The sequence below is a fragment of the Grampus griseus genome (assembly GCF_964374135.1).
Source record: "Grampus griseus genome assembly, chromosome: 3".
NCBI lineage: Eukaryota > Metazoa > Chordata > Mammalia > Artiodactyla > Delphinidae > Grampus > Grampus griseus.
Genome location: NC_139019.1, coordinates 158390520 through 158518019, shown reverse-complemented (window position 1 = coordinate 158518019; position 127500 = coordinate 158390520). Strand labels below are relative to the sequence as shown.

General features: G+C 48.0%; 5 protein-coding genes, 1 long non-coding RNA gene and 1 pseudogene across 9 annotated transcripts; 3 read left to right on the top strand and 4 right to left on the bottom strand.

Moving 5' to 3' along the window:
* Positions 1–2943: 2943 nt before the first annotated feature.
* Positions 2944–14494, bottom strand: TRIM7 (tripartite motif containing 7). Its single transcript, XM_082650777.1, has 7 exons — positions 13910–14494; positions 12926–13021; positions 8205–8435; positions 7368–7390; positions 6966–7081; positions 6415–6450; positions 2944–4539 (listed from the first exon to the last, which is right to left on the bottom strand). The coding sequence occupies exons 1-7, from the start codon at positions 14414–14416 to the stop codon at positions 4028–4030; spliced, it is 1521 nt and encodes a 506-aa protein (XP_082506903.1). The 5' UTR covers positions 14417–14494; the 3' UTR covers positions 2944–4027.
* Positions 14495–29114: 14620 nt separating this feature from the next.
* TRIM41 (tripartite motif containing 41) lies at positions 29115–39582 on the top strand. 3 transcript variants are annotated; one of them, XM_082650773.1, is made up of 7 exons: positions 29116–30836; positions 34584–34679; positions 36405–36635; positions 37192–37214; positions 37310–37539; positions 37967–38148; positions 38788–39582. In XM_082650773.1, the coding sequence occupies exons 1-7, from the start codon at positions 30027–30029 to the stop codon at positions 38803–38805; spliced, it is 1590 nt and encodes a 529-aa protein (XP_082506899.1). In that variant the 5' UTR covers positions 29116–30026; the 3' UTR covers positions 38806–39582. The 3 variants fall into 3 exon arrangements, with proteins under 3 accessions (XP_082506897.1, XP_082506899.1, XP_082506898.1); XM_082650771.1 differs by having other exon boundaries at positions 29115–30836; positions 37967–39582; XM_082650772.1 differs by having other exon boundaries at positions 29117–30836; positions 37412–37539; positions 37967–39582.
* An 846-nt stretch (positions 39583–40428) lies between these two features.
* Positions 40429–45044, bottom strand: RACK1 (receptor for activated C kinase 1). The gene is made up of 8 exons (XM_082650780.1): positions 44814–45044; positions 43635–43806; positions 42959–43106; positions 42617–42712; positions 42088–42198; positions 41511–41651; positions 40897–41007; positions 40429–40535 (listed from the first exon to the last, which is right to left on the bottom strand). The coding sequence occupies exons 1-8, from the start codon at positions 44920–44922 to the stop codon at positions 40470–40472; spliced, it is 954 nt and encodes a 317-aa protein (XP_082506906.1). The 5' UTR covers positions 44923–45044; the 3' UTR covers positions 40429–40469.
* Positions 45045–45091: 47 nt separating this feature from the next.
* Positions 45092–61834, top strand: LOC309820189. Its single transcript, XR_014296492.1, has 3 exons — positions 45092–45418; positions 58796–59301; positions 60281–61834. It is a non-coding gene; the product is annotated as an uncharacterized lncRNA (long non-coding RNA).
* TRIM52 (tripartite motif containing 52) lies at positions 54960–58954 on the bottom strand (the record flags this gene model as incomplete). The annotated part of the gene is made up of 2 exons (XM_082650784.1): positions 54960–55010; positions 58133–58954. 2 exons carry the CDS (start codon positions 58952–58954, stop codon positions 54960–54962), a joined length of 873 nt encoding a protein of 290 aa, XP_082506910.1.
* A 3470-nt stretch (positions 61835–65304) lies between the features above and the next one.
* LOC309820182 (H-2 class I histocompatibility antigen, Q10 alpha chain-like) lies at positions 65305–78308 on the bottom strand (the record flags this gene model as incomplete). The annotated part of the gene is made up of 7 exons (XM_082650779.1): positions 65305–67754; positions 67933–67965; positions 68291–68386; positions 68505–68774; positions 71160–71435; positions 72866–73126; positions 78260–78308. 7 exons carry the CDS (start codon positions 78306–78308, stop codon positions 67690–67692), a joined length of 1050 nt encoding a protein of 349 aa, XP_082506905.1. The 3' UTR covers positions 65305–67689.
* An 8665-nt stretch (positions 78309–86973) lies between these two features.
* Positions 86974–103904, top strand: LOC309819943 (interferon-gamma-inducible GTPase 10-like; annotated as a pseudogene). The gene is made up of 3 exons: positions 86974–87035; positions 87459–87510; positions 103087–103904. The product of its transcript is annotated as an interferon-gamma-inducible GTPase 10-like (transcript).
* The last annotated feature ends 23596 nt before the right edge of the window (positions 103905–127500 follow it).

Here is a 127500-nt window from a genome sequence, read left to right as displayed (position 1 = left end):
AGACGCCCAGGAGGGGTGAATGAGGTGGGTCGGGGGGGTGGCAGAGGAGGCACACACTTCCCTCCCTCACACAAACCAGCTCCCATCCAACAAGGCAGGCTTTCCATCAAGACCCGAAGGGACTCGCCCCACACGGGCACGCTGAGGCACTTGCGCGTCCCGGACTCCCGGGATTCTTCAACCCCTATGTGACTGCCCTACCGGAAGGCCACCTCATTAAAGAAGCCCCTGCGGGGACCAATGGCAAGCTACGCGGGGTCTTAAACATCGCTCCACTCTCGACTAAAATAGTAGATTCCCAGGGGGCAGGGGCGGGAGGGCTTTCACAGGTGATCCCCCAAGCAACGCAGAAAGCATTAGAGACCAGGGCAAGCCCCTGGCCGAGTGGAGCGACAGGAGGGGAACGGAAAGACCCGCCGTGAACTCGCGGAGAGGGCGCGCATAAGGAAGCGAGAGAGGGGTCGCGGGGGAGAAGGCGCGCGGGGCCAGCAGAACCTGTGATCTCAAAGCCAGGGACGCAGTGAGTCTGGATCTTCGCGAGAGTCGACGGGAGGGAGGGACCGAAGGGTGGCAAGCATTTAAGGGGCACTTGAGAGGCAAAAACACATAATGGCGGAAATTCGTGTTGGGGTGTGCATTTTCAGGTCCTCAGAAGAGAGGGATGGAAAAATATCGAAGTAGGCCCCAGCGAGATTTGAACTCGCGACCCCTGGTTTACAAGACCAGTGCTCTAACCCCTGAGCTATGGAGCCAACTGCGAGTCGCTTTTCTGCGCACGAGTACTTGACACCGCTTTGGTCACCGCGCAGCCGCAGACACTGGTCACCGCGCAGCCGCAGACACCAACATGCAGGCGGGGCCCACGTCCCTCGGCCAGTGAGCGCCCCGTCCGGCTGCCGCCCCCTCAGCTGCGGCGTCAGTGTCAGTGTCGCGGGTCGAGCTGCAAATCCTGGGAGAGAGCCCAGAGGACAGAGGAAGAGAGTTGCGCCCGCTGGGGAGCGGAAGCTGTGAGAGATCTGGTGAGGGCGGGGCCACCAATGGGCTGAATACGAGGAGGGCCTGGGGTCTTCCGCCCGGCTTTGGGGTCTGGGGCGAAAACTTGTTGAGGATAGAGGTCCTATGACAGTAGGGGTCCGAGGTCGGGGCTCTGAGAGGAGGGCTAGAGAAAGGGTGTCAGTATGCCTGTCCTGAGAGGAATCCAGGTCTGGTCTGGGTGGGTGATCAGGAGGGAAAGATTGGTAGAGAAAGGTGGGAAAATCAAAAGGTCGATGTGTGAAGGACTAGAACGGGACAGGAGGTCCCTAGCCCCTACCGCAACTTAAGGCAAATTAGGAAAAGGAAATCCTTAGGGGCCCGTCTTGAATTTTGGGGGAGCTGGTTCCATCGGGGCCCCCCAAAGCGCCCACGGGACAAAGGGAAGTGATTGAGAGCCCAGGTGAGGGACAAGAGCCCTAGCCCAGAAATGGTCAGAAACTGTGGCTGTAGTTGGTGGAACTTGGTCTGATGGCCCAGCCCACCCTTTGGTCCCTGCAAGGCCAGATGACTTAGGTCACTGGGTGGCCAGGCCAGAGGAAGGCCCCTAGGTGCCCTCTTGTCTGGATGCTGAGGAGTGGTGTGAGGGTCTGGTTTCAAGGATGTGGGTTTTCACGTCTCAGCAGCTCACAAGGATCTAGGACCAATGAATGGATGGAGTCAGAAGGAACCCAAGTTAGGCCAGTCATTGCTCTCAGAGGCCCAGACATCTCAGAGATCTTATGATGGTCAAAGGATGGGAGAGGAAAATGCACACACACAGGCATACTCTCAAACCAGCCTTGTGACATCCTAAGTCACTGCACCACCCTAGTGACCAAGAGAGAACATCTGTCGTACTGTCCACGTGTAATTGTTATGTAACTGTTGTTACATCTCTTCGAATATGTATATATCTACATTGTTATTCTGCAAACTCTGATACACACAATCACATTCATAAACACAAAAGCTGAAAATATAAACACAGCCACCTCTGCAGTGCCCAGACCTGAACCTAGTCACCCTACCTTCCGTGACCTGTAATGTGTTGCAATACTTCAGCACAGTTGTTAGATGATATAAAGGGTAATTGTGCTACTCAATCCAAAAGCCATACAAGCCTGGATAACATTAAGGCTTGATGATAGCATTAGGCAATTTAATTAATAAGTGAATGTTAGAAATGGATTTTCCTTGTGGAAATCAGTGGTATTCAAATACACTGATTGGCTACAGTGTTCTCGAGCCACTCTCCATGTATGAACACCACACAGGGTTCACCCTCTGGGATGCTGCTATAGGCTGGACTCTTCAATGGTCCTGTCCCCAGCCCACAGGACACTGGATTCTGACTGCCTAGTGCTATATCTCTAGATTGCCTCTAGAAAAGTGTCATGCCTGCCCCGACAAGAACATCTCTCTTACCGTCCCTTGTATGCAAAGTGTGCTTGAAGTATCTCAGGGACAGAGAGCATGGAAACTCCAAGATGCTTGCAGATCAGACTGTTTGATGGTCACTGCCCCTGCATGCCAACACGTCTATCTATAAACAATGTGTGCGGGACAGAATTAGGTCTGAGACTGGATTTCATCTAGCTGGGTAGCTAGGTAGTGGGGGAAGGAAACCTTTGGCTTTCACCTAAATATGGGGTGGCTAATATTTTACAACTACAAATCAAAAATAGGGTGTGACCATACTGACCTATGTCTGTTTGCACCTAAACCCTATACGCATGCTCACAAACGCCCTCTCCAAAATCCACGTGGCCCCGCCCCCCGCTCCTGAGATCTGAGATCTAAACACACATGCAAACGTTCCTCACACAGATGAACACACATGCTCACCTAGTCTGGCAGAAACCTTTGCTCGTAACTGTGATCTTGCATTCAGACTGGGGGAGTTAAGAATGAGCCAAGACACCCTAGAAATGAGCTCACAGTCTGTATTTCCATCTCCCCATGCCCCTTTCCTGGAGCACACTAAGCAGGGAACAGCCTACCTCCACTCTCCCAGAAGCCCAGCCATGCAGAAGCTGGGGAACCATTAGGCAAGGGAATAACACCCTCCAGGGTACGGGCTGAGCAGGCCGTGGCACCAGGGTCTTCTGCTGCTGGCATACATTTGGGAAGCTCCAGGAAGTGTCTGTCAGGGGCATGCCTGTGCTCTGTGCATTTCCATGCTGGTGTTAGTTGCTTCTGTAAAATTATACGTGCCGCCTTGAGTTTCAAAATTCCAGAATCTTTGGTCTCCTTACCCAAGGGAGACAGTACTTTGGCACTTGCAAAGGGTTTAGGCAAACTTGAGTACACGGAGCAGTCACTGTGGCCAAGGATGTGTTGTACATACACTCTGTCATCAGGCTAAGCCACACTGGACGGCAGCTATGCCTATATGCTGTTACCCTGGGCTTTGCCCTCATGTACAAGACCCTCAAGGGTCTCCTGCCAGTTCCGGCCCAAACTCTCCACTGAGCTGGAAGTACAGTGATCCTCCCTGAGTAGACAACTTCGTCAGGCCAGCTAGATTCAGGTCTCTGAAGGCAGAGCTGGCAGCTGACAGGAAGGCAGAGCAGAAGGGATCATGATCCTGATTGGCCTGGCAGGAACCTGCCCCCCTTGCAACTGAGGATGGCAAAGGACCAGAGCTTGGTTTTGTTCCACGGAACCAGAAGCCCTGCTGAGTTGGGGCAGTGATAGGAAGCACCTCTGGTGGAGCTGGGCTCCTGTCCTCATCCACCTCCTCACAGCTCAGGCCAAATCCACACGTGGACAACAGGCAGGAGACATGCCAGGAGGGTCCAAAGCATCTCTTCCCCTGCTCAACTGACCTCAGAGCCCTTTTCCCCAACAGCCCATTCTCATGTCTTTGATGCTGTAGTCTGCAGAAGCCCCTCTAAGGCAGCCTGGGACAAGAATCTGGAGAGCATACCCAGAGTGACCAGGAGGCCCCATCCGAGGGCAACATGCTTTCCCATGACCGACTGACCCCCTCAGGGAGGCCGGGCAATGCCCCTCAAGGCCAGATTCGCAAGTAGGTACCAGTGGAGCAGACAGAGAAAAGGGGGAACACGCGCTCTTGGAAGTTGACACGGAAGGTGTAGATGTGGTGCATGTCCTCCGCAGCATAGAAGGACACGGCCCCCACCTCCAGGTCCAGGGCGACCCGCACGCGGGACAGGTGCCCACAGCTGAGGGGCGTTCTTTCAGGGCTGGTCACCGCCCAGTACTGCCCGCTGTTGAGCTGCAGCGCCCAGACGCCCTCTTCGGGGGTGAAGGGCGTGAGGCCCTTGCGGCGCACGCTCTCACGTGCCACGCCGAAGGCCCAGCCGTCCTTGGAGCCCACTTCCACCTCCCAGTGGTGCCTCCCGGAGGAGAAACCGCAGGATGCCAGAACTCGCATGTTGGTGTCGAAGCGGCGCGGGTGGCTGGGCAGGTCCTGGGCCCGCTGTCCAAGGCGCACGCTCTTAAGATCCAGAGAGAGGATGAGGCGGGGGTTGGCCGTGTCGGGGTCCAAGGTCAGCTCCACTGCGGGGTATGGGGAGGGGGGAAGACAGGGAGAGAAGTCCCATGCAGTGTCCTTGCACAGCTCCCATCGCCCCACTCCCACCGCCCCCTCATTAAGTAGGTGTTGAAATCACAGAAAGGCAATTTATGGACCTGATTTGGATCTCAATTCAAACAGATTGACAAATCCAATTTAAAAGACCGTGGGGTGGCCTTCCCTACTGGCGCAGTGGTTAAGACTCTGCCTACCACTGCAGGCTACACAGGTTCGAGCCCTGGGTCCGGAAGATCCCACAGGTGGAGCAAGTAAACCCCTGCGCCACAACGACTGAGCCTGCGCTCTAGAGCCCGCAAGCCACAATTTCTGAAGCCCGCGAAGCCACCACAATGAGAAGCCCGTGCACCGCATCGGGTAGACCCCGCGCACACAACTAGAGAAAAGCCCGCGTGCAGCAATGAAGACCCAAGGCAGCGCAAAAGAGAAAAAAAAGAAAATTGGGGCTGTACAGCAGAGATTGGCAAAACATTGTAAATGAATTATACTTCAATTGAAAAAATAAAATTAAGAAAAAAGACAAGTGGGGGATTTCGGACACTAGATACTGGAAAGAATCATTAATATGATGTTGGTTTTGTGTTTGCTTTTTTAATGGTTTTATGTTTTTTTTAAAGTCTATCTCTTTAGAGACAACATACTGAGATATTTACGGAAATGAGAGCTATCTGTGGTTTGCTGCGAAATAATCCAGTGGGAAGAAGTGGGTAGGGGTGTTTATGAAAAATACTAGCCACGAGTCAATAATTGATGAAGGTGTATGATGAGTACATAATACTCGTCATGCTCTTCTCCCTACTTTAGTGTATGTTTGAAATTTTCCATAATAAAAAGTTAAAATATGCACACTTGCTGCAAGTGCTACTATGTTCCAGGTCTGTTCTAGGCCCTGAGAATCCCACAGTGGAGTATCCCTGCCCTCCTGAAGCTTCCTTTCTGTGAGGAGGAGAAGGAGAGACAATACATGATAGAGGGATCAGGAGAGCAGGCTGTAATTTCAACTAGAGGGGCCAGGGAAGGCCTTACTGAAAAGGTGCATTTGAGCACAGACATCAAGGAGATAGGAAGTCAGATATGCAGCTGTCTGGGGGAAGGGTGTTCCAGGCCCTGGCACAGCCGGTGCAGTGCAAAGGCCCTTAAGCAGCTGTGTGCTTGGTGCCTTCCAGGAGCAGCAAGGACTGTGTGTGGCTGCACGGAGTGAACCAGGGGAAGAGTGTGCAGTGAGGCTCCAGACCCCGTAGGACCTTCAAGAGCACTGCAGGAACTCCAGCCCTTACTGAGTGAGAGAGGCAGGGTTCTGAGCAGAGGAGGACATAGTCTGACTCGGTTGGTTTAGATTCTTCCCGAGTAAGATCTGATTTAGCTCAGTCACATCAGCATCAGGAATATGTGTCCTCCCCTCCCCACTTCCCTTCCCCTTGGGGTTAGATCCCACTCACCCCAGAGCCCTGCAGGAGTGATCACCACCTCCCTTCCAGTCTTCAGTCTCCCCCTGCTTCCCCCGACCCCTGCACACAATCCCTGTCCCCAGGAGAGGTCTCCAGCTCTCTGGGAGCGGGAACAGGGAAGAGAGGCTTGTCCAGGTGACCGACAAGCACTCCCTGATCTGAGTATCTCAAGGTGCAGGGCACTCCTGCTCTGGAACAACTTATAGGCCTATGGGCCCCACGGTGGCCTGAAGGAATCAGACTTGTGAGGATGAGGAAGAAAGGGCAGTTGATGGCAAAGTTGCTGAGGTGGACAGGCAGAAGGAACCAACCATGCACAGAGCCCCGAGAGACAGTCACTGGATCTCTGCATGGCCAAATGACGGGCACTCACTGTTAAAACAGCCATCATACCTTTCTCCTCTTTCTCCAGTTCTCCCCGAAGATCCTCTGAAGAGGAGAAACAAAGCAGGTTGTGTGTGAATGACATGGGAAATTTCTATTTGGCAACAACGGTGACACCACCTCTTGACACTGACAGCCCCACTGTAAATGTTAAATATCTGGGGGTTCACTCACTCCCCAGATACCCTAGAGTTGATGGGCAAGTGCTGGGCCGATCATGGGGGTGGGGAGGGGGCTGTATTCTAGCTCTACCTCTCCCACTTCCCCCTCTTTTGTCTGGAGCCATTCTGAGCTGAGCTCTCCCTCTTCATCCTTCTTTCTGCCCCCAGTGCCCCTCTACTCCATCTGTCCCCAGGGGAAGCTTCATGCCCTGGGGTAGGGGCGGGGGTTCTAAATAAATTAGCCACCACCGCCTCCCCGCACCAGTCTGGCCTTGACACACCCTAGTTCCTGTTTTATCATACAGCTTTTGGAAAGGCACATCTTCAGGACCCCAAACCACCAGAAACACACCATCACCACCAGGACTGCAGGGCCCAGCCCCACACACAAGTCCCTACCTCTGAACTTCTTGAGCAGCCCCTTTAAGACAAAGGTCTTGAGAGAAACATTCCAGACTTTATTCTTCATCTCAGAAGAGACTGTGGTTGGCTTGGGGGCAGGCACATTGCTGCACCTGCAGGACAAGGACCCTGAGGAAGGCCCACTAACACTGTCCCACTCCCACTGGGCTTGACACTTAGGATGGTGAGGTCCTCTGGGTGGGGAGAGGTGAAAAGGAGAGCCTGACCCTGTGCTGAATACCCATGGCCAGGCAGCAGATGTTTGTCTCAGAAGGTACCCAGGTAAGGCACTGGGGGCATCGGGAGGTGAGAGGTCAGGGGTGGGGAATGAAGACAGGAAGCTAAGTGGAAAAGAAGAGCCAGCTTAGAGAGGCCCAAGGTATCGTTAGGTCCACTCACCTGCTTAGTGTGTTTTTGAATTCCTGGAAAGAACAATGAGAGAAAACCAAATCAGCATTCAGCTTTGAGAAAATAAAACTGGCCCCTTCCCTCCTTCCAGGGGAAGAAGCAGGTGTATAACCCCCTACCTCCTGCATGGGCCCCAGGTGGCAAGAGCTTCCCGATGCTCCCATTTATTACAGAATCATCACTGGAGCCAAGGGCTAGGACCCAATGCTGCCTCTGCTTTCAACATCGCCCAAGACGAGTGACAGCTCTTACGCAACACCTGGACATCACTCAGATTAGTGTCTTTTAAATGACCTGTTTTGCTTTGTTTTGTTTTGGCCTCATGGCTTTGTGGTATCTTAGTTACCTGACCATGGATTGAACCCAGGCCCCCGGCAGTGGAAGTACAGAGTCCAGGGAATTCACTTAAATGACCATTCTTGATCCATTTGTGACTTGTGAAGTTTATTTCGTGGATTGTGACTATTTATTTTAGAAGGAAATAAGACAGAATAAAAAAACATCAAAGTGCATCACATGTAGTATGGGTAAGTGTCATTTTCTGAGACTTTTGTCACAACGTATATAATAGAATACATTGTAAGAGATGTTATTGTGGATCATGGTCAAGAAAGTTTTTATCACATCCCTGTAGACCTCTAACCCCAGGAAAATCAGCGCTCCTCTCTCTAGTCCACTTTGGCTCCAGATGTGTGATTCTACTAAACTCATAGGATCTGATTCTGTTCTCGCCGCCATTCTTGTTTCCTCATTTGAAAAGTGGGAGGGATAAATTCATGCCTCCTGCCTTAGGATAAAGGACTCGTACCCTGGCCAAGCCAGGCTCACCTGGAGAAAGTCAAGATCAGGCTTGCCAGTTGTCTCCTGGATCTCGCTGCTGAGCTTGGAGAGCTGGGCAATCTCACCCCCAAGCCGGGCCAGGTTCTCATTCTGCTTCTGTGTCACCTCCCGGGACAGCTCCTCCAGGCGGCCCAGGAGCCGACCCTCCTGTTCCACCAGGAAGGCCCGCAGAGCCTGGAACTCCGCCCCAACCTTCTCTCGCTCGGCTGCCATCTGCTTCTGTCCCAGAAGAGGTGAAGTTGAAGAGGGCAAAGGGATGTGGGCATCTGAGACACAGCATTTGGATAGAAGCCTCTGAGCCATCCCACAGGGCAGGGGTGCATCCCCCTCACTGCTCAGGGGTCAGAGACTCACGCGTGCATGCCCACCGTGCACACGCTCTAGTTTAAATGTCCCAATTCCGAGCACGCAGCAGCCTCAACACGTGCCTTCCCTTTCCCTGTCACAGTTGCGCCCATGTGTCTCTTTAGACCTGGGTTCTCCCACCAACCTAGGCTCTCCCACCAACCTAGGGAAACTTCAGACTCACCCCAGAATCCCCCAGGGCTGCAGTCTCCTTATTTGAAAAGTGGGAGGGATAAAATAGTGCCTCCTGCCGTCACTGTAAGGATTAAACTGAGGTCCCCAAACACATTTATTTTGTGTTCAAAGCAAGACAACAGGCCCCAAATGGAGTCGCTTATGTTAAGCCCCACATCACCAAACCGAGACCCAATGACAGTTTCAGCTCTCCCACAAATGTTATCTTAAACCAGCCTATAAGGAACGGCCTGATCAGTATTTGTTCAGTAATCTGCCTGATAAACCCCTGCCATCCCCTACAGGGAAAGCAACTTGGCAATAGCCAACCCACTTTTGTGTGTGTGTGACCAAATTTATGATCTTTATTCTGCTGAAATTAGAGCATCCAAACACGTGATGGTTTCAAGTTATTGTAGAGTTGGAAAACATCTTTGATAGCACACACTGAGATCTCAAACATAATGCCGTATAACTCTTCTCACTTCGGTTTAGTTCAACATTTTCAGCGATGATTTAATATATGATTTATAAGGCAACTTTAAGGTGTGGCTTTGTGGAAGTAGGGGGGTGGAGTGGGGGCTGCTGATGGAAACTCATTTTAAGACATAGAAACTTAAAGTAAATCATTGATGTCACTGGCTATCAGACAAGCAGGCCAACAAAGTACCCTAATTCGTTGTTAGGCTGCAAGGGTGACGCAAGTATCTAATGGAGAGATGATGGCAGGTCTCACATTTAAAGAAGCACATTCACAGCATTAAAAACATGTACTGGGCTTCCCTGGTGGCGCAGTGGTTGAGTCCGCCTGCCGATGCAGGGGACACGGGTTCGTGCCCCGGTTCAGGAAGATCCCACATGCCGCAGAGCGGCTGGGCCCGTGAGCCATGGCCGCTGAGCCTGCGCGTCCGGAGCCTGTGCTCCGCAACGGGAGAGGCCACAACAGTGAGAGGCCCGCGTACCGCCAAAAAACAAACAAACAAACAAACAAACAAAAAAAAACATGTACTAACAGGATATCAAAACTGCAAGATTGGAAATAAATTTAAAATACTTCTACCTTCACAGCACTTCTTATGTTTAAATTCCCTCTCTAATCAGACACCCAAACTACTTTGGGATCATAAATCATATTGATGAATCAGTCTAGAAGTCCTTGGTAGTGCTGGCTTGGGCTCTGCAGGCAGAAAAGACAACTCTTACTCAGAAATGTGTCAGTTCCAGCCAAGATAAAATGCTGTCCCTTCCAGGGTGGAAGAGGTCCAGTGCAATCCATCTGCTACCAAGTAACTGGTTTCCTTCAAGGGTGATGTTATATGAGGCCTCTGCAGTGGTTCTGCTGCTGCCAGGCTGAACATTGGGCAGCAGCAGCAGCTGCTAGATCATTCTTGGTGAGTGGGAGCCCGTGCTGTTGGGCCAATGAAAAGCCTTCTTAACCGTCAAAACAACTCTTCTACTCATGAGCCTCTGTGGCCAACCCACTTTTTTGCCTAGTACAACTTCCTTGTTCCTGCTTCCTCTGCCTGTAAAGTCTCTCGCCTTGTATAGCTCTTCAGAACTTCTTTCTTTCTGCAAGATGGGATGTTGGCTGATTTATGAACCACTGAATAAAGCCAATAAAGCCAATAAAGCCAATAAGATCTTTAAGTTTTACTCATTTGAATTTTGTACTTTAACATTTGTCACCCCTCCAACTTTCACTCTTCACTTTACTTCATTTTAAAGGGCACCTTTTCTGTTTAGCAATCGTAAAAGCAACACAAGTTCATAATATAAAACCTGGAAATGCAGGAAAGTAGAAAGAAGGAAGGAAAATCAATGCCAGTGATCAGAGGTAACAGCACACCCACAACGACCTAAGTAAGAGTCTGCTGTGTGCAAGCTTTCTATCCTATTCTTTCCATGACCACTGTCCACAGGATTTTCACCCCTGTGATTTCAGACACAGACTCTCGCTCCTGACCCTCTTGAGTCTTTACGTGAACACCTGGGAGGGACTCTGCATGATATAACAAGCGAGGCCTCTCGTGGCCAGTGAGAAGGATTCCATCCCTCCAGGACAAGCGCAAATGTCAAAGTTCCTCTTCCCTGAAAACTCTAGCGGGGGAGGGGGTGGCTGGAAGAGGAGACTATAAGTGGGTTCTGAAGTTAGGAGACCTGGGTTCAGTTCGCTGCTCCCCAGTCTTCAGGATTTGGGCAAGCAAGCAGCAACAGCAAAGGGAACTTTACAGGCGTTAACTCCCTCAGTGCTGACAACCACCCAGTGACGTGGGTACACTCTCATCCTGATTTACAAATGAGAAGACCAAGACAGAGAGGTGCATTACCAGGAAGTGGGAAGTCAGGATTCTAATCCAGGGAGTCTGACCCCAGAGTCCAAGCTTCTTGCAATTATAGCATACGGTCTCCCAAGGAAGTAACACAAGTGGGACAATATTTACCAAAGCACTCTAAATCGGGGTTTCCAACCTCGGCGCTATTGACATTTGGGGCAAGATAATTATTTGTGGTGGAGGGCTGTCCTATGCATTGCAGGATGTTTAAGCAGTACCCTGGCCTCTACCGGTAAACACCAGTAGCACCCCTGCCCCAGTGCTGACAACCAAAAATATCTCCAGACATTGCCAAATGTCCCCTGGGGCCCAAAATTGCCACCAGTTGAGAACTACTCCTCTAAATGGTAAGAGCATTTTCAAATAAAAATATTCCTTCTCCTTGTTCTCATAGCAGCAATGGTTGTCTCATTAAGCAGGTATTTTGTAATCATAAAGGATGTGTGGGCCACAGGGGGGTTGGCTGGGTAGGGGTAGGACAGAGTAGAAAGTGCTAAGCAATGTCATGGGGTGTGGGGTCAGAGACCATGAAGCTGCCCAAGCTGGAGAAGGCCCTCTGGATCATGGATGTACAGCAATGGCCGAAGAGCCACATGCTTACTCTTTTTTTTTTTTTGCGTTACGCGGGCCTCTCACTGTTGTGGCCTCTCCCGTTGTGGAGCTCAGGCTCCGGACGCGCAGGCTCAGCGACCATGGCTCACGGGCCCAGCCGCTCCGCGGCATGTGGGATGTGGGATGTGGGATCCTCCCGGACCGGGGCACGAACCCGTGTCCCCTGCATCAGCAGGTGGACTCTCAACCACTGCGCCACCAGGGAAGCCCCACATGCTTACTCTTTTTTTCCAGCAGAGCAGGGTGGAGATCTGGAGAGGTGAGGGGTGAGCCCTTCCTTGTGGAGGGAAGTGAATGTTCAGAAGAGAATGCCTGAGATGTGCATGGGATGCAGGTGTACCAGATGCAGTTCAGGGTCAGGAAAGGACCCTGGGGCACCTGTACACAGGGTCCTCCCCTTCACCCCACACCTCCTTCCCTTAAGGGGGGGTGCAGCTCTCAGGTTGCTCTCCCTCCATTTTCCAACTCTAGGACTTAAGAGCCCTGCCCTAACAGGGCTTAGTGGATCCTTTCATTCTCTTAACCCCTAGTTTTTGAGCTAGGAACTGAATTTTCGAGATAGAAAGTGACAGTGACCCACATTTGCCCACCTTAACCAAAATGAACCCCATTTCACTTTCCTGTTCCACTTCAAGGAAGACAAAATACCACCCCAAGCGCTGGGCAGTGGGGTGCTAGCACAATCGGCTGCTGAAAACCCAAGTCCCGGAACCTCCTGCCCTCTGCTGGGTGGGGAGCAGCTCTGCCATCCCCTCCCCCATCCCCCCAACCCCGCTCCCCTAGCCTCGATTTCAAAATCGAAAAAACTCTAAAAATTAAAGTTTTTTTCATAACTCCTTTGGTGGTAAAGTACGCCATAGACTGACAGAAGGCTCCCACTTAGTACGAATATTCATATGTTTCTCTATAGAAATATTCATGTGTTCCATTACAAGATGCTCCACAGACCCTAACTGGGGTGTTATGTAATATTAGGGGGACTATACATCCTGATTCACCTGGACAGTTCCACTTCAAGCCAGCTGTTCTAAAATAATTATTTTAGCCCTCCCTTTCACTCTCAAAAGCTCTGGTTATTTAATAAATTACACGGTCACCCTATATAATATGCACCTCATTGTATTTCTAAACTCCACCTCGGCTCTTCCCCAGGCACACACTCCAAAGCCACACACACCTAGCCAGAGTGGTGGGTGGCCCTCTGCTGTCACCCAGGGGAGCCACCCTGGGGGTTGCCATGCTCACCAGGAGCTCCTTGCTCTCCTTCTCTTCGGTGGAACGAAATGCCTCATAGTCCTCCAGATCCTTCTTCAAGACCTGCAGCCTGGACTCCAGGAGCTCCTGCGGAAGAGTGAGAAGGAGGACACTGTGGGGAGAGGATTCTGGCAACTCCCACTTGTGCCTTCCTGAAGCCACCCAGGAGAAAGGGAAGGCCCTGTTCATTGAGGAAGAGGCGGCAGGGTTGAAGCCACCTCTGGACGTCGGGATGGCTACAGCCTGCACAGGCTGCACGTAAGGGTACAGGACAGCTGCTGGGTGACTCCAAAGGCCTCAGGGTCTCCCGTCCTCAAGACCATCTGTGCACCATCCAGGCTGACATGAAGCCCGCCAGCAGCCCAACCTGCCTAGTCCTCTCTTCTGCTCTCCTCACCACCATCAGAAAGCCCTCTGGGTGGGAGAGCTGGAGCAGGGTAAGAGCAAAGAAAGACCGGGAACTGTGCCAAAGGCGTCCGCGCACACCCTAGCAAGTTGGCAGGAATGGGAGGTGCCAGAATCCCAGATGGCTCTTGGCTCTCTACTCAGCCCTGGAGCCACCCACCCCCTTACCCCGACCTCCTGGGAAGGTCGTCCCGCTCGGCCACAGAAGGTGAGAACACCGAACAGAGCTATGTCCAGGGAAAGGGCTGAGAGTGGGGGTAGCGAATGTGTGGGTGTGACGGAGAAACCGCTCAAAGCCAGGTACCGACAGAAAGAAAATCTCCAAATCTGTGGGGCATCACGCAGGCGGCCCAGTAGGGGCCCAAAGGGAAACGCGAGGGGTTTGGGAAGGTGGTATTGGTGGTGTCGGGGGTGACAGAGGGAGAGCCGCGCTCAGTCCCGAAGCCAATGCTGCGCAGCATGGGACAAGGGAAAAGAAGCAGGGGCTCACCTGGGCCTTCCTGCCTGCGCGGGAACGCAGAACGGGGACTGGGGGTCCCGGGGACGCGTAGGGGTGGGGACGGCGCTCACCTTGGCCTCCTGCACCGCCTCGTCCAGGGGTAACACGGCGTGAGCGCGGTGCTCGCGGGCGCGGTCGCACACCACGCAAATGGCACGTCCATCGTCCTGACAGTAGAGCTTGAGCGGTTCGCGGTGCTGCGCGCACCCGGCCGCCCCCGCCTCCGGAGGCCCGCGTTCCCCCTGCGCGCCCGCTGGCAGGCTGAAGCGCCGCAGCAGCGTGGCCACCGCGGCCAGCTGCCGGTTGGGCCGCAGCTGGCCCGGGCGCGCGGGCTCGCGGCACTGCGGGCAGGGCAGCGAGCAGGAAAACTTGTGGGACGCGGCGGTGGCCCCGGCGCCCGAGCGCTCCCAGCAGCGCGCGATACAGGCGCGGCAGAAGCTGTGGCCGCAGTCGACGGACACCGGCTCCCGGAAGAGCTCCAGGCAGATGGAGCAGGTCACCTCGCCCTGCAGCTCTACCGCCAGCGCCAGCGCCTCGGCCCCAGCGCCCGGGCCAGTCCGCGGCCCCACCGCCGCCATGCGCACCCTCAGCTCACCCAAGTCGGGCGGCGCGGGAGAGGATATCTACCCTACGGTACGCCGCTCCCAGCGTAGCGGCCGGGGCGGGCCTCCGAGCGCCCACGGGAAGAAGAAGGGCGGGGCTGACGCCTGCTGGCAGAGACTTGAGCTGAGGGTGCGCCAGGATGGGAAACGTGAGGGGAGGGTGCGCTTTGATAGCTGACCGGGCAGCACAGGGCGAGGGGATCTCAGCGCAGGCCAGTGCTCTGCGCTCCAGTTCTGGGCCGCTCAATATCCCGCCTTGGCCCGCGGCCTCCTGGGTCCCGAGGCGCCCTCTCTCCGTCTCTCCCTTCTCTCAGCCCTAACGCGAGCCTGTCTAGGCCGCCCCAGCCTGACCCAGTCAGCCTTGGGAAACGGGCCGGGACAGGTGGAAGCACACGCCCATCTGGGCGCCACTCCCAGTTGCCGCCCGAGGCCCAGCCAGCACAGCCCGAGGGCCTGGCGCCGGACCAGTGTCAGGTTCCCGGAGCTCAGGTTTGTCCGGCCCTGTGCTGAGCTAAATTTAGAGTCTGGAACCTGACTCTTGTCCCCGACCCCCAAGCGTGGCCTTGTATCCACTTTTGTAGCTACCTCTCCCGCGATTGTGTCCCCCCGCCTCCCCGTTTATTCTTTATTTTTGTTTTGTTTTTTTAAGCAAGTAATACAGTTACAGTCAATTCCCCCACTTTATTCGGTGTTATACCCCTCCAAAACCCAATCCTTTGTTTCTCTAGCTCGTTTCTACAGTCCCCCTACCCACCGCCCAGAACTGCCATTGTATTTGCTCACACCCTCTCTCACCTCACTCCCTCTGGAGGGCACTTGGGGCAGATTTTCTTCCCCAACCTCCTCAGAAACTGCTCCTGTCAAGGTCACCAGTGACCACAGCGATCCTAACCCAAAGGTGAAAGCAGGCCCCTTCTCAGGCCTTACCTCCCCTCTCCTCTGATGCTTCCCCCTTCCGGACACCCTTTCTCAGCGCCTTCTGGGATGCTGTACTCCCTGACTCTCCTCCCACCTCCATGGCCTCCTACCCACTTCTTGGCCACCGCGGTGGTTTCCTCCTCCTCTCCCTGCCCTTGCTCAACCCTTGGACTTCTGTCTATACTCACTTCCTTGTGATCTCTTCCACTTTCTTGCTTAAAAGACCTTCTCCCTGCTCCACAGTACAAAGCCCCAGCCCAGCTCTTCCTAGGATGCCTGGCTCCCACATCCAACTCACTGGGCAGCATCTCCACATGCAGCATTCTAAGGGGGAGGCACACACTCACCGTTTCCACAATGCACTTCTGCTCTGCCCCTCCACCTGCTCCGCCCACAGCCTTCCCCACCCCATCCCAGTTAACAACTCTACCCCTCCAGGTGCTCAGGCCCAAAGGGGTGAGTCCTCTGACAGACAAGGGAAATGAGAAGGCCCCACTCACAGTCCTCAGCATCTCCTCACTCTCTCACCCCCTCCACCGCATCATCTCCTATAATTTGATGATCACAACAGTTTTCTCCCCTTCTGCCCCACTCCTGCCCTGTCTTCTCCAACCAGCTGTGAGAACAATCCTGTTAAAATGTTAAATCAGATAGGGGCTCTCCTTTGCTGAAATCCTCTTGTGGCTCCCATCTCTCTCAGAGTAAAAGTCAAAGTCTTCACAATCGTCTAAAGGCCTTACCCATTCTTCCTCTCTATCCCCTGCACACAACCTCTCCACCCTCATCTCCTATCACTCTCCCCTGCCACATGGACCTCCTTACTATTCCTGCAATAACAAGTCAGAAAGATCCTACTTCAGGGCCTTTAAACTGGCTGTTAACCTTTACTTGGACCTCTCTTTCCTCAGATACCTGCATGGCTCAGGTCCCATCTCCTTCAAGCCTTTTTTCAAAAGTCACCTTCTCAAAATCACACATTACTATATTCTCTCCCTCAACGCCGGCTCTGTTTTCTCTCTAGCACTCTACCTCCTCTGGAATAGGAGCTGATAGATGTAATGGACTATGTCAGTTTTGTTCACAGTTGAACCTCCAGTTTTCTAGAGCAGTTCTTGGTACACAGTAGAGCTCGGTAAACTTTTCTTGGATTGAATTGATTTAAATGTGGCTCAAAATTCAGATATACAGAGCGGTTAACAGTGAAAAATCTGCCTATCACCTACGTCCCAGTTCCCTTACAATCCCAAGCAATCAACTTTGCAATTCTGAATTACTTTATACAAATATTACATATTTTGCTACACTCCCCCCTCTTTTTGTTTAACAAAAGTAACATCCTGCACCCAGTCTTAACTTTCCTTTTTTCGGCTCACAGTTCATTTTGGGTATCGTGCCGGATGACTTTCCCTTCTTTTTCCCCGCTGCCTCCAAGGGTTTATCCCAGTCCTGTGCTCCCCCCGGGCGACCCTCGGTAGTGGTCCGCTCGCCTAGAATCAGTAGAGGACCCTGGAACAGCTCCCGGCGCTGGCCGCTGAGCTTTGCTGCGTTTGGGTTGTCGCGACTGGCGATGCTATTCATTCACCCTTGCCTTTCGCCAATAAAGGACTAAGGGAACATGGAAAATGCGCTATCCGAGAGTGGGGATGTAGCTCAGTGGTAGAGCGCATGCTTTGCATGTATGAGGCCCCGGGTTCGATCCCCGGCATCTCCAGCGCAGGTATGCGTGACCGTTTTGCTTCCTCTCCTTCCAAGTTTCGAAACGCAGAACACTAGGAAAATTCCTAAAGAGTGGAGTTTGCGCAGGTTGGAGGAGCCGGCGGCCCTCACCCACTACAAGCCCAACCCCGCGGCTCTACCTTTAAACTTCGGACTGAGAAATCACAGGGTGAGCTCATCGATGGCGTCAGCGTGAGCAGTTTTTCCCTGCGCTGAGCCGTACGTTTTCCAGGGATGGAAAAGGGCAAGGTCCCTGGCGGAAAAGGGCAAGAAGAAAACGGACGAAAGTGGGAGGGACGGTCAGTCAAGCACGATCGGTAGATTTTGAGTTTCCTGGGCTGCTAAGAATCTTGTCTTTAGTGGCCAGATCTTGTCCCAACTAACTTCAAACCTGGAGCTAGATACAGCCCGAATCCTACCTTGAAGTAAGAATTATTGAAAAAAGTGACGCACACGCCCGGCTAGCTCAGTCGGTAGAGCATGAGACTCTTAATCTCAGGGTCGTGGGTTCGAGCCCCACGTTGGGCGAATTGTGTGTTTTGGTCACACGAAGCACTTCCTTGCCTGACCCGCTTTCGGAAGAAATAAAGAAATCCTGTACGGGAAATTCCCTGTGTGTGATATTCACTAGGCCGTTTTGTTGTCACTCTCCGGTTCACTGATTAATCTATCCTTTACTTACTAACAAAGTGGGTTTTTAAAAATTTTGGGGGGTTAAAAAAAATTTTTTTTTAATTTTTTTTAAGACATGCATAATAAAATGTACCACTTTCACCATTTAAAAAAATTGAAGTATAGTTGATATACAATGTTGTGTTAGCTTCTGGTGTACAGCAAAGATAATATATATAGATTGTTTTTCAGATTCTTTTCCATTATGGTTTATTACAAGATATTGAATATAGTTCCCTGTGCTATACAGTAGGACCTTGTTCATTTTCACCATTTTAAAGTTCACAGCTCTGTGGCTTTAAACACATTCACATTGTTGGGCAACCATCACCACCATCCATCTCCAGAACTTTTTCATATTCCCCAGCTGCAACTCTGTACCCAGTGAACATTAACTCCCTAACTATCTTTCTCCCAGCCCCTGGCAACCACCATTCTACTCTCTGTCTCTATGAATTTGACTACTCTAGGGACCTCATATAAGATGAACCATACAATATTTGTCCTTTTGTGACTGGCTTATTTCACTCAGCATAATGTCTTCAAGGTTCTTCCACGTTGTAGCATGTGTCCGAATTCCTTCCTTTTAAGGCTACATAATATTCGATTGTATGTATATACCACATTTTGTTTATCCATTTATCTCTCGATAGACACTTGGGTCCCTTCCACCTTTCGGCGATTGTGGATAATGCTGCTATGAACATGGGTGTCCTACTAGTACACATGTTCGAGTTCCTGCTTTCACCTCTTTTGGGTATATATCTAGAAGTGGATTTGCTGATATATGGTATTTCCCTGTTTAATTTTTTGTGGAATTGCTATACCATTTTCCACAGAGGCTGCACCACAAAATGAGTTTTTAAAACATCTTTTGAGTAGGTAATAAACTGTACTGTTCAAAAATTGAACCATCTATAAAAATATTCAGTGAAAAGAATCTAACTTCCATCCTCCCTTCCTAGGTAACAAGTTTTGTATCTATGTACATATTCTTCCAGAGTTTTTTAATGCAAATATATTTTTGTTTTCCCCTATTTTACACAAAAATATAATTACAGCTCTGTTATATTTTGATGATCTTTCCATCTCAAGACATAGAAATTTTCCTCAGTCTTTTTTTGCAGCTGCATAATACTCCACTGTAGATGAACCCTAGTTTAACAGATCACCTACTGATGGATATTCATAGTTTCCAATCTCTTGCTATTACAATCAATGCTGCAGTTAATAAGCATGTAGGGTTGTCATTTTGCACTTTTGAACTTATATCTGTAAGGCAAATTCCCAAGAAGTAAGATTCCTGGGTCAAGGTATACATGAAGTTGTAATGTAAAATAGACAAATCACCAGGCTATGGGTCCTACAGGGTGATCTTACCTCCCACCAGTCATGAATAAGATTGACTGTTTCTTCACTGCCTTGGTGGCATCGGGCTGCTTTAACAACAAACCTAACATGTGACTGTCCCTACCCCCTCAAAATTAACAGGGCCCCTCACTGTCTGTCCTATAGGATAATTAATAACCATTGCAGGGCCAACAGGGAGAGGGACCTTCCTTTTGCCTCTCACAGGCACATACTTGGACAAAAGATTTTGAAGATCACATTGTCACTCTAATTTACGGTTTCTAATCCAATTCTATAGGACAACGTTATTTTTTTCTCTTTTCAGTCCTGTTTCTGTGGGAGGCCATCATGTTTTCTTCACTTGCAAAGCCATGACATCATTGGAAAGGCCTGCTCAGTTATTTTTTACTCGGCAAATTTTCTCCTTGGACAAGGAGACTCCAACAAGATATAAGACATTAAATTTGTATGTGATGTTATACAAGGTCTTGGTGTCATATGGGGGATATATAAATTATTAGATCATGCATGTAGTTTATGAAGTGGTCTAAAACAATGATTATATATAATTTATATGTAAATTATTAATCAACCATCCACACGAATATTCTTATTTAAAAACCTCATTTGAAACAGAAGATTATTTCCAGGTTTAATATATTCATGGCTATATTCTAACTAGTCTAAAAATACTCCAGTATCATCTTTTTCTTTAACAGCCACTGGTTTCCCTTTACTAGACTTGAGAAAATCATTCTTCTATGGTCTGTGTAGCATCAGGAGAGAAGGTTCAATCACTATCAAACGCTCACCCATTATTTCATTGCTGTTTATGTCATATCACATTGGTTTAAGGGTGCAAGTCCCCCCAAGAAAACGGCAGGTCTCAGTCACATGCTGGTGTCATGGGGAATGTGAATTGTGGGTAAGGAGGAAGACAAAATGTCAACCAGAACAAGCTAATTCTGGAGGACTGCCTGCAAAAGGAAGAGTGGCCAAAAAAGACGACCCAGAATGACCTGCTCCTCTATTCTGTGTCAGGACCAACTGAACTAAAATCACTGGCTATTTTGGGAAACCCTCTCTGTTATCATTTGAGATGTTTAGTGCCTAAGGGCAAGGGGGAGTCTTTTGAATAGGGAAAAGTATGTATTCTTTTCAATACATACTTCTTTTGTGATTAATATTCAATGTATTACAGTTGTAAATGTTAAAGTCTAGTTTTCCTCAAGGCTTTAAATTTAATTTACAAATATTGTTGCTCTTCTTATAGAGCTAGAAATTTCTGAAACAAATGGAACAATCCCTTTCACTGGTTCTTTCATGAATTAAGGTTACCAAAAGGCATCTTCCTGAACACCTAAGCCACTGGTGATATTCTCTTAGACATTTTAAATGACAATTACAGAATTTATCTGAACCTTCAATTCATGGTGAGGTGAGGGAGGCACTGGGGAGGCAGTGATTAGGTCACAGCTGGAATCTAGAGCTGGTGTTTGTTGTTTATTTGAAATTTTCTGAATGAACCTATGTGTTAATTCATTTGTCCTTAAAAACTCCACATTGTGTTAAAAACTCTACTCTGTTCTTCATTTGCCTGGGAGTCCTCAAAGACATAAGATCCCGTGTCCTCCACTCATTTTTCTATCCACCTGCAAACAAAACCAGCAAATGGTGCGGAGGCAGTCATCTGAATGCAGAGCCAAGGAGGTATAGGTGTGGCTCCTTAGCCTCCAAGCCCCTGGCCTTCCGTCCTTGAACCCACCGAGTTTACTCCTACTTCAGGGCCTTTGAACTCTCTGCTCCCTCTCCCAAAGGCCTCTTCCCCAAGATATTTGGAAGGCTAGCTTTTTCTTATCTTCCTGACTCAGCTCATTGCCACCTCTTCTGATGCATCTTTTGTGGCCTATCTCTCTAATACTGTGCTCTGCCTGACACTCTATCAGATCACCCTCATTAATTTTCTCACAGTCCTTATCGCTCTCTGAGATTATTTTTCTACCTGTTTATTTGTTTGTTATTTTAATTGCCCATCAGAAGGTAAACACCAGGAGGGCAGGGACCTGGTCTGTCTTTTTCACTGCAATGTAAATGAACGAGTGAATGAAGTTTCCTTTTAATAGTGGCACACCATAGGTTTGTTGCAAGGGTGCAAAGGAGTCAATGATGCCCAGCATCTAGAACAGTTTCTAGTCCACGGTAAGGACCCAATTCATGAGATTTGTAGCTATTAATATTATTTCCTAACCTTGAAGTTTTACACATAAAAGAACCAGAGGGAAAGGGAGATGATCAATAGAGTGACGATAGAAGGCTATTCCATGAAATCTATGAGGATTATGAAGAAAAGAGGCAGTGGGATGGGAAGTGGTAGATGTAGAGATAAAACCGAAATGGTGGAAGAGAGAAAAGTGTTGAAGCTGAGTGATGAGTACTTGGGGTTTCCTAATACCATTCTGTCTACTTTAAATTTTCTAATAAAAGTTTAAAACATGAAAGCAAAAAGGAATACAATTACTTTTGAGTGAGAGATTTAGGTAAATAATTTTGTAGAGTAATGATGTTGAGGTTTATTTGAAAAAAAAAAGTAAAGATCTAGCAAAGCTACAATTAAATAGAGCTCTCAGTGTAAGCTTACATCCTTTAAAGGATTTCCCTAGGGTACGTCAGAAGTGGGGGAGCTAGGGACTTTTGGCCCCATGCACTGTCCTGACACCCAGATTTGGCTCTTTTCTTTTACTCTTCACTAAAAATCAATCAATCAATCAAGCTCCCTGAACATTCTCCTGCATCCAGGAAAAATTATAGATAGGCCCGAAGTGTGAACTTCTACCAGGAAACAAGGATGCTCTCAAATTGCCAGGGCAATGCTGAAAGGACCAAGGGACCAATTTAAAGGGGCTTCCACTGACAAGCAGCTACAATTTAAGGATCAAAAAGAGAATAATTTTAGCATTAATTGAAACAAGATGAATCTAGGAAAGCTGTCAAGTCCTATTGACGATTTAGCATTAAAGGTAACCCAAAAGAAATATGACTCACGTGAGACAGCTTTCTGTCAAGCTTATTGCTCAGTCCAGCTGGTTCTTTGGTGTTAATTGTGTTGCACTGAATTTGTTTACTGTCTCCCCAAGGAAGTCAGATGACAACTCTTATGTTAGCTGAGGCACAGACCAAAATCCACCTGGAGAAGAGTGACAGGACTGAGTGATGGTCCTGGCCTCCCAGAGTCCTGGGTCGGCTTGGAGGGGTTGCAAGAGAACCTCTGGCAGTCCGGAGCCTCGTATGCAGGGACTGTACTGACTCATCTCAAATTACTATGAAAAACACGAGGAAATAAAAAGAAATTGGGTCAGCAGGGGAAAGCCTGGGAGAATTCTTCCAAGTGGGGTCCAAAATTCTTCACTCTTCTAGGGCTCTAAGTTGCATGACAAGGCCCTGTCATTCTTGGTTGGGTTTACATCTGTAAACCCAGGTAAGGCATACAAATAAGTATAAAAGAGCAATGATAAAGAGATGGGCCCGATATTGATTCTGTGTGTGTGTAAGTTATGTGAATGCAGGTGGCCTAACAAGTTTTGCCATCACTGGGCTATTTTTGGTTACGTTTTGTCTGAGTTTAAGATGTGTGAAATTTTAGGGAATTCCCTGGAGGTCCAATGGTTAGGACACGGCACTTTCACTGCCAGGGCCAGGATTTGATCCCTAGTCTGGGAAATGAGATCCTGCCAGCTGCGAAGCGAAGCCAAAAAAGAAAAGAAAGAAAAAAAATGCGTGGAACTTGAAAGAGAATTTGATTTACCACTTTGATGTTTTCTCTACTCGACTTTCAAGTTTGACAGAAGTCCTGGGAAAGAAGTTGCTTCTCTCACGTGTAAGTTTGTTTACCGTCAGGTGTATGAGAGTGTGAACCCCATTTTCTAGGCTGCACTGCAAAAGTCCACATCGTGTGTTTCTCTACTGACATCTCTCCGGCCGGGAACTCTGTTTTGGGGACTCCAAGCACCGCTGGTCTTCTTCTGTGAAGCCTTCGCTGCCTTTTCCCCTTGATCTCTGGAGCCCGTTTCTCAACACACCTGTCACTTCTCACAGGCCTGAAACAGATGCGCAGCAAGTGAGGATCGGTGAAGAAGGCGGCTGACCGAGACACCTCTGGAGAGACTGATGGTTCTTTTTACTGTTCTGCACTGCCGCTGAGGACAGGTTGATGAGGAGGCGCAGGATGGGAGTGAAACCAGTCAGGGTAGAAAAACTCAGACTCGCTCACGGTGTTGTCCGTAAGGCGGAGGTTGTCGCGATAGCCAGCAGCGCCGAGCGGGAGCCAGTCACCAGCAGATCACTGGCAGAACCAGGTGCTTTTCCGGCTGTGCTAACTTGAATTTCTCTCGGTGCCCTGTTTCTTCCCCCATTCTCCGTTCTTTAGCACCGTCTACTATTTCCTCTACCCCACATTTGCTCACCTTATGTGATGTGTCTGCGCCTCAGTGGCCTCACCTACAGTAGAGGGAGACACCTGCAACAGGACCAGACACAGTCAACATGATGTGATAGATGGTGTGGTTATTACTGCTATCTTTCCTGTGAACAATTCCCCGGCCTGACTTCCACTATACGTTTCCAACGCACTCCTTCTTGTACTTTTTAAAAATATTTCATTTGTCGTTGAGTGGCATTCCCGCCTTTTGCTGCCTCTAAATCTTCTAGGATTTTAAGTTCTGTGAAGTCTGGCTCTAAGACAGCCCACCTGCTTTTGCACTACAGACCTAGAGATGTGGAACATATTAGCTTGAAGGGAACTGGTAATAGATTGGAAAAGACAGGAGTATGGATAAAACTGTAAAAGTTATGCGTACTTTTATACACATACATTCCGGCAACAAATGACAGAAGTAGGCAAGTTAACTGGAAGAAACTGTTTTAGCAGGGGAAAAAAAAAGAAATATAACGTTGTTGTTTCCGCCCGGTTTCGAACCGGGGACCTTTCGCGTGTTAGGCGAACGTGATAACCACTACACTACGGAAACACATGACTGTTTGGCTTCCCATACCTTTTATAGGACTTATGATCATGGTCAATGTCCAGGACCCTCTACCCATCCGCTGGCTCAGAGTCCCCAGAACCATTCTGCCCTGGAATACCGGTCCCTTGGTGGCCTTGGGTAACAGTGTTTGTCAAACTGTGGAGCGCGATCCGTTAGTGGGTAGTGAAATCAATCAAGTGTAGCAATTAAAAAAAAAAAAAGTGTGAATGAAAGCAGCGGGCCTCGTGGGAGGGAAGGTAAAATGTGGCCTGAGGCTGGATAACCCTCTCCATTATCTCTGTCTTCTAGGGAGATAGCTGCCAGGTTTAAATTTTCAGATAATTTGTGCTCTATTGACAGTTAGATCTAAAGGGTTCAAATACATTCAAAGTATATGAGATTTGAATATATTTTCGTCAAAATGTAAATTAGATATGAACACGCAACAATGAAATTAATTTTACATATGCTTTCAATATAATTATATATTTCTTAGAAATTATACAAAATTATTAAGAATAAAGGGGAGATTGAAATTAGTGAATATCAAATTTTAAGTCGATGTTATTTAAATAAAGCTGAAAAAAATTTATTAAATTTTGAAAACGTAGTGAAATCTTTTAAGTATTTTATAAAAATAAAACTCATTCAATTTCCAGAATTGGGATGAGGTTTAACATATGCTATATGTAGAGCTACATGTATGCAAATTTAAGATTAGTATCGATGGTATAATATTGCAAAATGTTTTTCTGTTGCCGATGCAACAAAGACCTAGGTAACCAGGAATTGGAACAGAGGCTGAGTCCTACTGAGTAGGGATCCTTAAAGTGTCTGTGACACGGAAGGCCCTCTCCCCCAGAGCACAGGGCAGGAGGCCCTCTTGTCCAAGTCTAGTTCAAGGTTACCAAGGGGCCTGCAAGTGGCCCAATCCATGGACGCTTTACCATTTTCCCTTCCTAGACTATAATTTGACTCTACCCACTTGTCGTCCCTTTTTGCACATCTCGACTCCCTTGGCTTCAATGGAAGCTTCGCTGCTGGCTTTCCTCCTATTCCGACTCCTCCTTCTTGTACCTGAGGCCATCTCCCTGAGGGTCAGATCCCAGCTCACAGCTTGACCCACACTCTATCCCTGCAACTGAGACTCCAGCTAAGACTGCTCTCCCCTGTCTTGCACATGTCCCTTTAGACGTCTCCCAACTTGTTCAAAACTGAACTCATTACTCCTCTCTCCTCTCTCCCCCGCCACTTCCAATCTTCAGTATCCGATCTCGGTTGTTAAACCATCGAAAGCAGAAATCCAGGAGACCCCTCTCCTGCCCTGAGTACAAACCATACATCCAGCTCCTTCACCGCTTCTCCGGTCGGCTGCTGCCTTGCCCCTGGCGCCAGCCGCCTCCTGTCTGGACCGTGACTGTTTCCTTCCGGCCCCTCTCCCTGACGCGGTCTCAGTCCCCTCACACCTCCTGCTCATCATTCCTGAAAGAATCCAATACGTAAATCAGTGCGAGTCCTTCTGCCTCTGCGGCTTTTACTACAGCTCGAGGAAAAGACCAAGGATCCTACCATGCATTTGCCTAACGTCTGAACCTAAGAACGCCAAGAGCAACGTGGGTCACTTACTAGCACAGGGATTCTAAACCAGACCCGGCCCGAGGGGCATTGGTGGAAGGGGCGGAGAGGAAAGAAAAGCAGGAATTGTAGCAAAAAGCTCGGGCGGGCGTGCCCTGGGCTTGTTGGGAGACAGGGAAGAGAAGCTTGTCCACTTAGGATTCTCTCTCTCTCTTTTTTTTTTTTTAACATCTTTATGGGAGTATAATTGCTTTACAGTGGTGTGTTAGTTTCTGCTTTATAACAAAGTGAATCAGCTATACATATACATATATCCTCATATCTCCTTCCTCTTGCGTCTCCCTCCCACCCTCCCTAACCCACCCCTCTAGGTGGTCACAAAGCCCCGAGTTGATCTCCCTGTGCTATGTGGCTGCTTCCCACTAGCTGTCTATTTTACATTTGGTAGTGTATATATGTCCATGCCACTCTCTCACTTTGTTCCAGCTTACCCTTCCCTCTCCCTGTGTCCTCATGTCCATTCTCTACGTCTGCATCTTTATTCCTGTCGTGCACTTCGGCTTTCTCTTAATGAAAAAGTCAGAATCTTTTAGGAATGTTTTCCAGTCCCACTAAAGGTGGTAAAAAATAACCCTGAAACCACTTTGCAAACGAATCCACAAGCATTTGTACAAGACGAAATGTCAAAGTTCAAACTCTTCTAACACCGTCTTGTTTAGACCCAAACGTTCCAAGAAAGGACCATAATAACACTAACTCCCCAGGGACGCGTGAGGTAGGCCTGTACTAGCAACTCTGCCCATTTCCTGTCCACACTGCTCTCAGAGGGTGTCATGCTAAATCCTCCCTAACGCTCCCTTTTGATACACTTCTGAGACCGAAGGTGGTACTATCCTTCGCTTAGCAAGTTTAATAAACCAGCTTTATATAATCAACAGACTTCTCTCGTGGTCTGGTATGTATGTGGGGAGACTTCTATAGACGGAAAATAGAAAATGGGCTGAATTTACAGGACTAAGGAACAATAAATGGAAAAGGATGAATTCAAGTGAAATTAAGGAAGAATTTCGTGACGAGACCGGTAAACGGAAGATGTTCATGTTAGGGTGTTCCAAGAAAGGACATTTTAACGTTCCTTTACGTGTAGGGGGAATGTGGAGGCTGGGATGTGTGGGGCAACATTTCACAAAAGATCGACTCAATACCGACCATAAAGAGAGTATACTGGACATGAGGGTCTCGGACATCGAAACAGGGCGGCGGCGGTGAGAGCGCGGAATACTAATCTCTAAATCACCTGGTAAGGTGGTCGCTCATCAGGGGTCCCTGGGGTCCTACCGCAGCTTCCGGGGGTCACTCTGTGCCCTCCCTCCCAGGGCAGCTTGCCCGGGACACGCGGGCAGGTCGTCTCTTAAATAGAGGGCGCCTAATACATGTTGAGCGCTGATAGGAGGATTTCAGTAAGCGGAATGTGGTCTGAGGAACAGGCCCCTAGGAATTTGTTCGCCGGCAGTCACCATTCACTCTCCCTTTCGGGAAGCGATAGGCCTTACAGCTGGGTGCACTCGATCTCGAGTGTGGGTCTTGGTCTGGAGAATACCTTGCTGCCCTTGCATCAAAAGCTCTTTTATTATCCTCATTTCCAAAATGAACTAGCGCCCAACGTGGGGCTCGAACCCACGACCCTGAGATTAAGAGTCTCATGCTCTACCGACTGAGCTAGCCGGGCGGCTAGTGAAGGTCCCTTTTCTGTCCCAAGGGACCAAGATCCACAAGCAAGGCTGCAGGCACACTGCTACGCAACCGCAGAAGTATTATAGAGCGCCAACTGTGCGCCTGGCTCTGCCCTAATGACTAGGGCCGAGGGGTCCGAAGTCTACGCCCCCTCGACACGGAAGAGGTGGCCGTGCAGGCGTCCGGGGGGAAGAGCAAAGAGATTAGCTGAGGTAACGAGAACTGAATTTACGTTGGAGCACTTATGCAGAATATAGACTGCTACGGTACCGCCTCACGGCCAGTCTCCGAGAAACAGAAATAGAGATAAACACACACTTGTCCTTCATGTGACAGCCTTCACTCTCCGGGATGCCGGAGAGACGGTGACTAGGACCAAAAGTTGTTTCCGCCCGGTTTCGAACCGGGGACCTTTCGCGTGTGAGGCGAACGTGATAACCACTACACTACGGAAACACCCATAGCGAAAGCGTTCCTGATAATACCCTGAAATCTACACGTAGCCGGAACTGGCAGGGTTGAGAAACACCACAAATCCAGAGGAACAAGGGGCTCCCATCAGGAGTCGGCTGAACCGTGTTCAGGTCTTGTGGCCCCATCTTTCTGCCACAGTAGCACTCGCAGCTCCCGGCACGGCCTAGTACAGTTCACGCACGAGGATTCGTGGTTTTGGCGCGTTCGGACCACCACTTTAGAAAGCACGTCCATTTGGAGCGTCCCCAAGAGGCGGGAAGGGCCTCGAGATCAGGGTCAATTCTGCATGCCCAGCCCTGGCATCGCGCAACGTCCGACATTCGCTGGGGATTCTGTACATGGACACAGGTCCTGTAACTTTCCCCGCAGTTTTTAAAAAATTTTTTAATTAACTGATATATATATTTTTTAAACCATCAAGTATTATTTCTATTGCACAAATAATCTATTTGGCAGAGTTGCTCCGAGTACCACAGCAGCATCTTTACTGATGCCGTTCTACATGCCCCCTAGGATTCTCTCAAGTAAAATCAATTCCGCAAACCCATTCTGAGTCCCTGCTCTTAGACTGCGACTCCACGAAGACAGACCTCGAGGTTTTCTGGGCGTGGAGCACGCGTGGGGCACAGCTCAGAAAGTGTTAAATGAATCGACAGCACTTGGGGAAATAAACTTTTTTTTTCTTTAAGGCAATACATTGACATGGTTCAAAATTCAAAACACACACAACGACATTTACGGAAAAGTGTCCTTCCTATCCTGGATCCTCAGACTTCCCAGAGAAACTAGTATTCTTCCAGAGATAGACGACGACGATGATAATAATGGGTAGCTAAAACTTGTGTCTCACTTACCATGTGCTAAGCAACATTCTAATAGCTTTGCATTACATTAATTTCACTAAGCCCTCTGAGATAGAAACAACTGCCCTTACTTTATGAGTAAACACAAGACTATAAAGCTATTACATACATTTAACATCCTATTCCCCCCCATTTTTTACAGATATACTCTACACACTATTCAGCACCTTGCTTTTTTCACTTCAGAATACTGTACATTTTGAAGAGGATTCCCTTTTTATATCTAAAGTGTTCCAATGTGTGAATGTGCATGTCATGATTTGCAACCGTTCCTTTACTGATGGCAATTAGGAAAGTTCATCTAAACGATGCGATAGTGACCGACCGCAGTTTCTAAAATGGGTGTGGAAATGCCAACTACAGAGGGGAGGAGGAGGGGGAGGGCCTCCGGTCCCACCTCCACCGCACTTCTACAGGCCCCGCCCCCTAGTCTCGGAGGGACGCTCAGAGCCCTCAAACAACAAAGTCCTTCGCCTAGAAGGGCCGGAAGTACTTCAGGGCGCTCACCGACCGCCACCCCTCCGCTTCCGGCATCGGCGGTGCGGAGTCCCTGCTGCAGTTCTCTGTGTCCGGTCGGTAGGATGGCGCCGGGCCGATGCGGTCATAGCACTGAGAGCAGACGGGCGCCAGGCCCTTCCACCGTCCCCCGAAGTTTATCCCCAGTGGCGGGCGATGGGGGAGGCCGAGCTTTCTGTTTCGTCTGCGTTCCCTGCTCCTTCGCATCACAGAGGCGTGCGCCTCTGTCTTTTTAGGTCTCCCGCCCTGTTCCCGAGTGCCTGCTAGAGCGTCTTCGCACCGTTTTCTGTCACCCAGGGGCCCGGGGCGGGTAAGGGCGGGGAGAGGGATAGAAAGGGATGTAGCGCGACCGCGGATGGAACTCGCGAGCTTGGGTGGCTCGCAGCACCGGAAGTGTTGGGGGGACGGAAATGAGGGGGCGGAGCCAGGAAGTGAGGAGGGGCGGGGGTTTATGAGGAGGCCAAGGGAGCTTTGGGGTAGATTTGCACTCAGGGCCACCTGAGGGACTTGGGGGTAGCGCTCAGCTGTATCCCCTCCCCTCTCAGGGACACGGTTGTTGTCTGGGAGTAGGGAACTCTGTGCGGAGGGGTGGGTTGTCGGGAGGACATTTCTCTGGCTGCGCTTGAGGCAAGGTGTATAGAGGCAGGGCTGGGGGTGGGGCTGGGTCGTCAGGGCGTCTGAGAGGGAAGACCCCCCCCGCCCCCCAGCTCCCCACCGCCCGTCTACACTGGCTGACTGGACACTAAGATGGCTGCCGTTGCCATGGCACCCAACCCTGTGCAGACCCTTCAGGAGGAGGCGGTGTGCGCCATCTGCCTCGATTACTTCACGGACCCTGTGTCCATCGGCTGCGGGCACAACTTCTGCCGAGTGTGTGTAACCCAGCTGTGGGGAGGGGAGGATGAAGAGGACAGGGACGAGTTAGACCGGGAGGAAGAGGAGGAGGACGGAGAGGAGGAGGAAGTGGAGGCTGTGGGGGCCGGTGGGGGGTGGGACACCCCCATGCGGGATGAAGACTATGAGGGCGACATGGAGGAGGAAGTCGAGGAGGAAGAGGAGGGTGTGTTCTGGACCAGTGGCATGGGCGGGTCCAACTGGGAAAACATGGACTACGTATGGGAGGAGGAGGACGAGGAGGAAGACCTGGACTACTACTTGGGGAACGTGGAGGGGGACCTGAGGGGGGAGGATGAGGAGGATGAGGAGGAAGTGCTGGAGGAGGACGAGGAAGAGGAGCTAGATCCCGTCACCCCACTGCCCCCGCCTCCAGCCCCTCGGAGGTGCTTCACCTGCCCGCAGTGCCGCAAGAGCTTTCCCAGGCGGAGCTTCCGCCCCAACCTGCAGCTGGCTAATATGGTCCAGGTGATTCGGCAGATGCACCCAACCCCTGGTCGAGGGAGCCGTGGGAACGAGCAGGGCATTTGTCCCAAACACCAAGAAGCCCTGAAGCTCTTTTGCGAGGTGGATGAAGAAGCCATCTGTGTGGTGTGCCGAGAATCCAGGAGCCACAAACAGCACAGCGTGGTGCCACTGGAGGAGGTGGTGCAGGAGTACAAGGTGAGAGAAGTAGAAGATGGGAGTTTAGTGGGGGTGGAGAGGAAGTAAGAGGAGCTGGGAAAAGGAAACATGTCTCCGCCCCCCCCCCGCTCCCCCTCGAAGAACCTCATGTACTGTTGAGCTGATTCTCCTTACCTAAGCACTTACTGGCACCAGGATGGGTTAGAGTGAGAAGGATCCTGGACACAGACAAAGTAGACACAGTGAAGAAGACCAGGGAAGACTGGTTTCCTCAGAGGAGATCTGGCAAAATTGGTGATGCCGTATCTCTGGGCTTTGTCTTCTGGGGAAAAGCCACTGCTCTTCTACACTTCCACTGTCCCTAAGTAATAGGAATGCAAGTGACAAGCCCCTAGGGCTTTACTACCAGTCTCATTTAACTCTGGGTGACTCTTAAATGTGTCCTTGACTAAAACCCCTAGCAATGGAAAGAACTTGGGGCTCAAATAAGAAGGGGCTCTGAGGGGCAGGAATGTAGTATTGAGTACTCGTATCAGACCCATACGCTCCTCACTTGCTTTCTAAGGCGTTCCCCGCCCACTCCAAGATACGGCTTGGTTCTCTCCGTGGATCTGCATCATTCTGGTGTCATGGCCAGGGCTTCTTACCTTTCCTGGGAATTCAGAAAAGAGGGAGAGGTTTTTAAGTCAGAAGACCTGGCTTTTAGTCTCTGAATGTCTTTGAACTTTAATTTCTTAGTATGTACCCCAGCACTGTACTAAGCACTTTTCATGGACTGTCTCATTTAAAACAGAGAACAATCCTGTGAGTTTGATATGGTTTGTATTCCTGTTTTACAGATTGGGAAACAGAGAGATTTAAGTAATATACACAGGGCCACACAGCTACTAGTAACTGGTGGACTTGGTTTTGACCACCCCCCGCCCTGGCCTATACTGTTAACAGCGTCACCACCGTTTGGATGTCTGTTGTTTGTTTGACTTTTCTGACGTGTGACTTTTCTTGGAGTCTGATTCTAGTTTAGTTAATATCTTGCCTCCTACTTCTGATCTTGATTCTTTGGACACAGATAAAGGAGATTTGTGTGTGAGACAGCCAGTAGAAATAACATTATTTAGCAAAGGCCCAGATGGGTTTGTAGCAGTGGAACCAGGAGGAGAGGGTAGCTTCTTCTATGTAGTCTGCACAGAGCTTTTTTGTTTTATGACTTGTGTTTTCATACCTTTTCCTGATTCCTACAGTAACGTTATTTAGGTATTATTATCATTACCCCAGTTTTAGAGTGAGATGTCTAGAGCTTCTCAGCTGTGAGTGATACATACAGCTAATACAAACCTATACCCCTCATGACAAGTAACTATTCCTTGCACACAGTGATTGTCAAATGTGGCTGACTGTCCCAATTATTAGTGGAGGTTTTCAGAAGTACAGTGCGCCATACCGTTAGAGATTCTGAGTCAGTGACAGGGAGAATATCTTTAGAAAGCCCAAGCTAGTATGGGAATTACTGAACTGGTAATACCGCCTGCCTTTTAGGCCCTACATTATTAGGGGAGATTGTGAGCTCCTTTTGTCCTTCCATTTTGTATCCCCTCAGTTTCTAGTTAATTGTACTCATCACACAATGTGCAGGCACTTTGTTAACTGGATCCCAGGGCGGAATATCCATGGGCATTCCACCCCTTCTCCACACTTCCCTTGCAGAACTCTTCTGAAGAGCTTCTGAAACTGGATTTTAATTTGTGTTAGCCATAGCTGTTGAATGCCAGGCCAGTAGAGCTGTGCAATTTGGAGAGGCCACATAGACACAAATACTCTGATCAGCAAATGCAAATACATAAGTTTCATTATGTCAAACGATAATTTGAGTGACTCCCTTTCTAACTTACAGGGTATTTTACAGGCAGGTGGTTTCTTTTCAGGTATGTACACTAACTAGCATTAGCTTGGCACACTGTTGTTTTGTAGAGATATTTCCTTATTGAATAGGTAATAATGCACAAATGATGTATAAATAAAGCTTCAAAAAAGTTAAATGTTCTTGAAACTTTCTCTTAAATGGTACTCTATTTGGATTTGTGTGTATGAATTTTTTTTCAACAATTTAGGAAAAATATTAAATGAGACACTTATGCCTCATGAATTCTGACTTAATAGAGTTGAAATTACTGTGGAGAAAAGTAGATAGTAATAGCAAAAGGCAAAATTTTGTGTAGTTTATGTTATTTTTATGTTATGGATTGATTGTAATTTTATTATGATTTTTTTCTTCGACCAGTTAACCTGTGCAACAACTACCTTTTGTGCTCTGGGACACTCACCTCTTTGGATCAAGGGTCATTGTCAGGCTGTCATTGGCAGCTGAGGCTTGGGTAGGGAATTTTAGATAACATTTAGTACTGATCTTTTGCTCCATGCCAGACACTGTGCTAAGCATAGTGTCTGTGAGGCAGATTCTGTTATTCCCAGTTCCCCTTTTGAGATGAGGAAACTGGAAGCATGGCTTGCCTCGGGCTGCATTCAGGTTCAGATCAGAGTCTAGGCTTGAGCTCTTCTATGCTGTATTACCCCTCAAGGAAAAGGAGAAGGCATAGAAGGCAGAAGGAGTAGATGGCATAAAAAAGGAAAGAGCACAAAAGTTGGGCTTATCTCATCCATTCTAGTCTAACAGTCCTTTAAAGTAAAAGATTTTGCTACAGATGATTAGAACACAGAGCTCAAGAGCATATTTGCTGAGAGAGTTAAAACTTTAGGAGGAGAGGGTATTTGTTTTCCATTTAGCAAGTAACTGAGTAGGAGAGAAAGCCAGTGGACAGAGAGAAGCATAGAAATTACAATAAGTAAAGCGGGGTTCCTGCTGCCATGAGTCTGTGTGTCCTGGGGGCAGCACACTTGTAAATGATTGCAGTGCAGGGGAGTATTGTAAAGGCGAATTCACGTTCCTTGGGATCACAGAGGAAGTTGGGGACCATCAGGGACATGGTCAGGTAGCTGGGTTTTAAAGGAAGAATGCCTTGGGCTAAGTGTAGAAGGGCAGCCCCAGGCAGAGGGAACAGCATGGATAAAGGTATGGAATTATGCTCAGGAAAAGACAAGTTTTATGTGACTAAAACTAAGAGTCTATGTTGAGGGGGTGTAGGAGGGGAGGTGTAGGAGGGGAGGCTAGAAATGAGAGCCTCATATTTTGCAAGTCATGGAGAACTGTTGAAAGATTTTTAGCACAGGCATAAAATCATCAGAAGAGTATTTAGAGATGAAAATTATGAGGAAGATTGCTTATGAGGGGGAAGGGACTATAGGTAGGAACATTCATATGGAAGGACTTTGTGTGGTGAGGGGCTCAAGCCAGGTTTACTCCAACTCTGAGTGCGGGGCTATGTAGTCATCAGGATCCTACCTTTATTTTTAATTTTTATTTTATTTTTTTTTACTTTTTGGCTGTGCTGCATGGTATGCGGGATCTTAGTTCCCTGACCAGGGATCGAACCCTCGCTCCCTGCAGTGGAAGTGTGGAATCTTAATTGCTGGACTGCCTGGGAAGTCCCAGGATCCTACCTTAAGAGCACACCCAGGGCTTTGTACATGAGAGCAGGTGGAGGGTTGGAGGCCTTTATCATCATCTGAAGAGAAGAAAGGGGAGGAAGGGAGTGTGATGCTCCTTTGATACCTGTGATGGTGATCAGGCTTTGAGCCCCAACCCCAAATGGGAGAATGGGGTATGTGGGCTTAGAGAACAGGTGCCTCTCGCATCCCAGGCCTCTAATCTTCCTTTCCCCGTTTCCTTAGGCCAAACTGCAGGGGCATGTGGAACCACTGAGGAAGCACTTGGAGGCTGTGCAGAAGATGAAAGCCAAGGAGGAGAGGCGGGTGACAGAGTTGAAGGTGAGTGAATGTCCTTGACAGGGCTCTGTGGTCAGAGCAGGGAAGATGGGCTCTCACAAGGGGTGACTAGATCCGCTGGAGAGGGGCAGCCGAGGCCTGGGAGAGAGGCAGACACCTTCCCAGGGTTGTGAGGAGAGAGGGGCCTTAGTGGATCAAGAGGCATGTTTGTTCCTAGGTTCCAAAATGGAGTGAAACAGGTTTAGCTTGGAGAGGGTTGGTGCCTGACCCAAGGCTGCAGAGCAGGTTTACCACCCCAGACACCTAACCCAAGAGCTGCTGCCCCATACTGCTGTGCCCGCCACACCAGATAACACAGAGGGCAGAAGAGGGCAAGGCAAAATTCAGATATCAGCTATCAGAGAAGCTCCAGGTTCCAGGATAGATGGCAAATGGTGGGCAAAGCAGCAGTGAGCATGAGGGGAGGAATGTTAGCATTGCAGAGACCTAATATCTTCTAGTCCAGTGTTTCTGATATAAGGAGTATTTTTAGATATTTTCCCCCAAATTCCCACCCCTTACCTCTGCCTCTTTTTGTAAGGCCGGGAGGCACTGGAATAGCCTGGCACTGAGCTTTGGAGACCAAGCCAGGGCATCCTTCCTGTCTGTCCTCTTCCCCCATCCCTCCAATGCCTGCCACCCTGAGAGGGTGGCTGAGCCTTGCCGCTTCCCGGGGCCCGTGCTCATTCATTGCCACATACACATAGGGACTCTGTTGCTGGCAGTTGCTAGGCACTGAGTGGTGAAATCTGAGTCTGGGAGTTGGGGAGTTATCTTGCTTCTAGCCAGCTGCCCAGGTTCAGACTTTTGGGCTCCTGGAGTGCAGAGGTGTCAGGATCTGAGTTTCACTGCAACAGAGAGTGAAACTGACTATTTCCTTCACCCACTTGGCCAGCCAGGACTTTCCTCCCCACTCTGGCCTGTTACTCTTTTTCCTAAGAATGTCTCCATCTTATATCTGGGCAAAAAGTGTGCCCATCATCTGGGATTGTCCAGCCCAGGCAGATAGGGTGGGAATGGGCAGAGGTTTTCTCTCATTATATATAGAAGTTACCTACATAATAATATCCATGATTTTGTCTCTTGGCCCATAAAGTGTAAAATATTATCTGACCCTTTACAGAAGAAGTTTGCTGACTCCTGATCTAGAAGGATTGGGTGACTTTCCCAAGGTCCTTAGTGGTATAGCCAGGACCCTAATTTCATATCTTGATTCCTGAATTTTTTATTCATTTCAAAAACTTCTTACCAGCACCTACTCTGTGGTCGGCACTGTGCCAGGGTCCGAGGACCCTGTGGCAACAGCGCTTACAGAGAAGTGGGTGAAGACAATGTTAAAAGATACTCCACTGTAAATACAACATTTCAAATTGAGATATATGCCATGAGGAGATACAGTGATATTTATGAGGGTGGTCCTGATTTAGATCTGGAAGAGAGATACTTCTCTTAGGAATGTTTAAGCTTAGACCTGAAGAACGAGTCAAGTTAGGTAGCCAGGGTGGAGATAAGTGTTGCAGGCATTGGTTGGTGAGTTTGGGACCAGTGTGCCAGGAGCATGGAAGTGGTGCCTGCTAAAGCCAGGAGATGGGGAAGGGGACAGGGCCCTTTTTCCATTCAGAATGTAGGGCTCCTTTGCCTTGGATTGAGGGGCAGCAGTTGCAAAATTGGAGGTTTATGTTTCTGTGTGTTGAGGTGGTATCCACCATCCCCTTTGCATCATCCCAGAGCCAGATGAAGTCAGAGCTGGCAGCTGTGGCCTCAGAATTTGGGCGGCTGACACGGTTTCTGGCCGAAGAGCAGGCAGGGCTAGAGCGGCGCCTCCGAGAGATGCACGAAGCTCAGCTGGGGCGCGCGGGAGCAGCGGCCAGCCGCCTCTCGGAGCAGGCTGCCCAGCTGAGCCGCCTGCTGGCTGAGGCCCAGGAGCGGAGCCAGCAGGGGGGCCTGCGGCTGCTCCAGGTGAGCAATGGCCCCTTCCCTGTCCACCCTCCAGAACCCTGTGTCTGCTCTTGTCAGGCGGTGCTTACCAAACACCTGTCCAGAGCTGCCTCTCTTCTCACTGGGAGGAACCCACAGTGAGTTAACCTGAAGACCAAAAAGGTTTTTGAGGCTGCAGAGTAGTTGATGCCAAATGTGGTTTGTGTGTTGATTATACGCAATGAAAAGAACGAAGATTCTGTTCGTAGGAGGAGGGTTTTAAGAGTTGAGGAAAGAATTTTTGACAGTGACATCCTGAAAAATATAACCAAGTCGTATTGTGAAAATCCTTTTACTGGGGTTGAAAATTCTGTTGGGCCCACAGTAGGATGAGTTAAATTAGGCATACTGAGGCATAGGGGTGGTCGAGATGGATGCATGTTCACTGAGGGCCTTGTGTCCTTTTTCTTACTCCCTTGTTCAAGTTCAGTTCTTTCTCTGGCTGGAATCAGATGGGGAGAAGGGAGCCATCCCTGTGCAGCTGACTCTCTCTTTGTCTCTTTCTCCCTCTCCCTCTTTTTGTTTCTGTTATTCCCAGGACATCAAGGAGACTTTCAATAGGTGTGTTCCCACCCTTTATCCTTTGTGACCCAGTGGCATCTGGTTCCCCATCCCTGCCTCTCTTGGATATCCTGCTCCTCTCCTTCCTTCCCCAGGACCCGAGTTTCTGCCTCCTGGACCCTCTCCTTCCCCTCAGCTTCTGCTCTTCCCTCTGGGAATATCATGGTCCCACCCCCTGCCCGGTCCCCTTCCTCCAGGTGTGAAGAGGTACAGCTGCAGCCCCCAGAGGTCTGGTCCCCTGACCCGTGTCAACCCCATAGCCATGACTTCCTGACAGACGCCATCGTGAGGAAAATGAGCCGGATGTTCTGTCAGGCTGCCCGAGGTAGGGAGGTCATGTTTGACCTTCCTTTGCCTTTTTCTTCACATACCTGAGATTGGGTTCTGAGGGAAGTTGGGCCCTGGGGGAATAGTGGGTACTGAGATGGAGCAGGATACAGGGAGGCCAACTGGGGGGGCTTCAAGCCAAGAGTAGCTTTTGTCCTAGCCCAGGTAGGTGTTGGGGAATAAGAGCTGGGGCCAGAGGGAAACAGATGGTGTTTTGGTGTCCTGAAAACAGAGTGGGGAAAGGAGGAGAGCCCCTAGGAACTTGAGCCTGGACTCTAGGTTGGGGTGGGGAGCTGACGACAGCTGGATGGTGGGGAGGGAGAGAGGTGAACGGCAGGGCAGCAGGAAAGGCCAAACCTTGGAGTTAGCTGCTAACAGGGAACAGTCGTTCCAGCCTTGGCGTATTTGTCCTCCCTCCTCCCAAGTGGACCTGACGCTGGACCCTGACACGGCTCACCCAGCCCTGATGCTGTCCCCTGACCGCCGGGGGGTCCGCCTGGCAGAGCGGCGGCAGGAGGTTGCTGACCATTCCAAGCGCTTCTCGGCAGACTGCTGCGTGCTGGGGGCCCAGGGCTTCCGCTCTGGCCGGCACTACTGGGAGGTAGAGGTGGGCGGGCGGCGGGGCTGGGCAGTGGGTGCTGCCCGTGAATCAACCCATCATAAGGAGAAGGTGGGCTCTGGGGGGTCCTCTGTGGGCAGCGGTGATGCCAGCTCCTCCTCTCGCCATCACCACCGCCGCCGCCGGCTCCACCTGCCCCAGCAGCCCCTGCTCCAGCGGGAAGTGTGGTGTGTGGGCACCAATGGCAAACGCTACCAGGCACAGAGCTCAACGGAGCAGACACTGCTGAGCCCAAGTGAGAAACCAAGGCGCTTTGGTGTGTACCTGGACTATGAGGCCGGGCGCCTGGGCTTCTACAATGCAGAGACTCTGGCTCACGTGCACACCTTTTCGGCTGCCTTCCTGGGCGAGCGTGTCTTCCCTTTCTTCCGGGTGCTCTCCAAGGGTACCCGTATCAAGCTCTGCCCTTGATCAACCTGCCACCCGCAGGGGCCCCTCTGGTTAGCACTGGGGGGCGGGTGGTGGTGGAAAGTAGCCCATAAATTTGGGAGCTCAAAGGCTCCTCTATTTGTTACTGCGTTGCTTCCGGCTCCTCCTTGACCCCAGGCCCCTGCTTCTCCCTTAGGAGCCTAATGAACTCCCCTAGCCTCCAGCTCAGTCTTCTCACCTACTATGTTTGTCCAACAGGTCTGCATGGGTCCCTGATGAGAACAGTTGCCTGGTCTTCTCTCCCTCCCTCCGCCCAGGGATCTGAGTTTTTGAGTAGGGGATGAGGGAAGATTTTAATCTCATTATAAACTTCCCTTTCCCCATCCCCGTTCAACTTTCATGTCAGTTCTGAGACTGGAGGATTTGGGCAAGACTCATGACAGCCCTCATTTCCAATTCCATTTTCTGATGCAAATTTTAGCTAAGGGACTTGGAAGCTTTTTTGGGGGAAGCAGGCTGGGAAAAGGGTAGACCTGGATAATAAACAGTCTACTCTCTGGGGGAAGTACGAAGGATTCTAATTTTTCTTCCATCCCCAATTTCTACCTCCATAGACTGGCCAGAATTTAGCTTCAGTGAGAGATCTGGAATGGTCGACATGATCAAAACTCCGTACATCACGTCACCCAATAAATTATTCCTCGCCCCCTTCCTTTTTTTCAGCACTTAATCTAGGAGCAAAGCTCCTCCCCTCCCCCAACCCTCAGGTCTTTTCACTGCCAGGCTCCTTTCCCTTTTGTTCAGTGGAGTTCCTTTTGTCAGGGTTCCAGCCTCTCTTCTTTGCTTAGTTCCCTCCATTTGGTGAGCCCTGGAGGGGAGCCTGGGGACAGGGATTTGAATCCCTGGGAGGAGAGCCTTGGGCAGAATCTATTTTTCTAGTAACCCTTTGCCTTCTGTCACTTATTAGCTTTTGTCCTCTGCTTTGATGGCTGGGGTCAATTTATGCTCCTGGGGGAAAGGGAAGATGGGTTGTGTTGCGGAAATAAAAAGTTTATTTGCTGCTTTTGTGGAGTCCACTCCTTTAGAAAAGTATAAAGTAAGGAGATGCCACCAAATGGAGGACAGATTAATTGTACCTTCCCTATCAGGTGTGATTCTGTTTCAACAGACTGAGGTATAAATCTTACCCCCCTCCATTTGAATACCCTGCCTAGCCTGTTACTGGCAGGCCCCTCAGAATACCTACTTGAAGAACATCTGCCACTTCTTTTCTACCACTGCTATGAGACTTTATACCATACCATGGCCCTCAAGCCCAAGACTGAGGCACACTACATCTCCAAAGTCTTTTTATATGTCATTATATCTAGTTGAAATTCCACTAAATTGAAGTCAAAGAAAAGACTCATTGCCATTATGAGTTGGAGGGTATATGTAAGAGACCTCAATATGCCGCACATCTGTCATTTAGCTGCCACTTGAGGAAAAGCCATCTCTGTGATTATATTTATTAACACCACCAGACCATCCCACACTATTTTGAATCTTCAATTATGGAAGGAGTGCAAAGGAGTCACTACGCAGCAGCTCTTCTGGTGAGTTGCCTTGCCTTAAAGCAGGGGTCCCCAACTTCTGGTGAGTGGCGGGCGAGCAAGGAAGCTTTGGTCTGCTGCTCCCCATTGCTCACATTACTGCCCAAACCACCAACCTCTCCCCAAACCCTGGTCCGTGGAAGAAGTGCCTTCCATGAAACAAGTCCCTGCTGTCAAAAAGGTCGGGGAGCACTGCCTTAAAGGATTAAAACAAGAAAAGCAAAACCTTTTTAACCAGAGCCCCAATCTGATGCAGACGGCACAAACCTGATGAGTTTCAGGAAGTTTTCAGAGAAGACACTCACTATAAAAGAAAAGCAGTTTAATTTTTAAAGCTCTCCCATGTTTTTAGCGGGTGCCAATGGTCACCTGCCACACTCGCACCAGGTTGTCTGTGTAGCCAGCAAACAGAGTCTGCAAGGGAGAAATGACAGGTTAAATCAGAGCCATGGAGTTCTACAGTCCTGCTACTGCCACAAAGATGGCCCTTCTTTTTAATCAGCCACTACTATTCACGGGTGATTATGTATTCCTAGAGGAAGCAACAGCTGGCAGTAAGCACGCACAGGTTTGTAAACTGGTGAAGTTAATCAAGGTCTTAATTGAAGACAGGTAACCACTGCCCCATGGACCACAATCTTCCTACTGATGCTGTCAGTAAAATGACAGTAAGCCATCATTTTACTTATGTCAAAGACACTGGTTTTATAAATGGCTGACGAGCAGAAAGTGAGAAAGGTTACAAGCTGAATCACCTGAGGACAGACCCACTTACCTGGCCATCAGCAGACCAGGCCAGAGAGGTACACTGAGGCGGCTCTGCCTTGCTGCTGGTACTGATAACTTCTTGCTTCAGTTCATCTACAATGATTTTGCCCTCCAAGTCCTGGGGAAGGGGTAAAACCGGACACTCAGCACTTCAATGCCACTCTCAAAAGCCTCTCTGATCTGTAATTCAGTAATTCTCAAAAGAGAATGATTTTTTTGCCCCCTTGGGGACAGTTGGCAATGCCGAGAGGCATTTTTGTTTGCCACTAGTTTGCTACAGGCATCTTGTGGGAAGTAGAGGCCTGGGAGGCTGTTACACATCCTAAAGTGCACAAGACTGCCTCTTCCAACAATGGATTACCCGAAGTGTCAATTGTGCTGAGGTTGAGTAAATTGCTACACTTGGTCATCCTTCTTTTTCAGTAGGCAAAGATCTACCACCACTGCAAATCCCAATCCCAAGAAGTTTTACTCATTCTTCTCAGGTATCCACTGGCAGTGTGATGGTTCAGTTGTTCAGGAAGTTCAAATCCCACCAGTGAGCCAGATGACACATTGGGAAATAACATTGCCGGGGCTTGCAGAGCCAGGTATCTGGCCTCAACTGCAGCCCACACTCACCCAGATCTTGATGCTAGGGCCCGTAGCAGCACAGAGCCAGTAGCGGTTGGGACTGAAGCACAGGGCATTGATGATGTCCCCACCATCTAGCGTGTAAAGGTGCTTGCCTTCATTGAGGTCCCACAACATGGCCTGGCCATCCTGGGTGGACAAGGCACAAGTGAGGGCAATGTGACTTCTTCCGGATGTTAATCCCACCCACCTTGTCTCAAGATTCTGCCTTAATTCTTAACTGCTTATCACAGCACCTTGACCTCCCCAAAGCCAATTTCTCAAGTATCAACATTTATCTCTGTGTGCTTTTCCTTTAATACATGACACCTCACTAACCCTATCAAGAGTCTCTGACAACTTCAAAATGCATCACTATAAGCTCCAAAAACACAGGATCCTAATCTCATCAGCAGCTTTAGGAAACCAGCTTCACAGAAAAGGATCTCTTTTAAAGAGCATACCATATCTATGTCATTTTCAGAATATTCTTCAGAAACATTTACTCTTAAATTGCTATCTCATTATCTTAGGTATTCTAAGACACTGTCCCCCAATGAATAGGAGACTCCTAGCCTCTGAATACCTTGCCTCCAGAAGCACAGAGGGATCCATCTGGAGAGACGGTCACAGTGTTCAGGTAGCCTGTGTGGCCAATGTGATTGGTCTTCAGCTTACAGTTTGCCAAGTTCCATACCTGGAATTGTGGGTCATAGGTGAAGAACCTGGCCTGGGGATCCATCAGGGTCAAGAGGGCTCAGCTCAAATAAAAGGCATGGCACCGTGCTTAAAAGTATTCCTGGATAGGATAGCCAATTTCCATTCTATCAGTAACAAAGAAGGTCAAAGAATCTGTCTTGGCAACGTAAGGACAATGAGGATTAAAACAAGGGAGGGGGGGAAAAAAAAAAAGCTTTCTGTGTGCCATCTTACAAGGGACTCTGGGTTCCCAATTAGCTACTTCAGACCAAATATCAAAATTTAATGGCCTGTAATGAGCAAATATCAAGAAGAAAATGGTCACTTGAGGAACAAAGCTTTCAGAGTGACCAACTGGGAGGCAGTGAGAACACATTCTGGTTGGCAAAGGCCTTACACCCTGGGTCCAAGCTCACCTTGACCAACTTGTCCCAGCCACAGGAGACAATAATGGGATTGCTGCTGTTGGGCGAGAAGCGGACGCAAGACACCCACTCTGAGTGGCTCTCATCCTGCAAAGGATGGAAAGGAAATAAGGAGAAACTGTCTTGTCCCATGAAACTGTAGAACCCCACCCCTCCCCTCAGTTACGTGGGATGTTGACAGTCTTGTATTCATACCTTCAGAATCCAAACCTTTAAGATTGACAGAACCCCTTTAGGTTCCAGATGAGGCTTGAAATCACCACATAAAGGCACCATTAAGAAGGGTGGGAGAAAGTGTTCAACATGTGCTCCCTACACGTGCCTTCACTTTACCTGGACAGTATATTTGCATACACCCAGAGTATTCCATAGCTTGATGGTTTTATCTCGGGAGCCAGAGACAATTTGCCGGTTGTCAGAAGAGAAGGCCACACTCAGCACATCCTTGGTATGGCCTACAAATCGGCGCGTGGTGGTGCCCCTGAAAGGAAGGACGTGGTTACTCTCTAGACCGACTTTGCAAACATTCTTACACAGTCAGACTGTTTCCCTGACCTGGTTCCTCTCCCAGTGGAGCGGCATCACTCACACAACCCTGGACATGGCTTTGATAACAGCAGGCCCTTGGCCGAGAATATGCCGGAGAATCCCTTCAGAATTGCAGGACATGTCCTCACTCCCATGTGGGGATTGGCTGACAATGTCACCTCTCATCACCAAGATCCTCCGTTATGCCTGACCATCCAAAGACTGAGCTACCAGCACACAACACAGTCAAACTGTGCCTACTCCCAAGTGCAATATCTGATAAAACTGCTCGGCCAGACCACTCCTCAGCAATTCTGTATAACATTAAAAACAAGGAGAGTGGCCACACAACTATCTTCTCCAGGTATTCTCTGCCTTATAGTTCCCACAACGAACCCATCACCCCTGGGAAACCACTTCCAGATATTATCTACCTCATTTCTACCCAGCTTTCCCCCAGTGCCCCAGAGCAGCTACTTGCGTTGTGAGATCCCAGAGGCGAAGGGTTCCATCCCAGGAGCCTGAGAGGGCAAACTGGCCATCTGAGGAGATGACCACGTCACTAACAAAGTGGGAGTGACCCCGAAGAGCACGCTGTGGGATACCGTAGTTGGTCTCATCTCTGGTCAGCTTCCACATGATGATGGTCTTGTCTAAGAGCAGGTAAAACAAAAGAAAACCCAGTGAGAAACCCCACAGCCCACCCTCTGACCTACTGGATAATGCCTCAAGGTGACTGGTGGGCTCACAAGATTAATTAAGGGCGTTTAGGGCGTAGGGGAACTACAGGCTATGACTGCAGTTACTAGCCAAATCCAAGTGACTCTCTATTCAAGAGTCAAGTAGAGCTAAGTGGTACCCTGAGAATTTAACTCAGGTGTGTGGAACTTTACCAGGTTATGGATGCCCCTTTTGGAGATTCAGACCAATTCAACGTCTATTTTAAGTATTTTCTGAGATCTAATGCATTAACACAGCAGCCTGGGTGTGGGAAGACTAGCTGTGGGCCTCCAGAGACTACTGAGGGCTGCAAGAAGTGCTGGAATTAGAAGTCACTTCAGGCGCTACAGGACTGCATGCTTTCCCTGCAACGTGTTCCACTCAACAAGCTTTCCTATTAAGTGCCAGACACGATCCTAGCCTTAGATGATCCATTTTTAAATAGCGTGGGCGCAAACACAAGGCACAAGAAGTCTCCAAAGGCAACCAGGTACACAGTGAATAAGAAAAACCCAGAGCAGAATGGGCAGACGCGGGTTAGCCGTGAGACTGGTGTCACGAGGTTCTCCGTGGAGTCCCCCCACTTCCCACCGAGTAGACGGCGGGGCGGCAGCTCAGAAACAGCCTCTGGGTTTCAGCATGGGCACTCAGATGGCATGTTGGGTTCATCACCGCGCCGCCCGACGCGTAGGCTCCTAGGCACACAGCCACACACGCGGGTTAGGGGGCCAGAGACTTTAAAAAAGCCCCCAACCGTGCAACCTTCCCGGCAGCCATCCGTGTTTCGGAGTCGGCCAAGTGGGGACGCCTCATGGGTTTAGCCGTGCTGACAACTAGGCAGGGGTCAACTCACACCCCACCTCGCGGCCCACAGGTCCAGTCATGCGACGCGCGCAACGCCCCCTACCCCTCAGTCCTCTACCTGACACCTCAGCCGTACCTCGAGAGGCGGACAGTATCATGTCCGGGAACTGGGGAGTGGTAGCGATCTGGGTCACCCAGCCGTTGTGGCCCTTGAGGGTGCCACGAAGGGTCATCTGTTCAGTCATGACGGCGGCGGATGCGGGTGTCGCCGCAGCGACAAGGATGGAACTGGATAGCTCAGAGAGGCGACCCACACACACACGTTCCTGCCGCGGCCCTGCGGAGAAAAAGAGGGAGCAGCTCCGCGCCGGAACCGGAAATATCCGACCTCCCGAGCAAAATGGCGCCCTCCTATAATTCACTTCTGCTCAAGATGGTGGCGCCGTGTAGTGCACGGTGGGATGTAAAATAAGACCACCTCATGGTCTCCTCCGCCGCGCAACATAATTCGGCAACACCTTACAAATACATTCCGAAACCAACACGCCCGAATATTTAAAAAAGGCTCCTCACGGTTGGGGCATGAGGTCTAAGAAGCGGAAGAGAGAAAGTGCACGCCCCATTCCCGTAAGGATCGCCTAGCGTCTTCACTATCCCTACGTGGCTCAGCGCGAACCCGGCCCTTTCCGCTTGGTGGCTTGGAGGGCAGCGGAGAGGGAGCGTAATTTCGTGGGCGCAACTGTGAGTAACGGTGGGCAATGTGAAAAATACGGTATTAAATTGTAAAAATAAACTGTGCTCAGGTAAACTATTAAACCCTAACATTTCCTTGCGCGCAGGGGGCGGGGGCAACTCTTCCCTCAAGAGATTGATGCTCTGATGATTTTGGTTGAGGAACTCCATGCCCGGAAAGACTTAGTCCACCCAGGACTAAGGCAGGAATGGGTTACGGAGCGGAAAACCGGGGATGGAGGAAAAATCAGTCTGTGGGCTGCTGGACAGTAGCCCGCTCCCGCCTAGGCAAGAGCGCGGAGAGCTCTCGCAGAAACTGAAAGGCCCCAAGAGGAAGGACCTCCGGGTTCTGACTTCTCCATACTCGGGCCAAACCACTCACAGAAAGGTGAGGGGTTTGCGGGTCCAGGCGTGCCCAGGTATTTCATTCCTGTTTGTAACATGTATTATTTTCTCATCTGTGAAATGAGAGTGGGAATAATAGTACCTACCTCACATGGTGTGGAGAGTAAATGGGTTAAGATAGGTAAAACGCCCAGAAAAATGCCTGGCAGAGTAAATGCACGCAACTTAGTGAGCACCTCTTGGGTACCAGACCCTATTTTAGGTCTTGGGAATACAGCAGTGAACAAGATAAAACGTACCTGTTTCTTTGTTGCTTTTTGAGTTTACATACGATGGGATGGAGAGGAGAGAGCTCGAGGGGGAGATTTTAACAAAGACAGGAAGATGTGGGAGAAAGCCCTGAGAATTTATGGGGGGATAATGTTCCAATCGGAGGGAAGAGTCAGTGCAAAAGTACAGAGCTGGAGCGTTGGAGGCCGTGGGGACCAAAACAATGAGAGGGAGGTGGGGGGCAGTTGACTGAGGGCCTCGCAGTCTGGGGGAAGGACCTTGGAAAGCCGTGCTAGAACGCGTGCCTTTGGGAAAAAAAGGCAAGGGGCAATGGCAAAGCTGCTGTGGGTTATGGCCACTCAAGTGTGCGAAGAAGGCCAGAATCCATCCCTTGAGAGCAGCTACTCTCCTGGTCCCTTGCAGATCCCTGCCTTCCTCCGCAGCCACGCTGGGCTCCTCCATAGCCTAACGACTGTCCTTTAAGGCTTCCAGGCTTGTACATCACCTGCCTCCATGGCGCCCCCACCTGGCTATCCTGTCGCTTTTCCAACACAACTCTACCCCCACCCACGTGTTTTGTTTCTCCTGTGGTCGTGGTAGACCCTTGCGTTTACTCACCCCAGTATCCAGCTCGCTGCCCATGACTCCCGCCGTGCCTGCGCCCTACCGGGCGCTCAGCACAGTGGAGAGGTTAGCGATTCTTTGTCATCTCAGTGTGGAATGTGGGATGTGTTGCCCAGCATCTCCTCTCTGCCCTCGAGAACACTGGCTCCTCCACCTCCTACCTCCACTCTCCAAAGACACCATCACTCAATCACATTATTACATTTTTTCCCCTCGAGAAACCTCATTCGGCTCTCTGTTTCTTGAACTTTGCCCGGGGTGCCCCTGTGGAATCCGCGTCCTTGAGGTAGGCCACCACGAGACTAGGTTCAAAAGGAGCCAGCCAGGTCCTTCACACCGGCTCAAAGATGGGACCTTTCTGTAACATAGGCTCTTTTCCAGAAGCCTCCCAGATAAGCCCTGCCCTCCCGGGTTCCCCAGCCCACCTCTGCCCAGCCCCTCCCAAGTCCTCTTTGCCCTGCCTCTGGGCCGAGACCCTTGAAGGTGCCTTTCCTCCCCACACTTGTCTCTACTCTTGAGACGTTCTCGCAGCGCCACCTCCTATGGGGCCAAGGAGGGAATTCAGGTTTTGCCCTGGAGCCCACCAGGACTAAGCCAGGGATGCCAGTGGAGGAGAGAGAGAAATGGGATGTAGTGGAATTTCCTGTTGACCAGAGACCCTGCAGGATTCAGGCTTTCCACTTCAGAGTTTTCCTCCAACCACCACCTGGCCTATCCTTTCTTGGAGGGTAGGCCAGCAGGCCATAATGCCACTGAAAGACAATCTTTAGCCGAAGGAGGCCTTGCCCCAACCCTGGGGACGCTGGGGACCTCTGGCAGTAGCTCCGGCAGGGGCGGGGGTGGTGGTGGTGGAGCAGCCTTTCCTGCCCAGCCCCAGCTGCAGTTGAGTCCCATCCACGCCCACTTCCCTCAAGGGCGTCCGTGGCTTCCTGCTGGGCATCCAGGTCCTCGCCTGGCCCGGTTAGGGTCCACCTGGTCTCCTCACTCCTCTCAAGTAGGAATCTGTAGGTTCACTCTCAGTTAGCAAAGGGAGCCTGGCCTTTGGGAAAAAGGGACATACAGTGATGTCCCTCCGCTGCTGGATAGTTTGAGAATCAGCTGTGCCTTTCACAACGAAGTATACTAACTACTCTAGCCAGGTTGGGCCGGGCCTCCAGCCCTCTTCCTTCTCACCCAGGACATCTTTTCTCCAACCTCAGGGAGGTGGAAGCCTGCTCTCACCTGCCCTTTGGGGAAAATTCAGCTCTCCTCCAAGCCATCTTCTCACTTCTCCAGGCTGCCCACGCCCTATAGGCAAAACTGGTCCTGGCCCCGAGTTTAGTGTTGTCTCACCCACTTATCATCTGAGCCCCTGGGCTGCCCCATCTTTCCCGTCCCGACGGGCACCACCTCCATTCCACACAAGGTACGAATCCCACGGAAGGAATTGGAGAGGCTCTTCTAAGGAAGTCTGTCTCACTATTCCTTTTCTGAAGGGAGCCCCCAGGACCCACAGAGCTGGAAAGAGCCCCTTAGGCTTCTTGCCAGAGGCCCGTGATCTCCGGGAGCAGAGGCCTCCATCCCCTCCTGCCAGCATTCAAGAGGTGAGAGAGGTCTTCCCTTGAATGCTGAGGTAAGGGACGGAGGGAAAGGTGTGTGGCCAGGACCAGAGGGCCTGCTGACTGCCAGCCCTGGGCAGGCGGTTTCCCTTCATCATTTTACTGTCCTTCTGCGGATTCAGTGTGGTTGGCTCTGGCATGCCCCATGCTCTGTTGCTGTGACTACATTGGCCCTCCCTTGCTCCTCCAATTCATCCGTTCTCTCCCACACAGAACACACACTGTTCTTCTGCCTGGAAGGCCCACCGTGTCTAACCCCCCTTTTCTTAGTTAAATCTAAGCTTCCTTCAGGTCTCAGCTCCGGTTGCCACATCTGGGAAGCGCTCTGTGACCCTCAGATGTAGGTGAGGCTCCTTTATTTCATGCTGTCATAGTGGTGGTGCAGTGTTTGTTGGGTCTCATTTAAGTTCTGCCACCGTCTCCTCTGAGTGCCCTAAGGACAGGGACTAGGCTGTTTCTGCTCACATGTTGCATTCCCAGCACCTGGTAGAGGCTTTGGTATGAGGAAGATTCTAATCATGGTGGCCAGCCCCACAGGCTGAGTAGTTAGGGGCAAGTAGTTAAAGGGAGGGGCGCTCCAGGCAGAGGGATCAGCTTGGGGGACGAGGTGTGCAAGTGGTTTGCATGCACAGGTTTGGGAGTGATGGTTTCAAGAAGGAAAGTAGAGTGAAATCCAAGGTGGGCAGGGAACCCTAGTGCTTTTGTCCTGAAGCCCAGGACAGTCTCTTTAGGATTATCTCATCCCTCTCCTGCCTAGCCTTGATTTTACTGAAAGGCATCTGTAGTCAGAGTGAAGGCTAGGTCGGAGGAGTAAGACTAGAAACAAGTAGAGTTCAGAAGCTGGACAGGAGGGTCTCCTAGAGGATCATGAGAGTCTTACAAAGGAAAGGACAGAGGACTTAACCAAAGGCCTTATGAGTGAGGGGTTGACCATCTCTTCCAATCCATCTCTACCCTGCTTCCTTTACTCCAGGGTCTAGACTCGGGTTCTGAATACAGAAGCTATTTAATGATTGAGGCCTAAAGAATTAAGTTCAGAAAGGCTGGAGACAAGGAAATGTGAGACTGTCATTATAGGTTCTGTTCCATTCTTCCTAGTGAGAGGTGGGGATGTGGCATTAAATCAATGCTGGGAACAGATCTTACAAAGAAATCACATGCCATTTTTTAATGTCTCTTGAAAAAGATTCCTTGTCCATCTTAGCCAGTAATCTGAGGTCTAACACTCGCCTAGAAAGCTGCTAAGGCATTCTATTGGGTCTTCCCTGCGAGAGGGACTGTGGGATTCCCCAGGGCCTGGGTGCTTTAGCAGATGTGCAGAATCAGAGGCTATGAAAGTGGGCATGATCTGGTCAGGTGTATTCCAGGCAGGACTATAAGAAATGCCAGCAGAAGGCAAGCTTCTTGCCTTGTTAAAGGATTTAAAGCAGCATTAGGTGGTAGGGAGAGACAAAAGGTGACCCAAGGTGCCTGTTCTCGGCTTTTTACCAGGAAGAGGATTTCATATGAACCAGGGTCAGGAGATTATGTTGAAATGGAACGTTGAGGCTAGCTAGCTCACTACAAGATATGACAGCTGAGGAGACAGGCCTCAGCTCTCATAACCCTTCCCTGCTCACACCTGGGTTAAACAGCCAGCGCCTGCTGAGAAATTCCATCCTTTGCTACAGAGGGAGAGAAGGGATTTTATGTGCCTAGGAAATGGTAGACAAAAAAGGGGGTGTGACCTCCAGGGATCCTCTTGCAGGCCACCTGGATCCCCATTTATCTTTGCAGGGGCCCTGCTAGATGCCAAGTGGAATTTTCAACCAGAAGGCTCTGACCAACTCTGGATCTGAATCCTTTAGGATGGGAGAAAAGGCAAGGAAGGCCTAAGCATGAACCTCAGTTAGTGAGATAGATATGGAGGAATGAACCTCCCTGTTCTTTAAGGCTATATCTAATTCAAATCCCTGAGGTATCCATTTCCCCCCTTTTTGGAAGGTGGATAGTTGGGGAGAAGAGTAGCAGGTCTCCTAGTAACAGGAGGCTTGTGGCATCTCCTCCTATACTTCCCACATGCACAGATGAGCTGTTTCCCCAAGCCCCAGATTCTCATACTGTACCTCTGAGGACTCTGGTTTGTGGGCAAACACTATCATTAAAAGTTAAATTTATCGGGCTTCCCTGGTGGCGCAGTGGTTGAGAGTCTGCCTGTCGATGCAGGGGACGCGGGTTCGTGCCCCAGTCCAGGAAGATCCCACATGCCGCGGAGCGGCTGGGCTCGTGAGCCATGGCCGCTGAGCCTGCACGTCCAGAGCCTGTGCTCCGCAATGAGAGGCCCGCGTACCGCAAATAAATAAATAAATAAATATTAAAAAAAAAAAAAAGTTAAATTTATCATTACCTTTAGCTCTCACAGTCTCCTCTTCAGCCCTGTTATTCTTAGAACCTCTCACTTCATCTTCTCTCATTAACACTGCCACCGGAAACTGCTTTCCCTTCCAGGACTCCAAGACCTCCTCACCACCTTCTGTCAGGATCTAGTGTGAAAGGAGAAAGGGAAGAACCTACTTACCTGCTTAAACACTAGGTTCTGCCCCTCATCCCATTTTCAAAAAGTCAGGCATGAAATAAAACCTTTTTTATACTTACACTCCTCCTGTTTTGAGGTTCTAGCCCCAGCTCTTTTTGGGAAGAGGGTAATGGGGGTTTTTTTAGCTGCTTTTCACTAGAGTTCTCCCCTGTCACATCTCTTACATGTGATCCACACGGATCACAATTGTAACCGGCTCAAGGCCATTTTGGTCAGATTTAAAAAAAAAAAGAGAGCTGCCTTTTCTCCTTTTATACCTAAAAATATCACCTTACAGCCATCTCTCTCCTGACTGAGAAAAGAAAGTTGTCTTACTTCACCTTTTTCTTCTTCCCTTTGGACTTTAGTACTCCTGAAGGTCCTAGGAAGGACCAGAATTCAACCTGCCTTTTTTGTATAGAACTGTACAGTTCAACATGATTTGACAGCCACTAGCCATATATGACTATTTAAATTAAAAACAATGAAAAATTCGGTTCCTGAGTTGCACTTGCCACGTTTCAAGAGCTCAAGTCATATGCAGCCAGTGGTACCTCTACTATATTGCATAGCACAGATTTAGAACACTTCCATCATTGCAGAAAGTCCTTTTAGAGCTGGTATAGAGGGCCAGTGTCCCTGTCTCCCCCTTTTTGTAATCCTGTTTTATCAGTCAATAAATATTTGTGCTAACTTCACTGTTACAGGATAGCTTTCAAAGGTGGTCAGGGATTAGGGGTGGCAAACAGCATAGAATCTCTTGGTCCTATAAAGGTTTCAGAAGGGATGGCATAGGGACCAGAGTTTGATGGCCAATCTGAGGAGGAGCCTCAGATTTTAAGGAAGTGCTTTAAGGGCTGATGTTATATAATATGTATCAGCCCAGGGCTTCTCCCACTCTGACAGGAACAGAGAGGCTCTGGTCTTATATCTATAAGTTCTGTATAATACTTAAAAAAACAAAATAAACAATTGCCCTGTGGCCCTGCTGAAACTAAGGAATAGCTGAAGTGATTGCGTTTTCTTGCTAATTGTTTCTAGATCTCAATTTCATATACTGCTTTATCTGTTTTAGCCCTTGATGGCAGTGATATAGACAGCTCTAATGTTTACAAAAGGCCTGTTGACCCTGCCACCTGTATGCCAGGAGCTGGGAGAAGTGGGGGTCATATCAATTAATCCACTGATGCTAAGGCTACATTTAATAAAATTCCAGATAGGTGAGGCTGTTCTTCCACTGAACACTTTTGAACACCTGTGCTAGGCACTGGCTATAGGGCCTAAGTGAGGCTAGTCATGGCACGTCCGTAGATCTGACCACTTTTCCCTGAGACTAGACAAGTGGTTCTCAACCAGGGATGCTTTCGCACCACCCCTCCCCAAGACATTTGGCAAGGTCTGGAGACATTTGTGGTTGTCACAATGGTGGAGGAGTGCTCCATACATCTAGTGGGTAGAGTCCACGGATGCTACTAAGCATCCTTGAATGCACAGGACATCCCCCACGCCCCAAAGCGAAGAACTATCTCACTCAAAATGTCAAGAGTGCTGAGGTTGAGAAACCCTGGTCTAGACCACAACATGGATCAGTTCTTCGTGCCAAGACTAATCATGCGGTCCAGGGTCAGAAGGATAGTAAGTGAGGCTAACAAGTGTCTGATAAATTGGGAAAGAAAAAACTTAGGAGTCAGTGCAACAGTGACCTCCATAAAGATGAAGGGCAGGTGTAACTGGAGTGTGTTTAACTGCACTAGAATGCTAAGAGCTAAGGTCATGGTGCAACTGGAGTTCAGGATTTCAGATGTATAGCAAGTCTGTGTGAAGATGAGGTGCAGGGTACAGCCACAGGAGTAGAGAGGAGCAAGTTTAAACAGTCTGTCTTGTGATACAGCAGTCAACAGCTGAACCTAGTAGGGAAGACATTCAATAAGCAGATGAGCGTCTGGTGCATGTAGATATATATCAGTTTTTCTCAATGTTTTTGTAACCCACACCTTTACTTTCCATATACCTTAACATCTCACATTCTCTCTCCCTCAGTGTTATTTAAAATTTCAAAATTAAGTTTCATGATTAAAATTAATCAAAGCAATGGTAATTTTGGAAGGCAAAAATTTATTCAGATGATGTAATAACCATGTCACTATTAAGCCTTAACTTTTCTTTCCTGGATGGTGTAGAAGATGCAACAAAACACAAGCTGCTTTAACAACACTCTTGCAGTGTTTTCTCCCACAGTTAGTTATACCAAAAAAAAAAAGCTTTTAAGATATAAGGAGAAAATGGAATAACGAATGGATTAAAGTCTGAAAGTTTCTAGTCAAAACAATCAGACTTTGAGTTCCACAAACTCCTCCTGAAGTTTTTCCAGTGAAGATTGAACATCAGTGTGAAACATTCTTCCCAAAAGCTACCGCAGGTAGGTTTCAAGAACAAGGTCAAGAACACATCACCCAAAATAGTTTTAGATTCCCTTCCTTCTTTCCTTTTCTTTCCTTCCTTCCTTCTCTCTTTCTTCCTTTCCTGGAAATAACATTCATGTATCCCATTCTCTAAAGATTGGCCAAGAAAATTAAGACATTTTTAGCATGAGTTTGCTATCTGTAGCTAGATTTTTGGCAAGTACTTAAAGTATTTCGTAATGAGCAGTGATGTTGGTGTTTGCCCCCTGACATTTCAGGGTCAATGTATTTTAAGCCTCAATGTGTTAAATTATGCTTGAAGTTTTAATTTTTGAAGTTTTTTTTTTTTGCGGTACGCGGGCCTCTCACTGTTGTGGCCTCTCCCGTTGCGGAGCACAGGCTCCGGACGTGCAGGCTCAGCGTCCATGGCTCACGGGCCCAGCCGCTCCGCGGCATGTGGGATCTTCCCGGACCGGGGCATGAGCCCGTGTCCCCTGCATCGGCAGGCAGACTCCCAACCACTGCGCCACCAGGGAAGCCCAATTTTTGAAGTTTTAAAGTACAGATTCTTTATCACAGGTGTCCCAAAATCAGTTCTGTCCATAAATTCAGCTGAACTAAAGTTCTTTGACAACCAAGGAACCTCAGTATATGACAGAAAACACTCTCAACAGCATTCAGATCTTCGAAAACCAAGGCAAACTGGGATCAAATGTACTATTTTTCACAACAGTTATGCTGACAGCAAGGCTTAAGATTTCCAGTAGATTATGGGCAGACTGATGGAAGTCGATGCTTGATGGTGACTGCTGCAGTACATCTTTCTTTCTTTCTTTCAAAATAAATTTATTTATTTATGGCTGTGTTGGGTCTTTGTTGCTGTGCAGGGCCTTCTCTAGTTGCGGTGAGCGGGGGCTACTCTTCTTCATTGTGGTGTGCAGGTTTCTCACTGCGGTGGCTTCTCTTGTTGCAGAGCACAGGCTCTAGGCGCACGGGCTTCAGTAGTTGTGGCATGCGGGCTCAGTAGTTGTGGTTCATGGGCTCTAGAGCGCAGGCTCAGTAGTTGTGGCGCACGGGCTTAGTTGCTCTGCAGCATGTGGGATCTCCCTGGACCAGGGCTCGAACCCATGTTCCCTGCATTGGCAGGCGGATTCTTAGCCACTGCGCCACCAGGGAAGCCCTGCAGTACATCTTGAATGCCAGTTTTCTTGAATTTTTGACAAAGACCCATATCTAAAACATGTCATTGCTGTAGCACTACCAACATATACTCCTATAATTTTTTTCTTCCAAGTTCATTTCATACAACTTCAAAAATATTGTCTTTAGTGCTCGCTTAGTGAAAATAGCACATCCACAGTTTTTAAAGCCTTATTCTGAACATAAACAAAGCACAATTTTCTTCATCAGTAGATTAATCTCAACTAATAGCAAAGAAGGATGAGCTGTTTTTTTTAAAACCTGACGTTTGATATGCTCAGTCAATGAATTCAGAGTTCAGACACAGAAATCGATGAAGAAATTCTGGAATTCCTCAATTTCCTCTCAAAGTTGTGGCAGCATTCGGAATGCAAGGTTTCACAAGTTTCTCCATTTTTTTCTCCTTTGCAATTAAAAGGGCTATTTAATAGTAAGCTTTCATTGCCTTTGAAGATTCCTGTTAATATTCCAATACTGTCCAGTCTTAAAACTGCAGAGAATTGTGCTCTGCAGAATACTGTTTTTAGTGGCATAACTTTAACAGTGTTTGGCATGTGTCACTGCCCAACACTTTCAGATAACTCAGCTGAAGAAGTTGACCCTATCTTCTGCATAATACATGAATCCATACTTGATAAAAGCCTCAAAAAATTTTTGGCTGCCATCTTTAGCTACCTCAAAGGACAAAACAGAAAAACAAGGAGTACTGATGATGGAAGCATCTGGTCCCTCTTGCAGAGCGATGAATGACTTTATCAGCGGCAGCTGGGTGGCAGGGCAATTACAGGCATCCAGTTATGCCTGAGCCTCAACAAGTGAAATCTTTGTTCATTTTCTTTTTATACACCCGTTTGCCGCCTAAAACCTGACACCATTTAATGGTGCCCTTGGTCTATCTAAATGATCTTATTTTCATAATCCTCTGATTCTAGCTTGAAGAGTCAAGACGAACTCTAACTCATGGGATGGACAAATGGAAGATGTAAATAAGTAAACTTTTCAGAGCTAAAAAGCCTCTTCTTATACAAAATTAAACTTTAAGGAATAGCAGTATAAATGGCACCATATCCACAACAAACATCTCTGGGTATCCAACTAGTTATACACTAGTTATAGGCCTTACGCTGAATGATTCTTGCTCCATCTTTGTATTCCCACCAGCCAAGGAGTTCTTTCCAATTTATTTCTTATATTATGAAAAAATCTTTTTTCTTTTTAACATTATAATACTAAATATGATTTTATAAATGATAACTCTCCCCATACCCTGCAATGCTGATATAATGTGTGAAGGGAGGGGGAGAGAATGCCTTTCTTTTCTATTCCTGAAAATCACTGACCTATTCCTTGAGTCTGTGAGTAACAACTCCCGACTCATAGCCCCTAAAGCTAAAAAAGCTTGATCACCTCCAAAGTAAGATTAAAGTCTTGTTGAATTAGTAGCCGACAAGAGAGAATTTAACGTAACCAGAACTATGTGGTGGCTAATGTATAGCATATTAAATAAACCATTATATAAAAATAGTTCTGGGCTTCCCTGGTGGCGCAGTGGTTGAGAGTCCGCCTGCCGATGCAGGGGATGCGTGTTCGTGCCCTGGTCCTGGAAGATCCCACATGCCGCAGAGCGGCTGGGCCCATGAGCCATGGACGCTGAGCCTGCGCGTCTGGAGCCTGTGCTCCGCAACGGGAGAGGCCACAACAGTAAGAGGCCCGCGTACCGCAAAAAAAAAAAAAAAAAAAAAAAAAGTTCCATATAATGCTAACTATTGTGAGAGTTTTGTATACTATGATTCTAAATCATGCTACTGTAAGGTGCATGTTTACCAATGAAAGGAAGTAACAAAACTATAAACTGTATAAAGAATGAAGGACTATGTCAGTTAATATCAGTTTACACATAGCCTACATAATTTTTACGTCTTCAGTGTAACTCCTATGTTTGGTAACACCATCAACCTAAGTTCTGGTATATGTTTGAAAATAAGTTTTATTTTTTAAAAAAATATTACATATTTTGAAAGGGATTATCTCCTATTTGTTTAACTTGGTTTTGCTGTTTATACTTACTAAGGTGCTTTATAAATAACTTCTGAGGTTTCAAATGAGTGTTAGCTGGTCTCCCAGATGAAAAGACCACCTCTTTTCTCTTGTCTAAATTGGCTTTCAATTAAAATTTTGGTTTCAAAATCCTTTCTAGAGAATCCTAGCAGAGGAATGAAAGGTTACCTCCTCTCCTCAGCTTCAATGTACCAAAACCCAGAAATATAGGACATAGTTTCTTCTATAAGCAAACTTAATTATTACCCTGGGGGGAAAGCATGGTAGTAGGGTTTATTCTTAAATCATATTAATATGATGGAACTAGCAGTGGTTTGTAGTGAAGATTTGAGTCTTAACTGTGCACTTGCCAATAGTTACTGTGAAATAGGGGGTGATGATATTATCTAATATGTAATGCCTGTAGGGCAGTGTTCTGTTTTGTGTTTTGAAACCAAGTATACACCTGTGTACATATAATTTAAAAGTTTCATAAAACAATACTTACTGTGCTCCCATGCACTCTGATATTTTCTCTTCTGTTTCATTTAAAAATAATGCTGGGCATAATCCATTTATTTTAAGACCCACTAATTGGTCAAAATCTATGGTTTGAAAGTCACTGCTGTAGAAGAACATGAGGAAATACATTTTATAAACTGTAAAGCACTACTAAGACGTGAGCAGTTGCTATTGATTATAAGACTTTTATGGACTTGAAGGCAACCTCTCCCTCCTTGGGTACTGCTAGGAGTCACATCCATCTAGGCTTCTTGACAGTATTCATGCTGTCATTGAGACAATTTTCTAATACTCAGATCAGGCCTAGAAAGCAAGGTATTAACCAAATCAGAACCCAAAGAAATGAAAGGAAACTAGAGGAAAGTCAAACTAAAGAAACATTTGTTCAGCGCTTTATGGTTTATAAAATACTTTCACATATATGATCTCTTTTAATCTTAACAAGCCTAAGGGAAAAGTAAAGCTAAGAGGTTGAGACTTGCCCAAGATTAGACAGTAAATTGCAGAGCTAGGTCATCTGATCCTAAATCCTTAACTTCTTCCACTCTGATAAAATACCAGGTAAGGAAAGTGATCAGGCCAAGAGGTTTATTCTGAACCATCAAAGATGTTTATGCCCTCTGCCTTTCTCTACAGGGAAAATGGGCCCTACTGAAGGTGGGAAAGTGACCCCAGACTTTGGGAGGGTGGGTGTGTCCAGTTGCTCTATTAGTCCAGGAATCACACCTGGATTTTTGGTCTAACCAGTATTAGTCCTCTGTTTTGATACTGCTTGTGCTGACGTCCTGAATGTCTGTTATCTACAAGTACCGTGGCTTTCCATTCCTATGTATTAAGGATCCCCGAGTCTTGGTCAGGTATAGACTCAGGACTCACATCAGAGGGAAATTAAGTACTGGGGGTGGGGGGGGTCTGTCACTTACACCCCTTTATACTTCGGTAGATTGAAAGGGAGTAACAACAGTGGTCAGCTCCCAGTCACTGTCTTTTGTCAGTTTCCTCTGGGGAAGCCAGTCAGCCTCAGCCAATGTCTCCTTCGTCCACATATACCCATCTCTCTCCACCCTGTGCCCCATCTGTCACAAAAGAAGAGGCTCAACTGCCAAGTCCCCAGCTCCCCTGGTTTCTCCTCCACTCCCTTCAAATCTCCACATTCCCTTATGCCGCTCACCTGGTACTCATGAACCACTTCCTCCGTTGGCACCACGCTGTGCTGTTTTTGGCTGCTGGATTCTCGACACACCACACAGACGGCCTCTTTGTCCACCTCACAGAATAGTTTCAGAGCTTCTTGGTGTTTGGAGCAGATGCCCTGATCATTCCCCTGGCTCCCTCGATTAGGAGTGGGGCACATCTGGCGAATTATCTGGACCGTGTTGGCCAGCTGCAAGTTGAGACGAAAGCTGCGACGCGTAAAGCTCTTTTGGCATTGGGGGCAGATGAACTGCCGTGGAGGGGTCGGGGGAGGAGGCGGGTGAGTGTCAGGATACAGCTCTTGGTCGTCCTCATCGTATTCTTCCAATATCTCCTCTTCTGGGTAGACGTCAGTTCTCAGGTCATGTCTCACGCCTCCCAGGTAAGAGTCCGTATCCTCCTCTTCTTCCTCCTGGTCCCACACATAATCCACGTTGTCCCAATCTCTTACGCCACCGTCACCGTCCCAGAGTTCATCATCCTCTTGGTCCTGGCACAACTCCTCGTCAGCATTCCCCTGGTATAAAACCTCTCGAATGGAGTTGCCACATCCACCGATGGCCCCCACCGCCTCGCCGTCCTCCTCCCATTCACCTTCCTCTTCGTCCCTGACTTCCTTATCATCTTCCTTGCCCCACAGCTGCGTCACACTCCCTCGGCAAAAGTTATGCCCGCAGCCGATGGATACGGGATCCTTGAAGTAATCCAGGCAGACGGCACACACCGCTTCCTCCTGAAGGGTCTGCGAGGCGTTGGGAGCAGCGGCATAGCCAGCCATCTTAACGCGCTGCCGGTTCATATGGATGCGTCCGCTCACAGCTGAGAAGCGGGGGACACACCTGCAGGCCTGCCTCCAAGCGACGCTGGTGATCCAAAGCTGTCCCCAACCCTGCTCTGCCTGCTTGGGCCCTCAGAGAAGCCTTGCGCCCCTCTCTCAGACTCTCCCCAGCTTTAAGCGCGAAAGCCCCAGGCCCGAACTCACAGCTGCCCTCGGAAGGCAGTGGGGGCGGAACCAGGCTGCGGCCCCCAACTCCCTTTGAGACTCAGCGTGCAAACTCGGATCCCTTCACGTTTCTCGCCTCCCTTCCGGTTTGCCTCACCTGGCGGCTTCCGCCTCAGAAGCCGGCGCTCCTCACCCCGCCAGAGGTGACCGAAAATGACGTAGGCGCGTTAGCCCACACTCGGGAGGGGGCGGACTGGGCGGACGGAGGGCCACCTCTCTATGGTTTCCCCCGGAAACCGGAGACACGACCCCCGGAAACCCCTGCAGCCCATCCAGCCGCCCCAGACAGGAAAGAGGGCCTGGTCAGAATGGGTGGAGGCAGCGAGAGAATCAGTTTAAGCCACTGAGCGCTCTAATCAGCCAGACGCAGAGGGTCCAACAGCCGCTCAGGAAAGCCCGTCCCCAGATGGACCCAAAAGGGTGGGGACTGCGGTGGCTGACCTCTGGTACTCTCGTGCACTTCCGGCCCCTCTACCCAGAGGCCTTTGTGGTAGGGAGGATTCTGTCTGCACTGCTGCAGCGCTCGAGGGCGTGGTCTGTAGCAACCTGGCGGGATCGAGCTCACTGCGCAGTTGGGTGGCGGTGAGATCAAAGAATCTCGCGTGAAGACTTGGGTGCTTCCAACTTTCCTCAGACCAGTTCACCCCTTTCTTGCTTCCTGCCCTCAGCAGGCACCAGCTTCGCCTGTGGATCGTTTTACCTCCATTTATAATCCTTCCATTCACCATCCACTCACCATGCATGCATGCATCCACCCACCCAAATAACCATTCATTTTTCATCCATCCCTCTATCTCTCCATCCATCCATCATAGGCATGCATAACCCATCCATCCATTTATCCATCCATTTTCATCTATCCACGTTATAGGAACAAAAAAATGAGTAAGGCATGATTGTTCCTTCAAGGAGTATAGAGTTATACGCGAGCGGTCATCCTTCACCCAACGTTCACAAGGTTTATTTTTTTCTTTTTTTAACTTGACCCTCAGTAAGAATTACATTGCAAGTACTGATCCAATACAGACTTGCACATATATGACAGAAACAAAATTGGGGGAAATTGTTCTTTTCCTTAGGGCGTTCAAGTCACTCTGATATGTTCTGTTTTACTTCATTAAGATGCTGTTCAACACCCGTTGGAGTGATTTCACCCCTCAATAATTGGTCACTTTCGTTTGAGGAACTCCACCTGCCCTAATGGAAACTTCAACGAGCCCTGGATCCCTTCCTTTCCCTCTCTGGGCCCAAGCTTGGACTCTTAAGTCCCACAGAGCAAGAATGGTAAACGTGCTATTCAACATTGTACACATAGCTCCTCTGTCGTAGTGCTGAACATATAGCAGGTACTCCCTACATATCTGCTGAGTAAATAAATGGAACCCAACAAATTGCTACCATCAAGTCCTGCTGGTTTTTATCTCTTCAGATCTAGGTCTTCTCTATCTCTGTTCCTTCCAGCCTACATCTGACCCCATAGCTTCCAAATGGACAAGAAGTTTCCTGAAGGGTCACTTGGCCTCATTTTAAGTCCATCTTTCAGCCACCAGTACCATTCACCTGAGATGAAAGTCTGACACTCAAGCCAAGTTGTTGCCTCTATGTCTTTGGGCATGTTGTTCACTCACCTAGAAGGCTCTCACCTCACTGCTTCACTTGGATATAATCCCTGATTAACCTTCAAGTCTCTGCCCAGGCATAATCTCCTGAAGGAGACTCTTCCCTGAGGCTGGCACCAGGCTGTGTTCACATCCCAACTCTGTCACTCTCTGTATGACCTTGGATTAGTTTCTTAACATCCCTGTGCTTCAGTTTCCCTGTCTGCAACATAAAGATGATAGTAGCACACACGTCATGGGTTGTTGTGAAGTTGGATTAATTGTAAAATGGTTTGAACAGTGTCCACTGGAGTTATCTTTTTATCCTCATCACCTGCCACTATATTCCTTTCCTGTAGTAGATAAGCCTTAGAAGAAACTCTCCCTTATCTCCTATTCTCTCCCACTTTGAGTAGGGTCAAGTGATTTGAACGCTGAGGGGAAAAATAATACGCCATCTGTCATCCTAGGTTTTTTTTTTTCTTCCTGGCCACAGTGCTCGGGATCTTAGTTCCCTGGCCAGGGATCGAACCCGTGCCCCCTGTAGTAGAAGCTCGGAGTCCTAACCACTGGACCACCAGGGAATTCCCTGTCATGCTAGTGGTTCTGAGAGCCTTTTGTCTGGAGAGGGAGGGAGTTGAAACCCAGGTCTGACCTGCCTAAGGTGGGACACCTATTGGTGGTGTTTGTTAGAAAACTAGCAAGTAAACTCCCATATACAATCTGGGAACCATCCTGGAGGTCATGACTGACCCTGAGAAGCCACGGGGAAAATGTGAGCCATGAGAACTGGAACTGAGTTTCAAGGCTGGAATACTTCCCCATCTCTGAATGCAGGTTCTCCCCTGCACATGGAAGCGGGTGGGCAAAGAGCTGGGGAGCAGACCAAGGGAAGAGGGGGCTGCTTATAAAAGTTTCTGCTTGCCCCAGGGAGCAGAGCCCCGGTGGGAAGGAGAGCTGGAGAAAGAGCAAGGGGGAATGGGTGGAAGAAGATGGTGAGAGAAGGCTTGTGGGATCATCCTGAAGGAACTGTCGAGACTTAAAAGGAACATAGAGTGGACACCCATTATCAAGAATACGTAGGTGAATAAAGACCTGTAAAGTTCAATACCTATTTTATCTTCTTTTTCCTCTGAATTACGTCTCCTCAAATCCGAGTGACAGCTGGGAGAGGTGCTTTGTTTAGATTCCCTCCAGCTGTGAGGCTTAGCTGTTATTTATCAGGGTATACGGGAGGCTTGGTTTTAAGCCCTCTTGCAAATTCCGCATCCTCGGCAACGAGGCACACTCTTCTATTCATAGGAAGACTGCTAGCCTTCTCCTGAACTCAGTTGGGAGCTGTGGGCTGTTGGAGTAGACCATTTGGCACACACAGGGCCTCAGGTGCCATTGTCCCAGGGGCACTGGGAAAACAGCTGCAGCGGAGGGCACTCAGGAACGAGGGCTCAGCAATGGTGGTGGCTGCCAGTGCGTTTTTCTCAGGACTCTGATTTCAGAAAATGTATCCGTGGAAACTTACATCAGCCTTTTCAGGCTGAAGAACCCCACACAACTGCAGATGATTAAATTCCAGTTTATGGTGAGGAGGCAGGTACTTGTCACACAGACACTGGGGACCACTTATCAGAGGTATCAGAGAGGCAGTCTAGCACGGGCTTGGTCACACAGGGGTTGGCAAATCTGGCCCTCGGTTTCTTTTTGTGAGGCCCAAGAGCAAAGAACAATTTTTAAATTTTAAAGGGGTTGTAAAAATAGAAAACAAAGGTGAATATTAGGACAGAGACTGTATGTGGCCACAAAAGTCCAAAATATCTACTATCTGACACTTTACAGGAAAAGTTTACTGACCCCTGTGCTAGGAGGCTGGAATGGAGGACCTCCAGAATGCCTTCTGATGTTACAATTCTGGCTTGTTTCTCCCCTCTGGGTTCAAGACGCGGGCTCGTCCCCAGCATCCTAGCACTCTCTCCTCCCAGTCAGATTCCAGAGGTCCTGGCTGGACAGAGTGAGTATGACCAGTGGGTCAGCCTTGCTTTTCCTTAAACTCAGGCCCAGCTTCTCCTCTGCCCCTGCTGCAGTGCAGATAGCTCTGGCTTCCTGGGTCTCTTCCCTGTCCTGACTCTGTCACTGTGGAGCAAAGGTGCCTGGAGGGGCTAGGAAATTAGAGGAGAAAAAAACAACCAGCCCAGGGCTGGGCCTTCCGGTTGGCCTTTGTCGTATGTTCCCATCTGGCCAGGCCCTGGCTCCCTGGATACGTCCTGCATTATTCATCATGGTACTCATGGCAGGGATGGCCAGGTCTCCAGGGTTCTGGAAGGCCTTGGGGGAGGGCAGGCATGGCTGGAACAGTGAGGGTAACTGGGGGAGTGAGGCTGCATCGAAGATGGCTTGTAAGAAAGGCTTGCCATTCGGTGAGTTTGGATTCTAATGTCATTCACTGAATACCCATGATTCATTATTATTCATTCATGAATTCCTTCATTCATTTGACACATAATCACAAAGCACCAGGCCACACTGAGCAGCCAGAGATTCTGCTCCGAATGTAGTGGCCCCTGAAAAGTTGTGGTTTGGGACAGGACTCCTGAGTTGAGTGGTCAGCATGTGAGATTTGTGCAAAGTGGGGTGTGGAGGATATCAGGGTGGCCTGAGGCCTTGAAGTCTGGACTCTGCCCACAGGGTGAGCGAGGGGTGGGTCTTCGGGTGGAGATCCCACAATTCTGAGCCCCAGCCAGTCCGGTCTGGCTGACAGAGGGAAGCAGTTCCCAGGAGAGGTCTGTGGCAGTACCCTCAGGACGCAAAGTCAGTGCCCTGCTGACAAGTTTCTCACCTGGTAGGGGTGGCTGAGGAAGGAACCCAGGAGAGAGGCCGGCATCCGGGCTGGTCCAGTTGGGCCCGTAGCCCCGGACTTTGGTTGAAACCACTGACAAGCTGCTACTAAGCAGAGAAACAAAAATGAGGGTGGAGTAAAGCCTGGGTTAGGGGAAACGGCCATGCTCTCTGGGCCTGTTCCTTCCTCTGTGGAATCAGACTCAGGACCCCTAGGTTCACCTCCTACCTGGCTGGCGGGTGCTAGTTGAAGCATCTGCCTTTGCTTCCGTTTTTGCAGGTGCACCAGACTTAGACCAATCTGTGTTGGGGAGGGGGTGGGAGGTAAGAGAGAGACACACTTGAGAGAGCTCACAGCCTGGACAGGAAGGACTCTAATGTGAGAGGCCTCAAGACCTCAGCAGAGGGGAGTCGCATGACGGGGTGGGGTAGTGAGAGTGTCAAATTATCAGGGGCTCCTAGAGATGCTTTAGCATCCCTTTAGGTCTTAAATCTCTTATTTTATTTTTTATTTTTATATACTTTTTGGTTCTTTCCCCTAAAATGTATTTTATGGTTCCATGGGCAAAACACTGAACTAGCCTCTAAGGGAAATATGATTAAAACAAAATAAAGTTGAAGTTGCTCAGTTGCCGAGGAGCTCATAACCCAGTTATGGAGCAGACACTTCCGGAACGTCAGGACGGTGGCGCCATTGGCAGCATAAAGGCTGGTAGGTTCTGCCTGGGGTGCGAAGTTGCGGTGCGGGCTGCTTCAGCAGGGAAGGGTTAGTAGGACTCAGGAAGGGGGAGGAAGGGCCCCCAGGCCAGGGTAGGCGTAGCGGCTGTCCCTTCACCTCAGGCACTTCCGTCTACCAGTTCCCTGGTCCCGGAGCTCCAGGTCTTCTTGCAGATGTCGTGTTCTGGTGAGAAGGCAGGAGGCCGAGTGGACAGAGGGTGAGGAAAGCCAGCAGGAAAAGGCTGTGAGGTGCAAAAACTAGGGTTTGCTGATGGATATCCAGGACAGATATTGACTGCTCGGCCTTTGCCCTCTGGTAGTTTCTAAACCAAGTGGCCAATGAGGCTAATGGAAGAGCGAAATGACTGCAGCCTTTGGGTGGCAGGTGCCTGGGGCCCTGCTACTGTCCTGTAGGGGCTGTTGTGGGACTGTTCCCGTCCATGGCCTCTCTGCCCCTTTTCCTCATCTGGAGGGATGGTCCTATAATCCCGCGGCCCCAGAGGTATTCAGGGTCCTAGACACAGAGAAGCACAGAACTGGACGGGAACTTCTGGCCCATTCTGCCCAGGGCTTGCACTTATAGAAGCCAGACCCTCTATCTAAGGCTCCCTGAATATTCAATGCCCTTGCGTCAAAGAAGCCATGCAAATTGCCAGTCTAAGGTCTACACTTGGCTGGGCAGGACCAAAGCTGAGGAGGTGGGTCTGGGAGGTGTGTAGAGGAGCCTGAAGCCTTGGCGATATGTGTAGGGTACAGAAAGGTGACACAGCTGTACCAATTCAAAGAGAGAATGACTGGCCAGAAGCCTCCTCCAATCTGCTTCTCCCCAGACACACTCTGCCTCTACCCCTTCCCCAGGGAAGAACGTTTCACTTCTGCTCAGGAGGACCTAAGTGCATCCAGGGCTGAGGGAACCTTGAGGGTCCACCTGGGCACTTGTGCCTCCTATCTGTAGGGGCCAGACCTGCCCTGTTTCCTAACTTGTCTCACCAGTCAGACAACTGTAAAAATAAAACATGTTTATTGCTGCAAAACCTTATTAATACAGGTCCATAATCTCTTACCCGAAACCCTTAGGGCCAGATGTATTTCAGAATTTAGAATTCTTTGGGCTTTAGAAAGCTACCCAGGTATGGATGCTGAATATTACATAATACTACCAGAGGGGTCTGGGGTGACGCCCCATAATCCCCCAGATCAATATTTCTGTGGAAAATTGTGAAAAGGCGCACTAGAAGAATAAATGAGCATGAATAACACTTTTTTTTTGGGCCACACCGCACGACATATGGGATCTTAGTTTCCCGACCAGGGATCCAACCCACGCCCCCTGCAGTGGAAGCACAGAACCTGACTTCACTTTAAGATTTTTTGTTTTGTTTGTTTTTCCTCCCACCTCTCTCCCAGGTCAGTTTTTTTTTTTTTAGTTTTAGTTTAATATTTATTTATTTATTTTTGGCTGCGTTGGGTCTTAGTTACGGCACACGGGATCTTTCCTCGTGGCACACAGGCTTCTCTCTAGTTGTGGTGGGCAGGTTCCAGAGCGAGCAGACTCAGTAGTTGTGGTGCAAGGCTCTCTAATTGTGGCACACGGTCTCAGTAGTTGTGGCTCATGGGCTTAGTTGCCCCGCGGCATGTGGGATCTTCGTTCCCCGACCGGGAATTGAGCCTATGTCCCCTGCATTGGAAGGCAGATCCTTAACCACTGGACCACCAGGAAAGTCCCCCAGGTCAAGTTATGATGACAAAGTTAGGAAGAAACTTCTGGCTTTTGGCGTTTTTTTTGGATTTCAGAATTGCAGATAAGGGATTGCAGACCTATACTTGCTTGCCTATTTACAGAACAGCACAGTTGTCATTGAGACTTTTGGTGCAGTGGCCAGACTACCTGGCCTCACATCCCAGCTCTGGCATGAACCAGCTGCGGGACCCTGGGCCTCAGTTTCCTCACCTGCAGCACAGGAGTATTAATTCTCCCGCACAGGTGTGCTTTGAGGATTAAACAGCTTAGTATACAGTACAGTGCTCAGAACCCTGCTTAGTATGTGGTTTGCTCAGCATATATGGAACATGACAACATCACTGAGAAAGACAGACATTTAAGACACGTCTTCAGGACAATCTGATAATTACAAGCTCACTGCTGAGGTCCTGCAGGCCACCAGGGCAGGCTGAATCTTTTTCTAGTATTACAGTCGTTCACATCCTCAGGCTTGGAGCCTCCCAGGGCTGCAGACACGGAGGTTTCAAAAGTCCCCACGGGAGGCTCTGTCACACCTTGGGGTCAGCTGAAGGGGAGGCAGAGGGTGCCCTGGGAGGGGTCTGGCCTTGTGTCCTTTGTGAGCACTCCCTCTCTCTGCCAGGGCTCTGGAGTCCCAGCCCCTTAGCACATCAAATGGCCGTGAGACTGGATTCTTGTTCACAGAGGAGACGTGGGGTTTCTGCTCCACTGCAGATGCAAAGGTGAGGCTGGGCCTTCTCCAGACATATCCTTCACAAGCATTTCCACAGGACACAGCGAAAAGGGGTCTTTCCCTTATTGTAACAGTAACACGTGCTTATTGCAAAAATTCAAATCATTCAAAAGGACAGGAAATAATGGAAAATATGGCCTGTGTTGTTTCTCATCCTCCAACTGCCTGGGACCAACGAACAGGCCCCCAGGCACCTGTCTCTCTGAGCTTCTCCTCATATACACAAGGACACCCACACACCACATACACACTCACCCTCACATACACCCTATATCCTCTCACCCTCACACATACACACCCACACACCCTCACATACACATGTTCCCACCCTTGCCGCCTCCCCTACACCCTCACAGCCCCAACACTCGAATCTTCCCAAAAGCGGATCAGACATACATAAAAGAACACGCTTATAAATGAGGCAGGCATTCAGCCATTTCTTGCTGACGCTAGCAGGTGCATGAAGGATGCTGCCCCTGTAACTCTTTGACTATTGTTCTGGTTCTTCCCTGACTGCCCAGACCCTTGGTTTTCACGTTCGGGAAGTGGGAATGAGAATAACGTAGCCAAACTCTCACAGGGTGCCTGAGAAGCTCAAGTGGGATTTACACTTAACATGAAACCATTCTGCAAACTGTCACGTGTAAAACAATCTGAGGAATTACTACTGCCCTTCTCCCCGTCCCCGGAACAGGAAATAATTAGACTTTTAAAAGGACTTCAGGAAGATGGCAAAGCCATCCTAGTGGCACAGACCACTTGTAACAAGACTGTTAGGGGTGAGGACGCCTCAGTTTCGGGGTGGGGTGGGCCCTTCACAGTCAGATTTCATACCAGCCAGCCAGTGCCGGGGGCCTTCAGGTCCCCAAACACCCCACAAAACACCTCCTTGATCTGTGACGGTGACCTTCAGTCAGCAGATGAGTGGAGTAGCCCCTGCTCTTGCTGGGCTTTGGGAATTATGGGGGTCCTCTCCACCTGCAGGGAGAAAGGAGGGAGGTGACCCCGGCTCCGGGATGGTGGGATGGGGCAGGAGGCTGAGGCCAGGGAAAGCACCCACCCCATGCCCCGCCCCCATCCTGAGTTCCAAGGCATCCCCGCCATGCTTGAGAACACCTGGGGCTTCCTCTCCCCAACCGGTCCACCCCACAGTCACCTGAGGCTTGCTCGTAAGATTCCTTATTTCTGGCTGTGGGGAAAGAGAACACAAGAGAGGAGGTGGGTGGTGTGTCCCCACCTTCTCCCTCCCGCTCCCGCTCTGGGCCCTTCCCAAAGTCAGGCCCAGTGGTGTCCCCTGACTGTGGGATCTGCAGGGTCCTCGGGGTGGTGTGCAGCTGTGGGGTGGGGACGTTTGGGCTTTTCCACAGGTGGGGGACAGGGGGCAGGACCTCAGCAGTAGTTGCTGCTCCCCAGGAGGGAACAGTTCTAGCTGCAGGGATGGGAGCACAGCATTCTTCCCCATAAGGCTGGACCAGCCAGAGGGCCTCCCACTCCTTTGTTTCTTCCCCACCTACCTTGAATGCACTTGGTCAAGGTCACACCACCAACAACCACCAGCAAGACCAGGATGAGGGAGATAACCACAGCAGTAAGTCCAGGATGAGAGGACTCTAAGAAAAGACAGAGAAGAGGGGCCCCCCCACCCCCAGTCCATGGGACTGTCTCCAGGTGCCCTGGGCCCTCCCCAGCCCCTCCTCACCCGCTCCGGGCCAAGCCCCAGCTCCTCACCCCAGGACACAGTGAGCGTGTGGTTCAGGCTGGAGTGCTGCACGCGGCAGGTGTACTGGGCCTTCTTCCCCGCCGGCACCCACACAGCCGCCCACGTCTGATAGGTGCCGTCCCCACTGGGGCGTGTCTCCGCACACTCGGAGTCCAGTTCCTTCTCCCCCAGCCACCAGCTCAGCAAGATGTTGTGTGGATAGAAGCCCAGGGCCCAGCACCTCAGGATGGTGCCGCCATCCTTGGCCGAGTGCTCTGTTATCCGCACTGTGGGTGGCTCTGCAGGGAGAGGGGGAGCGAGGAAGGCTGCTGAGCGAGGAAGGCTGCTGATGGGCTGCTGCGCTCTGCCCATCCCTCATGCTTAATCCCGGGCTCCTCCCGCATCCTCCAGGGTGGAGGACAAGGAAATAGGGACAGGGTCTCTCTCCGGGGAAGGCACCCAATTACTGCTGCAAGCAGGGACAACCCACTGCCCACCATTCCAGAAGGGCACTGTCCCGGGAACTTCCATGAGGGGGATATGACCTCCTGCCCCCAACCTCCAAGGAGGGTCCTGGGTGGGGCTGTTGGGCCCTAGACTGACCCTCCCCCTTCTCCCTACAGAGACTCTAGGGTTTTCTCAGAGGCTTGACATACTTCCCCCTGTGACTTCCTGCATACAGGAGGTGCCTAATAAGACTTTGTTAAATGAGGGCAAGAAGGTTACTTCTCTGACCCTATAATGAGAATGGTTATGACTGTGGGCTCCGGAGCTGGACATCCTGGCCATGAAGCCCAGTCTGACTATGGTCCACAGCCCTCTGCCAGCGCTCAGGGCCTTCCTTCATCATTCCTTCCACTCAGAGTTCAAGTTCCAAATGACGTAATTCAGGGGTGATAGTTCATTTTCTGTATCCACTTCCCTGGTCCACGGGATGCCCAAGCATTTGGTCAAACATCTTTCTGGGTGTGTGATGGTGTTTCTGGGTGGTATTAACATTTGAATCAGTGGACTCAGTAAAGCAGATTGCCTTCTGCAGTGTGCGTGAGCCCATTCACTGAGCTGAAGATCTGAACGGGACAAGGAGGCTGAGTAATAGGGAGCTCCTCTAGCCTTACTACTGAGCTGGAACACGGGTCTCTCCTGCCTTGAGACTCAAAAAATGAAACACTGGGCTTCCCTGGTGGCACAGTGGTTGAGAGTCCGCCTGCCGATGCAGGGGACACGGGTCCGTGCCCCGGTCCGGGAAGATCCCACATGCCGCGGAGCGGCTGGGCCCGTGAGCCATGGCCGCTGAGCCTGCGCGTCTGGAGCCTGAGCTCCGCAACGGGAGAGGCCACAACAGTGAGAGGCCCGCGTACCGCAAAAAAAAAAAAAAAAAAGAAACACTGACTCTTCTTGGGTCTCGAACTTTCCAGCATTCGGACTGGAACTACACATTGGTTCTCCCGGTTCTCAGGCCTTTGGTCTCAGACTGGAACTGCAACATCAGCTCTTCCTGGGTCTCCAGCTTCCTGACCGCAGATCTTGGAACTTCTCTACCTCCATAGTCATGTGACCCAACTCCTTAGAACACATCTCTTTTTTCCTCTCTCTATGCATCCTGTGGGTTCTGTTTCTGTGGAGAATCCTGACTAATCTACCAGGTGAAGGACAGAAGACAACACCTGGTGCTGAATGAGAGTTCCACACTACTTACTTAATGCACACCAATATGTTTGCTTTGGGGAGGCAGCAGGTATTATTGCCACCCTCATGATACTGATGAGGAAACTGAGGCACAGAGAGGGCAAGTAACTTGCCCAAGGTCACACAGCCAGCAAATCCTGGAGCTGAGCTGTGTATCTAGAGGCTAGGCTCCAGTGCCTGAGCCCTGAACCACCACGCTCTGCTCTCATAATCACATCTTCTGCTCCTGATGTTACCTGTCCTGGCCTCCCTTTGAGGAATATCCTCCCCATTACCTCAACTGATTCACATCCCACTGCTCAATCACCAGACATCACGGTGTGCTGGGTGCTCTGATCAGCCCCACCCCCAGCAGCTTCCCTGACCACCACAGCCGCGAGGCTTTCACCCTCGGCACCCCAAAGCACCCACCTTCCCTAGTGTCCATCCCAGCCCTTGTGTCTCCAGCCCTGCTGACTGGGTTCAGGAGAAGTTTGCGATGCACCTGGAGTCTGGGGAGCATGTTTAGCATGAGGGGTATGAGGGAGGAGAGGGGCAGAGGGCTTCAGTTTCCCCGGCAGTCCCCAGTGGTCCAGGGAGTGGTGAGGGATGCAGACCCTGGGGCCTGGGGTCTGTTTCCCAAGGAGCAGAGCCAAAGGATGTTAAACCCCAAAAGGATTTTATGAGCACCTAGTTTAACCCACTCGCTCTGTGGATGAACAAAATGAGGCCCAGAAAAAGGGGGTTTATTCTCCAAGACCACACTGGGACAGGGGAGGCTCCACAACTCCCCACTCCACCTCACTTGAAGGCCTGTGGTCTGGGCTTTCTTCCTCCTCTGCAGGAAAAAGCTGTTGGCTAGCTGGCCATCTTTCTGGGTCCCAGTGGGCTTGTCTGAGCCAGGGGGACACTGCCTGCTTCCTCACCCCCCCACCCAAAGGCTTCTCTGTCAAATGGGATGGCTCTCGAGAATGGGAGCATGCGGCCATTCTGCATTGCCACAGGGTGGGCCTTACCTCTCCGGCTGAATCTCTGGCCTCCCAGCTCCAGGTATCTGTGCAGAGAGGCAAGGCAGGGGCCTTCCAGGTAGGCCTTGTCGTACTCTGCGTAGCAGCGCTCTGTCTCCCACCGGTGCTTGGTCCGCATGGCCACGGGTTCAGCTGACACCCAGCTCAGGGTTTCCAGGTCCAGCGACAGGTGGTCCTGCCCATCGTAGCCAAACTGCCAGAAGCCCCTGTAGCGGCCGTCTTCCTGGATCTCACAGCCGAACATGCGCTGAGTACTGTGCATCCCTGTGTGTGCAGGTAAGAAGACTTTGGTTAGTGGTGGCCGGGGGTGTCAAGTCCCTGAGAGGCACGGAGAAGCCCACCACCCAGAGGGGACTCCAAAGGGTGGAGGGACAGGGTGTCAGCATTTAAAGAACAAAAACAAAAACGGGGGCTTCCCTGTGGCGCAGTGGTTAAAAATCCGTCTGCCAATGCAGGGGACACGGGTTCTAGCCCTGGTCTGGGAAGATCCCACATGCCATGGAGCAACTAAGCCCGAGCACAACTATTGCGCCTGCACTCCAGAGCCCATGCGCCACAACTACTGAAGCCCGTGCGCCTAGAGCCCGTGCTCTGCAACAAGAGGAGCCACCGCAGTGAGAAGCCACGCACCGCAGCGAAGAGTAGCCCCCGCTCGCCACAACTAGAGAAAGCCCACGTGCAGAACCGAAGACCCAATGCAGCCAAAAATAAATAAATAAAATAAATAAGTTTATTAAAAAAAATCTCCCAAGTAATTTTGATAAGCAGCCTGGGCTGAGAAACCTGCTGGGCCTCTCATGTGGGATGAACACTCAAGTTCATATTTAGGCACATCCTTATTTCATATCCCACACTACTTATGGGTGTATAATGTCCTCAGTGCTAAGACTACGTCATGCCATGCTTATCCCGGGGGCCCTGGGCTGGTGCACAGCCCTTCCCAGGCTCAGTCCTTTATATCTACTCTTTCTCTTTTTTTTGCGATACGCGGGCCTCTCACTGCTGTGGCCTCTCCCGTTGCGGAGCACAGGCTCCGGACGCGCAGGCTCAGCGGCCATGGCTCACGGGCCCAGCCGCTCCGCGGCATATGGGATCTTCCCGGACCGGGGCACGAACCCGTTTTCCCTGCATCGGCAGGCGGACTCTCAACCACTGCGCCACCAGGGAAGCCCTATATCTACTCTTTCTGAGGCCTCTGGGGACCCGAGGCTTTTAGTTTGGTCATTTGGGTGTGTCTGGCCACAGAGCAGGAGGGTATTGTGTGAACGAGCTGTGCTCCATAAGCACTTTCTTGAGAATTAGCAGCAGCCTTGGTGGTAGCTGTAAGCTTGCTGCTGCTGAGATGGGGAAGCTGAGATGGCATCTTGAGGACCTGGGTGGGAAGGCGTGATTTGAGGGTGGTGCGTGAGGCAGGGAAAAGCCTCTCCCAGTCTGCTGAGGTCCAGAACCCTGGGTAGCCAAGGGGAGAGGGGGAGCTATCGTGGGCCCTCTGCTCCTGTGGAGGCCTGCTGCACTGGCCTGTGGGCTGGCTGCTGAAGCCCTGATTCTGAGGCCCTGAGGCCCCTGCTTGGCTGTGGGGGAAGGAGACTGAGAAGAGCCAAATATCAGAAGCTTGTCCCACACCCTATGACGGGCATGGCTGCCTCGAGGGTCAGTGTGCAGAGCGTGAAGCATGGGGAGTCCGCCCAAGGCACCGCTGCTGTGGTTGTGGTAGCCCATCACCGTCCACATCTCCACCTGCTGCACCTCCGCCCATTTCTCCTGCTTCCTGGTCTCCGTCTCCCAGTACTGGGCATCCATCGGCGTCATCCACGGGGCCTGGGGCTCAGCCTTGCCCACACGACTGTCAAACCGGATGAAGGGCTGGTCGTCCACGTAGCCTACAGCCAGAAACTTAGGGAGGCTTGGGCCTGGCTCTGATAGGGTCAGGTAGTAGTAGTGGAGCGAGTGTGTCCCTGTGGAAACACAGGCTGGTCTCAGGCTCACATGGACTGCCTGGGTCTGCACTGGGTGGGGGTCGGGGGAGGGTGGTCAGTGTGCTGGGTAGGGTTGGCAGTGGAAACGTATCCAGAGAATTCGTTATCAGCAAGAACTGGGAATTTCAGTGGAAAAAATAAGGGCATCCAAAGAGTTTAAATATAGACAGAATCAGTCAAACACTGAGAACAAAGTTCATGCATTAAGGCTTATGGATTTTCTTCCCAGAAAGTTTCTCAGCTCTTCACTCAGGGCCTACTTACTCATACTTTATACTCATCTCTAATAAGTATGATTTTCTGGTTTCCCATTTCAAATTAAAAATATTTCTTTTTAAGAGTTGGTTGTTTGGAAGCTTAATTTATGTGGAATTATTCATTGCCCAGACATACCTGGGAAAGGTTGGCCATCATTCTTAGCTTGAATCACTGCCGCCAAGCTGGTGGCATCTTGACTCCATTCCCCACTCCCTCCTGCTCCCACAGCAGACGTTACTAGTCAATCTCTTTTCTCTTTGAGTCCAAATGCTGCCCCTCTACTATGTCTCCAAAAGCGCCAACTCATCAGTTAAACTTGGTGCTGGAGATGAAATCTACTTAGCAGCCAGTCCTGACTCAAGCTATTAAAACAAATGCTGTATCTTAAGAAACGCAGGCCACATTTCTCAGAGATATCCCTGGCTTACTCTCTTACCTAATTTTTAAAAAGCTTCTTGCTCAGAAGTTTTTATCCCTCAACACTCCTGTCTCTGTTATTTTTCTCCATAGCACTACACTTCCTAGAGAATATGCACTTTGTTTGTCTTGTTAATGGTCCGTCTCTCCTCTGCCACGTCAGCTCCCTAAGGGCAGCGATTCCTGTATGGATTGCTCTGTTTCCCCAGCACCTAGATTAGCTTCTGGCACACAGTAGGTGCTCAATGGTTGAACATTCAAGTGAGAAAGGAGAAGTCAAACACATCTCCCCACTCACAGCTCTTTTTTTTACTGCCTTCTTGTTATTTCAGGCTACACCAAACTCCGCCCAGGCCCTCTGCACCTGCTGCACTCCCCTCTCTGTTTTCTCTCAGCCAGTTTCCTCATTCCTCAGGTTGTAGTAAGGTGTCCCCTCCTCCAGGAAGTCCTCCTGATTTCAGCCTGATGTCCCTCAGAGGGGTCTCAATAGTGTCCTGTGCTCCCTGTGAAACTGTGGACTCCATGAGGGTGGGCAATACATCTGACTCTGTCATCGCTGTTTCCCCAGGGCCTAGCAGCACAGCTGGCACACAGTGAGCACTTACTTCTGGCCTTTGTTGAACTGGACAAAAAATAAGAACATGAATGGCAGTGACAATAATCACAGCTGCCATTTTTGGAATGACCACTGTGTGCACTGGTTTAACGGCTCCTCACTCACTATCTCAGTTGATCTTTACAATAAACCTAAGAGGTCAGTGTGGTTGGCCCCATTTTTCAGATAAAGGAACCGAGGTCCAGGGGAGGCCACGTATAGCACTCAAAGGCATGCACTAGAAAGAGGGCAGCCCATATTCTCTCCCCAGGGTTCGCTGCCTTTTTCTAAGCTGAGGAAAGAGGTGTTCTCTTCTCACGGCTGGAGAAACCTCCTCATGGGAGGCAAGAGGGGTCCACGTTAAGAGTGTTTGAGTGAAGGGTTAACATCGGGTCTGGGCTGGTGTGGGCCTCCTGGGAAATGCCTGGAGTCTCTCTCACGGTGCTGTTTGCTTGCACACCATTGAGTTAAGATCAGTGTGGTGTGCTCCTGTGCTGGCAGCTGTGAACAGGCACAAAGGCGTTGGGGAGAACAGAGGCTACGGTTTCTCTGTGTCAAGGTGACCCACCCACTCCTTGGCTCTGATCTGCAGCAGCTCTACCTGCCCTGGAAGTGAGGGAGGGCAAAGATCCTGTGTCTTTGGGTAGCTGCTGGCCTCCTGGGTGGTGAGGAAGCCATGCCAGCTGGGCTTCCTGTCCTGCCTCTGTCTCCACAGCTCAGGAAGCATAGTGTGATAGGCTGAATAATGGCCCCCCCAAGATATCCCTGGAACCTTTGAATGTTACCTTATATGGTACCAGGAGTTTTGCAGATGAAATTAAGGATCTTGAGATGGAGAGATTATCCTGGATTGTCTAGGCGGGCCCTAATGTGTCCTTAGAAGAGGGAGGCGGAGGGAGAGTCCATGACGTCAGAGGAGAAGGTGATGTGAAGATGGAGAAGAGAAAGATGCAGGAAGGCACCACGTGCCAAGAAATGCAGCTCTAGAAGCTGGAAGAGGCAAGGAAACAGATTCTCCGTTACAGCCTCTTTAGGGAGCCGGCCCTGCCAACACCTTGATTTCAGCCCAGTGAAACCCATTTTGGACTTCTGACCTCCAGAACTGAAATAGAAGACATGTGTAGCTTGTAGCCCCCAAGCTGTGGTCACCTGTTACAGCAGCTACAGGAAACAGATAGTATTCGACTGAAGCCCATTAGGTCCTGAGGGTTTGGTGGCCAGTGAGTCCCGGGGCCGGGGGAGGGTAGTGGAGGGCGGAGGGAGAGAGAGAGGGAGGAGAATGCACCATCTGGGAGCAAGGACATCCTCTGACAGCTGTGCCAAAGACTGAGGGACACAGAAGTAGAGGCCCAGGAACCCTGGTGCTCCCATCACCTAAGCAAAGAGGCCGTGAAGGGACGGATGTGCTCTTCCCCAGGTGCAGAAAATGCAGGAAAGAGCAAGCGATCCTGAGGTCAGGCCTGGTGGGAAAGGGAGCAACACACACCTGGTCGTTCTGTTAGGGCAGGTGCACGACCTTGCTTACTATGTAATGTTACTATTTATTAATGTTAGCTGCTTTAGTGGCCAGTTATTTTTGGTTAAAATGAAGGGAAGTCGATCAATATATATATATATTTTTTAAAATTTACGAAACACTTTTAAAGCACTTAGGGGCTGGCCCTGTCCTGAGCACTTTATAAGATGTTGGCCAGGTCACCCTCATAACAACTTTATCAGGAGGGTACTATTGTACCTATCTATGACATATGGGGAAACTGAGCCACAGGGAGGCAAAGCCACCTGCAAAGCTCACACCAGTAGTGAAAGGCAGGAACAGACTGCGCACCCAGATTCTCAAGGCGATCCTTGGCTTGAACCCACCCTTTAGTGAACCCACTTCTGGGTGACACTGAGTGGCTGGGGACACATGAGAAGGCCCCTCCCCATGGCATCTCTCCACTCTCTGCCCTCCCAAGACACCATCCTGGCTCCAATTTAAGACGGCTCAGCTCTGCTCATCCTGGCAGCCTAGATCATATGGCCCAGCAGGGCCCACCCTGCCACCCCACTCAGCAAGTACTTTCTGAGCACCTACCGTTTGGCTATCTCCGAGGCCCTGGGGATGTTGGGATAACCCAAAGAGCCCCAAGTGCCTGCTGTCAGGAAGCTTACATGAATGTAGGGTAAGCAAGATAAAGGAGTAAAATGTATGGTAGGCTGGATAGTGATAAGTGCTGAGGGAAAAAAATAAAGCAGAGATATACAAAATATCAGGGGAGGAGTTAAAAATTTTAGATAGAATGGGCAGGGAAGGCCTTCCCAGAAAGGAAACTATTAAAGAACTCAAGGAACCAGCATGTAAAGATCTGGGAGACAGAATTCCAGGTCTGCAGAGGGGAAAGTCAGTGCAAAGGTCCTGAGGCAGGAGCATGCTTGGGGTGTTCTGAGGCTGCTGCAAGAATGCAGGGGAAAAATAAAATGGTGGTGTGATTCAGTGTAGTGGGTGTAGGGGTGAAAGAAGGGGCTGAATTCTGAATCCTTCCCAGGCTTGTCCAGATGGTGTCTGGAATGGCTTGGATATAGCCCTCTGGCCTAGCCCTCCCTGCCACGAGGGCTCTGGTTCCCGGCATCTGCTCTGCCCTGGACTGCTTCACCATGGCCTACGTCCTGGCATCTGGTACCCATCCTGAGAGTCAAGGACTTGCTTTTAGGGCAAGTTCATGATTGTGACCCCCTCAGCTGACTTCCAGATACCGCCTCCCATGTATCCAGGGAGGCGCCTGCCATCTCTTCCTCTCTGAAAATCCCACTGCTCTCTGCTCTGCCTGCCAGATGGTCTTGAGAGCCCAGCCGGCTCTCTGCAGGGGCTCACACCCTGCCTATTCCCATCTTTTCCCCAGGAGGGCCGTCTCAGCTGGGACTAGACTCCCACTTGCTAACTGGGCCCAGGAGGGATCATCATGCCTTGGGCTGCAGCCCAGAGTGTGGCAAAAGAAGCCGAAGGAGGCCATCTCCTGGCTTTGGAGGCGATACCACCTGCCAGGCTGGGGGTCAGTGCCACGCACTGTGGGACCATGGCAGGAGGAAGTGGGGGACACACAGCAGGCATCCAGGGGGATCTGCTCCTGCTGTGACATGGCCTAAGGAAGTGGCTACATGCCCATCATTGCTTCAGGGCCTGTTTGTATCATCAGCTTCCCACCCCCGACCCCATCCACTGCCACTTCCTGGTCACTGGGCCATGTGGCCAGCCCCCAACAAGGAGCAGTCCTGCACCCGCTTTGGCCCAGCCTTTTACCTTCTCCTCTGACTGTGGTGGAGGAGGGTGGAGGCCAGCCCCTTTCCCACTCTGCCCAGGAGACTTTTGTGCATCTGCCTCACTTCCCCCACAATCCACGTAGCACTGCCAGTTCCTAGCTGCGTGGCCATGAGGAAGTTATTTCACAGCTCCAAGCCTTGGTGTCCTCATCTGTAAGTGGGTGCAATTAACTGACCTGCTCCAGAGTGCTAGAGCATTTGGTGAGATAATGAAAATAAGGAAGAAGTACAGGCATGGAGACCTCATCTTCTTAGTCTTAGAGCTTTCCTATTCTGAAGGGAGAGGTAGCCGTGGGAAGGAGAGAGCTGGAGTCGGGGGTGGGGAAAGATGACTGAGTGAGGGGCCAGCTCACTGGAGGTCAGGTCTCATCCCCTGGGACACCCTCCAAAGGCTCTGGCCTCTGTGTCCTCTACCCTGGCAGAGCTCCCCCGCCCCAAGACAGTATACTAGATTCCAAGACTGTGCACACGGCCTCCTGCAGACTGGGGGCTCCTGGCCTCCACCATCCTACCCCTTGTTCAGCAGATAGGCACGATCTTACCTGTAGGCCATCGCTTCTTTTCCAACTTCAGGTGTGCCAGTTCTGCCATCACCACCTCTGCCCTGGCCGCCGGGCTATCGGCCACCAAGGGCAGCCCCCAGGGACTCTCTGCAAGGGAGAAACGGAAAAGGGAAGTATGAATCTCAAGGTATAAACATCCTACGCATCCTTGTGTTTGCTGGGAGAGACAGTATGGAATGATGATGAGAGGCACGTTGAAAGGGAAGAGGGATGTGGGGCCTTTGCCACAGGAGTGGCTGGAAGCTCCCCCCAGCACCCAGGCACAAAGCCAGCAGGGCTGAGGTCTGGGCCTTGGTGCCAGGCATGGTTCCTGAGCTTTACAAGTATTGATTCGTGGTGTTTTCCCTGCATTCCTGTGAGGCAGGTCTTGATTGTTCCCACTTAGAGAGGAGGGAAACCAGGACTGGGCTTTGCTAGAGGTTCTCCATCCGGCTGCCCAACGCTGCTTTGACTATCCTGCCATTGATATGGATTTAGTGGATTTGGGGGTAAGGGAGGGCTGCACACTGGCGGGCGTTGAAAACTCCCAGGTGATTCTCATGTGCTGCCCAGGTCCTCCTGGCTCTGCCCTGCCCACCTGCTCAGCTGTGCCAGCCCTGACCTCTCTCCGCTTGCAATATTACTCATTTGACAAACATCTATTGAGCACCTACTACAAGCCAGGCACTGAGCCAGGTGGGGGTGTGTGTGGGGACAGAGAGACAGACATAGCACCCAGGGAGCTCAGGTCTGGCAGGGAAGGGGACAATCGAGCAATTACACAAGCAGATCCAGTAAGGCCAGTGGGGGCTGACAAGTGTCGGGGAGCAGAAGTACCAGGTGCCGGGGGCATCCTGGGGCAGGAGGGTGCCGAGGTCAGGGGTCTTGTAGGCTGAAACCTGGAGGAGACCTCACCAGTGTGAGTTACCTGGCAGTAGGGTGCGTGAGGAGGGAAGGAAATTTGGGGCTCGTGTGAGTCTAGTGTAGTTTCAGAACTTGCTGCATCAGCCTCGCCTGGGGAAATGCAAATTCTTGGGCCCCAGCCCTACTGAGTCAGAAGCTCTGGGGGTGGGTCCTAGCTTTCTGTAGTTCAGCAAGCCCTCTGGGTGATTCTAAGGTTTGAGAACTGCTCTAGGCAAAAGCACTGGCACCTGGGAATGCCTGGAATGAAAAAGAGTGTGGTGTGTTCAGGAAAACCAAGGTCAAGGGACGACTACAAATGCAAGAGATGAGTCTGGGGAGAAAAAAAAGGGCTAGATTGCCTCTTCGTGCCTCAGTTTCTCCTTGAGGCCAAATTGGGTCAGGTCCTATGGGCTGGAGTTCAAGGGCAAGGTCTGGGCCACAGAAAGGGTGTGGCTGTGGACAGCAGGGAGGGGACCCTGAATCCCTGGCTTGGATGAACCTGAGATGGAGTGCAGGAAGGGGGAGGCAGAGTAACAAGGGCACGCAGAGTCACATGAGGAGGAGGGTGGAAAAGGGAAGAGGGAGACCAGAAGCAGTCTCAGTGGTCATGGCCCTTGAAGTTCTATAGGACTGGCCTCTGCAGTCCCTCCCCTAGCCTGCCCTTGATGCTGCTCCTGTCTCAGTGCCCCCTGGTTGCCCAGGCCAGATACCCAAGAGTACGGCCCTTACCCTGCTCTCACCCCCACTCCCCAGGCCCTAATTCCAGCTTTGCTGTAGTAACCAGCTTTGTAATCATTTATCTCTACTTAATCTGTCTCTCACAGCTTTGATCCCAAGGGCCACGGATTAGTTCTGCCATCTCCTCTCACCGGGCCAGGACTCCCTGCCTCAGCTTCTGCCTGAGGCAGCATGGGCTCCAGAGCCAGCCTGGAACCCAAATTCTAACGAGCCGTGAGACTCTGGGAGACCCTGGGTAGCCAGTTAACCTCTCTGAGCCTCAGGGTCCCTATCTTTACCATGGGGATAATAATTGAATCCTTGTCATAGGATTCAATTCTAAGCTGCTATGAGGCTTAGAACTCCCTGCTGCATGACTCATGACATCTGCCCCTTGAAATCCACTTCTTCATTCCCCACCTCCTGCAGGGAAAGCCTGGCACCCAGGAGTGTTTGAGGGGCCTTGCTGGAGATGCCTAGCTACCTCCCTGCCATGTGCCATCTCTTTCCTACAGTTTGGCACGCACCAGGGTCACCCTCCATTCCTTCCCTCCTCCTTGGCTTGGGGACCTGTCCCCCTGGGCCAGCCTTGACCATTCCCCTCACAAGGCTACAGGGTCTATGCACACACACCCATGACCATCCCTGCCACGCAGAACTGGAATCGCCTATGCGCCCCTGTATCACCCCTGGGGGGAGCTGTAAGAAGGATCCTCAGGGGCTGTGTGAACCTGAGAACCAGGGCTGGTTACAGTCTTGGCCCAGAGACACAGTGTAACCAGTCCTGGTTTTCAGGTTCACAGCCCCACTCCCCTGGGGTCCCTGTTCCAGGGACACTGGCCAAACTCGTCCCCATCTCTGGCTCCATTCTCTCCCCTGATCTCCTGCCCAGACATCCAGGGTGATTCTCCTTCAAGTGTTTCCCATGGGGAGCTGAGGGCTGAATCCTCCTGGAGATGCATCCTATTGCGTTCAGGAGCCTCAACTTGGAGGGAAAAAATAACCTCTTTATTTTCACTAACCTCTAGCTGAAGTTTGGCCTTTCTCCCATGCTAAATGGAGGCAACAGAGCTCAGCAGGATTTGCAGAACCTGTGCTTTGGTCTCTGATAGAAGCCACAGATGTTTTCGAATCACGTGACCGTTGTTGCAGACACCTGGAAATATGCTTTACCCTCACTACTTCCAAATTCTGGGAATTGTTGCTATCTAATGCATCCTTTAATGTGCTAACTTAGAAGCACATATATTACATATCACAAACTTATATTTCTATTTAAATTTTTTAGTAGCTTTATAAAAACATAACTGGGTTCCTTTGGAATCCTATGTATTTCATTTTTTGTGTTAAAAACATTCTGAGACAGGGTCCAAACACAAAAAATCTAAGAACTCCGACTCTGGGTCCCAGTGCTGCCACCTAGCGCCCACTCTGGGCCCTATTTTAAATCTGTAAATTGTAAATTTTGTGTGTTCTAAGAGCCGAAATGGCTTCTTGGACGTGAAGCCCTTGGAACAGAGCCTGGAATAAAGGACATCAGCTATTATTACTGCCATGATGGTGGACACTTCCCGCCTGTGCTAATAAACTTTCGGGCATCTGTGCGGTCAGGGTGGGCGGTGCTCGGTGGGAGCCGTCGGGAATCCCGGGGGAGGTCCGGCCCTGCAGTTCTGCGCGCAGAACGGAAATGGCTAAAGGATGGAAATTCCCCGCTAGGTCAGAAAAATCCTTGTTGCTCCGCATCACCCGCCACCTCAACAAGGGGTTGCGCGGGCAACCCGAGGGAACCTCGCCAAGGAGCCAGGGAGACCTATAGCGAAGGGCAGGTGCCTCGCCGAGCTAGCAGGCGGAGGCTGTGCAGGCAGCGCTCAGGTTCCTGCCTCCACGGAGCTTCCCCAGGGCCTTCCTGGAGGACCCAGCCCTGGGAACTGAGCGTGAGCGGCGTCCTCCAGAGAGGCCAAGGGACCCCCAGGAAGCTGTGGCGTCGGCTGGGTCCCCCGGGGTCCCCACTCTCCTGACCGCTCAGTCCGATCAGGGGTCTGAAATGGGAGGCGGCAAAACAGGGGCCCTGCCTAGACCGGGGCTCAGCGACCCCTGCGATCTTGGATCAGCTCTCCGATTCACCATCCGGCCCCCTCCCCCAAACCCAGAATAGCTTCCGCGTTCTTGGTGGATCTCTCCCTAGCACCGCCACAGGCGCGAGGCTGGGGGACGATTGGGGGTCCGCCCCGGCTCCCACACCTCTCCGCCCGGTTACCTGCTGCGCCCTCCCGCACCAGTCCCGACAGCAGCAGCAGCAGCAGCAGCGGTGGTGGCAGCGGCGACCGCCGGTCCCGCGCACTCCCGGGACTCTGCGGCCGCCTGATCGGCAGCCTCACGCGCTGCCCCAGGGTGCCGGTCCCGGTGGAGTCCGTCTTCAGCTGTGGGGCAGGGGCCTCGTGCCAACGCCGGCCGCCGTCCGACCGTAGGATGCGTCCCTCGCCGGGGTCCAGGCGGGAGAGCGCTCAGTGGCCCCAGGGCCGCGGCAGCTGCGACCCCACCCTGGCTCAGGTTCAGGCTCCGGCCGGGCTCTGGCTGCGGCTCCACCGCACGCACCCTGGGGCCCAACCGCAGGTCCTTGATGGCGCCCTCTGGTGGGCTCGGGAAAAGAAAACATGAAAAAAACCCAATTGTTTGCGGTAATTGTGAAATACAGCACATATGCTTATTTCCTGCCTCACGAAACGAGACCACGAGACCAGGCAGTGAAGCTCAAGTTACAGCCATTTGGAAAGTCGGGCGGTGTCTGAGACAACTGTCATGTGATACGAAAACACCTGTGGTTTCTGTTGGGACCGAGGCAACGGTCCTGCTAACACCACTGAGCTTTGCTACCTCTACTCATCAGGGGATGAATGGCTAAATTTCAGCTAGAAGTTAGTGAAAATAAAGGTTATTTTCCCCATCTGGGTTCACAGACCCCCTGAATTCTGACCAGGGATTCCCATGTTCAGGATAATAGTTTTCAGCTGGGCCTTTTCTGATATTTGAAAATTCATAGGAAGAGCTTTGGTGATCCTGATTGGGGCGAGTGAGGGGAGCAATTTACACAACAGAGGGAAAGGCCAGAAGTACAGCTTTGCGCTGTCTCGGGGCCACCACACACGTGGTGTCCTGCCAGGCCAACAGGAGAGGAGAAGCCGGATTGTAACGATCTGAGTCTAGAGCACAACGTTTGTTGCGTTTTAATATTGTCAAAAGAACACAAGGAGGGGAAAGAATAGAGGAAGTTGGGCATCAGAAAAATCTAGTTAATCGAGGGACGTCCCTGGTGGCACAGTGGTGAAGAATTTGCCTGCCAATGCAGGGAACACGGGTTCGAGCCCTGGTCCAGGAAGATCCCACATGCCGCGGAGTAACTAAGCCCGTGCGCCACAACTATTGAGCCTGTGAGCCACAACTACTGAGCCCATGTGTCACAACTACTGAAGCCTGGGCACCTAGAGCCCGTGCTCTGCAACAAGACAACGCAATAAGCCCATGCACTGCAATGAAGAGTAGCCCCCGCTTGCCACAACTAGAGAAAGCCCGCACACAGCAACGAAGACCCAATGCAGCCAAAAATAAATAAATAAAAATAAATAAATTTATGAGAAAAAAATTCTCACCCTTCACAACCTTTGGGTAAGTTTCATCTACCAATAAGGTCTTCACTGCTCTGGCCTGAGAGCTTTGAGGGGAGGACGGAGGAAGGAAGATGGTAAACAGGCCTCCTTCTGTGGGGGAGTGCTGGCTACCATCACCTGAGAGCAGGAAGGAACCACAAAGTTCACTGAGCTGGAGCCCTGGCCCTCTCTCACACTTCCCCCACCTTCCAAGTTCTGCTTAGCTCACCTTCAGAGAAAGACAAGGCAAGAGAAGAAATACTAAAAGTTGTCCAGGTCCACAGTCAGGAGGGACACTGGGGCGTGTGTGGTGTGGAAGGAGAGAGGAGTTGAAGTGGATGAGGGCTCCTGGCCAGTGAGGATGTGAAGCTAAAGTGACCATGGTCCTGGCAACCTTATCCTGAGAATCCTGCCTTATGGCAGCAAACCCATGAAGAGGGTGTTAATGGAGGGGAAGAGAGAGCTACAGGGGGGATGTGGGGTGCTGGAGCTTCCTGCCAGAGAGTCTTTCCATCCACACCTTGGACCAGGAGGAGCCACACGGGGTACTCAGCTTTGATCAAAGGTACCCAGCCTTTGATCCCTTCCAGGATGAGAGGGTGCATTCCCTGTCCCTGTCCCCGCCCCGGTTTCTGGGGGCAAACCCCGAGCAGCGAATACTTGCACCCCAGGACTTCTGCTCTGGGAACCCAGAGCACCTGGGTTTTCACACTCACCAGCACCGTCCCCTTAGAGCCCCAGATTTCTGTGAGTTGAGGACCCCCTTTACACCTGCTTGAAATGCCTCACCCGGGTAGCCTCTACTGCTGGTAAAATGACTCTTCTATACATCTGATCTTTGAAGTTCTGGAAATTCACTAACCACAGAGGTAAACTGTAATCTACCGAGAGTTTAGCAAAGAGTTTTGCTTAGAAGATGTTAAAAAAAGACAAGGAAATGAAGGAAGGCTGATTAACTGAGATGACACACATTTGAGAGTGCAGGTGCACAGCAGGTGTTCCATCATGTTTGGAGCTGTTTTTTGTTTTGTTTTGTTTGTTTATTTTTAATTGGGGTATAGTTGCTTTACAATGTTGTGTTAGCTTCTGTTGTACAACAAAGTGAATCAGCTATATGTATACATATATCCCCTCCCTGTTGGACCTCCCTCCCACCCCCCCTTACAAGTCCCAGGACAAGACCTGAGTTAAGGCTGCTCTATGCCACCTGCCTCCAGCAACAGGATGGGAAATGGAGGAGGGTCTGGGACTCACATCGGAGGAGGCAGGTTGAGAGAGGCAGCATGGAGCCCAGCTGGGTTAGCAAAATGCACCACGTTTCTGTTCTTCCAGTCAAGGAGGCATTTTGTAAACAGAAACATCTAGTCCATAAGTGAGACAAGGGGGTGTGTTTGCACCTCCGGGGCAGGTCCTGGCAGCACCTCTCAGCTTGCTCTCCAATCCATTGAGTTCTGGTCACCCAGAGCCACAGCCTCATTTTGAAAGGAGACACAAGAGAAAGACAGTTCCTCACAGCTTCTCTTGTACACTGACACTGGCACTCAGGTAAACTCAGGTGAGTGCCTGTACACTCGAGGGGGAGGAAGATGCCCCCAGAGAGCCCCTGTGTCCTGCTACATCCATTGACGATAATGACGTCACTTTACCTGTGAACGGTGTTTCGCACCTTACTGAACACTTTCGAAATTTCATGTGGTCCTTGTACCAGTGTGGAGGTGCATGCAATTTACCCCCGTTTTCCAAGTGAAGAGATAAAGATGTAGACAGGTGCTGCTAGATGTGGAATCAAGACTCATGTGTCATGTGCACTTGCTCAACGTCAATTTCAAAATTAATTAATTTTCAGCCCTCTCTGTAGGAGGACAGCCTCTGTCCAGGAGATGGTAAAGCCCCAGGGTGGGCACTGGGATGTTCTTAGCCTAGTAGCCCCAGAAGACAGGCACGGGGTAGTGCTTCCGCCTTTGCTGAATGAGGTGTTGATACTGTGGATGCAAAGTCTCTAATCACGGGAGAAGCAGTAGGCAGCACAGCTTGGCCATCAGCTCCACTGGGCACCGCTTAAACACTGATGGTCCCAAACCCTGCTGTTATACCTGGTGGGACCGTGGACACGGTGAGCTGCTGGGACGAGAGGCTGGAGGGACAGGTACCTGTCTGACCCACGGGCTTGCTCTGGTCCTTTGGGAACCTCTTCAGGAGGTAGACACACTCATGCCCCAGACCAGACTTCCTTTGCTTTTCAATGGCCACGCTGCCTCCCAGTTGCACTTGGTGTTGAGGGTGACATGATGGCAGCCATCAGTCTCCAAGTGATGTAGTCCTCCACATCAGAGCAAACTGACAAAACCCTTGGACGCTGCCATCAGCCGGGACCTTGAATCTGGCCATGAGCTGGAGAATGTGAACCCTGGAAGGCCCCAGCCTCATCAAGGGTGCTCTGGGGTGGGAGGTGGGGGGGCAGGTGAGAACCCAGGGGTCACGCAGGCTGCCTCACACACTGGTTTTCTGCTCAAAGCCTGAGGACCCTTTCAGGTACCAACAAACTTATTTACAACTCAGTAATAGAGGCATGATGTAGAAAACAAACCTATGGTTACCAGGGGATAAGGGGTGGGGGAGGGATAAATTGGGAGATTGGGACTGACATATATACACTACTGTATATAAAATAGATAACTAATAAAACCCTGCTGTGTAGCACAGGGAATTCCACTCAATACTCTGTAATGGCCTATATGGGAAAAGAATCTGGAAAAAATAAAAAAGAGTGGATATATGTATATGTATAACTGATTCACTTTGCTGTACGCTTGAAACTAACACAACATTGTAAATCAACTATCCTCCAATATATATTAAAAAAACAAAAATAATGATGCATATTCAAACACATTGTCACTATTAAAATTTTATTATTGAGAATATTTACTATTTGAAAAGGTTTTATGTATATTTCATATGCAAAATAAATGTTAAAGTGTAAAAAAAAAATGCCTGAGGAACTTTTCAAAACGTGCACTTTGTGCTTTTCGGGGACATTCAATGTGGATGACTGGAAGCCCTGGAAGCCCTCTGAGTCTGTTTTATGATCCTCCCCTCTACACAGTGCTTTTAGGTGAATTGCCCATTTTTCAGGGCTGCTTCCCCCACCCCAACCTTGACAGCCTATCCCTCCCCAGGGTACTGGCACTGGCCAGCCAAGCAGGGGCCGCATTGCTGCCCCCTGACCTGCTGGGTGAGGTGAGAGGCCCTGGATCTCAGGCCTGGGGTCTCTGCAGCGGGACGCCGTGCCGTCTCCTGAATCACTCACCTTGGTTGTCACTGAGGTAGCCCATCGTGGCATGCAGGTATTCCTGGAACAAGCACTGCCAGCCCAGCACCCAGGTCAATTCTACTCCCAGGAGGCTCCCTCCTGTCTCAGAACCATGGCATCAAGGACTCCACGTTCTGATGCTCAGTGTCAGACTAGGTGACCATCCGGCCCTCCAGGCACATGAAGGCAATGCACCCAGGTATGCTGGGCTGAGCCTCTGATGCCACACGTGCAAGAACAACAGGGAGTGGAACACTGGGAAGGGCAGAGGGTCCCATCTCTAGGTCACAAGTGACCTGAGCGGTTCTGATATCACTGGTTCAAGCCCTTTGCGTGATCCCCACTTTAGAGATGAGGACACAGAGGCACAGAGAGGTTAGGACCCTGCTCATGATCACAGAGCTGGGAAGCAGTAGTGCTGGGTTAGAAGCCAGGCCATGAGGTTTCAGAGCACACAGAGGATCCCTGCAAACCTGGAGGGAAACCGCAGTGATTTTGCCACCACACTCCCACCCCTCAAGGACTCAGAAGCCCTGGGGTCCAGCCCCGGGTCGGTCCTTGCTAACCGTGTAACTTGGACACCAGTCTCTGAAATACTAAATCTCTTTTCTTTTTGAGGCAGGTGGGTGGGCAGTGACTTGGGTGAAGGGCTGGCTGGGGACCGGAAGACGTGGGTATACACAGAGCTGCACAATGGGAGATGTGTCACCAGCAGCAGAGCTGGGCTCTGGGGCTTCCCCAGGACCTAGGAGTCCTGGGGAATCACACAGGACTCCATATCTCTCTACATCTTGCTGCACCTAAAATCTGGTAAGAAGGAAAGCAGACAGGGAGGGGAACAAAAGTCACACTGGGAGGGTTTGGACAAGGGGAAGCAGAGGACAGGGGTCTATCCAGGTTCCTTCCTCTAGAGATGGCCCCTTCTCGGAGGCCACCATCTACTCCTGAACTGATTTCAGCTGGTCAATCCTCCACCTCCCAGTGTGCGCAGTGCTGTCAACCCTCAGGAAGTGACGAAATAGGGGTAGCCCGGGAAACCTAACTGAGGTGAGTTATACTTGGGAGGAGAAGCAGGGTCAGGGAATAGCCAGGCTCCTTTAGAAATGTATTCTAGGGACAGATCTGTTGCAGGAGGGGGGACCCCCTTCCAGGGCCCAAGAGTGGGCTCTTGTCTAACACTCGGAAATGAATTGTCCAAGGAGACACACGTGCTGACAAAGCAAAAGACTTTATTGGGAAGTGGCACCTGGGTTGAGAGCAGCAGGGTAAGGGAACCCAGGAGAGCTGCTCTGCCATGTGGCTTACAGTCTTGGGTTGTATGGTAATGGGGTTAGTTTTTGGATTGTCTCTGGACAATCATCTTGCTTGGCCCATATTTGGTTTGACTCAGTCCTTCCTGGTGGCACACATCTCTCAGTCAAGATGGATTCCAGTGAGGAGGATTCTGGGAGGTCGGTAGGACACAGGGACATCTGTCTCCTCCCTCCTTTCGGCCGCTCCCAGATTCTTCCAGTTAGTTTTCAGTGGTAGCACGGCATTCATTATCGGGACCTCTTGTTGCAAGACAACTCATGCAAGCGGTTATCACTGTTCCTGGCCAAGGAGGGAGGTTTCAGTCAACGGTTCTGTAACATATCCATCAACACTGGGAAAGAGTCTTTTCCCCACAGGGGGTGTCCTGGAGACCTAGGAACAGGTGTTGACAGAGTGGTGGGATTTTGGAGAGAGCCCCGGAGACTAGTTACTGGCCAGAGGAGGCTGGAGCCCAGCATGGAGTAAGGGAGGCACTACTCTGGTTTACAAAAGACCTCTTTTCTCCACTGGGCCTTCCTGGATCCTCTGTCATGTCTTCCAGGTGGTGGTGTAAATGAGGCAAAAGCAGGAACAGCATCACTCTCCTTGCTTGTGTTGTTAAGAGGTTGCTTCTCGCTGGTCTCTGCTTTGAGCTGTAGATGCAACAGGGGTAGCAGCTGGTGTAGGGAATGCAGCAAGTGTGTAAGCAAGAGTTTTCTAAGAGTTAGAGCAGGCAGATTGCTAGATATGAGCAGAGAAAAGGGGGGTCATGGGCCAGGTGGCAGGAAACCATACGTCTTGTGGTGACAGGGGTCCTAGAGGCAGACAAAGAAAGGTGGCAAAAGTTGGGAATCTCTGGGGGTCAGAATGTAACCTTTTGCTCATTATGCCCTTATTACAGTAAAATTAGCCTTGCAGATAAGAAGTTCCCTTCATGCACTGAAACCATGACACTTCTGATCAAGACCAAATAAGAACTAAAATCCCTCCTGCACTTGGGAAGGTGGAGCTGGGATGAAAATCAGGAAGTATCAATACAATAAACCCCCTCCCCTCCTCAATGAATATTCTGCCCAAACATTTTTACACATCATAGAACCAGTTTACTGAAGGAATTCAGGGCAACTACTCACATGAGCCTGCCTGCTCTCCCTTCTGAGAGTGTACGATTCTTACCGAAACGCAAGTCCGTGTGCCCGACTCACGGTGAGGCCAAACAACCCCAAAACACCAGAGTTTGGAACAGAGAAAGGTTTATTACAGGGCCATGCAAGGAGATGGGTGGCTCATGCCTGAAAAACCCCAAACTCCCCGAAAGCTTTCAGCAAAGCACTCCTATAGGAAAGGTGAGGGAGAGGTGTGGTTAGTTGTTGCAAGCTTCTTGGTGTTGGCTCCTTTGTTCTTTTTTTTTTTTTTTTTGTGGTACGCGGGCCTCTCACTGTTGTGGCCTCTCCCAGCGTGGAGCACAGGCTCCGGACACGCAGGCTCAGCGGCCATGGCTCACAGGCCCAGCCGCTCCACGGCATGTGGGATCTTCCCGGACCGGGGCACGAACCCGTGTCCCCTGCATCGGCAGGAGGACTCTCAACCACTGCGCCACCAGGGAAGCCCAGCTCCTTTGTTCTTAAGGTCAGGTTATGGTCAGGTAAGGATGTTCCTGTAAATCTCCACCAAACAAATGTTTCTTTCTGTTCTGACAGGAAAGGGCAAGGTCCCAAGGAACAACTCTCATCCTCCGAGATCCAGGCGTGGGGGGGCAGGGGCAGTGGTTCCCCTGCCCCAGAGAATTTGTCCAGCACCCAGTCTGGGTCTTCCCACCATCACCCAGGCCTGGCTGGAGAGGCAGATCTCAGTTGGAGGCTCCCTCAGGGCCAGGTCCCCAGACCCTGCCCAGCTGTCATCACTGATGGAGCCAGGTGTCCAGGACCCAACTGGCCCTCAGGCTCCTCAGGCCACCTAAACAGTGCCAGGTCCCCCAGACTGTGTCCCATGCAAACTGTCACTGCCATTAGGTCACAGAGACATGGATGGAGGAGAGGTTCCCCGCCGCCTCAGGGCCTCGGCCCAGGCAGTGGACAGTCTTGGCAGGGGCTCTGGAGGCCTGCAGGACACACCCACAGCCTGTTCTCTGGGCCCTCCAGCTCACTGGGCCGGCTGGAGGCTGGGTGAGCTGGAGGGCCCTGCGGAAGAAGGTTGGGATCTGCCTCTTACCTCACTCTCCACCCGACTACCAACCACTCCCCAGACCATTTGTTCAATGCCCCTCTAACAGTCGCTCATTGACAATTGCTCACTTGGGGGCGGAGCCCACTGCAGCGCTGACCAATGGCTGAATGGTGCTGACCAATGGCTGAGCAGGACCTGTATTACTGCTCTAACCATCGGCCATTAGTCTCCCAGTAACCGTTGCCTGGTAACGGAGTAGGGGGGTGGGTAACAGCATGCAGCAATGGGGGTGGGTAACAGCATGCAGCAATGGCTGTGCACTGCCGCGCTCTATTACGCTATCACTTAATAAATCCTCACTTTGCTTTCTTGGCCTCCATGTCTTGCCTCTGAATTCTTTCTGCGGTGAGACAAGAACCTACTCTCTGCTAATACAAGTGGCACAATGTTACATACACAAACACAAGGTCGGATTTACCATCCTCTAGTTCAGCTTTATTGCTACTGGTAGAGGGGATCCTGGGGAATGTGGGTGACTGCAGTAATAACTGTAAGAGCAACTGCCTGAGATGACAGTTGTGACTGCAAGGACTATTTTACTACTTTAATACACTGTGTATGGAAATTGCTTTAGCTAATGAGGAAAGAGACTGAGACTGAAATCCTTCCCAGAGAGCTGGGCAGACCACATGCAGACCTGATCCCACTACACCAGACTATCACTGACCTACAGGTACTGCTGTAGTATTAATGGACAAGATCTTAGAGGAAACTGGGCCACCCTCACTTCTCAACCCTGTGCTGAGGCCAGGCCCAGAGCCTGCCCTACTGGGTGCAGAACCCCTGGGGGCTGTGAGACAAATACAAGGCTAGTGGGGGAGGGGATCATATCATACTTCCTTAAGAGTGTTAACTGCATCCTTTGAGCAGCTGGAAGCACTGGAGGCAGAAGAATAACAACTTATTACAACTGGAAATAGAAATCACTTGTGTAGTTGCCCTAGGCCTGCCTTCCTAAAAACTACATTTGCTTGTCAAAAGCATTTGTATTTAGAAACATTTCAAGAACACATTAAAGTAGAAAGAAGAATATAATGACCTCTCCTTACACCCATCACCCAGGTTGCATAACTACCACATTTACTTCACCCTGAAGCCGAAAACTTGGCCTCTGTGCACCAGTGCTGAATCGAATCTCAGAGACAGAGTTTTGGGTGAAGTAGAAAAGAATAGTTTTATTGCTTTGTCAGGCAAAGGGGGACACAGCAAGCTCATGCCCCTCAAAACTGTGTGTCCCAACCTGGGAGGATCTGGTGAGGAGTTTTTATAGCAATGGTTCAAGGGTGGGGTTGCTGATAAGATTAAGGTGTATGCAGGACCTGCACTCCTTTAATCTGGTCTCAGGTAATCTCTTGACAAGCTTCTGTGGTTCTTGAGGTTATCAAACTGTGACCTTCTCTCTGGAGTGAAGAATACTTCATCAAGTAGTTAACATCTTCCATTTGGTGGAGGTTTTAGTTTGGCAGAACAGATGAAAGATATTGTTATGTATAGCCCTTGATGGGGAATGAGGACCCTGCCCCAAGGCTGCACTGTTGTTTCTTGACTGCTCCTCCCTTGTCTCAGCAAACACCCCCCCCCCCCCACCGCTCCAACCGGTGTTCTCTGATTAACAACTGTTTGATCCTCTGCCCTTTGAAACTCAGGGAAGGTCATGGAGGCTGAATGGAACCTATTTCCTACAAACAAGAAATGGGGAACACAGAATGGCTTTTATGCCCAGGAGCCCCTCAGGGTCCTGCTTGGTTACAGGACCTTGTCACATTAAACAAAATTAACAGTTATTCTTCGTATTGCTTAATGCCAGATGCATAATTTAATTTTCATAATGGATGTAAATATGTCTTTTTTATAAAAGCATTTATTTATTTATACAATTTTTAAAGGTCACACACCATTTACACTTATTACAAAATACTGGCTATATTCCGTGTTGTACAACACATCCTTGCAGCCCATCTTACACCCCGTATTTTGTACCTCCCATAAATATGTCTTTTAGAGCACGTTTTTGGAATCAGGATGTAAATAAGGCCCATTCAGACCGCTTCTGTATGTACCCCCATTCTGAAACTGAGCAGAGTCCTGTGGGGCCCTCCTGGGCACAAAAGCCTTTCCAGGTCCCCCATTTCTTATTTTCGGGGAAGGACTTAAGCATCCTAGACCTTTCCTGAGTTCCAAAGGGCAGATTCAAACAGCTACTAATCAGGGAATTAGGGAATGCCGAAACAAAGGCATTTGCTGAACAGTCAAGCAACTGTAGTGTAGCAATTAAAGCAGGATCCTGGTTCCTCCTCACGGAACATACATAACAGGGCTTCCCTGCTAGCGCAGTGGTTAAGAATCTGCCTGCCAATGCAGGCGACACGGTTTTGAGCCCTGGTCTGGGAAGATCCCACATGTCACAGAGCAACTAAGCCTGTGCGCCACAGCTACTGAGCCTGCGCTCTAGAGCCCGCGAACCGCAACTACTGAACCCATGCACCACAACTACTGAAGCCTGCGCGCCTAGGGCCCGTGCTCCGCAACAAGAGCAGCCACCACAATGAGAAGTCCGCGCACCGCAACGAAGGGTAACCCCCGCTTGCCACAAATAGAGAAAGCCCATGTGCAGCAACAAAGACCCAGTGCAGCCAAAAATAAATTAAGAAAAAAAAAAAAGGAATATACATAACAGTATCTTTGAGTTCTTCTTCAGGAGCTAAGGCCCCACCCAGTTGGAGGATGGTAACTTCAGGCTGAGCACAAGATTCTTGGAGCACCGCCCTGTTACCTCACCACCAACCAATCAGAAGAAACAACCCTGCAGCCCTCATGCCGAATTTTACCTATAAAAACTTCTCCCCCCAAACCATCAGGGAGTACAGGGTGTTTTAGAGCATGAGCCACCCATTCTCCTTGCATGGTCCTGCAATAAACCTTTCTCTGCTCCAAACTCCGATGTTTCAGTTTGTTTAGCCTCACTGTGCATCGGGAACATGAACTTGTGTTCAGTCACAATACTAGGGACTCCTTCTCATGGTATTTTCTTCTCATGGAAGTGAGCTCTAGAGTCTACTTTTGCTTTCTGTTTCCTAATAATCATTGTAATTGAAAGAGACTGCATTTGCTCGCTATTTATCAGATGTTGTTTATAACTTGTTTATAACAGATGTTGCTTATAACATTCTTGTCCCTGGAAATGCTGAGGATAGAACTTGGGATGTTTCCCTTGTTGACTGTGTAGACTGAAAAAATACGTGCAACCTAAAAGTTGAGAGTTATGTTTTATTTGGTGGAAATTTTTAGGACTTAAGCCCATGAGGCAGCATCTCATATAACCCTGAGAGGACTGCTCTGAGGAGGTAGTCTGAACATCAAAAGATTATTGTAAATTAAAGAAAACCAGATATCCCAAGTTAAGGAATTTAGTGCTTTTCTATGTATGGGAAGATGCAAGAGTCTGGGCTCGCTGAAATCATTCCTTTGATATGCACCTGAGCCATCCGGGGCCAGTATCCTGTGTTTTCACATGCTGAGTTTCCTCACGGCTCACTGTGGGGAAGGGCTGCAGTCTGACGGCTGCTAGATGGCAGGTATTCTTCCCTTCCTGAGTTCCCATAGGGCTCACCAGCTCACCATCTGTAGTGGCTGCATTTGCTGATGAATGTGACATCCTTTTTTTTACTGATATGGCAGGAAATATTCTATTTCTCAGATCCTCCTCTTGGTCCAGAATTCGACCAATATTTGCGAGATATTTCGTGACCAATTTTTGTCATATGGCGCTGGGAGGCTCATCGCAGATCAGGTGAAAGTTCCTGTTGATATGTCACTCCAGGTACTAATTTTTGGATTAGACCCTATTGATAATTAAAGATGTTCTGGATCCTCTGTCTCATTAACCTATTATGATCCAGGAGATATTTCCCTTGTTGTTTCTTCCCATACCTAGAATCACACTATTACAATTTTTCTATGTTATAAATGTGATCTATTTCTTCAAGATGTTTAGCCATCATTAATTTGGCCAGGGGCCTGGTTACACATTGGGTAATGTAAGAGACAACAATCCTATAAAATAGAGAAGTCACAAGTGATACAGCTAGTAACGTTAATGAAGTTACAAGTAGGGATTTAAGCCGTAGCTTCCAGAACCAAACCATCTTCCCAACAGATCACCAAGGCTAGGAAGTGGATCATCTAAGGCAGCAATCTTATTTTTCATGTGTCATTAAATGTGTTACACTGGAGGATTCATCTGGTATGTAAACACAACGTTTAGTGTGAATTATAGTACAGGTGCCTCCTTGAGATGCTGTAAGGATATCAAGGGCCATGTGATTTTGTAACACAGCTTTCCTCATCATAGAGACCTCAGAATTTAGTAGGCTAATAGCCTGGTTACTGTAAGGTCGGATCTTAACAAACGGCACCGCGAAACACGGGAAAGCTTCAAGTGAGCTTTATTAGGGAGCGCTCCCGGGCGAGGTTCACTGGTCCGAGAGAAAGGGGCCAGAGAAGTCGCCCCTGGGCGAGGGTTGGACAAGATTTTATAGGGGAAGAAGGGAAAGGGGTGTGGTGAATCTGGGAGGGCGCAGCGTATTCCTTATTTGGTGGTCTTTTTGGGTATCCTGGGGGACCGTTAGTCCCGCCCCTCGAAAGGCGGGGGAAGGCTGGGCCGGGTTCAAAGTCCCCAGGTCAGTTCCTGGAACTGGGTGGTCCGGAATGTCTCCAGGGCAGTTTCTGGAACTGGGTGGTCCGGAGAATTCCGGTCTGATGCAACCTGTGAATCTGATTGTGTTCCCCTGCCTCCGACCAGTTGGCCTTACAGTTACTATCATTTAAGGCCTTTTGAGTGAATTCTGTTAAGGCTTCAAGGTGGGATATTACATCTTCCAGACTTACTGAAGACACAAAAATAGCTGCTAAGTGATCACACCAGTGAAATACACTCTTGGTCCATCAGGCTCGTATTGATGGTAAATTTGCTGGAGTTGCATCTAGATTTGCCCATAAGTGGTCTTGAGCCCAAGGGAATCCTAATGTACACCTTCCTATCCATCCTGGCGGAAGCCAGGGCCATAGATTGGACCCACAAAGCCATTGAGTCCCATTAGGTGCCACCAGTATACCTCTGGTCACTTGACCCAATTTGTTTCATACCAATCACTATCTTTAAGGGAAATGATATATTGGCATTTTTCATAAGGTACCCAGCCTAATTTTCTAGTGTTATTAGACTGATTAGTATGATTTAATTGTTCCCAGCGTAGGGGGTCCTTTAAACTTAGACGACCATAGCCTGATGTTAGCCATATATATCCATCCCATAACTGAGGAAGGGTCCTTCCTAATAGTCGAGAGTTTACATTTTTTGATTGAAATTTAGCTTGTTCTGATTGAGCTTGAGTAAACTTAAGGTAAATTCATATTTATGGCCAGGGTCAGAAGAAGTATGCGTGATTGGCTAAGTGAGGGGGTCTCATCTAGTAATATCAGTAGTGACCCAGAGAGAACTATAATTTCTTTTTTCTAAAATAAACTTTCTAAGGGCCATCCAATCAGAGCCTTGTAGGGGAGAAACCCAAAAAGGTAAACCAGAAGTACTAGATGCAGGTAATTGACCGCAAGTCCAACAACTGGATTGATTTCTAACATTTGCATAGGATCGTGCCCATGATAGAAAAACATTTGATTCGTGCGCAAGAGTCCAAGAAACCAAGAAGAAAACGTTATGAATCATCATACAGGTCAGGTCCAGCATCTTGGGATAGCTGTCTACTTCTTTTTTTTTTTTTTTTTTTCCCTTTTTTGCGGTACGGGGGCTTCTCACTGTTGTGGCCTCTCCCGTTGCGGAGCACAGGCTCCGGACGCACAGGCTCGGCGGCCATGGCTCACGGGCCCAGCCGCTCCGCGGCATGTGGGATCCTCCCGGACCGGGGCACGAACCCGTGTCCCCTGCATCGGCAGGCGGACTCTCAACCACTGCGCCACCAGGGAAGCCCGCTGTCTACTTCTGATGTTGTTTTCTTCTCATCCTGGCGCTGGAGTTTTTTTCTTATTAGAGCATTGCTGGAAGGTGAGTTTGAGGTCAACAGTTCTCTCTATAGACCAGTCCGGTGCAGGAGCCCTTTTTAGGTGGGAAATATGAATCCAAGAGTCACTTCCCTTCAGTTTTGCTGGGCATGAGCTAGTTGAAAAAAACCTGATAAGGGCCCTTCCATCTAGGTTGGAGGGAGTCTTTTAAATGATGGCTCATCCAGTATACATAATCTCCTGGTTGTAAGTCGTGGGGCATCTGACCTTCATTTGAGGATAGATGACTGTGATGAGCTTCAGAAACAAGCTTAGAATGTCCTGCCAACAATTTAATTAAACCTTTCTAATAATGTAATATAGTTCCCTTTAGTAATATAGGTCGATATAATCCTTTATCCAATCTCATTGGTCTCCCTGTAATAATCCTGAAGGGAGACAAACGATGTTTGCCAAAAGGAGTGGATCTGAGGTTGAGGAGAACCAATGGGAGAGCCTCAGGCCAGGGTGAGGAATAAGCAACCATAACTTTAGCCAACTGAGTTTTCATTGTTCCATTTGTCCTTTCCACTAACCCAGAAGACTGGGGACGATAGGCACAGTGGAAATGTTGCATAATCGGCCAAATTTTACAAATTTCCTTAACAACTTGTCCAGTAAAATGAATTCCTCTGTCACTAGGTAGTTCTGAGGGGATTCCCCTGATGGGAATCACTCTTTCTAAAAGCAGCTTCCCTACTGATTGTGCCGTGGCCCTTCTGCATGGCAATGCCTCAACCCAGTGTGAAAACATACAAGTCATAACAAGAACATATTGATAACCTCGAAAGGGAGGCATCTGTATAAAATCAATCTGCCATATCTCAAAAGGACCTGCAGGTAATGGAAAACTTCCCTGAGAACTATGTAATGGCCTTCCTGGGTTGTATTTTGGACATGTTTTGCATCCTGAATAGACCTTCTGAGCTACAGGAAAGGAAGGTTTCCAAAAATATTGTTTACCCCCTAACACCATCTTATCTGGGTTCCAATGAGTTAAGTCATGAATATATTGTAAACCAGGATATTGAGCTCCAAACAGAAGGCTAGGCTTCCCGTTTGGGCCTATCCACAGCTCTCGGTTGGAGTTGAATCTTTCTCCCTTCTGTATCCAGGTGTCTTTTTCTTTGTCTGGTGCTATTGTCTAAAACCTTAACATCATGTTAATTAAGGTTACTGGGAGGCTGAAAGGGAAAGGCAGTAGTTAGTTGGTCGCTGATAATTTGTGGGACTGCTGCCTTGGCGGTGTGATCAGCTAAAGAGTTTTCTTTTGTCTCTGTAGTGTCAGCCTTTGAACGACCTGATACCTTAATAATAGCAATTGCACTTGGTAGCAGAATTGTATCTAATAACTCTACTACTTTTTTCCTGTTTTTGGTAGCCTGTCCTGAGGATGTTAGAAATCCTTTTTGTTTCCAAAGCATACCAAAATCATTGCCACTCCAAAAGCCTAGTAGCTGTCTGTGTAAATATTAGCAGATTTTCCTTTTGCCAACTGACAGGCTCTTGTGAGTGCTATTAATTCAGCCTGTTGGGTGGAAGAGACATTAGGCAAGGGACCATTTTCAAGGGTAGACCCTGGAGAAACAATAGCACAGCCAGCCTGGTACTTTCCATGAGGTCCTTGTAAATATGAACCATCAGTGAATAATATAAAATCAGTAAAGAAAGCCATTGGGCTCTCTTGAAGGTCAGTCTTAGGAGATAAAAGATTGTCAGTTAAGACAATACAATCATGGGACTTCCCTGGTGGCACAGTGGTTAAGAATCCACCTGCCAACGCAGGGGACATAGGTTCAAGCCCTGGCCCGGGAAGATCCCATATGCCAAGGAGTAACTAAGCCCGTGCACCAAAACTACTGAGCCCGTGAGCCACAACTACTGAAGCCTGTGTGTCTAGAGCCCATGCTCCGTAACATGAGAAGCGACTGCAGTGAGAAGCCCTCGTACTGGCACAAAGAGTAGCCCCCACTCACTGCAACTAGAGAAAGCCCGTGCGCAGCAATGAAGACCCAACGCAGCCATAAATAAATAAATTTATTAAAAAACAAAAAGTGAACAAACAAAAAAACCCCAATACAATCATGCTTTTCATTATCTGGTTTTTCTGGGAGCAAGGTGGCTAGATTAAGTTTGTTACACCTGTAGAGAGTTATGTTTGGTGAGAGCAAAACAATCTCATAAGAAGTTAATCGACTTGTAGAATAATGTGTGTGAAGAGAGTTTAGTCAGGCTTCCACGGAGTGAGGAACAAAGACAGAGGGTGACTCATGACTATCTCCTCTGTGGTCTGACATATCATAGCTGTTGTAGGGACAACATGGAGACAAGGAGGAAGGCCCTTGGCTACTGTATCTAGCTGCTGGTTGTAATATCCTGTTGGTCGGTAGTAGCCGCCATGCTGTTGGGTTAATTCTCCTAGTGCAGCACCCTTGTTTTCGTGGACAAATAGGAAAATGGGTAAATGATAATTTGGATGCCCTAAGTCTGGGGCCTTTGCCAGGAGGCCCTTTATGGTCTCCATGGCTTTAGAATGTTCTGTTTCCCTGCAAAGAGGTTGAGTTTGGTCTTGTTTAAATAAATCATATAATGGTTGAGCTACTAAAGAAAAATTCAGAATCCAGTTCCTGCAGTAGCCTGCAAGACCTACAAATCCTCTCAGTTGTCTTTTTGTTCTCTGGGTAGGGAAGGCCAAAATGCCCTTTACTCTGTCTAGATCAACTAAAAGCCTGTCCTTGGATATCATATGTCCTAAATACTTTACATTAGCTTTACAAAATTGTATTTTCTCTTTGGACACTGTATGTCCTTTTGAAGTTAACTTCTGAAGCAAGTACAGGGTGTCTTGCTGCTTATTCATTAAGGAATTTGAACACAATAGCAAGTTATCTACATATTGTATCAAGACTGATTTATGAGGAAAAACTAGATCATCTAAATCTGCTTTTAATATCTGAGAAGAGTAAGTGGGGCTTTCAGTGTAGCCCTGTGGTATCACAGTCCATGTATATTGCCGTTCATTCCAAGTGAAGGTAAAAAGGTACTGATCATCAGGTTTCCCTGGTGGCGCAGTGGTTGAGAGTCCGCTTGCCGATGCAGGGGATGCGGGTTCGTGCCCCGGTCCGGGAAGATCCCACATGCCGTGGAGCGGCTGGGCCCGTGAACCTATGGCCGCTGAGCCTGTGCGTCTGGACCCTGTGCTCCGCAACGGGAGAGGCCGCAGCAGTGAGAGGCCTGGCCGCATACCGCAAAAAAAACCCAAAAAAACAAAAAACGATACTGATCATCAGGGTGTACAGGGATACTGAAGAATGCACTGCAGAGATCTATCACAGAAAAGAAGTCACTATTTTTAGGGATATGGGACAGTAAGGTTTGGGGGATAGGTACCACAGAATGACAAGGAATAATAATAGCGTTGATAGATCTCAAATCTTGTATGAATCTCCAACCTTTGCCATTAGGTTTTCTAACTGGCAAAATGGGAGTGTTACAAGGTCTGGTGCAAGGCATGATGAGCTCTTTCTTAATGTAAGCTGATAGTGATCTCGGAGAGACAGCAGTGAGCCGTCCTGAAGAGAGATCTTAGTTCCCTGCCCAGGAATTGGACCTGGGTAGCCTGGGTGAAAACCAGGAATCCTAGCTGCTAGACCACCAGGGGCCAGAGGCTAGAAGCAAAGTGGCCCTAGCTCTTTCCCCTGTTTGAAAGCAAGAGTGTTTTAAGGAGGCAAAAGCTGTAAAAACAGGTACAAAGTTTATTATTAGAGACACAGCACAATGTATGGGAGAGAACACAAAGAAGCAATTTGTTTATTTAAGTTAGAAGCGAGGCAGAAATACACACCTCGAGAGGAGTGCAGGTGTCCTGAATGAGAAGCGCAGTGAAGAGGTGATTTAAATCACTTATATAGGACAGTCCTTCCAGGTCTTTGTTTACCTTTGGCCAATTATCGTGTTTCTTTTTTCACAACTGGCTGGTCCCGGGACCCTCCTCAAGATGTCTGCGTAACTTTTTGCTAAGATGGATCCCACCGCAGAGGCCTGTGGGTGCATGTCCACACTTATTATGGGGTGGGGGCCCTCCCTTTTTGACCCCCAAGGAGCCTCCCTGAGCATGTGCAGACAGGGAAGTTTTCCTTGACCTCAGGAGTTGTCATCTTATCTCTTTACTTCAACAGAGCTCAGCTTCTGCCACCAGCTTTGTCCTTGGAGTGTCTGGGTGAGAACAAAGCTTCAATTTTACTCCACTTGACAAACACCGGCTGTCCAGCCCAGGGGCCCATCTATCTCCTATCTCAATAGCAAGGGTTTTATTCCCTCTATACCTTCCTGCCTCAATGGATATTGACTAATATTGGGCGGGGTTTATTGGGGTGTATGGTAAATTAATGGGTGATGCAGAATGTTTTCTCCCTATGTCAGTAGGATTAAGTCCCCATAAGTTTTTAAATACTAAGCCTAGCAATTTTTCTTGTTCTGCATCACCTTTACCATGGGCCGCAAACATTTTATGATGAAAGAAATCTTTTAGGTCTAAAAACCTTTCTCCCTTAGGAGTGAAAGAAATCTGGGCTTCATAAGTTTTTAACAAATCTCTACTTAAACAGGTGAATAAGGGCACTTTCTACTAGGAAAAAGGAGTGCCTTCCTTTAAGTTCTCCTAAGTAAAATTCTAAAAGTAATGGTTTAAAAGCCTTAGTAGACGCATTGTAAACCCCTGACATTTGTATTAAAGTATTACTCCGAGGGAGGGAGCCTTTGATTTTGATAGGATTTAAAATTGAAAAGATTGTTCCTGTATCTATTAGGGCTTTAATTGTTTCTCCTTGTATATTCACTTCCATTTCCCCAAGGGTGTTAGAAAGGAGAAGGGGGAAGCCTCGGGCTTCCCTGGTGGCGCAGTGTTTGAGAGTTCGCCTGCCGATGCAGGGGACATGGGTTCGTGCCCCGGTCCAGGGAAGATCCCACATGCCGCGCAGCGGCTAGGCCCGTGAGCCATGGCCGCTGAGCCTGCGCGTCTAGAGCCTGTGCTCCGCAACGGGAGAGGCCACAACAGTGAGAGGCCCACGTACCGGAAAAAAAAAAAAAAAAAGATTGTAGGTTTAATTCATATGGACATGTTTTTAAGGTCAACAATGTTAAGTATAATACTTTAATTTTACCTAGGTTTATTGAAAGTCAAACAAGTTCATATTTTTTTTTTGCTGATTTATCAGCAAGAAAAATAACTTGATATGATGAAAAATTAAATCTAAATGAGGGAAGAGTTTTGGGGTGAACTCTTTGGGAATAATTATGTTTTTGGAAAGTCTACTTAATAATAGTCTTGTTACCAAACCACACTTGGATCTGCTCACCTGCGTACAGGACAGCCAATCTACTGACACAGGGTTGTGGTAAAAGAAAGTGCAGCATTTATTGCAGTGCGCTGAGCAAAGAATCCAGGTAGCTAGTGCTCAAAAGGCCTGAATTCCCTGATGGTTTTCAGGGAAAGGTTTTTAAAGCCAGGGTGTGGGAGGGGTGTTGTGGCATACATGATCAGCTTGTGGACATGCTACTGATTGGTTGGTGGTGAGGTAATCAGGAGTCAACCTTCTGGTTCCAACCGTTCTGGGTCTACATGCTTGTGGGCATCATGCAGTTAAAACTTCTTCCACCTGGTGGGAGTTTCAATCTCAGAAAAACAGCTCAAAGGAGATGGCTCAGAATATTATCTACAGCCCTTGAGGAGGAACTCAGGGTCCTTGACTTTGTTTAATGGCTAAACTATTATTTTTTCTTGCTTGACTCTTTTCCTTCCTTTCTGTCTTTTCTCACTTTTCTGATTAAATTTATTCTTTGGAGCTCAGGGAAGGCCTAGGAGGTGAAAGATTTTCTACAGACCAGAGGCAAGTAGAGGATGTGGGGGGAAGGGTCTGTTCCCAGAAGGCTTCATAGGGTCCTGCACAGTTACAGTCTATTAATTTTTAGTTACTTGAAACTTTAGAGTTTTTCTCAATTAAATTAAATGAGAATTCATGGAATGTCTAGATCATTTTAAAATCAGATAAAATATGGAAACACTGATTCCGAGACAAGTCTAATTTTACCTATGTTTGTCCTCTTATGAGAGGAAAACTAGAGATGTTTGGGTTTATTATACACATGTCTTGTCCTACACTGAAGAAAGAAATTACCCTATGAGACAATGTATGTTTTCAGAGGTTACAAAGTATGTTCATAAGTTTGCCAATCAGAAAATGCTGCTCTGACAAATAGTTCACAATTACTTGCTTCTTGGTTTTCACTAGATATTAATGTTTTTAAGCTTAAAAAATGTACTATATATGTAATTATTGCTACTATATATGTAATTATTGGTATTATTGATAATATATATATAATTATTGTTGTAATTACAATATTAATATATTGTAATTATTGTAAAGAACGATAAGGGAAGCATTTTAGTATGTTAAAAAAAAAGTAGGATATATGCTGAGGCTATGGATATTTCCCCAGTTGGAGCTAATGTTGTGGCTGGACTGGCCCTTGGGGGTTCTTACTATGAGCACAATGATCACACATTTCAGTAACAACCCTCAGGGAAATTTGAAAAAACAAGGTTAATTATTCACAGATCCTTCAGGATTACACACAGCATATGCAGGGCCACACAGCGAGGCTGAGAGGAGAGAGACTTTATTATTATCTCTGCTACACACTTCAAAGAAAATGATGCCCAACTGGCCAGAGTAATTGGAAAAATGAGGAAGAATTTCTGTTTTGCTTGAACCAAGGTAGATAGTGGTTTAGACAGTGAACAAAGGCATAAGACTAAGACCATGGATAAAGAGAGAATCCTACAAGAGCCCTGAGACAACACTCTGGAGAAAATACTGGAGGCCAATGTGAGGGACCGTTGGGTCTTAATAGTCATCAACATACATGTGTCTGACTAGAATTTCCCAAACCTGGAGGTCACTCTTCCATGAGAGCTCCCAACCCACAAGCAGCACATCTTCGTGCAATGCCTTCCCAGTATTACTGAAGCTGCCATTGACGGGAAGAGGGATTCTCTGAAGCAGAAGTTCTGGCTGGAGGCTCTGAATGCGAAAGCACTGGCCACCATCCCTTTTGTGATCTTGACCAGTGATAATAGTGTGGAGAAGCTGAAGGAGGTTTTAACCTTCTATAGGTTTGCTTTGGGCTAGTTGACAAATCCCTGGAAATCACAGCCAAGGATTTGCTTGTGTCAGCAGAGAAATGCAAGGCAAACTTATGTCTCCCTGTTATCTGTTGAAAAGGGTGATGAGTCCTTAGGGGAAAAATTGCTACATATATGGAGAAACATTGCTCAGTCACTGGGGGAGCCTTATTTAGAAAGACCTTCTATTTGCAAAATCACTTCCTTGATATTGTCGTGAGTGATGCTAAAGCTCTCCTTAAAAAAGAAAAGCTTTTCACAGAAAAGTTGGCCTTGGCGGCTGGCCTGATGGTGGAGTTGCTCTAAGCAGGCCTGAACCACTGCCCCAAGCAAGGACCCCAGCTATTTCCATGCTCCCACTCCTGGGCAACCTCCACCTCAGTGACTAGCATTTTATAAAACATGGGATCCGTCTTCAAGACTCACTTAAAATCTACCTAAGGGGGAAAAAAAAGGAAGGGGATCAGGAATTCTATGCTGAGAAGAGAGACCATCTCTCTGTGACACAGCTATTCTGTGTCCAGGGCTGATCTCACTGAAGTTATCATACTGGCAAATTGCTATGCTCAATGTCTGGCACCTAGTAGGTGCTCAGTAAGTGTTTGATGTCTGCACATATCCACAGTCAATAGAGGCCATTCCTGGTGGTCCCTCATGATGTGCCCATCTGATGTTTCTTCTGGCCGCCTTCTAAAATTATCATGTTATTCTAGAAGCCTCCACAACATAAACATGAGCAGGACGTAAGGTCAGAGGAAGTGAAAGAGGAAACAGCCAAGGGAAAGCCTGCAACTAAGGTAATGTGAGAAAGGAGAGTGTCCTTGGCAGGAATGTAGCCTGGGGAACTTCCATATTAGAACCCTGGAAGATATTCAACCGCCACGTCTGCAGATGACTGAGGCAGGAAGAAGGCCTGTGTTGGAGAGAGTCAAGATGACTGGCAGATTACTAATGGGAGCTCTCCAGTTTGGATGTGATCATCAACCTGAGAGCTCTCCAAACCGTATTATTTTGGGATTTTTATGGAGGCTACCTTCATGTAGGCATAATCAATTATGAACTATATTTCCAGCCCATCTCCTCTCTCTGGAGGATGAGGAATGAGACTGAAAAATTAATCATGTCCTGGACTTTCTGGTGACCAGCCCCCATCCTGGAGCCATCCAGGAACCCACCCAGAGCTGCCTCATCAGAAGAAAAGACACTGCTATTACCCAGGAAATTCCAAGTATTTAGGAGTTCTGTGTCAGGGATGGGGTCAAAGACAAATATTAGAACAAGAGTTGCTCCTGGTGCTCTTATTACGTAGGAAATTACAAGGATTTCAGAAACTCTGTTCCAGGAACTTGTGGGCAGAGGACAATACATATTTTCTATTATTTCACAACCCTAGAATCCATCTGAAAACCGGCTCCAACACTGACACACCGTGTGGCTTCCTCTCTAGGGAGGAAGTAATCACAATACAGTCTCCAAAGGGTCTTGATACAACTCAATAAGAAAACACACAAAAATTACTTCATTAATGTATAGTGCACTATATGATGTAAGGCCTTCTTCATATTTATCCCTCAGAATCTCTCCTCTTTCCCTCCTGCCCACACTCAGTGGAAAACCAGTAATCACAGAATGTGGGAAGAACCAGGGGTCAGCAGACGGCTCCTCTCAATCACTCCATTCAGATAGATGTGCAACAGGCAGCAAATGACAGGGGGAAATTATCAATCAACTTCAGGAAAGGGATGGGCCCACACAATAAGACAGGGACATCACAGAAATACAAAGAATAATAGATTACTATGAACAGTTATACACCAAGAAAGTGAACAAACTAGAAGAAATGGATGAATTCCTAGAAATGTACAATGTCCCAAGAATGTATCAGGAAGAAATAGAAAATATGAACAGATTGGGTACTACTATTGAAATTGAATCAGTAATCAAAAAACTCCAAACAAACAGAATTTCAGAACCAGGAGGCTTCACTCTTGAATTCTACCAAACATTTAAAGAAGAGTTAACACCCACTCTTCTCAAGCTCTTACAAAAAGTTGAACAGGGAGGAATGCTTCTGAACTCATTCTATGAGGCAATATTACCCTGGTACCAAAATTAGACAAAGACACCCCAAAAAGTAAAATTACAGGCCAATGTAACTGATGAACATAGATGCAAAAATCTGCAACAAAATATTAGTAAACTGAATTCAGCAATACATTAAAACAGGGGTCCCCAACCCCCAGGCCATGGACCTGTATCGGTCCACGGCCTGTTAGGAACCAGGTCTTACAGTAGGAGGTGAGTGATGGGCGAATGAGTGAAGCTTCATCTATCACTCCCCATGGCTCCCCATCACTTACATTACCACCTGAACAATCCCCCACTCCCGGTTCGTGGAAAAATTGTCTTCCATGAAACCAGTCCCTGGTGTCAAAAAGGTTGGGGACCGCTTTATTAAAAGAATCATACAGGATCATCAACTGGGATTTATCCCAGAAATGCAAGGATGGTTCAATATGTGCAAATCGATCAAGTGAAACACACATTATCAAGTTGAAGGGTAAACATCATATAATCTCAATAAATGCAGAAAAAGCTTTTGACAAAATTTAACATACATTTATGATAAAAATTCTCAACAAAGAGGATATAGAGGGAACATACTTCAACATAATAAAGCCTGCATATGAAGAACGTACAGCCAACATCATACTCAGTGGGGAACAGCTGAAAGCATTTCCTCTAAGATCAGAAACAAAATGAAGACACCCACAATCATCACTTTTATTCAACATAGTATTGGAAGTCTTAGCCACAGCAATCAAACAAAATGAAAAGAAAAAAGAATTCAAATGGGAAAGAAAGAAGTAAAACTGGAAGTTTTTCAGATGACATGATACTCTATATAGAAAATCCTAAAGACACCACAAAAAATCTATTAGAACTAATATATGAATTTAGTAAAGTTGCAGGATACAAAATTAATATGCAGAATCTGTTGTGTTCTATACCTAACAGGGAACTATACAAAGGAGAAGTTAAGAAAACAACCCCATTTTAAAATTGCTTCAAAAAGAATACAACACCTAGGAATACATAAAATCAAGGAGGTAAGAGACTTGTAAAATTTTAAGATATTGAGGAAAGAAGTTGAAGATGACACAAACAAATGGAAAAATATACTATACATATGGATTGACAGAATAAATGTTGTTAACATAACCATACTCCTCAAGGCAAACTGCAGATTCAAAACAATCCCTATCAAAATACCAATGTCATTTTTCACAGAATTAGAACAAATAATTCTAAATGCATATGGAAACACAAAGATCCAAAATAAACAAAACATCCTTGAAAAAGAAGAACAAACCTGGAGATATCACATTCTTTGGTTTCAAACTATACTATAAAGCTACAGTAATCAAAACAGTATTGTACTGGTACAATAGATACATAGATCAACGGAACAGATAGAAAGCCCAGAAATGAACACTTTCTTCTATTATCAATCCACAACAAAGGAGGCAAGAATATACAGTGGGGAAAAGACAGACTCTTCAATAGATGATGTTTGCAAATCTGGACAACTATATGCAAAACGATCAAACTGGACTACTTTCTCACATCATATACAGAAATAAACTAGAAAGTAGTTAATTTTTTAGTTTAAATATATTTAAAAAGACTTAAAGACTTAAATGTAGACCTGAACCAACAAAACACCTAGAAGAAAATATAGGCAATAAGCTCTTTGGCATCAATCTTAGCAATTTGGGGGGAGTATGTCTTTTCATGCATTAAAGATATTTAAAAAGATTTAAAGACTTAAATGGAGACCTGAACCAATAAAACACCTAGAAGAAAACATAGGCAATAAGCTCTTTGGCATCAATCTTAGCAACTTGGGGGGAATATGTCTTTTCATGCAAGGGAAACAAAAGAAAAAAAACCAAATGGAACTACATCAAACTAAAAACCTTTTGCACAGTGAAGGAAACTGTCAACAGAACAAAAAAGCAGCCTACTGAATGGGAGAAGATATTTGCAAACCATATATCTGATAAAAGCTTAATATTCAAAATATACACATCAAAAAAACAAACAATCCGATTAAAAATGGGCAGAGGGGGCTTCCCTGGTGGCGCAGTGGTTGAGAGTCTGCCTGCCGATGCAGGGGACGAAGGTTCGTGCCCCAGTCCGGGAGGATCCCACATGCCGCGGAGCGGATGGGCCTGTGGGCCGTGGGTGCTGGGCCTGCGTGTCCGGAGCCTGTGCTCTGCAACAGGAGAGGCCACAACAGTGAGAGGCCCACGTACAACAACCAAAAAAAAAGGACAGAGTACCTAAAGAGACATTACCCAAAGACATATAAGTGGACAAAAAACACCTCAAAAGATGCTCCACATCAGTAATCATCAGGGAAATGCAAACCAAAACCACAATGAGATATCACCTCACACCTGTCAGAATGGCTCTTATCAAAAAGACAACAAATAAAAAGTATTGGCGAGGATGTGGAGAAAGGGAACACTTGTACACTGTGAGTTGAAATGTAAATTGGTGCAGCCAATATGGAAAAGAGTATGGAAGTTCCTCAAAATATTAAAAATAGAACTATCATACGATCCAGCAATTCTACTTTTGGGTATTTTTCCAAAGAAAATAAAAACACTAATTTGAAAAGATATATGCACCCCAAAATTATTTGCTTCCTTATTTACAATAGCCAAAATATGGAAGCAACCTAAGTCTCCATTGATAGGTGAATGGATAAAGAAAATGTGGCATATATATATATATATATATATACATATATATATACACATATATATGTCTACATATATGTGTATGTATGTGTGTGTGTATGTATATATATATATATATATACACAAACACACATAATGGAATATTAACCATAAGAAATAATGAAATCTTACCATCTGTGACAATGTGGATGGACTTAGAGGGTATTGTCCTAAGTGAAAGTCAGATAGAAAAACACAAACACCATATGATTTTACTTATATGTGGAATCTAGAAAACAAAATGAATGAAGAAACATGACAAAACAGAAAGAGACTCATAGATACTGCAGAGAATAGACTCATGGCTGCCAGAAGGAGGGGGTAGGGGAATGAATGAAATAGGTGAGTGAGACTAAGATACAAACTTTGGCTGATAAAATAAAGAAGTCACAGGGATGTAATGTAAAGCATAGGGAATATAGTCAATAATGTTGTAATAACTTTGTATGGTGATAGAAGTTACCTAGACTTATCATGATGATTATTGTGTAATGTATAAAAACACTAAATCATTTTGTTGTACACCTGAAAGTGATATAATATTGTCAGTCAATTATACCTCAGATTTTTTAGAAGATGGTAAGTTTGTTGTTACACATATTTTACCACAATAAATAAAATTTGTATGGAGACAAAAAAGACCCCGAATAGCCAAAACAATCTTGAGAAAGAAAAACAGAGCTAGAGGAATCAGGCTCCCAGACCTCAGAGTATACCACAAAGCTACCATAATCAAAACAGTACGGTACTGACACAAAAACAGAAATATTGATCAAAGGAACTGGATAGAAGACCCAGAAATAAACCCATGCACCTATGGTCAATTAATCTACAACAAAGGAGGCAAGACTATACAATGGAGAAAAGACAGTGTCTTCAATAAATGGTGCTGGGAAAACTGGACAGCTACATGTAAAAAAAATGAAACTGGAACATTCTTTAACACCATACAAAAATAAACACAAAATGGATTAAAGACCTAAATGTAAGATCGGATACTACAAAACTCTTAGAGGAAAACATAGGGAGAGAAATCCCTGAGATAAATTGCAGCAATATCTTTTTAAATCTGTCTCCCAGGGTAATGGAAAAAAAATAAACATATGGGACCTAATTAAACTCAAAAGCTTTTGCACAGCAAAGGAAACCACAAAGTGAAAAGACAACCTACAGAATGGGAGAAAATATTTGTGAACAATGTGGCCCACAGAGGATTAGTCTCGAAAATTTACAAATAGTTCATGTGGCTCAATATCCAAAAAACAGAAAAATCCAATCAAAAAATGGGCCGAAGATCTAAATAGACATTTCTCCAAAGCAGACATACAGATGGCCAAGTGGCACATGAAAAGATGCTCAACATCACTAATTATTAGAGAAATGCCAACCAAGACTGCAATGAGGTATCACCTCACACCAGTCAGAATGGCCATCATCAAAAAATCTACAAACAATAAATGCTGGAGAGGGGACTTCCCTGGTAGCACAGTGGTTAAGAATCCACCTGCCAATGCAGAGGACAAGGGTTCGAGCCCTGGTCTGGGAAGATCCCATATGCCATGGAGCAACAAAGCCCATGTGCCACAACTACCAATCCTGTGCTCTAGAGCCCGCAAGCCACAACTACTGAGCCCACGTGCCACAACTACAGAAACCTGCATGCCTAGAGCCCATGCTCTGCAACAAGAGAAGCCACCACAATGAGAAGCCTGCGCAGCGCAACAAAGAGTAACCCCCGCTTGCTGCAACTAGAAAGCCCGCATGCAGCATCAAAGACACAACACAGCCAAAAATAAATAAATAAATAAATAAATAAATGCTGGAGAGGGTGTGGAGAAAAGGAAACCCTCCTACACTATTGATGGGAATGTCAATTGGTGCAGTCAGTATAGAGAACAGTATGGAGGTTCCTTAAAAAATGAAAAATAGAGCTACCATATGATCCAGCAACCCCACTCCTGGGCATATATCCAGAGAAAAACATGGTTCGAAAAGATACATGCACCCCAATGTTCATTGTAGTGCTGTTTACAATAGCCAAGACATGGAAACAATCTAAATGTCCATTGACAGAGGAATGGATAAAGAAGATGTGGCATATATATACAATGGAATTTTACTCAGCTATAAAAAAGAATGAAATAATGCCATTTGCAGCAATATGGATGGACCTGCAGATTATCTTACTAAGTGAAGTAAGTCAGACAAATATTATATGATATCGTTTATATGTAGAATCTAAAAATAATGATACAAATGAACTTATTTAGAAAACAGAAACAGACTCACAGACTTAAAGATCGGACTTACCGGGGGGGAAGGGTGTGGGGAATGGATAGACTGGTATTTGGGATAGATTTGGGGTTGACATGTACACACTGCTACATATTTTTAAATGACAAATAAAAAAACCCCTGTGTGTGAATACACAATTATCTCAAAATATTAGGCTGGCCAAAAAGTTCATTCGCATTTTTCCGTAAGATGTTACCAATAAAAAAGTCTTATGAAAAGAATAGGTGATATTATTTTTTAAAAAATCTCTAAAGCAGAAACCTAGGAAGAAAATTGTTAGCTTTGATGACAGCGAAAAGGAAGATACCTCTTCAAAGGTTGTCACCACGTACACCACAGAAGAGAACCGATGAAAAAATACATTTACAACAGCTGTCAATGGCCAGAATATACCAGCAACTTCTACAACCTGAGAAGAAATGGACAGGAATCACTATGGAAAAATAAAATTGTGAAGAGGTAATTTATAGAAATTGAAAAATGAACGGCCAACAGATAGGTGAAAGGTTGCTCAAAATCAAGTGCCATGAGTAAAAATGGAAATGAAGACAAAAGAGGGACACCTCTCCATGCCTATCAAATATGAGAAATCAGAGGAGGGCCACGTGTGGGGGGAGATACAGGGAAGCAAGATCTTGGTTCTGCTGGCCCCAGGGCAGGTAGCGCAGTTTTTCTGGAGAGCAGTCAGGCAAAGTCATCAGTGCCAGAATTTCTCACACAGGCACAGGCGGGAACGTGTCCCAAATGTGCGTTGCAGCAGAGTTGGTAGCAGAGATTGGGAGGCAGCCCGGGGGACGGGAGAGGGATGGGATGTGAGTAGGATGCAGCAAGAACCCGCTGCGGATTATCCTGTAGTTGTCCACACGGCAAGGTGGACACAATGCTGTGAGGAAAAAGTAAGAAACAGTCTGTTCCAGAGGATAGCACTAGTTGTGTAACTTTAAAATAAAAACACAGCACAGAATTTTTAAAGATGAAATTGAATTCAACAATTTTTATCAAAGGAAGCGATTGCCATTGTGTGGGAGAGAAGCAGAATGAGGGCATGGGACAGGAATGGGACCTGATTCACCAATGAGCTAATATTAAAAACAACAGGTGTGCTGTGCACAAAACAAAGACAGTGCTTTGCCATGATCTGGACAACAGGGCCAATTTAATCTGGACAGCAGGCCCAAAAAAGTTGATTGATTTTGTTACCAGAGTCGCCACAGACCCTTGCTAAAAACCCCCCAACACCTCCGTTGAACAAGAACTAATATATATCTTTAAGTCATAAGGTCAGAACACAGAGAAAGGAAGCCATAGCAAGAGAAAGACAAAAACCAGATAGAACCAGCTGAAACCAAGATGGGGCCAAATCTGACCTTCAACAGACCCTGAGTCTCATTATACGCTGATTTTACTGCATTAGCCGCTAAGTGACACACCTACAGGTGGCCATGACGTCACAGGCCAAAAAAGGACAGAAAAGGAGTGGCATCCCAGCTCCAGGAAAGTCCTGCCTCTTTCCCAGAAAACTAATGCCTATGCCTTCCCATCTTTAGTCTCACCCCTCATTGTTCTTACCGCTTAAAAGCAAATCCCCTTTGCCACTAAGGTGAGAAGTCGATTTGTGAACTATGTTCCCAATTCTCCATTCTCTGGCCATTGAATAAAGCTTGCACTACTCCAATCTAAGCTTTGGCTTCGTTTTTGGCTGTGCAAACTCACATGGAAAAAGTACGTTCTCCACTGAGAGACAGGGGGCCTTGGCCAGTCTATGGCTGAGTGGGGGGTCCATATGTCCAAATTTGGTAACAGTTTTAAAAGAAAAAAAAAAATAAGCTTAAAAGTTAAGGAGGGAGAGGATTATCTGGGGCTGTGAAGCCCAGTGGTGACTGCATCCAAACCCTTGCTATGAGCCGGGAGGATTTCTCTGTGAAGTGGCCAGTGGGATTGTCAACTGCCATGCCAACCAGACATGAAACTAAGAGCCTGGGCACATGGGCTTTCCTTCAGCATTCTCAGAGGGGACATTCCCACTGACCACCCCTCTGTTACCCCAGGCCCCTTCCAAGGCAAGGGTGGGTTTGGGCTATAAAACGCTCTTCTGATCTCACATCTGGTTCCTATATCCTCAGCTCTTCCTCTCCCAGATTCCTCCTTTATCTCTTACTCACAGCTTCCCCCCTGGAACTTCCCCAGGGTTAACACGGGATCTTCTGAAATGTTAGTTCTACCCACGTGGGGCTAGTGGGTGTTGAGGGAGGAGGCCCTGTGGAGGGAACCAAAGGGTCATGAATGTGACAAGGAGATAGGAACTCCAGTTCTGGTCCCCACCCAGGCACTAATGCTTGTGGCCTTTGCAGCCTTGGAGCATAAATGTCCTTTGTGGAGCAATGAGAACCCCCTGCAAAAGTCTGTGATCTGACTACCTGGGAGGTTGGGAATGTGGAGAGCATGGGGTCCATGGGACCAAGGGGAAGAGGACGGGAAAGAGGATCACACAGGAGACCAGCTATGGCTACCTTGGTGCCTGCAACCTAGGACCCAGAAGAAAGGGCCTAGGGCAGGGTCACTTCTCTTTCCCCCATAATCACCAACTCACCTGGGTCCCCTGAGTGCTGGGAGTTAGCAGGACAGGAGGAGACAGGGGCTGTGAGGTGTGTGGATTATTTCCCGCCCCACCACCAACATCTCCATCCCCTCTCCCCTTCCCTGGAAATTTCAGACCGAGTTTTCTGCTGGCTTCTGAAAGAAACACAAAAGGAACCTTTGAACTTCCTCATAATCAGCTCTGTGCTGTGATGACCAGCGGCCCACAGGCCCAATCAGTAAACAATGGTTCAACTTCGACTCTCCACACCTTAGTTTTTAAAAGTAAAACTATCAAAAACAGAAAGGAAACACTGCATTTATCGACAATGCTGGAAGGAGGGAGCCACAGATAAGGCTCTTTTAGGGTGCTAGGGCCTTGAAGCTGAAGGGCCCAGAAACTTTGCAGAGGAGGTGACACTTGCTGAGGTCGAATTTAGGATTGGCAGGAGGATGGTTTGTGGTTCTCAGGGCATGGTCCCATACTTTCAGTATCAGCATGCCCTGAGGATGTGTTAGAAATGCAAATTCTAGGCCCCACTGAATCAGAGATGCAGGGATGGGCCCAGCAACCAGTGTTTAGGAGCTCTCATCCTCTGTGGAATTCACATATAAGCCCAAGTTTGAGACCACCCTTGTAGTGGTGGTACACTTGAAGGGAGTTTCTAATCATCTGTTGATAGAAGACAAAAATGTAGAAGCCCTCAAGGAAGGGATATGCTAAAGTGTCAGCACATGTTTGCCTCAGGCTCTGTTTTCTTTGGAAACTGGATTAAGACACAATTCCAACGTGCCTATGCCAGGCGAAAGTGAAGGAACTGTCTATTATAGGCGTTTGCCCATGTCTACCCTCAGGGTGGGAAATTCCATAAACATAGCTGAATTTTTTAAAAGCACTTAGTGTTTATCATATATTTACTTTACATGCTTCTACTTTGTTTGAAAACTTATTTAAGGCAAAACATGAGATAACATGGATTAGATGTATGTGAAAAATAAAAAGGAAGCATGGTTACTACAGGCCTGCCCGACGATTTGGTCTGATGTGATGTAGGTAGCCAATTCACGGGACTTTGGACAGTCTCTCAGCTCTGCCGAAAACTGCATCATGAGGAGCAAGAGTTGGGCTCCTCCAGAGTGGGGTGCTGGTACCCCGACTGTGAATTTGTTCAGTAAAGAAGTCAACGAGTGATCGCTCCATATCTCTCTGTACCAGCCTCCCCCCGCCGACCTCCAATGCCCTGTAATCCCTCCCAGCTCCGGAAACAGGCACCCCAGGATGACAAACAGCACAGTGAATAACAACAAAACTGGCTGTGTCTCCCCCCATTCCATAGCCCTGGAATCTGCTTCCAGCCACACCTCTGCAGCTCTTCCCATAATCTCAGTTCCCACGCTGTCTTCCAGGTCTGCAGCCTACCTACACAAGAAGGCAGGCAGTGTCACCCTCCCTGGTCCTCGGAGAGGTTCCCCAGCCTCTGACTTCCTTGTACTTCTCCTCTCCCAGGCCCCCTTCCTCACCCACATGGAGCTGGCAAAAGGGAGTGGGTTCTTGGTTCCTAGGAAGAAGGCAGAGAACCCAGGCTTGAGAACCCAAGAATTGTCCCATCTATTCTGGGTCCCTTGCTCATCCATGTGAATTTTAGAATCAGCATGACAATCTACAATAAAAATCCAAATCCCATATCCAGAAAAGGTAAATCCATAGAGACAGAATGCCGACTGGTGGCACTATGGGTTGAATTACATCCCCCAAAAGATATGCTGAAGTTCTAACCTCCAGTGGCCATGAATGTGACTTTATTTGGAGATACGGTCTTTGCAGATGCACTGAATTTGGGTAGGCTATAATCCAACCATGTGCCCCTAAGAAGAAAAGAAGAGACGCAAAGGGAAGGCAGCCGTGTGAGGTAGGATGTATGCAGACATGGGAGTGAGGCTGTCACAAATCAAGCAATGCATGTGGCTAACAGGAGCTCAAAGAGGCAAGAAAATGTCGATGAAAGAAGGCTGCCTGCCATATCAATAAACAAAGGATATTGAACCCTCAAGCCATCACACTGCAGCCACCCCCAGTGATGTACCCTGAGGAGACTCAGGATGAGAAAGCATAGGATACTGGCCTCAGATAGCTGAGGTGCATAGCAAAGGAATGATTTCAATGAGCAGACTCTTGCATCTTCTCATACATAGATATGTGCTAAGTTCATTAACTTGAGATGTATGGTTTTCTTTAATTATCAGTAATCTCTTGATGTTCCGACTACCTGCTCTGTGTTGCAAAAACTCCTATATATCCTGTGTCCTCCCTTACCTCTTCGGAGGAGTTCCCGTAGAGATATTTGACAGTCTGCATCCCAGGCTTAAGTCCTCAGTTTTGTCTGCTGAGTAAAACATAACTGTCGATTTTTAGGTTGAGCATCTTTTTTCAGTCAACAAAAGAAGTCTCCCCTAGAGCCTTGGAAGGATCATGGCCCTGCCAACACTCTGAATTCAGACCCTTGACCTTCAGGACCATGAGAGGATCCATTTCTGCTCTTCTTTTTTATACGCTGACCAGGTTGTGGTACTCTGTTATAGCAGTCATAGGAAACTAATAGTGGTGGTTACCAGCATTATGGGGAGGGGGATATTAGGAGCAACTGGTTGATGGTACAGGGTTTCCTTTTCGGGTGCTGAAAATGTTTGGAAATTTTTCCAAATTTTCATTGCCAATAAAAATATGTGGAAGTACATAGAGATTGCACAACATTGTGAACGTACTGAATGCCACTAAGATGGTCATTTAAAATGGTGATTTTTATGCTATGTGAATTTATCTCTATTTTAAAATTTTAAATAATAAATAAATAAATCCGTCCATCCATCCATCCATTCATCCATCTCTCCATCCATCCTTCTGGGGTTTAGACTGAGATTGAATTGAACCCATAGGATAATTGAGAGGAACTGACCACTACTATAGTGAAGTTCTGACCTGTGAATACGTCTTCTTTACATAAGTCTTTTACATGTTTTCTTTTAAAAATTTTTATATTTCTTTATTTATATTTTACATAAGTCTTCTTTATATGACAGCTGAATTTCTTGTAGATATATTTTCTATAGTTTCCTTATGCATATGCAAGGAAATAGTATGGATTCTTATTTTTCTCTGGAGAAGTAGCATAATAGACACCCATTTTCACTAAACAATCTTTTGTAGAGATCTTTCCATGTCAGTACATAGAGATCATTGTCATTCTTTCATGCTGCATAATAGTCTACATATATGGTTGTATCATCACATAACTAACAGTCCCCATGGATGGACTTCTGGTATATTTCCATCTATGGTGAAGCTGTAATGAAGGATGTTGGATGTATACCACTTTGCAAATTCACGGGTATATATGAGCAGCCAGCTCTGGCTCCCCACTCTTCCTTTAACCTGGTGTGTGTGATCCCAACTTAATATAGCCTAGAAGCTCAAAACAGAGTCTGTCTCTGGAAGAGTTTTCTCCCAAACAAGCCCCCCATTTTCCAGCTCATGGGAGTGGGGAGAAGGCTCCAGGATATAGCACCTTCAGTCTCTGTGTCACCCTAACCCCATTTCCACTGGCCCAGTTCCAGTTCCCCATCAGCACAGGTGACCACATGCACACACACACACACACACACACACACACACACACAGAGTCACACACTCACCAAGGTGCAAAAGAAACCATTTTCAAGTGCTGAGCTCTTAGCTATTTCTATCAACTAAAAAAGAATGTACAATGTAAAGGCTGAGAATTATATTTTGTTTTGGGCATTACTGGGGATTTTAGCCTGGGATACAGCCTCTCAGATAGCTCTGAGGGACTGTTCTGAAGAGGTAAGGGAGGAGCCAGGATATATAAGAGGTTTTGCAAACAAAATGAAACAAAACAAAACAAAAAACCCCAAACAGGTAGTCTGAACATGGAAAGATTACTGTTAATTAAAGACAATCTGACACCTCTAGTTAATGAACTTAGTGCTTTTCTCTGTATGGGAAGATGCAAGAATCTGGGCTTATTGAATTAATCCTTTGATATGCACCTTAACCATCTAGGGCCAGTATCCTGCTTATCTCCATCCTTAGTTCCTCTCAGGTTGCACCATCCAGATTGGCTGTGGAGGCTGATGACTTGGTAGCTGCAACATTCACTGATTACTGAAATGGCAGGTGACATTTTGTCTAAATTTCCCTCAAGAAATCAATGCTTGGATGGCTACTGGACAGGGAAGAGCTGACCTAAGACACAGAGCACACTGATGACATGGCCTGGGAGGAACTTCCAGACATGAGACTCACAGAAGTGAACGTCAGTGGAGGCCATCCCTGGGGAGGAGCAGAGATATACCTGCATGGTGACACAACAGCCCTGTGGGAACGTCTCTGAAACTTGAGGTGGAGAGTGAGAGGAAGGGCAAGAGAATAAAGGAGAAGAGAGAGGTGTCTGGGATTGCAGCACAGGGCAGGTAAGCACCTGGGAAGACCAGGCTCACTGTCCCTCCCCTCTCCAGAACTGCCACCCATCCTTCTGTCTAGGCTGTTCCTGGCAATGCACTGCTGTCCTTCTCAAACCAGAAGTGATCAGAGCTGTAGGTGGAGGAAGAAATGAAAGAAGGAGTGAAGAGTTGAAGATGGATTGGGGAAGAGGTGTTCATGCTTCCCCGTGCTTTCCTGTATGGCTGGATACCTGCCCCCATTCCCATTACCTGCCTCCATTCCCATTCCGTTTCCAGTATTATAGATATTTTTTTGGTCACATAAAGGATAAAAACAAATACTCCAGAGCCAAGTGTATGTCAGGAGAAAAAGTTGAATTCTATGCGAGTTGAGGTGTCAGACTGCTGTATCAGAGCCAAAATGTATAATGGCTCAACATGTGTAATGGTTCATTTCTTGCTCGCTTACTTGGCAGACTAAGTGGCCAGCTGACCTAATGAGTATTCACGTAAATGAGTAAACTAACAAACTTGAATTACACCCTCTTTTTTTCTAAACTGTTAAGACCAATCCAACATGAAAACTGGTGAGGTGTTTACACCTCACTAACGCAAAGTGAACAGGAGTAATCTGCCTGATAACTGATGATGCATGATCAGTTTGGCCTTGACTTTCATTGGACACTGTGGTTCCAAATGGGCCAATCCTGAATGATCCTGCCCAGACTGAAGTCTCCATTTGAGTTTGGACTGAAAATACAGGCCAGGTGCAAGGGGCTTGGTATTAAGATCAGGTTTTTACTTCTACCCATTTTGAGGGGCTATGTCACAGAACCTGCCTTCCCCATAACTCTCTCTCTGCTCAGTCTTTGTCTCTGTCCTTACCTTCCTTCTTCTCCCACTTCTGTCTTCTCATTTTTCTTCTCTGCTTTGGCAGTAAGATCCCAGAATTGTTTCATTCAAAAGATTTGGGGGAGTGCCCTTCTAAGCCAGTTGTCACTTACCTTTCCTTCAACAAAGGGACTTTGAGAATTTAAAAAATTATTTATTTATTTATGGCTACATTGGGTCTTCGTTGTTGCGCCTGGGCTTTCTCTAGTTGCTGCGAACAGGGGCTCCTCTTTGTTATGGCGCACAGGCTTCTCACTGCAGTGGCTTCTCTTGTTGTGGAGCACAGGCTCTAGGCGCTTGGGCTCAGTAGTTGTGGCTCGCGGGCTCTGGAGCACAGGATCAGTAGTTGTGGCACACGGGCTTAGTTACTCCGCGGCATGTGCAATCTTCCCCGACCAGGGCTCGAACCCATGTCCCCTGCATTGACAGGCGGATTCTTCACCACTGAGCCACTAGGGAAGTCCTGGGACTTTGAGAATTTTATTAAATCTTTAAGCAACATCCCCCCCGCCCCCGCACCACCCAAGAAAAGGCCACACTCTCAAAACATTTCACACACAGTCATAGAGGGTTCCTAAATCTGCTGAAACCACAGAACCCAGGAGACCTGGTCTGAATCCATTTTCTGTTTTTCTCACATGAGGGTGTAGACAAAGAATGTCACCTGCGATTTCAGTAAACAAAGGATGTTGGGGCCTTAAAGCGAGCAGCCACTGCAGCTGCACCCTAAGGGGAATTCAGGATGGAGAAAAATGGGGAAAATGGGATAATGGCCCTAGATAGTTAAGATGCATATCAAAAGAATGATTTCAATAAGCCCAGACTCTTGCATGTGCCCTTACATAGAAAAGCACTAAAATTATTAACTTGAGTTGTCTGCATTTTTTGTGTGATTAGCGGTAATTTTTTTTTTTTTTTTTTCCGGTACGTGGGCCTCTCACCGTTGCGGCCTCTCCCGTTGCGGAGCACAGGCTCCGGACGCGCAGGCTTAGCGGCCATGGCTCACGAGCCCAGCCGCCCCACGACATGTGGGATCCTCCTGGACCGGGGCACGAACCCGTGTCCTCTGCATCGGCAGGCAGACTCTCAACCACTGCGCCACCAGGGAAGCCCTAGCAGTAATCTTTTGATGTTCGACTACATGTTGTTTTTTTTCCCACAAAATCTTCTATATATCCTGGCTCCTCCCATACCCCTTTGGAACTGTTCCTCAGAGCTATCAGAGAGGCTGTGTCCTGGCTATTAGTCCTCAGTAAGACCACCAAATAAAACATAATTCTTCACTTTTAGGTTGTGCAATGTTTGTTCAGTCAACAAGGGAAACATCCCAAATTCTATGTGTGGCATTTCCAGGGACAAGAATGTTGTCCTCTGAGTTATAAACAGCATCTGAGTAAATAACAAGCAAATGCAGTGTCCTTCAACTACAATGATGATTAGAAAACAGAAAGCAAAAGTGGACTCTAGAGCTCATTTCTACCAGAAGGAAATACCACGAGAATGCATCCCTGGCATGGGGAGAGGTACAGACAGCAAGGGGACTGAGTGGGCCTTATTTAGATTCCAAATCCAAAAACTAGCACTAAAAAGATATATTTACATCCATCATGGAGATTTAATTATGCACCAGGCATTAAGCACTACCAAGGATTACTGTTAATATTGTTGGATGTGACAAGGTCCTGAAATTCTGTAAGAAAATGCCCATGTTTTTTAGAAACTCCTTCCTGAGTTATGTAGGTGTGGAATGGCAAGTTGTCTAGGATTTGCTTTGGGATTGAGTTCAGCAAAGAAATGGACAGAGATGAAGCAAATGTGGTAGTTGTGCAACTGGGTGGTGGATATAAGGAGAGGTCCGTATATTCTTTTTTCTACTTTAATGCTTGTTTGAAATGTTTCTAAGTACAAATGCTTTTGACAAGCAAATGTAGTTTTTAGGAAGGCAGGCCTAGGGCAAATACACAAGTGACTTTTATTTCAAGTGGTAATAGGTTGTTATTTTTCTGCCTCGAGTGCTTCCAGCTGCTCGAAGGATGCACTTAACCCTCTTCAGGAGGTGTGGTCCGCATTCCCTCCCCCACCAGTCTTATATTTATCCCTCAGTCCCCAGGGGTCCTGCAATTAGTAGAGCAGGCTCTGGGCCTGGCCTCAGCACAAGGTTGAGAAGTGTAGTGGCCTGGTTTCCTCTCAGATGACCCATCATCTTGTCCATAACCACAGCAGAACCTGTTGCTGAGTGACAGTGGTGTAGTTGGATCAGGTCTGCACGTCACCCACATTCCACAGCATCCCCGCTACCAGTAAAGAACGACTTCTGAACTAGAGGATGGTAAAACCAACCTTGTGTTTGTGTATGTAACATTGTGCCACTTATATTACCAGAAAGTAGGTTCTTGTCTCGTTGAAGAAAGAATTCAGAGACAGGACACGGAGGCCAAGAAAGCAAAGTGAGGATTTATTAAGCGATAATACACTCTCAGAAAGGAGAGCAAGCAGGCTCATGTGAGTAGCTGCCCTGAGTTCCTTTGGCAAACTGGTTAAAAACGTTTGGGTGGAATATTCACTGGGGAGGGAGGGGGGTATTTCCTGATTATTTATCCCAGCTACACCTTCCTGAGGGGAGGAGGGATTTTTGTTCTTATCTGGTCTTGATTAGAAGAGTCACGGCCTTGGTGCATGATGGGAACTTCTTATCTGCAAGGTTCATTTTATTGTAATGAGCAAAAAGTTACATTCCAACACCAGGGATTCTCACCTTTTGCCACCATTCTTTGTCTGCCTCTAGGACCCCTGTCACGACAGATATATGGTTTCCTGTCAGTCCAGAGGTTTCTGCTTTTCTTTGTCTGCCCAAGAACCCCCGTCATTCACAAGATGTATGGTTTCCTGCCACTCCGTCCATGACCCCCCTTTTCTTCTCTGCTCATATCTAGCTCTCTGTCTGCTCTAACTCTTAGAAAGCACTTGCTTACACACTTGCTGCAATCCCTACACCAGCTGCTACCTCTATTGCTCCTACAAATCAAAGCATAAACCAGCAGGCTGCAGACTCTTAACACAAACAAGGAGGATGCTGCCTTTCCTGCTTTGCCTCGTTTACACCACCACCTGGGAGACATGACAGAGGGTCCAGGAAGTCCCAGTGGAAATAAGGGGTCTTGTATGGACCAGAATACTGCCTCCCCTACTCCATTCTGGGCTCCAGGTTCCTGGGATCTGGGACCTTGGGACCTAGCACCTTACTCCCAAGGACTTGGGAGGAAATTCACTCCTGAGCAAAGCTGGTAGGAACAGAAAAACCTCTATATGGCTGAAGAATTAGCAGAGCCAGAGAAACTGCTTAGACTCCTCAGTTTGCTAGCAAGCAAAAAATGAGGTGATGCTGAGCTGGGCAGGCACTCACCCATGGAAGAACTTACAGAACTCTGGTATTCCTGAGGGGAGAATCCAGTACATCACTGGAAGGAAAAGTAAAAGAAAAATACAAGTCTGGTTGCAGCAGAGATGGTAAGAGAAAGTTTTCCTGTGCTGGCCTCCCCCAAGAAGACACTGAATGGGAATGATTTATCTGGTGGAGGTGACCGCTCCTGTAGGGTAAAAGGAAAGCAGTGAGTGAGTACCCAGCTACTTCATCTGATCAGTCAGGGTCGGAGAAATCCATTTTTTTTGCACCAGCACCTCTAGTACTAAGGTGGGGATAAGAATTTAAGGTATATTAAAGGGATTGTGTTGAGCAGGAAGTCATCCCATGAGCCTCTTGGAGTACCATCCCCAGGGATCTCCCTACCAGGTCCACTGGCAACCCAGGTGGGCACGAATGCCAAACCCACACGTCCCCACTCTGCTACTGGCTCCTGTGTGCTCCCAAGTGCATCTGGGAGAACAAGTTCTGGTAGGCAAGGAGTGGGGTCTGAAGACAGGATATGATGGTTGGCAAGAGGGACATCACAAACTTGTCTATAGTGGAAAACAAAAGAGGGGTTTCAAAAGTCAGCCTGGTGTATTGTAAGGACCAGAGAAAAGATAAAAGCTTAAAATTTTGTCTACAAAGGGAAGCAAGAAGAGAGGAGCAAATAATCCTTCACAAGCACAGAAGAAAAACTGAGATAATAACACCACAGAACATAACACCACATCTGCTGAAGGCAAAGAGTGAAGGTGATGTCTACTACTTCAAATATGAAAGCAGCATTGCATAACTAAAATGAAAATAACCACGCAGGGAAATAATAGCATCAAAAAAGAAACTGATAATTCTCAAGCGTACAAACTCAAAGGCACAGAATATTGTGATCTAAGTGATAAAGAATTCAAAACAGCAGTCGTGAGAAACTCAGTGAGTCACATGAAAACTCAGAAAGACAACTCAATGAATTCAGGAATAAAATATATGAACTAAGTGGGTTATTTGCCAAAGAGATGGAAATTAAAAAAAAAAAAGAACCAAACAGATAGCCTGCAGCTGAAAAATTCGATGAATGATAAGAAGAATGCAATAGGGAGTATCTAAAGCAGGGCAGACAAGGTGGAAGAAAGAGTAAGTAACTTGGAGGATGGGAATTTTGAAATACACAGTTAGAAGAGAAGAAAGAAATATAATTTTAAAAGATCAAAGAAAGCCCTTGTGGAGAGAAGGGACAAGATGGCAGAGTAGAGGCATCTTGAACTCACCTCCTCTCATGAGAACACCAAAATCACAAATAACTGCTGAACAACCATCGATGAAAAAGACCATAACATACCAAAAACATATTTTACATCCAAAGACATAAAGAGGACACCACAATGAGATGGTAGGAAGGGAGCACTCATGATATAATGAAATCCTATACCCCTGGGTGGGTGATCCACAAACTGGAGAATAATTACATTGCAGAAGTTCTCCCACAAGTGTGAGTTCTGAGCCCTATGTCAGGCTCCCAAGCTGGGGGTCTGACATTGTGAAGAGGAGCCACCAGAGCATTTGACTTAAAAGATCAGCGGGGTTTGATTGCAGCAGCTCCATAGAACTGCGGAAAACAGAGACTGCCCTTGGAGGGTACACACAAGGTCTCATGCATACTGGGACCCAGGGAAAAATCAGTAACTTCACAGGAGCCTGGACCAGACCTTCCTGCTATTCTTGCAGGGTTTACTGGGGACGTGGGAGGCGGCTACAGCTCATTCTAAGGACGAGGACACTGGTGGTGGAGGTATCAGGGAGTAGTCATCGGCTTGAGCTCCCCCAAAACCCAGCAGGCTCCAGTGCCTGGTCACCTCAGGCCAAACAACCAACAGGGCCCACACAGCTCTGCCCATAATATAAACAGATGAAACGCTCCAACCAAAAGACACAGACTGGCTGAATGGATACAAAAACAAAAACAAACAAAAAGATATATGTTGTCTAAAGAGACCCAATTCAGATCTAGAGAAACATACAGATTGAAAATGAGTGGGTGGAAAATGTTATTCCATGCAAATGGAAATCAAAAGAAAGCTGAAGTAGCAGTACTCATATCAGACAAGATAGATGTTAAAATAAAGACTGTTACAAGAGACAAAGAAGGACACAACAAAATGATCAATCCAGGAGAAGATCTTACAATTGTAATATATATACACCCAACATCGGAGCACCTCAATATATAAGGCAAATACTAACAGACATAAAAGGAGAAACTGAGTAAGACAATAATACTGGGAAACTTTAACACCCAACTTACATCAATGGACAGATCATCCACATGGAAAATCAATAAGGAAACACAGGTCTTAAATGACACATTAAACCAGTTGGACTTTTACTTGATATTAATAGAGCATTCCATCCAAAAACATCGGAATGTATATTCTTTTGAAGTACACATGGTACTTTCTCCAGGATAGATCACATGCTGGGCCACAAAGCAAGCCTCAGTAAATTTAAGAAAACTGAAATCCTATCAAGCATCTTTTCCAACCACAACACTATGAAATTAGAAATCTACTGTAAGAAAAAAACTACAAAAACACAATCATATGGAGGCTAAACATATGCTAATAAACAACCAATGGATAAGTGAAGAAATCAAAGAGGAAATAAAAAAATACCTACAGACAAATGACAATGAAAACACAAAGATCCAAACCTATGGGACAGAGCAAAAGCAATTCTAAGAGGGTAATATATAGTGATACAATCTTACCTCAGGAAACAAGAGAAGTTTCAAACAACCTAACCTTACACCTAAAGCAACTAGAGAAAGAAGAACAAACAAAACCCAAAGTTAGTAAAAGGAAACAAATCATAAAGATCACAACAGAAATAAATGAAATAGACTAACAATAAAATTAGAAATGAAAAAGGAGAAGTTACAACAAACACCACAGAAATACAAAGGATCAGAAGAGACAACTACAGCAAGTATATGCCAATAAAATGGACAACCTAGAAGAAATCAAGTTCTTAGAAAGGTACAGCCTTCTAAGACTGAACCAGGAAGAAATACAAAATGTGAACAGACCAATCAAAAGTACTAAAATAGAAACTGTGATTAGAAAATATCCAACAAAGAAAAGTCCAGGACCAGATGACTTCACAGATGAATTCCATCAAACATTTAGAGAAGAGTTAAAACTTATCCTTCTGAAAATTTCCAAAAAATTGCAGAGGAAGGAACACTCCTAAGCTTATTCTACAAGGCCGTAATCACCCTGATACCAAAACCAGTCAAAGATATCACAAAAAAAGAAAAGTACAGGCCAATACCCCTGATAAACATAGATGCAAAAATAATCAACAAAATGCTAGCAAACTGAATCCAACAACACATTAAAAGCATCATGCACCATGATCAAGTGGAATTTTATCCCAGGGAGGCAAGGATTCTTCAATATAGGCAAATCAATGAATGTGATACATCACATTAACAAATTGCAATATAAAAAGCATATGATCATCTCAGTAGATGCAGAAAAGATTTTGACAAAATCCAACACCCATTTGTGATAAAAACTCTCCAGTAAGTGAACATAGAGGGAACTTACCTTGATGTAATAAAGGCCATATATGACAAACCCACAGCAAACATTCACAATGGTGAAGAAGTGAAAGCATTTCCTCTAAGAGCAGGAACGAGACAATGATGTCCATTCTTGCCACTCTTATTCAACATAGTTTGGAAGTTCTAGCCACAGTAATCAGGAAAGAAAAAGAAATAAAAGAATATGAATTGGAAAAGAAGAAGTAAAACTGTCACCGTTTGCAGGTGACATGACAGGATACATAGAAAATCCTAAAGATGCTACCAGAAAACTGCTAGAGCTCATCAATGAATTTGGTAAAGTTGCAGAATACGAAATTAATACACAGAAATCTCTTGCATTCCTATACAGTAAAAATGAAAGATCAGAAAGAGAAACTAAGGAAACAATCCCATTTACCATCACATCAAAAAGAAAAAAATACCTAGGAATAAACCTACTTAAGGAGGCAAAAGACCTATACTCAGAAAACTACAAAATGCTGATGAAAGAAATCAAAGTTGACACAAACAGATTGAGAGATATACCATGTTCCTGGATTGGAAGAATCAATATTGTCAAAATGATTATACTACCCAAAGCAATCTATGGATTCAATGCAATCCCTATCAAATTACCAAGGGACTTTTTTACAGAACTAGAACAAAAAAATCTTAAAATTTGTATGGAGACATTAAAGACCCCAAATATCAAAGCAATCTTGAGAAAGAAGAATGGAGCTGGAAGAATCAGGCTCCCTGACTTCAGACTATACAACAAAGCTACAGTAATCAAAACAGTATGGTACTGGAACAAAAACATTAATATAGATCAATGAAACATGATAGAAAGTCCAGAGATAAACCCATGCACCTGTGGTCAACTAACCTATGACAACGGAAGCAAGAATATACAATGGAGAAAAGACAGTCTCTTCAATAAGTGGTGCTGGGAAAACTGGACAGCTACATGTAAATGAATGCAATTAGAATATTCTCTATCACCATACCCAAAAATAAACTCAAATGGATTAAAGGCCTAAATGTAAGACCAGATACTATAAACACTTATAGTGTAGAAGAAAATATAGGCAGGACACTCTTTGACATAAATTGCAGCAAGATCTTATTTGACCCCCTTCTAGAGTAATGAAAATAAAATCAAAAATAAAAAATTCAACCTAATGAAACTTAAGAGCTTTGGCACAGCAAAGGAAACCACAACCAAAACAAAAAGACAACCCACAAAAAGGGGGAAAATATTTGCAAATGAAGTGACTCACAAGGGATTAATCTCCAAAATATACAAACAGGTCATGCAGCTCAATATAAAAAACAAACAAACAACAAACAACACAATCAAGAAATGGTCTGAGATCTATGTAGACATTTCTTCAAAGAAGACATACAGATGGATAAAAGCTCATGAAAAGATGCTCAACATCACTAATCATTAGAGAAATGTAAATCCAGACTACAATGAGGTAACACCTCACACTAGTCAGAATGGCCATCATAAAAAAATCTACAAACATTAAATGCTGAAGAGGGTGTGGAGAAAAGGGAACCCTCCTACACTGTTGGTGGGAATGTAAGTCGGTACACCGATTATGGAGAACAGTATGGAGGTTCCTTAAAAAACTAAAAATAGAAGTACCATATGATCCAGCAATCTGACTCCTGGGCATATATCTGCAGAAAACCACAATTCAAAAAGATATATACACCCCAATATTCATTGCAGCACTATTTACAATAGTTAAGACATGGAAGCAATCTAAATGTCCATCAACATAGGAATGGATAAAGAATATACGCATGTATACAAGGGAATATTAGTCAGCCAGAAAAAAAGAAATAATGCCATTTGCAGCAACACGGATGGACTAG

Coding starts and splice junctions, on each gene's coding strand:
- RACK1 (XM_082650780.1), bottom strand. CDS start 44,922: ATGACTGAACAGATGACCCTTCGTGGCACCCTCAAGGGCCACAACGGC. Junction 42,199..42,616: donor GCTGGGACAAGTTGGTCAAG/GTGAGCTTGGAC, acceptor CCACAATTCCAG/GTATGGAACTTGGCAAACTG. Junction 40,536..40,896: donor CCTGGTCTGCTGATGGCCAG/GTAAGTGGGTCT, acceptor TCTCCCTTGCAG/ACTCTGTTTGCTGGCTACAC.
- TRIM41 (XM_082650771.1), top strand. CDS start 30,027: ATGGCTGCCGTTGCCATGGCACCCAACCCTGTGCAGACCCTTCAGGAG. Junction 36,636..37,191: donor GGGGCCTGCGGCTGCTCCAG/GTGAGCAATGGC, acceptor TGTTATTCCCAG/GACATCAAGGAGACTTTCAA. Junction 37,540..37,966: donor GTTCTGTCAGGCTGCCCGAG/GTAGGGAGGTCA, acceptor CCTCCTCCCAAG/TGGACCTGACGCTGGACCCT.
- TRIM7 (XM_082650777.1), bottom strand. CDS start 14,416: ATGGCGGCGGTGGGGCCGCGGACTGGCCCGGGCGCTGGGGCCGAGGCG. Junction 13,022..13,909: donor AGGCGGTGCAGGAGGCCAAG/GTGAGCGCCGTC, acceptor ACTCTTCCGCAG/GAGCTCCTGGAGTCCAGGCT. Junction 4,540..6,414: donor ACTGGAGAAAGAGGAGAAAG/GTATGATGGCTG, acceptor CATACCCCGCAG/TGGAGCTGACCTTGGACCCC.